Source organism: Scyliorhinus canicula, chromosome 14 (assembly GCF_902713615.1).
Source record: "Scyliorhinus canicula chromosome 14, sScyCan1.1, whole genome shotgun sequence".
Lineage (NCBI taxonomy): Eukaryota > Metazoa > Chordata > Chondrichthyes > Carcharhiniformes > Scyliorhinidae > Scyliorhinus > Scyliorhinus canicula.
The window spans coordinates 9,523,598-9,667,776 of NC_052159.1; the positions used below are offsets into that span (position 1 = coordinate 9,523,598).

The window sequence follows — 144,179 nt, forward strand, 5'->3', positions numbered from 1 at the left end:
GAAGGGGGGGGGGGGGGGGGGGTCAGACAATCATGTGCTTTTTGTGACATTCCTACCTTGCACGGGACAGACACCCTAAGGAGCTTCACAGGAACACTATCAAACCTCATTTGACACTAAGCTACAAGCAGAAAACAGTGTCAGCAATAATAGAATGAGATGTATAAAATAATGAGGGGCATAGATCGAGTAGGCAGGAAGAAACATTTGCCCTTGGTGGAGGGATCAATAACCACGGGGCATAGCTTTAAGGTAAGGGGCAGGAGGTTTAGAGGGGATGTGAAGCAAAACCTTTTTACCCAGGGGGTGGTGAGAATCTGGAACTCACTGCCTGAAAGGGTGGTGGAGGCAGAGACCCTGATAGCATTTAACAACTATATTGGCAGCACGGTGGCGCAGTGGTTATCATTGCTGCCTAAGGTGCTGAGAACCCAGGTTCAATCCTGGCCCCGGGTCACAGTCCGTGTGGAGTTTGCACATTCTCCCCCTGTCTGCGTAGGCCACACCCCCACAACCCAAAGATGTGCAGGTCAGGTGGATTGGCCATGCGAATTAATAAGAATAATAATATGTTAGTGTCACAAGTAGGCTTACATTAACAGTGCAATGAAGTCCAATGAAGGGGCTTTTCACAGTAACTTCATTTGAAGCCTACTCGTGACAATAAGCGATTTTCATTTCATTTTTTCAGTTACTGTGAAAAGCCCCTAGTCCGCCACATTCCGGCGCCTGTTTGGGTACACTGAGGGAGAATTCAGAATGTCCAATTCACCTAACCTGCACATCTTTTGGGACTTGTGGGAGGAAACCGGAGCACCCGGAGGAAACCCACGCAGCCACATGGAGAACGTGCAGACTCTGCACAGACAGTGACCCAAGCCAGGAATCGAACCACTTGGCTTGAATGCTGTTTCTAAGATTCATATATGGGCTGAGAATTCTTGGGCCTTCCCGTTGTTTCTGTTAAGGTGGTTCCATCAAATCTCCTCCAATGTCCCACGTCTGTAGACTCTCTGTTGAACATGGAAGTCACTAGCATCTTTTTCTTTTAAATTTAGAGTACCCGAATCATTTTTTCCAATTAAGGGGCAATTTAGCGTGACCAATCCGCCTAAGCAGCACATCTGGCTATCACATAGAAGACAGATGTTGGTGATGGATGGAAAATTTTCAGACTGGAGACCAGTTACCAGCGGTGTACCACAGGAATCAGTGCTGGGTCCTCTGCTATTTGTGATTTCTTTCAATGACTTGGAGGAGGGGGCTGAAGGGTGGGTCAGTAAATTTGCTGATGACACCAAGATTGGTGGAGTAGTGGATGAGGTGGAGGGCTGCTGTAGGCTACAAAGAGACATTGATAGGATGCAGAGCTGGGCCGAAAAATGGTAGATGGAGTTTAACCTGATAAGTGTGAGGTGATTCATTTTGGTAGGAAAAATTTGAATGCGGATTACAGGGTCAATGGCAGGGTTCTGAGGAATGTTGAGGAACAGAGAGATCTTGGAGTTCATGTCCACAGATCTCTGAAGGTTTCCACTCAAGTGGATAGAGCCGTGAAGAAGGCCTATAGTGTGTTAGCATTTATTAACAGAGGGCTTGAGTTTAAGAGCCGCGGGGTTATGCTGCAACTGTACATGACCCTGGTGAGACCACATTTGGAGTATTGTGTGCAGTTCTGGTCACCTCACTATAGGAAGGATGTGGAAGCATTGGAAAGGATGCAAAGGAGATTTACCAGGATGCTGCCTGGTCAGGAGGATAGGTCTTATGAGGAAAGGTTGAGGGAGCTAGGGCTTTTCTCATTGGAGTGGAGGAGGATGAGAGGCGACTTAATAGAGGTTTATAAGATGATGAGGGGACGTTCAGAGACTATTTCCTCGGGTTGATGTAGCTGTTACAAGGGGGCATAACTATAAGGTTCAGGGTGGGAGATATAGGAGGGATGTCCAAGGTAGGTTCTTTACTCAGAGAGTGGTTAGGGTGTGGAATGGACTGCCTGCTGTGATAGTGGAGTCGGACACTTTAAGAACTTTCAAGCGGTTATTGGATAGGCACATGGAGCACACCAGAACGACAGGGAGTGGGATAGCTTGATCTTGGTTTCGGACAAGGCTCGGCACAACATTGAGGGCCGAAGGGCCTCTTCTGTGCTGTACTGTTCTATGTTCTATGTTCTTTTGGGTTGCGGGGGTGAAACCCACACAAACACGGGGATAATGTGCAAACTCCACATGGACAGTGACCCAAAGCCGGGATCGAACCTGGGACCTCGGTGCCATGAGACAACAGTGCTAACCACTGCGCCACCGTGCTGCCCTAGACTCCTATTTATTGACTACAGCTCTGCCTTCAACACCATAATCCCAGCCAAGCTCGTATCAAAGCTCTAAAACCTTAAGACTTGGCTCCTCACTCTGCAACTGGATCCTCGACTTTCTGACCCATAGACCACAATCAGTAAAAATAAACAACAACACCTCCTCCACGATAGTCCTCAATACCGGGGCCCCTCAAGGCTGCATACTTAGCCCCCTATGATATTCCCTACAAACAGGACTCTGTGGAGTCTTCACGCTTGTCCTGTGTCTGTGTGGGTTTCCTCCGGATGCTCCGGTTTCCTCCCACAAGTCCCGAAAGACGTGCTGTTAGGTGAATTGGACATTCTGAATTCTCCCTCTGTGTAGCTGAACAGGCGCCGGAATGTGGCGACTCCGGGATTTTCACAGTAACTTCATTGCAGTGTTAATGTAAGCCTACTTGTGACAATAAGATTATTATTGTTATTATAGACCTTCTAATTCGTCTTCTGCTTTTGGCCGCCTGATAGTGTATGTGTGTGGTACAGTTCTAGCTTTGAGACATTTTGGTATACTGTTTGGCTTGATGTTTAATTGCATTTCAACTCCAGTCATTGAGCCTAGTGAATCTTCAAACACCTTCTCATACTACTTTTTAAAATTATTTTTAAAATAAATTTAGAGTACCCAATTCATTTTTCCAATTAAGGGGCAATTTAACATGGCCAATCCACCTATCCTTGGGTTGTGGGGGCGAAACCCACGTAAACACGGGGAGAATGTGCAAACTCCACACAGTGACCCAGAGCCGGGATCGAACCTGGGACCTCAGCGCCGTGATGCTGCAGGGCTAACCCACTGTGCCACTGTGCTGCCCTACCTTCTCACACTTCTCCAGAATTTGTTGCAGGTTGTTCTTGGACTCCACCAGTTGACTTACTGCTCCCAGGTTGAATCATAGAATCCCTACAGTACAGAAGGAGGCCATTGGGCCCGTCAATCTACACCCTCTGAAAGAGCACCCTACCTAGGTCCACTCCCCCCCCCCCCCCTTCTCCCGTAACCCCACCTAACCTGTGCATCCCTGGACACTAGGGGCAATTTAGCATGGCCAATCCACCCAACCTGCACATCTTTGGACTGTGGGAGGAAAGTCACTGGGAGAAAAATTGCAAACTCCACGCAATCGCCCAAGGCCAGAATTTAACCCGCATCCTGGCGCTGTGCTAACCACTGTGCCACGCTGTCAGCCACGGTCTACCAAATATAATAGGAACATTTCCACAGACAACATGAAGAGGCAACTCGCCATCTGTCCATTTACTTCTACTTTCACCATGAAGTATTCTTTTTGATGATACAACCTCTTCTGTGCACACCCTTTGGATCACATTTGACAGTTTTAAACACAGATGCTTCAGATTTTGATTGTAAATTGTCTCAGGTATTAACGATACAGCTGTGCCCGTATCCACTTCCATCTTAATTTGATGCCCGTTAAGTTTTGGATATGCTCAAAAACTATAGTTGTTCACCCCACACCAAGACGCCTAGATCCAGCACCTGCAGTTGCTCAGGTACGTCATCTTCTGAGTGGTCTTGAACTTTGTCTACTAATTTATAGACACGACTAGTCAGTTTAGATGTGTTTTTTCTCGTGCACATCCTTGGTGTTGGTGGGGTTTTCTGAACCCAACGTACATCGGCAATATGGCCCATTTTGCCACAGTTTTTGCACTTATTTTCTGTAATCCAGCATTCCCCAACTGAGTGTCGAACCTGTGCACATCGGTGACATGGTTGTACCCTTGCAGTCTTGTTTCTAACGGTCTCCATTTTGTTGATCCTCACTCAAGCCCCTAACTGTGAAGCTTCTCGTTTCTAGCTCCATAGATGTGACAACCTCTGCAACAGCCTTGAGTGATGTCGCTTACAGTAAGCCGCTTCCTCTGAATAACTTAGCTGTGAAGTCCACATACCAGCCTATCACGAAGTGTGTCATCAAGTGCTGTACCAAACACAGGGTAGGTGGTTTGGTCACGCTAAATTGCCCCTTAATTGGAAAAAAATGAATTGGGTACTCGTTGTACCAAACTTGTAGTATTTTGTTAGTCGCTACGAATTGTAAAATGCTTTCACCTTCTTTCAGACTACGGCAGTGGAACCAAAACCTTTCTGCAATTAACAACAGTCTAGATGAGAAATGCCCTTCTAAATTCTTGATCGGTTCGCTGTAGGACTTACCTCCCAGTTTCGCTGGGTGAACTAAGTTTTGTAGCAGCATAAATGTTCTACAACTGACCAAACTGAGAAAGGTTGTAATCATTAGGTCCTCCGGTGTTTGGTTGGCTCTGAGATCAAGTTCGAATCTGAGGGCAGCATGGTGGTGCAGTGGTTAGCATTGCTGCCTCACGGCACCGAGGTCCCAGGTTCGATTCCGGCTCTGGGTCACTGTCCGTGTGGAGTTTGCACGTTCTCCCCGTGTCTGCGTGGGTTTCACCCCCACAACCCAAAGATGTGCAGGATAGGTTAATTGGCCACGTTAAATTGCCCCTTAATTGGAAAAAAAGAACTGGGTACTCTAAATTCATAAAACAAAAAGTTGGAATCTGTTTTCACATGAATTCCAAGTCTCTCAGTCTTCATCAATAATAATAATCTTTATTGTCACAAGTAGGCTTACATTAACACTGCAATGAAGTTACTGTGAAAAGCCCCTAGTCACCACATTCCAGCACCTGTTCGGGTACACAGAAGGTGAATTCAGAATGTTCAAATGACCTAATAGCATGTCTTTCGGGACTTGTGGGAGGAAACCGGAGCACCCGGAGGAAACCCACGCAGACACAGGGAGAACGTGCAGACTCCGCACAGACAGTGATCCAAGCTGGGAATCGAACCTGGGACCCTGGTGCTGAGAAGCCATAGTGCTAACCACAATGCTACCGTGCTGCCGTCAATTGCATGGCGCCCGTTTTTCCTGCCACTTCAGGCCCCGGCTCCTAGGGTCTATAGTCAACCAACTTCCTCCCTTCCAATTCTTTCAGATTTATTGCACAAGCGATCCCCTTTTTGTTTTACTGTGGTTTGACCTCTCCCTGCACAGAGTCGGAAGATGTTTGAATCCCCATTCCCGCAGCCCATTCAGCTTTGCCACATGCGCGGTCTCCGCAACCCAGACTCCTTCAATGGCAAGCATTCTCCTTAACCTTCAGCACCAGCAGCTTGCTTTGCCCGATGTGTGTGGGTGTGTGTGTGAGATCGGTCCCGAGGATCTTTCTCCGCTTCTGACGCCGTCTCCGCCAACTTTGTCAACGAAGGTATGGAGGTGCCGCACTCTGGATTCTTACAGACATGTTGAGAGGTTTTATTACAAGATTTTGCGCATACAATCTAAGATGAAGACCTGAAGCCTGTGCAAAACACTCTCGGCTGACATCACTACAGATCACGGGATACTGCACCAGCAAGGATGTATTAGAACATAGGAACAGTGCAGCACAGTACAGACCCTTCGGTCCACGATGTTGTGCCGACCACTTATCCTAATCTAAGATCAACCTAACCTACACCCCTTCAATTTACTGCTGTCCATGTGCCTATCCAAGAGTCACTTAAATGTCCCTAATGATTCCTGACTCCACCCACCTCCGCTGGCAGGGCATTCCACGCACCCACCACCTCTGACATCTCCCCTGTACCTTCCTCCAATCACCTTAAAATTATGACGCCTTGTGGTAGTATGACTAGGGGTATTACGGTACCTGGGAGTGTGAGCTGCCATTGGCCCAAGTGTTGTCCTCTCATTGGTCGAGAGGAAGGTAGCTCTGCCTACGAGGCGGGGTATAAGAACCCGTGTCTCCCAGCAGCCAGGTCATTTCTGTACTCCTGCTGCTGGGCACACTTCTTGTAGATTAAAGCCTTTGATTCGGACTACTCCTTCATTTCTGTGTCCATTGATTGTGCATCACCCCTCGTGACAGCCATTTCCTGGGGAAACGTCTCTGGCTATCCACTCTATCCATGCCTCTCATCACCTTGTGCACCTCTATCAAGTCACCTCTCTTCCTTCTTCGCTCCACCTCTGGTACATGACAAGGATTATCACATCAGATCAGCCATGACCTCATTGAGTGGTGGAGTAGACCCAATGGGCCGAATGGCCTATTTCTGCTCCTGTGTCTAATGGTCTGAGAAGTAACAAAGCCATGGATGAGGGTTTCAGCAGCGGATGAGCTTAACAGGATCGGAGGCTGCAATTGTACGGAGGTGGAAGAAGATGTGTTGCTGATTTTTTTTTTGGGTGTTCTTTCTGGGGTCAAAAAGAACACAAAGATCGAGAAAGGCAAGATTCAGCCATCAACTGGGAGCAGGGAGAGGAATGCAGAGCAACAAACTGGCATCATTTCTTAGGCAGTTTAATGTTATCACTGGTATTTTGGGTCAAAATGAAAAGGAATTGCACCCTCTTGTGCTAGCCATTAGTATTTCATGTATTTTCACCTCTTCAATGCAAATATCAATGCTAAAATGTGAGATAATGCATTTTGGTAGGTCTAACATAGAGGGGAAATATACAGTAAATTGCAAAACTCTTAGGAATATAGAAAGTCAGAGATTTGAGCGTGCAGGTCCACAGATCTTTGAGAGTGGTAACACAAGTGGACAAGGTAGTCAAGAAAGCATACAGAATGCTTGCCTTCATTGGACGAGGCGTAAAGTATGAAAGCTGGCAAGTTTTATAGAACCTTGGTAAGGCCGCGCTTGGAATATTGCGCACAATTCTGGTCGTCACACTACCATAAGGATGGGGAGGCTTTAGAGAGGGTGCAGAGGGGGTTTACCAGGATGTTGCCTGGGCTGGAGGGTGTTAGCTATGCAGAGAGGCTGGATAGACTCGGACTGTTTTCATTAGAACGACAGAGGTTGAGGGATGCCCTGATAGATGTCTACAAGATTATGAGGAGCATGGATAGAGTGTATGGGCAGGCACTCTTTCCTAGAGTGGAGGGGTTAGTCACCAGGGGGCATCGGTTTAAGGCCCATGGGACAATGTTTAGAGGAGAGTGCGAGGCAGGCCTTTTACGCAGAGGGTAGTGAGAGCCTGGAACGCATTGCCAGGGGAGGTTGTGGAAGCAGATCTATTTCCATTAGGCGATTAGTTGGCACAATCTTGAGGAAAAGCAGGGGAGTTTTCGCTGGCCTTTCGGGGATGGTACGGTGGCACAGTGGCTAGCACTGCTGCCTCACAGCGCCAGGGGCCCGGGTTCAATTCTGACCTCGGGTGACTGTGTGTGTGGAGTTTGCACTTTCTCCCCGCGTCTACGTGGGTTTCCTCCGGGTGCTCCGGTTCCCTCTCACAGTCCAAAGATGGGCAGGTTAGGTGGATTGGCCATGATAAACTGTCCCTTAGTGTCCAAAATGTGCAGGTTAGGTGGGTTACGGGGATAGGGCGGGGCAGTGGGCCTAGGTAAGGTGCTCTTTCAGTGGGTCGGTGCAGACTCGATGGGCCAAATGGCCTCCTTCTGTACCGTCGGGATTCTATGATTATAATGGAGGAATCAGATAAATTTGAACCATAAAACTGACTGAGCCCCTAGCACAGTGGACAGTTTAACAACCTCTTCTCGATCCTTTGTCAATAACAGGCTGTAACCAGGCACCACACTGTACAAGGCTGCTTCAATGTTTCCCCATTGGAAATAACTGATCTCTTGATATCTCTTGATAATTTGCTATGTGGCAAAATTAGCTTCTGTGTCTTTCAAAATAATGAATTGTCTGGGGCAGGTGTATCACTGGCAAGGCTGGCATTTATTGCTCATCCCTAGATGCCTTGAAGAGGTGGTGGAGGGTCTCCTTGTGGAATGAGTGCTGTGGTGCTCCCACAGTACCAGGTGGAAAGTTTTAGGATTTTCACCCAGTGATAACATTGAGCTGCCTGAGAAATGATGGCAGTTTGTTGCTCTCCATTCCTCTCCCTGCCCACTGTCAGTGGCTGAATCAAACCTTTCTTCATCTTTGTGTTCTTTCTGACCCTGAAATGAACAGCAAAAAAAATCATCAGCAAAACATCTTTTTCCGGCTCCATACTATTGCTGCCTCCAACCCTAAGCTCACCTGCTGCTGAAACCCTCATCCATGGCTTTGTTACATTTTCCAACTGTATTTTCTAAGTGATATGATATCTTTCGGGAATTTTAAGTAATTAGTAAACTTTTAGATTTTTTAACTGCATTTTCAACTTTTGCTGTATTTTACTTGCATTTTATCAATTAAATTCTCATAGTAAACTTTTAGATTTACTTGCTGTATTTTTTTTTTTTTTTTTTTTTTTTTTTTTGAAGTTTTTTATTTAACACAAATTTGTAACAGTTACAAAGCGAAAAATGGCCCTGTGCAAAGAGCCTTAACATAGTGAAAACGAACAGTGGGAAAGAATAAACATGTTAATAAATGTTGAAACCAAAAATCCTTCCATACGGCACTTTCCCTGCCAGCTCTGTTTACCCATGCCACACGTGTTCAACTACACTAAGCTAACGTGGCCCTAACCCTCTTCTCCCTCCCCGCCCCCCCCCCCCCCCCCCCCCCCCCCCCCGGCCTGGTCTCCCCTACTCCCCCAGGCCTGGCCTGCCAGGTCAGCCCTGCGCTTGGCCCTAGCTCGCCCCGCCCCCCCCTCCGATCTCCCTGGTGCCCCCTGACCTACGCTAGTCACACTGACCCCTGCCCTTGGCGCCTACCTGTCTCCCGTCCCAGCGCTCAGGCCCTCCCCCCACCCACCAGGGACCCATTAACCTAATTGTATCCCACCGAGCCCTTTCAAGTCCCGTGACTAGCCCCTAGCCCATCCCCCCATCAGAGGCCCCGATCTCGCACCAGAAGGTACCAAGCACAGGCCCCCCCCCCCCCCATTGCGATCCCCCCAAAGGACCCTAAACAGTGCGCCCTCCAACCCCCACTCTCTGTCCAGGCTGAAAACAATCTTAGATAAAACATTACAGTACAGGATAATTTAACAAACCGCCGCCACACAAAATGTCTGAAAGCCCCGAGTCCTTTAGTTCCAGTCCAGCTTCTTTTTCTTAGTAAAAGTCCTAGTCAGAGCAACTTTAAGTTAACAGGCCGCCGCCACTGTACAGCACTAAAAGAACTCAGTGCCCATTAGTTCAAGTCCAGCTTCTTGTCTTTAATAAAGGTCCAAACCTGTTCTGGTGTCTCAAAGTAGTAGTGGAGTTCCTCAAACGTAACCCAAAGCTTTGCAGGATATAGCATTCCAAACCTCACCTCCTTTTTGTAGAGGGCTGCCTTTACCTTGATGAATCCTGCACGCCTCTTGGCCAGCTCCGGTCCCAAGTCCTGGTAAATGCGCACCTCGCAGTTCTCCCATCTGCTGCTCCCCTCCGCCTTGGCCCATCGCAGCACACGTTCCCTGTCAGCAAGCCGGTGAAAGCGGACCACCAAGGCCCTCGGTCGGTCGCCCATCCTGGGCTTCCTTGCGGGGGCTCTATGTGCCCCATCCAACTCCAGGGGTCGAGGGAAGGCCTCCGGTCCCATCAGCGCCTCAAGCATACCCGTCACGTATGCGCCCACATCCGACCCCTCGCAGCCCTCGGGGAGGCCAACGATTCTTAAATTCTGCCTCCTGGCTCTGTTCCCCAGCTCTTCAAGCTGCTCCTGCATCCTTCTCTGACGGGCGTTCAGCTCCTCCACCTCGTGCTCCAGCTCCGTTACCGTGCCCTCCTGACTGGAGAGCTTCGCCTCGACCTCCCTGAGCGCCTTCCCTTGGGCCGCCTGTGTCTCGACCATTCGGTCCATCACCGCTCTCATCGGGTCCAGCGTGTCCCTCCTCAGCTCGGCGAAGCAGTTCTTGAAAAACTCCATCTGCTCCTCCCTTGGCCAGTGAGCCTCCGCTCCTCGGTCCCCGCCGTCCGCCATGCTTGGCCGCCCGGCCTGGGTTCCCCGCTGCTCCCGCTTCGATCCTTGCCGCTCCACTCGACCGCTTCTGGTCCAGCCGCCCATACCCCGGGAAGAAAGCCTCTTCCCTGTCGTCTCCTCCACCGATTCAGGCTGCCAGGTACCTAAAAAGTCCGTAGACAAAGGTCCGTTTGCCCATCTCGGGCGGGAGCGATCCGACCTGCGACCTGCCTCCTCGAGGGCGCCACCGGAAGTCACTTGCTGTATTTTACTTGCATTTTATCAATTAAATTCTCATTGAAGATATTATACCTGGTTTTCTACGGAGTTTATTTGTAATTGGACAAAAAGACGTTGGACCAAAAGACGTGGACGAAGTGTCGTTGGACGAAGTGACGTCGGACGAAAAGACGCGACACGGTGGAAACATCCTCTCCACGTCCTCTATCCAGGCCTCGCAGTATCCTGTAAGCCTCAATATGATCCCCCCTCATCCTTCTAAACTCGCAACGAGTACAGACCCAGAGTCCTCAACCATTCCTCATACAACAAGTTCTTCATTCCAGGGATCATTCTTGTGAAATGAAAATGAAATGAAATGAAAATCGTTTATTGTCACAAGTAGTCTTCAAATGAAGTTACTGTGAAAAGCCCCTAGTAGCCACATTCCGGCGCCTGTCCGGGGAGGCTAGTACGGGAATTGAACCGTGCTGCTGGCCTGCCTTGGTCTGCTTTAAAAGCCAGCTCTTTAGCCCTGTGCTAAACCAGCCCCTCTGGAACCTCCTCTGGACCCTTTCCAAGGCCAGCACATCCTTCCTTAGATATGCGGCCCAAAACTGCTCACAATACTCCAAATGGGGTTTGGCCAGAACCTTACACAGCCTCAGAATTACATCCCTGGTCTTGTATTCTAGGCCTCTTGACATGAATGCTAACATTACAGTTGCCTTCTTAACTGCCGACTGAACCTGCACGTTAACCTTTTTAAAAAACGTTTAGTGTGCCTAATTCATTTTTTCCAATTAAGGGGCAATTTAGCATGGTCAATCCACCTACCCTGCACATCTTTGGGTTGTGGGGTGAAACCCATGCAAACACGGGGAGAATGTGCAAACTCCACACGGACAGTGACCCAGAGCTGCACGTTAACCTTAAGAGAATCATGAACAAGGACTCCCAAGTCCCTTTGTGCTTCTGATACCCTAAGCATTTCTCCATTTAGAAAATAGTCTGTGCCTAAATTCCTCCTTCCAAAGTGTATAACCTCACATGTTTCCACATTGTATTTCATTTGCCACTTCACTGCCCACTCTCCTAGCTTGTCCAAAACCTTCTGCAGCCCCCTTGCTTCCTCAACACTACCTGTCCCTCTACAGATCTTTGCATCATCTGCAAACTTAGTCTATTGTCACAAGTAGACTGACATTAACACTGCAATGAAGTTACTGTGAAAATCCCCTAGTCGCCACACTCCGGCGCCTGTTCGGGTACACTGAGGGAGAATTCAGAATGTCCAATTCACCTAACAGCATGGCTTTCGGGACTTGTGGGAGGAAACCGGAGCACCCGGAGGAAACCCACGCAGACACGGGGAGAACGTGCAGATTCCACACAGACAGTGACCCAAGCCGGGAATCGAACCTGGGACCCTGGCCTTATGAAGCAACAGTGCTAACCACAAACTTGACCTTATAAAGAAATTCTGCTTGTTTCTTTCTTAACTTGCACCAAGTTCCATTCAACCATCACCCTGATCAATGCATGTTTACCCAGATTGGTTTGTAACATTTCGACTTGAAATTCTATCTTGCTTCGAAATCTCTCCCCGGCCTCACTCCTCCAGCTCCACAGCCCTCCAAGATATGTGTACTCCTCAGATTCTGGATCTTTGTAACTCCCCGATTGTCATCACTCCATTAATTTTTTTTATTTTTATTTTTTAAATTTAGTGTATCCAATTAATTTTTTTACCAATTAAGGGGCAATTTAGCATAGTCAATCCACCTACCCGACACATCTTTGGGTTGTGGGGGTGAAACCCACGCAAACACGGGGAGAATGTGCAAACTCCACACGGACAGTGACCCAGAGCCGGGATCGAACCTGGGACCTCGGCGCCGTGAAGCAACAGGGCTAACCCACTGCGCCACCGTGCTGCCATCACTCCATTAATGACCGTTCCTTCAGTTGCCTGGGCCTTAAATTCTGGAAACGTTGTCCTCACCCCAAAACTCCTCTCCTCTTCAGATATCTCTGTATGTGGCTCAATGTCAAATTTTGTTCGATTACACTCCTGTGGCGTGCCTTGGGGTATTTTCTCAGTGTTAAAGAGTTGCTATATAAATGCAACTAGTTATTTTTCAACCTCCCTTGTGTAAATAGCAGGCCTTCTGAGGTAGCACAAGTATCGTTTGTTTATAAACAACGAAACAAACAAAGAATCTCCACCTCCTTTCCGTGGCTGGGTGGATAAAGGCTCTGTGTAATACCATGTGAAACCCTACAGCAATAAGGACAGGTCCAGTTCCAACTCCATGCTGAGTTCATTGGTCTCCTGTGTGGGTTCAGCTGCTGTGTCCTCATACATCACATATAATGGGCATTGAGCTAGACAGAGGAGAGCTCCTCACAGTTGTGGAACTACAAGATCCAGAATCAATGGCAGAATGATATAATCTTGGGGGAGAAAATGTGTTTGCAAACTATCTGAACAAAATCCCCTTCCCTCCATATATTATAATATATATATAATAAATAAAACGGTTCCTCTGATGTTCTTCCTTCAAATTTTTCCCCACCATCTGGTCAATATGGGCTGATGCTGGCTTTTAATAATCAGCGGGAGGAAATTTGCAACATGTAGCATCCTCAGTAGCACCGATGAGCAGAGCTGCAAGGATATTGTTCACCGATATAACACTTGCATTTATAGTGTCTTTTGCCTCAGGGCTTCTCAAAGCACTTTACAGCAATGAAGTATTTTGAAATGCAGTGTAACCAGCTGAGGTTATGGGTAGCACAGTGGTTAGCACTGCTGCTTCCCAACGCCAGGGTCCCAGGTTCGATTCCCGGCTTGGGTCACTGCCTGTGCGGAGTCTGCACGTTCTCCCCGTGTCTGTGTGGGTTTCCTCCAGTTTCCTCCCACAAGTCCCGAAAGACGTGCTGTTAGGTGGATTGGACATTCTGAATTCTCCCTCTGTGTACCCGAACAGGCGTCAGGATGTGGCGACTAGGGGCTTTTCACAGTAATTTCATTGCAGCGTTAATGTAAGCCTACTAGTGACAATAATAAAGATTATTATTATTCATGAAGTATTTTGAAATGCAGCGCAACCGGCTGAGGGTTATTGGTAGCACAGTGGTTAGCACTGCTGCTTCCCAGTGCCAGAGTCCCAGGTTCGATTCCCGGCTTGGGTCACTTCTCAACCTTGCCCCTCGCCAAAGTTGTGGCGACCCTCAGGTTAAATCACTATCAGTCAGCTCTCTCCCCTCAAAGGGGAAAAGCTGCCTATCGTCATCTGGGACTAAAGTGACTTTACATCCGCTTTTGTGTTCAAATGAAGTCTTGTCTGTCTCTCAGATCAACATAAAAGATCCCCATTTTGAAGAAGAGTAGCAGAGAGTTCTTCCTGGTGTCTTGCCCAATAACCCGCAATCAAATAGAAGTCTAAAAACAACTACCTGGCCATTCTCACATTGCTGTGTGTGGGAGCTTGCTGTGTACAAATTGGCTGTAAAGCTCTTTGAGGTGTCCAGAAAGACAAGTTATAAATGTAGGCTTTAGGGTAGCGCGGTGGCACAGTGGTTAGCACTGCTGCCTCACGGCGCCAAGGTCCCGGGTTCGATCCCGGCTCTGGGTCACTGTCCGTGTGGAGTTTGCACATTCTCCCCCTGTCTGCGTGGGTTTCGCCCCCACAATCTAAAGATGTGCAGGGTGGGTGGATTGGCCACGCTAAATTGCCTCTTAATTGGAAAAAATGAATTGGGTACTCTAAATTAATTTTTTTTAAATAAAAAAAATAAATGTAGGCCTTTATTCCTTTAATCCAAGAAACACAGCAGCCAGAGTCACATCCCTCAAACAGCAATGAGATTATGACAAGATAATCTGCTTTGATGGTGGAGGGACAAATATTGGTCAAGATAGCTGGGAGAACGTCACTGCTGCTGGAAACTATGTCGTGCAGTCCCTCATGTTGTCCTGAGAATGCAGACACGAACCTGGCTTCAACATCTCCTCTGGAAGCTCGGTCCTGGGAAGGGGTTTAGCACTTCCTCAGGGCTGCGTCTAGAGTGTCAGATGAAAATCTGTGCTTTAGACTTGAACCCACAACCGCCACAGGTTTGGAGGGCCGAAGGGCCTGTTCCTGTGCTGTACTTTTCTTTTCTGTGACTCAAAAGAACAAAGAAAAGTACGGCGCAGGAACAGGCCCTTCGGCCCTGCGCCGACCATGCTGGCCGTCTGAACTAAAATCTTCTACGCTTCCAGGGTCCGTATCCCGCTATTCCCATCCTATTCATGTGTTTGTCAAGATGCCCCTTAAACACCACAATCGTCCCTGCTTCCACCACCCCCTCCGGCGAGTTACAGACACCCACTACCCTCGATGTAAAAAAACTTGCCTCGTACATCTCCTCTAAACCTTGCCCCTCGCACCTTAAAGCTATGCCCCCGAGTAATTGACCCCTCTACCCTGGGGAAAAGACTCTCTGCTAAACCATGGCAGACATCTAGACGTGGGGCAGGATTTTCCGGTCCGTTCTGCTGTGGGGATCTTCTAGTCCCGGTCCCCCCTCAGCAGGTTCCCCAATGGCGGAACAGCAGAAGCATGCAAAACGCCGGAGACATTGGCGGAACGGGAAGATCCTGCCGGCAGGCAATAGTGAGTCGCCTTTGGAAAATCCTACCCCACATGGTCTTGTACTGCTTCCTAACAAACCCCGATAGCCTCCAGTAATCTACCACAAACTGTTTTTCAAAAATTAAACTACTTCCTACACTGCTATAAAATAATTATCAGTCAATGTTTTTTTTATTAATAAACTTAGGTGAATAGCTTCACTAAAATTGAAGTGCAGGTATTATTAGTTGGGTAATATTTACAACTTTTAAAATTCTATAGATTGGGTTTCGAGGGGCGTCGCGAGGAAATGCATATTGTTTGGAACAGGAAGTGGATCTGAGAGGGTGCTACACTGTCAGGGGTGCTATCTTTCAGATAGAAAAGGGCTGAATGCCAGAGGTGAGGTGAGAGTGACTGCCCTTGACATCAAGGCAGCATTTGACCGAGTGCAGCATCAAGGGGCACCAGCTAAACTTGAGTCAATGGGAATCAGGGGGAAATCTCTCCACTGGTTGGAGTCATAATGCATTACAATATTCACCAAGATTCTTTTGGCAGCAACTTCCAACCACATGACATCGAGGACAAGAGCAGCAGATAAGTGGGAACCCCACCACCTGCAAGTTCCCATCAAAGCCACAGACGCTCCTGACTTGGAAATATATCGCCGGGAGGTTCCTTCCCTATCGCTGGGGAAAAATCCTGGAACATCCTAACAGCGCTGTAGGTGTACCTACACCTCAGGCATTGCAGCGGTTCAAGAAGGCAGCTCACCACCATCTTCTGAAGGGCAACTAGGGATGGGCAATAAATGCTGGCCTAACCAGCGAAGCCCACATCCCATAAATCAAGTTTAAAAATGAGATGTTAAAATTGGGGCCCACCTAACATCTCAGGTGAATGTGAAATATTCCATGGCACTATTCGAAGAAGAACAAGGTAAGTCTCCCTTTATGCTGTCCAATCTATGGGAAAATGACATTAAAACAATTCAATTGTTCATTTACTGTATCGCTGTTTGTGGGATCTTGCTGTGCACAAACTGACTGCCATTTTGCTCTGCATGATAATACTTCAAAAGTAGTCAATTAGTGCAAGAGTATGTTGGGAAGCCCTGAGGGTGTGAAATGAAAGTTCTTCCTTTGCCATCCTGCAACTTTATGCTTTTGACAAAATAAATGATTTTTAAAAAGAATGGAGAGGGATTAAAGGTAGATTTTGGGCATCCATGGCAAATTAATCTTTATAGCATAGATAGAACGCGACGTGTATCAGTCTCACTTTAAAGCCATTCGAAGGCCACTCGGATTTTATTCCAGCAATGCGTTTGCTGAAAAACTTCTTTCCCAGTTTGTCCGAGTAAGCTTAGGTTCTCTCGTGAATGAATTCTTTCCATTTACCTGTCAACTTTGATGTGGTGTCCGCCTTTGATCTGCTATGCACGAGGCTTTGCAAGAGAGAGAGAGAGAGAGATGGTCCTGGAAACTTCAATTGAAAAGATAGACTGCTGAGTAGATCGTTAACCGCACGGCTGTTTACATTGACCTTTAGACCTAGTGGTATACAGTAGTTAATCCGTGTGTAGCTCTACCTTGTGAGCGAGCATGAGAGAGCAGCTGGATGCTGAAGGCACATTCAAGCATGAAAAATTCCACAAGCTCAATCTTGTGAAGACACTGCCCGCTGTCGGACTTCGCTGCAGAGAGCAGACAGCCCTTGGTCAAAGCTGTCGACATCTTGTGGTGCAGCGACTTTAAGTGCTACCATTTGTCATAGTGCGTGCACTGGGAATTACTTAGGCTTTCCCAACTGCCATCCAAAAACAAAAACCCTGTGCGCGTGGGCCTGAGATGAAAATCAAGCATTTAATGTTGTCTACAGTGCAGAATACAGCATCATAGAACATAGAACATAGAACACTACAGCGCAGTACGGGCCCTTCGGCCCTCGATGTTGCGCCGACCTGTGAAACCATCTGAAGCCTATCTGACCTACACTATTCCATTTTCATCCATATGTCTATCCAGTGACCACTTAAATGCCCTTAAAGTTGGCGAGTCTACTACTATTGCAGGCAGGGCGTTCCACACCCCTACTACTCTCTGAGTAAAGAAACTGCCTCTGACATCTGTCCTATATCTCTCACCCCTCAATTTAAAGCTATGTCCCCTCGTGTTGGTCATCACCATCCGAGGAAAAAGACTCTCACTGTCCACCCTATCTAACCCTCTGACTATCTTATATGTCTCTATTAAGTCACCTCTCAGCCTTCTCCTCTCTAACGAAAACAACCTCAATTCCCTGAGCCTTTCCTCGTAAGACCTTCCCTCCATACCAGGCAACATCCTAGTAAATCTCCTCTGAACCCTTTCCAAAGCTTCCACATCCTTCCTATAATGTGGTGACCAGAACTGCACGCAGTACTCCAGGTGTGGCCGCACCAGAGTTATGTACAGCTGCAGCATGACCTTGTGGTTCCGAAACTCAATTCCCCTGCTTATAAAGGCTAGCACACCATATGCCTTCTTAACAGCCCTATTAACCTGGGTGGCAACTTTCAGGGAATTATGTACCTGGATGCCGAGATCTCTCTGTTCATCTACACTACCAAGAATCTTGCCATTAGCCCAGTACTCTGCATTCCTGTTACTCCTTCCAAAGTGAACCACCTCACACTTTTCCGTATTAAACTCCATCTGCCACCTCTCAGCCCAGCTCTGCAGCTTATCTATGTCCCTCTGTATCCTATAACATCCTTCAGCGCTATCCACAACTCCACCGACCTTCGTGTCATCTGCAAATTTACTAACCCATCCTTCTACACCCTCTTCCAGGTCATTTATAAAAATGACAAACAGCAGTGGCCCCAAAACAGATCCTTGCGGTACACCACTAGTAACTGAACTCCAGGATGAACATTTGCCATCAACCACCACCCTCTGTCTTCTTTCAGCTAGCCAATTACTGATCCAAACCGCTAAATCACCTTCAATTCCATACTTCCTTATTTTCTGCAATAGCCTACCGTGGGGAACCTTATCAAACGCCTTACTGAAATCCATATACACCACATCAACAGCTTTACCCTGATCCACCTGTTTGGTCACCTTCTCAAAAAACTCAATAAGGTTTGTGAGACATGACCTACCCTTCACAAAACCGTGTTGAGTATCGCTAATCAACTTGTTCTTTTCAAGATGATTATAAACCCTATCTCTTATAACCTTTTCCAACATTTTACCCACAACCGAAGTAAGGCTCACAGGTCTATAATTACCAGGGTTGTCTCTACTCCCCTTCTTGAACAAGGGGACAATATTTGCTATCCTCCAGTCTTCCGGCACTATTCCTGTCGACAAAGATGACATAAAGATCAAGGACAAAGGCTCTGCAATCTCCTCCCTGGCTTCCCAGAGAATCCTAGGATAAATCCCATCTGGCCCAGGGGACTTATCTATTTTGACATTTTCTAAAATTGCTAACACCTCCTCCTTTTGAACCTCAATTCCATCTAGCCTGGTCGACTGAACCTGAGTGTTCTCCTCGACAACATTGTCTTTCTCCAGTGTAAACACTGACGAAAAATATCCATTTAATGCTTCCCCTATCTCCTCTGATTCCACACACAACTTTCCACTACTATCCTTGATTGGCCCTAATCTTACTCGAGTCATTCTTTTGTTCCTGATATACCTATAGAAAGCCTTAGGGTTTTCCTTGATCCTATCCGCCAACAACTTTTCGTGTCCTCTCCTCGCTCTTCTTAACTCTCCCTTTAGGTCCTTCCTGGCTAACTTGTAACTCTCAAGTGCCCTAACTGAGCCTTCATGTCTCATCCTAACATAAGCCTTCTTCTTCCTCTTGACAAGTGCTTCAACTTCCTTAGTAAACCATGGCTCCCTTGCTCGACAACTTCCTCCCTGCCTGACAGGTACATACTTATCAAGGACACGCAGTAGCTGTTCCTTGAAAAAGCTCCACATTTCGATTGTACCCATCCCCTGCAGTTTCCTTCCCCATCCTATACCTCCTAAATCTTGCCGAATAGCATCATAATTGCCTTTCCCCCAGCTATAATTCTTGCCTTGCGGTATATACCTATCCCTGCCCATTGCTAAAGTAAACATAACCGAGTTGTGATCACTATCACCAAAGTGCTCACCTACATCTAAATCTAACACCTGGCCGGGTTCATTGCCCAGTACCAAATCCAATGTGGCCTCGCCCCTTGTTGGCCTGTCTACATACTGTGTCAGAAAACCCTCCTGCGCACACGGCACAAAAACTGACCCATCTATAGTACTCGAACTATAGTATTTCCAGTCAATATTTGGAAAGTTAAAGTCCCCCATAACAACTACCCTGTTACTCTTGCTCCTGTCAAGAATCATCTTTCCAATCCTTTCCTCTACATCTCTGGGACTATTCGGAGGTCTATAGACAACTCCCAACAGGGTGACCTCTCCTCTACTATTCCTAACCTCGGCCCATACTGCCTCAGTAGACGAGTCCTCAAGCGTCCTTGCTACCGCCGTAATACTTTCCTTGATTAACAATGCCACACCCCCCCCTCTTTTACCATCTTCTCTGTTCTTACAGAAACATCTAAATCCTGGAACCTGCAACAACCATTCCTGTCCCTGCTCTACCCATGTCTCCGAAATCGCCACAACATCGAGATCCCAGGTACCAACCCATGCTGCAAGCTCACCCACCTTATTCCGGATGCTCCTGGCGTTGAAGTAGACACACTTCAAACCAGCGTCCTGCTTGCCGGTGCCCTCTTTCGAACTTTTAACCCTATCCCTGACCTCACTACTCTCAACATCCTGTACACTGGGACTACAATTTAGGTTCCCATCCCCCTGCTGAATTAATTTAAACCCCCCCGACTGGCCATCTAAGCCAGTAGTTCTCAAAGTGGTGCATTGGAACCCTGTGGCACGGTACAGACATTGTGTGTGTGTGTGTGTGTGTGGTGAAACCTTGACAGAAATCTTTGGATCCTCACTGTCTTCACTTGACAGAAATCTTTAAATCCTCACTGTCATCAAGTGATGCCCCGGAGCACTGGAGAATAGCCCATGTTGTTCCTTTGTTTGAGAAGGGTAGCAAGGATAATCCAGGGAACTACAGAGCCTTACGTCAGTGGTAGGGAAATTACTGGAGAGATTTCTTCGAGACAGGATCTACTCCCACTTGGAAGCAAATGGACGTATTAGTGAGAGGCAGCATGGTTTTGTGAAGGGGAGGTCGTGTCTCACTAACTTGATAGAGTTTTTCGAAGAGGTCACAAAGATGATTGATGCAGGTAGGGCAGTGGACGTTGTCTATATGGACTTCAGTAAGGCCTTTGACAAGGTCCCTCATGGTAGACTAGCACAAAGGTGAGGTCACACAGGATCAGGGGTGAGCTGGCAAGGTGGATACAGAATTGGCCAGGTCATAGAAGGCAGAGAGTAGCAATGGAAGGGTGCTTTTCTGATTGGAGGGCTGTGACTAGTGGTGTTCCGCAGGGATCCGTGCTGGGACCTTTGCTGGTCATAGTATATATAAATGATTTGGAGGAAAATGTAACTGGTCTGATTAGTATGTTTGCAGACGACACAAAGGTTGGTGGAATTGCAGATAGCGATGAGGACTGTCAGAGGATACAGCAGGATTTAGATCATTTGGAGACTTGGGCAGAGAGATGGCAGATGGAGTTTAATCCAGACAAATGTGAGGTAATGCATTTTGGAAGGTCTAATGCAGGTAGGGAATATACAGTGAATGGTAGAACCCTCAAGAGTATTGAAAGTCAGAGAGATCTCGGTGCACAGGTCCACAGGTCACTGAAAGGGCAACACAGGTGGAGAAGGTAGTCAAGAAGGCATACGGCATGCTTGCTTTCATTGGCCGGGACATTGAGTATAAGAATTCGCAAGTCATGTTGCAGCTGTATAGAAACTTAGTTAGGCCACACTTGGAGTGTATTGTTCAATTCTGGTCGCCACACTATCAGATGGATGTGGAGGCTTTAGAGAGGGTGCAGAAGAGATTTACCAGGATGTTGCCTGGTATGGAGGGCATTAGCCACGAGGAGCGGTTGAATAAACGGTTTGTTCTCACTGGACGGAGGTTGAGGGGCGAGCTGATAGAGGTCTGCAAAATTATTATTTTTAAAAAAATAAGTACCCAATTATTTTTTTCCAATTAAGGGGCAATTTAGCGTGGCCAATCCACCCAGCCTGCACAAATTTTTGGGTTCTGGAGGCAAAACCCACATAAACACAGGGAGAATGTGCAAACTCCACATGGACAGTGACCCAGAGCCGGGATCGAACCTGGGACCTCGGCGCCGTGAGGCTGCAGGGCTAACCCACAATGCCACCGTGCTGCCCCGAGGTCTACAAAATTATGAGGGGCATAGACAGAGTGGATACTCAGAGGCTTTTTCCCAGGGTACAGGGGTCAATTATGAGGCAAGTTTTTTTACACAGAGGGTAGTGGGTGCCTGGAACTCGCTGCCAAAGGAAGTGATGGAAGCAGGGATGATAATGACATTTGAGGGGCATCTGGACAAATACATGAATAGGATGGGAATGAGGGATATGAACCCAGAAAGTGTAGAAGATTTTAGTTTAGACGGGCAGCATGGTCGGCACAGGCTTGGAGGGCCGAAGGGCCTGTTCCTGTGCTGTACTTTTCTTTTGTTTGTTCTTGAAATAACATGAAAGTGCTTACATGGGCAGCCAGAGACAGGAGTTGAGTGGCACAACTACATTTACAGCACGGTGTGGGCAACCTGTCTCACCAAGGTGGGGAGTATGCATTGAGGAGCACTGGGAGAGGCATTAAAAACTTGTATTTTTATTAAACTGGAAGTGAATATCTGTAAGTAAATACCAATATACAAAATAGGAGTAGACCACTGAGCCTGCTCCGCCATTCAATAAGATCATATTTGTGTTACAAGTGGGCGGTACAGTTGTCGGCACTGCTCTCTCTTAGTGCCAGGAACCCGGGCTCAATTCTGGCCTTGGGTGACTGCATGGAGTCTGAACGTTTTCCCCCATGTCTGCGTGGCTTTCCGCCTGGTGCTCCTCTAAACTCCAGTAGAAACAAACCCACTGTCCCACCTATCCTCATAAGAAAACCCGTTCATTCCAGGTATCAATCTAGTGAACCTCCTTTGGACTGCCTTCCTTAAATAAGGAGACGGAAATTGCAGTGTTCAAGATGTGGTCTCACCAATGCCCTGTAAAACTGAAGCATATCATCCTTACTTTTATGCTCAATTCCTTTCATGATAAAGGATAATATTCCATTGGCCTTCTTAATTACATGCTGCACCTGCATACTAATCTTTTGTGACTCGTGCACTAGAACACCTAGATTCATCGGCACTTCAGAATTCTGCAATCGTTCTCTATTTAAGTAATGCTCTTTTTTATTCTTCTCGCCAAAGTGAACTTCGCATTGTCCCACATTATACTGCATGTCAGATTTTTGCCTGTTCATTCAACCTTTCTATATCCATCTTGCGTCTCCTTCACAACATACTTTCCTATCTTTGTGTCATCTACAAATTTAGCTCCATGCCTTCAATCCTATCATCCAAGTCATTGATGTAAATTAAAAAAGGTTGAGGACCCAGCAGACATCTGCGGAACTCCAATCGTCACATCCGTCAAAGACCCATTTATGCATACTCTGTTTTTATAATACTAATCTTTATTATTGTCACAAGTAGGCTTACATTAACACTGCAATGAAGCGATTGCAATTTCACCAAGCTCGTCTCTCCCCTCCACCTCCCGATTTACAGATATTACTGGAAACTCTTCTGTATCCTCTATAGTGAAGATAAAATACGTGTTGATTTCATCTACTATTTCCTCGTCATCTTTCATGAACTCCCCATTCTCACTCTCCAGAGGACGAACACTTGACTTAGTCTTTTCCTTTTTTAGATGCCTGGAGGAACTCCTGCTATCAATTTTTTAATTTCTGTCCAGTTTCCTCTCAGATTCCTCGTTCTCCTGATTAACATTTTAATCATTCTATGTTCACTTTAAAAAAACAAAAAATTTAGAGTACCCAATTATTTTATTTCCAATTTAGGAGAAATTTAGTGTGGCCAATCCATCGACCCTACACATCTTTAGGTTGTGGGAGTGAAACCTACGCAGACACGGGGAGAATGTGCAAACTCCATGCGGACAGTGACCCAGAGCCGGCATCGAACCCAGGTCCTCAGTGCTGTAGGCAAGTGCTAACCACTTCACCACCGTGCCGCTCCATTCTATGTTCACTTAAGCACTCTTCACGAGCAGTACTTTCAGGTTCTGTATTAATTTAAATGGATGGTCCCGGAATACTAATTTATATACATCCAGGGGCCCTTCAACCTCAGGATTTTAAGAACTATTGTCTAACCCGACCATACCCTTCTTCCTTTTTCCTCATGGGTGTACCTAGTTTTCCGTTAAATGCGATGGAATTGTCAGCCAACACTTAATAGCTAGACCCAGCATATTAAGAATTGCTTCATTTTTCTTCCATTATGGAGATGATATTTGCCAGGCCACAATATTCCAGATTGGTCTGCCTCTACATCCCCAAGTCCTGCTGCTAGTTGGCCGTCACTCCGATGCTGATTCTGGGATTAAGATGGACAAGACACAAGAATTTCCCAAGTCAGTAAAGAAGATGCGGTGGCCTCAGGGAGGCAATTCGGTAACAAATTTGGGTCATTGTGGTGTCTTGCTCTCTACTGGCAGAGTCTGACCAATATGATTTTGCAGGACAGAAAGATTAAGGCAGTGGATCTAACTGGACAGCCCTTTGAAAAAAACTGGCACCGGTATGATGAGCTGAATGATCCGCTACTGTGAATTTTACAATTCCTGTCCACACAACCATCAAGAACTGATGGAGCATGGGGCAGCACAGTGGCGCAGTGTGTTAGCACTGCGGCCTCACGGTGCCGAGGTCCCAGGTTCGATCCCGGCGCTGGGTCACTGTCCGTGTGGAGTTTGCCCATTCTCCCAGTGTTTGCGTGGGTTTCACCCCCACAACCCAAAAATGTGCAAGCTAGGTAGATTGGCCGCGCTAAATTGCCCCTTAATTGGAAAAAATGAATTGGGTGCTCTAAATTTGAAAAAAAAAATTGATGGGGCATGACCCTCAGAAATCAAAAGGACCAGAGATTAAACCAGTCATCCATCACCAGAGATCCTCTGCCTAAATGCATTTTTGACTTTATTTCAGTTAACACCTAAATATTTGTAATTATCAGTGGGGGAAGGATAGATTTTGATTTGCAGATTACACTTTGCAATTAACTTTCAATGCACACAGATGAGCTCCTGGTGGCTCAAAAATGTTATCAATGAGTAGTCAGGGTCGGCACGGTGGTCAGCACTGCTGCCTATAGTGCTGAGGACCCGGTTCGATCCCGGCCACGGGTCACTGTCTGGGTAGAGTTTGCACATTCGCCCCGTGTCTGCATGGGTTTCACCTCCACAACCCAAAGATGTGCAGTTTAGTTGGATTAGCCACACTAAATTACTCCTTAATTGGAAAAAAATAAATAATTGGGTATTCAATTTTAAAAAAAAAATCAATGGGTAGCCAAACCACACAGATCAAAATGGTTATGAGGCTCACTCCCCAACTTGTGCCATTAACCAATCTCAATTTGACAAACGACAGGGAGATTGTCAGTCCTGTGTCCCAGGAATACAGGACAAATCAACATTTAATACAAAAAACGTTATGCTACACCCAAGAAATCTTTTAGAAATCAACCAGGTTCCCAGGTTTAATTCCTGGCTTGCGCATGTTACTGATTGCTGTCAGAGGAACATGTGTACAGCAACAATTTGCATTGATGCAGCGCCTTTAACACAGTAAATCATCCCAAGACACTTGGCAGGAGCCCATCAGACAAAAGGGGAGCTACGTTAGATATCAGGACAGGTGACCAAACGTTTAAGGAACAATTTAGAAGAACAAAGTTAAAGATGGAGAGATTTAGGGAGTGAATTCTAGCGATAAGGACACAAGACTGCAATGAAGGGGAGCATAGAATTTACAGTGCAGAAGGAGGCCATTCGGCTCATAGAGTCTGCATCGGCCCTTGGAAAGAGCATCTTTCCTAAGCCTACAACTCCACCCTATCCCCGTAACCCGCTAACCTTTTTGGACACGAAGGACAACTTAGCATGGCCAATCCACATAACCTGAACATCTTTGGACTGTGGGAGGAAACCCATGCACACACGGCGAGTACGTGCAGACAGTGACCCAAGCCGGGAATCGAACCTGGGACCCTGGAGCTGTGAAGCAACTGTGTTAACCACTGTGCTGGGAGATCTCATCGATCCCAGAAAGGTCTAAGGCTGGAGGTTAGTGATGAGGAGAGGCAAGGCTATCAGGGGATTTGATAACAAAGATGTGAATTTTTAAAGTCAAGGCACTGCTGTTCCAAGAGCCAATATGTGGGATTATGGGTCAGAAAATATTTATGTGCGAGAAGGACCTGGGGGCGGAAGAGTTAAGGCAAGCTCAGAATTAGTGGGTAGTAGGTTGAAGCACTGCAAGAAGAGCAACTCCAGTTTCAATCTATCCCCAAGATATCCATGAAGGTTTCCGCAGTAGATGGGTTGATGCAAGGGCAGAGACAAGTGATGTTACAGAGGTGTTAATATAGGTTTGGAAGCTCATCAAAGGATCAGGTTGGCGGGGTTGCAGTCAGTCTCAGTGGCCAGGACTTGGGAGTCACACAGGGTTGAAGTTGGCGGCTAGGGTATGGAGTCTGTGGTGGGGATCAAAGAGGAGCTGCAGGCTTTTCAAATCTGACCCACTGTGTGATAAATCAGGGACAGTGGAGAGAATTGAGAGAGGTAGTGTATGTAGTGCTTATGAGCTTTAGTAGACCTGAATAAAGCCTTCCTGCACCAAGGGTCCAGCGACCTGTTGCTAGTGTCCACCCGGTTCACATATGAAGAAAGGCCTTTGATAAGGTACTAGAAATCGTGGAATTCTACCAGACACAAAGTCATTCGGAGACAGGGGAGAAAAGGTGGAGGTGGAAAAAGCAAAGTGGCAAGGAAGGATTTCTGAAAAGAAAAACAGGAGTCATTCATCTAAGATTTCAATTTATTGTAAAATACAGATACACACAAAATGTATGCAACATCTAGACGGCAGAAATAAGCCAAATTAGGAAGATTTTGCAACACTGAATGTAAAACAAGATCACAAGAAACGTGACTTATTCCATTGCATTCACATACTACAAAAGATAACAATTTTGACAAGGTTCTTTCATAATTAATGAAAAAAGTTACAATATTAAACAAGTGCAGGAGGTTTTTCTCTGAACGTTCTACTGGGCCTGGTGGTGCGCTAAAGTACAAACCTTGCAGGTGCAGCAAGTGCAAGAGGCAGTGGCCTGAAAAAAGGACAACATCAGCAACAGCAGTACCGATTTTCAAATCCATTCACACCAGGTCCTGTTAATATGCACTGCTTATTGTAGTGAGGCCTTTTTAAAAAAAAAAGCCACAAGACATTTTCGAAAAGCTTTACAAGTTGAAAATAGAGGCTGTTCATTCTATTTCTAGTTGGGGTGGGGGTAAGGGCAGGTGACCGAAGTGGGAAAGAGACACAATAAACATTCTCTGAAGTAGCAGGGTGGGAGACGGCAGATTCGCAATTCGGTGACGCCAGCATAAAACTTAATTAGATGGCCAATGCAAATGACTGTTTTCAGGATGGAAATGACAGCTGGAGAAAGAAGTTATTTTTTTTGTGTGCATTAAGACGTCTACCACCTGGATGTCGAATAGTTTTAATGTGCTCTTTCCACCCACCCCACTCCCCAACATTTCTTTTTTCACGCTTTTCTATTGAGACTAAAACTCATAACAGCCATGCCACTTATTGGAATGAGCATTAACTTTGCTGCACCTACTCACTGAACTGCACTACTAACTGGTGAAGATCAGCGCGAGTTTATTCTAACAACCCCCATCCCAACCAATATTTACACAAACAAGGTTAGAAATGTCTCGTCCAGAGACTGAAATTGTACAAGATTCAATTCAACATTTTTCTTCCCCAGTAACTCACCCAAATGGCCTTCCATTTGAGTGTGAGCTGTGACAATGCGCTGAGAGAACTATCTGAATGCATGACAATACCCACCTTTGATGCTGTCCTCACCCTGTGCCCAACAAGCTGGCGAGCAACTGGAATCGGGTGCCTGGACCAAACCCTTTACCTTCACACAAGCTGGGGGAAGCTGCAGCGACTGTAGTGGGCTTCAGCTGACACTTAAAATCAGCGATGGTGCCTTAAACTCCAAGCCATGGTCTTTTGGGGGGGGGGGGGGGGGGGGGGGGGGGGCTTGCAGGACCCGATACCGTTTTATCTGAAACACCTTTGATAAGTACACGATACAGAGCATTACAAAAATAACTATCCAAATTAGCAGTCAGGCTTAAGGAACTCACAAATCGCTGAGTTTTTAAAAAATATATAAATTAAAAGATAGTACAAATAGCAAGCCTTTTAACTGTAATTTAAAAGATCCAACAGTAATTTCAAAGTGTTTCACATAAATGAATTTCTAACACAATTATCTGCTTAATGGGAAAGCAAGTATGTGAAAATTTAGCTGCATTATAAAACAATTACCAACGCGTAAGTTAATGGTTAATTAATCTGGTATACTGACATGCCTTTAAACATCAAAATACTGTTCCTTCTGCGCCAGTGTTACACACACCGCACTAATGCAATAATAGGATTTTTATACAAAGTGAGAGAGGTCAATTACTCGACCTAGTAAATCTGATGGGGTCTGGAAGAATCCACACATCACCTTTTAAAACAGAACGCATTATCATTAAATTCTCCAGACAACCTACATGGCACATGGAAAGAGCTCCCTCCAATGGCCTAATATAGAATTGCACCATCCACTGCCGTATCCGGTCCTCGGTTTAAGATCTCTTCCACGCTGAGCTTTTGATTTTCAACTGGGCAACGATCGAAGCTTGGGCGGAGAAGGGAATCAATCTGAGTTTCTGCAGCTAACTGCTATTCAGGCTTGTCATGCACCATGGGGATGTCAATTGAGGGCAAGATCAGATTCAACCAAGACGGTTGCATGGGCTGCTGACATTTGCTCCAGAGGTTCGTGTGGAAAATGGAAATGTATTTGTGAATTGAATCAACGCGCCCTTATTCATGTCCTTCACTGTTCGCCCATTGTTTTGTGCAATTCTTCTTTTATCAAGCTCTGAGGAACAGTCACTGCCCAAAGCATCAATCTTTATAAACTATCCCATTGTATTTATAGTTTTTATCTGAAGCTAATACCTGTTACCCCCTCCACCTAACTCCATCTCAAGGAATTGCTTAATAGTACAATAGGAAACTACTCCCCAAACTCTCTATTTTGCAAGTTTCATTAAGGGTTTGTCTGCAGTTATGGATAATTGCACCGCTGCACAGCCCTAAAAGGGTGATGCCAACACCCACTTTAGCGTAACAAACGTCATCTTCCCTTTCCCAATAAGAAGTCTTACACCACCAGGTTAAAGTCCAACAGGTTTGTTTCAAACACGAGCTTTCGGAGCACTGCTCCTTCCTCAGGTGAATGGAGAGATAATGTTCCAGAAACATATATATAGACAAAGTCAGTGATGCCAGACAATGCTTGGAATGCGAGCATTTGCGGGTAATCAAATCATTACAGATCCAGAGATAGGGGGAATCCCAGGTTAAAGAGGTGTGAATTGTCTCAAGCCGGGACAGTTGGTAGGATTTTGCAAGTCCAGGCCAGATGGTGGGGGGGGGTGAATGTAATGCGACATGAATCCAAGATCCCAGTTGAGGCCGCACTCGTGCGTGCGGAACTTAGCTATAAGTTTTTGCTCGGCAATTCCGCGTTGTCGTGTGTCCTGAAGCGTGGTACATTGGCGAGACCATGCAGACACTGCGACAACGAATGAACAGGCATCGTGCGACAATCACCAGGCAGGAATGTTCCCTTCCAGTCGGGGAACACTCCAGCAGTCAAGGGCATTCAGCCTCTGATCTCCGGGTAAGCGTTCTCCAAGGTGGTCTTCAGGACACGCGACAACGCAGAATTGCCGAGAAAAAACTTATAGCTAAGTTCCGCACGCATGAGTGCGGCCTCAACTGGGATCTTGGATTCATGTCGCGTTACATTCACCCCCCACCATCTGGCCTGGACTTGCAAAATCCTACCAACTGTCCTGGCTGGAGACAATTCACACCTCTTTAACCTGGGATCACCCCCATATCTCTGGATCTGTAATGATTTGATTACCCGCAAATGCTCGCATTCCAAGCAATGTCTGGCATCACTGACTTTGTCTATATAAATGTTTCTGGAACATAGCTCGCCATTCACCTGAGGAAGGAGCAGTGCTCCGAAAGCTCGTGTTTGAAACAAACCTGTTGGACTTTAACCTGGTGTTGTAAGACTTCTTACTGTGCTCACCCCAGTCCAACGCCGGCATCTCCACATCATCCCTTTCCCAAGATGCTGACACGAGCTGGGATGCAGTTCCTCAGGCGGCTCAAGATCAACCCTCACCGCAGTGATCATTTTGACTTGTGTGCAGTGCAGCCAGCAACTGAGCACAGGCAGGATACAAGACTAAAGAGGGAGGAACCACAGTCAAGTCCTCATGCTACGTTGACGCATAGACAGCAGCTACCAGATATAAAACATTAACTGATACCCCCCCTCCCCCTCCACTGTCCACAGGCACTGAAACCAACTGAAGTCTTAACTTGGCACAGACTAGGACGAAACATGGGGCCATGGTGTTTGGTCAGTTGCACACTGCCGTTACCACTCAAGACTGGGAAGAAAACTTTAATGTTTCAAATCAATGCGCTATCAAAATAACAGAATTATCAGATGTGAAATTTGCTCCTGGATAAAACAGGAATAAAATTGTGAAAACGACATAATTTTCTGGTAAACAAGTGCATTCACTTCAGCTCCAACTTTCGAACCAGCAACACAAGTATGTTGGGCACAAAAACAAAGCAGCTGCTTTATACTCGAGCAGCCTGAAGTTAGTCCTACAACAGTCTTTAAAACACATCCCAATCTTAATTTTGCTGAGATGTATTTAACCCAGATCGATCAGCGAACACTTCTGCCAGGGATTATTTTTAATCGACCTTTGCGCAGCGGTGGCCATTTTCTATTTTCCTCAACGGTATGGATTCAAGAAAAATGCAAAAACTTCAGCATGAGGATTCCGCTCTTCCCTGAACGAGGCAGCCACCGGAAACTGAACAGCCAGCACATTAAGCAGAGTATTAAACCCAAACTGTAAAGCAATCCTCACATTTTCTCAGTAACATGGGACCCTGGCTGCGTGGAAAACAGCGCTCTCTCGTATCCTGAGGTGTGAGTTGGCACGGTTTTAATGCACAGTTTTAGTGTTTTGTTCCTTCAAATCAAATAGAGTCAAACGTCGTTCTTGGGTTTTCCGGACTGCCGCGATGCATCTTGTTGTTCGTTATTGTTGATTTCTGTTACCGAGACACTTGCTACAAAAGATGATGTCGAGCTACATCAGGTAAATTAATATCTAAAATAATTAGATGCCATGATGGATCAGGATAAGTCTCAAGTCAGACATGTGGTCTTTTCTCATCCTTGATTGTTTGGTGGAATGTCAAATGTGTTTTTGGAATTGCAAGTATAAAAGACCAGATGAGTAATAAAACTGGGGTGTTACAGCGGTTATTCAAACATGTTCTCGTCTCCTTGACACAACTTTATTTCTTCTCAGAAAACAGTAATGAAGAAATTTTTTTTCTGTCTTCCCTCCTCTTTTATAACCAATGATTAATCCAGGGGTACAGGGCCACAGACATGAGCAGCACTAACGCTCTCACCCTGCTGACCTCTATTAAAAACCTGGTGAACACTGCACTCACGCCTCCATGTCTCAGAAAGCAGCCAGATTTAATCCATGAGCACCACCCCCCTCACCCAGCAGAGACAGGGCCAATTATATTTCCTCCCCAGCTATCAGATGTGAAATTAACTAACTCAGCAGAGGTCAGACCAGAAGCTTTTACCATCTGTATGTTTCAGCACTTCACTGCTTAACCGCAGGTCTTTGTCAGGTGGTTACAAGTACCCGGTATGGAATAATCTGCTGTTTCAACCCAGTTCTGGGTAAATGGAGGGCTACTGCACAAATATAACCACAATATGGCGTAACTTGGTCATCTCGGTTGGCATGGCAAGGAAAAAAAATTAAGACCACGATGCTAAAAAGTGCTCCTTTAAGATTTGGATTAAAGCAGATTGCTGCAGAAGCAGTGACAAAACTTTATTTTGAATCTATCAAAACATATCATGGCTTTACAGGATGTTCAAAACAGACTTTCAAAAGTAGGAAAATATGTTTTGCATGTAGTACAGACATCGCTCACCATTAGCCGTTACTTCTTCTAGCCCTAAAATAAAACGTCAAACATTCCTCACCTTCAACAGGCTGGTGGCTACAGCCAGCTTTGAGCACACACGGACTAGGGTGGACTGAAGAAAATTAAAACAAGTGTCTTGGGAGACAAAAAAAAAAACATGTTGGAACAATCACCGTAACATCCAGTTTCTTTACTAAGCTGGTGCCCTGTGTTTGCAGAATAATTCGCCAATGTTCCCAAACTAGTTTGTATCCAGTGCTCCCAGCCGGCTGCGAGGGTATGTGTAGAAGTAGATGGTGCCAAGGCCAGGGTCAGCTGAGCTGGTCAATGCTCCTCAGACTGGAGAGGAGCTACTTGGCCAGGCAATGAAAGGTGTCACTCATACACCAGCAGGAGCCAATACCTTCAGGAGCGGAGTGAGAAAGAACAATTACATTTCTAGAAGATAGTTTCTGAAACCATTCATGAATCACCAACAGCTTGCCATATCCAATTATCAAACAGCAAGTGGGTAGCATCCAATCCCCATTTTCCTGGCAATGGGGAGAAGAACAGACATGACAGTCTCATTGGCTACTATAACCACCATTGCACCTGATGAAGGGACAGAAATGAAAGGGACAGTAAGGGGGAATGCTGACTGGGCTGTAGCTGCTAAGGGTATACTACTGTGAAACTAATTATTATATCTTTAAAACCTCAGTTGGACCATGGATAGATGGAAACATTTTGTTAAAATCTTTCATTAAACAAGCTTGACGGTCCCATGGCTGTTGCAGCACAGAGCCACAGATCAGGAAGTAAATAGAATCGGATCAACCCCTGATTTCAGTATCCCCATACTAGTTTTCTTTTGTTTGGGGGGGGCAAAGAAGAGAAGAAAAGGGAAAGGAGAACAGAACACCAAAATAAATTGCCAGAGTTTGCACACCTGTCCAGCATCTAATACATGTGTATAGATTCTGGATAAGTCATGATATGAGCTCATACAAAGTAGCAAGGAATGTCACGCAACCAAATTCCAACATGTCAGTGGTTTAAGGATAAGCGAGTTGAACAGTGCAACCTCCAGTTATACTTGGGAAAATGTTGGTGTGCTTAAACACTGTTGCTCACGTGTAATGCTCATGTATGTATCTACCGACACATCACTTTTTCTAAACTTAATTTTTGACAGAAAGAAAAAAGCACAGCTCTCTGTTAAATAAGCATGATGGGCAGGCAGGTTTCGCACATGGACATGTCTTTGGCAAGTTTATCTTCCTGGGCCAAAATTAAAAGCAAAGAATGTTCAACTCAGAGGTAATTAATCACAGAAAGGCGGGAAGACATAATGGTAGTCATAGGGGAGGGGTAATAAAACAAGGAATGAAAATACTTCAAAAACTGTAATTTATTTCACCCTTAAACAGCTTGGAGCACTCCCCCTTCCCTTCCCCCATGCAGGAGTCTTCAAATTTAAACATGCCCAACCTGACTTTGTCACAGATTTAACTTTAGACTGCTACAAATATAACTCAAGTAGCGTAACGAATCATTTTATTGTATGGCTACTTCAGAACTATTTGCATTACTCACACTAGAAATGTTCGTTTCTGAATTGCTTTCTTCTGAATTTTTAATTTCCACAATCTTTATTGTGTCACCGTTCACATCCTCACTGCACACACTTACATTGTCTACTCCCACTGTGCCTGTTTCTGGAGGAGGGCTCTGCAGTTCCATTGCTTCTGGACGGTTCTCCAGTTCCACCACGTTTCCCTCAGGATATTTTTCCAGCTCTGTAACATGCGATTCCACAGCACTTGCACCCGAATGGTGCTCTATCTCTATGGTGTGCATCTCTGGATGGCTCTCTATTGCAGTACGAGACGCCAGCTGGCTCTGAGAGTCCAGTGTGTTAGCTCCTGGGTGATGTTGCAAGTCCACAGCTGTCGTCTGCGGTTGTTGCTGTACTTCTATAGTGGCAGGTTCTGGGTGGTGCTGGATTTCCACGGTCTCCAGCTCTGAAGGCTGTTGCATCTCTGGAGCAACAGGTACCAGAGGGTGTTGGATCTCTACTTCACCAGGCACTGGATGGTGCTGGCTGTCTGTAGCAACAGACTGCTGATGGTGCTGTATCTCTGCCTCACCAGGTTCCAGGTGGCGTTCGTGTTGCATTTCTATGGCACCGGGTTGTGGATGTTGCTGTAATTCGGCGGTACTAGGCTCTGGACAAGGATCCACCTCCATGGTGCTCTCCTCTATACGTTGGCTCAACTCCGCATCACTCGTCTCTGGATGGTGCAATTCTGCAGTGCTGCCTGCTGGATGGTGCTGTAGTACCACAGTATTCCCTTCCAGATGGTGTTGCAGAGCCTGTACCTGGTGCTGCAAATCCACAGCGGTGTTCTCCAACTCTGGTTGGACCTCTACAGCTCTCACCTCAATAACTTCTACTGCTTGATGTTGTTGCAATTCCACGCCATTCACCTCTGGATGGTGAATCACCTCCACCACACTACCCTCGATGTGGTGCTGCAGTTCCATGTTGCCTTCTATTGTCTGCTGGCTGACCTCAGTCCCCTCCGGATGGTGCTGCAATTCCACACTGGGCTCGGCTGAATGCTGGGTCACAATCATGGTGCTGCTTACTGGAAACTGCTGCAGTTCTACGGTGGTCCCGTCTGCATGCTGGGTCACTTCTATGACAGTCTTATCCGAATTCTGACAGACCTCCATGAGACATCCCGCCGGTTGGTGTAGCACAATCCCACTCTCCACCGTGTGGCTTGCCACCTGCAAGCACTCACCGTCTACTTCATACACCGTTCGTGCACTTGCATCCAAATTATTTATTTCCATACTGCCTGCATCATGATTGTTTACATCCACATTATCTGAATCGGTCACATGTGCCAGCTGCATTTTCTCTGGGTACAGTTTAGCATACGTATCAACCATCATGTCATAGTCATGTTTTGCATCATAATTAATATGGATCAGTGCCAGACTGCTTGTTCGCTCCTCGACTGGAGTGACTTTCACATACGCTTTGAGTCGTTTCCGTCCAATTTCAAACTTGTCAGTTTCAAGTTGAATAATAGGCAGATTGGAGACGATTTTAAGCAAAGTGTATACATTTGGAAAGAACTTGATGTCAGGATGGCGCAAAGTGTCAAAAATAGTACTCGGAAGTTCAACATCCCGGCTTCGATGTTTCCATTTTATCTTCCAACAGTGGAGTTCTGCTGCAAGTGTATCTGGATTTGGGAGATCGTCTTTGTACAAATCAGCCATGTTTTCCTCTCCAGTGTTATATTTCAGCTGGGCCATGACAGAAGGCACCAACGATAGGCATTTGAGTGCCTTTAACTGCTGCTCAGAGAACATGTCCTCAATTTCTAAAATAATGTGATCCAGGAATGGTGCACTGATTGATTCTTTGTAGTAGTTTTCAGGAGTCTCCTCAGACATCTCTTCACTGTGAGGTGGCCTGCGGCACCTCCATGGCAACTTTAGTTCAATCCTCATTTTGACTGATAAATTGGAGGCTTCCTCCAACCAGAACTCGTGATAGACGTCAATGTTGTCCCTCATTTCGTTTAACGAGTGCAGGACCGCGGTCAAGGTGCTCGAGGCAAAATAGGTGTCCGATGCTTGACCTTGGAGATTTTTGCCAAAGGCTCTTGTAAACGAGAGGACATTCTTCAGGACCATGAGGGAGACAACTATATCAAAATCTCTCATGGTCGAGGACAGCATGCTGGCCTGGGTTGCTATCTCGGCATTCCACCTACCACACGTGTCATAACTGATCTCATCCAAGCAGGTCACCAGCACTTCATAAAGGTCTGCCATGATCTCAAAAGTGTCATGTCTTTCATACCAATTGATTTGAAAAAGCTTTTTCAGCTCCTTTGCCTTTGCCTCATTTGTTTGATAGATGCCATCAATGCCAACCTCAAAAACCTTCTGGAGGTTAGGGGACAAACTAAAAAATGATACAATGCTCTCCATCAAGCTCAACAGCATGTTAATACCAAAAATCAGGCTGGACTTGGCTATCCATATATTTAAGGGGTAGGAGGAACTAAGAGTGCACAATGCCTTTGGGCACTGCTGCAAAATGCTGGCCACAATAACTCGCTTTTTGTAGGACATTGCGCCCGTGCCATTATATGCTTGCCCACGACAGTAATACATGTTCAGTCCCCACTTTTCCGTAAGTGTCTCGTGGATCCGACTTGCCAAGAACTCTCCGTCAAGCTCACAGGGTATGAAGCCGACAAACTCTTGTCTCAGACAGTCAGACTCATCCACAAATCTAATTAACATGGACACATGGTCAAGCCCTGCAACATTAATCACTTCATCTGTTATAATTGAAAAAAAGTTGCTGTCACGTACTTCTCGGAGTACCTCCTCCCGTATGCACATTTCACAAATGGCTAACAGGTCTTTTTGCAAGCTCTTTGGACAGTACACTGCATTCACAGCAGTAGTCTCAAACCTTTTTCTAAGAATTTCATCACCTGCATTCATTCTGAACTCCAGCAGCGCTTGAATGTTGTCAGGAGTATTGCACAAGTCGCTAAGGTTTTCAGCGCCAGATCCTCCCAATGGAACATTTTGTCTTCCCAACAGCAATATAGTTTCAAATAAAACTTTGAGAAACTCTTTGTTCCCTTTTTCTTCAGGTGTCAAGTTCAAAGATTCGTCCAGGAGAACAGACTCCTCGAGGCTTTCTGTGGCTTCTTCCAAGTCTGTTTTGTCTAGTTCATCGATCGCCTCCTGTTTACACTGTAGACCTCTCAAGACATCACAATCGGCTTAAAACATTAAGAAAAAAGTTTGAGGTTATTGTGAAAATTTATCATACATAAATACAGATGTACAACTAAAGCTGTTGATTCTACAAACCATTAGCATTAGATCAACACAAGAGCCAGATACTCATTTGACAATTGACATGATTGTCCCTGGTCAGGAAATACATTTTTTTTTAAAAAATGTACACAGAATTCCACTTTTTAAGTCATTCACAGGATTTGGGCATCGCTGGCTGGGCCAGCATTTATTGCCCATCCCATTGCCCATTTAAGAGTCAACCACTGCTGTGGATCTCGAGACATATGTAGGCCAGAGAGCAGATTTCCTTTCCTAAAGGACTTCAGTGAACCAGATGGGCTTTTACAACAATCAACAATGGTTTCAGTTACTCACCATCATATGGTGCTTTTTTTTGAAAAGTATTTTGGAAAACTTCACAAATGTTTCCAATGTTGAACTAACTTCATTTCAAATCAAACTTTATATCTGGTTAATTAATTTGCCACAAAAATACAAGCACCGAAACAATATGTTTGAAAACATATGATCTATACACACAATTTACTGGGTCACATGCTTTCATTGTGTGATGAAGCTACTTACTTCTTGGTGCTTTCACGGTCAACAAATCTTCCTCAGTCTATAACAAGAAGGGAGGAAAAGAAGATTAACATATCCAATGCTTCACAAAATGTTATACCACTCATTGTTGTGAATTGTACAGAGGCAATATCTTACCAGCTCTTTTATCCTCTTGTGCTTTTTGCGTTTGCCTTCAGGTTTATTGAGATGACTTGTTAAGTCAAACAAGGTGGGCACAGCATCTTCCTTGAGGACTGTTCTGTAAGGGCTCTGGAAACAAGTTTATGAATTTAAATAATGCAAGATGCTTTTTGTTGCTTAATTTTCCCATCTACAGTTTCGCCAGTGCTCTCTCGTAAGCTGTGGCAGCCCTCTAATGCTTCATGTCGGAACCAGTTAGCGAGCATTGTACAGTTAGCGAGTATTCAACAGTTACAGGCATCACAGTCCAATAATTAAGTGATTAGGGTGTTGGGATGTACTAAAAGAACTAACATTCGGACAAGATGAAGTAGTAATCCTACTACTTCATAACATTTTGAGACATAGACATAGAACATACAGTGCAGGAGGCCATTTGGCCCATCGAGTCTGCACCAACCCACTTACGCCCTCACCTCCACCCTAACCCCGTAACCCAATAACCCCATCTAACCTTTTTGGACACTACGGGCAATTTATCATGGCCAATCCACCTAACCTGCACATCTTTGGAATGTGGGAGGAAACAGGAGCACCCGGGGGGAACCCACACAGACACGGAGAGAACGTGCAGACTCCGCAGACAGTGACTCAGCAGGGAAATTGAACCCTGGATCCTGTGAAGCCACAGTGCTATCCATTTGTGCTACCGTGCTGCATGTCGAGAGGGCTAGCATACAAGAGCAGGGATGTACTTCTGAGGCAGTATAAGGCACTGGTCAGACCCCATTTGGAGTATTGTGTGTAGTTTTGGGCCCCATATCCAAGGAAGGATGTGCTGGCCTTGGAAAGGGTCCGGAGGAGGTTCACAAGAATGACAATCTCACCTGGGATATGCTGTGCGAATCTAGCCAGTTTAGTAAGAATAGTGCACCTCTCCAGAGAGCAATGAGATTAATTAAGGAGTTGAGAAATCAGACTGCGAAGCGATCATGCAAACTGATCATGTTCTCACTGGAAAAAGGAAGCCTAAGAGGTATTACAATTGATGTTTTTAAGATTTTATAGGAAATAGACAATGGAGTCCAGGCCAGGCTGTTTTAATTTGACCAGGGCAGTAAAAGCAAAAAGCAGAGCATGTAAAACACATCCATGGATACAGTATTTCAGTCAGTGGTCAATCTACTGAACTGGCTCGTGTAGGAGACAAGTGAGGCAGAAAATGTCAATTCATTAAAATATAAACTGGATTGATAGCTTTCAGAATAATATTTCCGGATGTTGTACATGAGTAATTTGAGACATTATATTCTCAGGCTTGAGAGAAAACGATGACTTTGCTCCTACAATATCCAAAGCGCCACATCACTGGAAATCCTCCCCGATTCATGTCACGACCTGTCATAACCTAAGTGGGGGTAGAGTTTGATTGCCCCATGATTGAATCAGTAACTCAACTGTCATGATCATGTGACTACCAGGATGGTGGAAGGCAAATAAGACTGACTTCAGTCTTTCATCATCCAGCACTCTGGGCGGCACAGTGGTTAGCACTGCTGTCTCAGTGTCAGGGACCCTGGTTCAATTCTGTCTGTGTGGAGTTTGTAAATTCTCCCCTTGTCTGTGTGGGTTTCCTCCGGGTGCTCCGGTTTCCTCCGATAAGTCCCGAAAGATGTGCTTGTTAAGTGAATTGGACATTCTGAATTATCCCTGTGCACCTGAACAGGTGCCGGAGTGTGGTGACTAGGGGATTTTCACAGTAACTTCATTGCACTGTAAATGTAAGCCGACTTGTGACACTAATGAAGATTATTATTATTTTATTATTTCAAACAACTTGTCTAAGCTTGGAGAATTATAACTTACGTTTGTGCATATCAGGGATTGTTCAAAGTGTCTCGCACATAGTCTGTATTGTTTGTGAAGCTGTTCGGCAGTCCGGTTTTCCAGGTCTGCTCTCCGACAGTTCTCCACCCACTTCTGACACCTGTATTAATTGACAAAAAGAAAACTAATGACTTTTGTGACCCAGAATTTGATAAACAACTTTGCATTTCATTTTATTTTCCATCAACAGAAGATGAATATAAATGTAATTTTTTCCAAAGGAGTGTTCCAAACAAAACCAGAGCGCAAGACTTCAGCACTGTGTGAATTTAATCTAGGTCTTACTTTTAAAGACTGGGAAATTTGCTGTTGGTTGTGACATTGCCACATTTTTCCTTCAGTCTCTTTCCACAAGATATAACAGTGGTTAGCACTGTGGCTTCACAGCGCCAGGGTCCCAGGTTCGATTCCCGGCTTGGGTCACTGTCTGAGCGGAGTCTGTATGGTCTCCTAGTGTCTGCGTGGGTTTCCTCCGGGTGCTCCGGTTTCCTCCCACAAGTCCCGAAAGACGTGCTGTTAGGTAATTTGGACATTCTGAATTCTCCCTCTGCGTAGCCGAACAGGTGTTGGAACGTGGCGACGAGGAGCTTTTCACAGTAACTTCATTGCAGTGTTAATGTAAGCATACTTGTGAAATAAAGATTATTATTATAGAATTAGGCCATTCCGTCCATCAGATCTTTTCTACCATTCGATCATGCTGATATCCTCATCCCCAGTCTCCTGCCTTCTTCCCATAACCCCAGATCCCATATCAATCACAAAATCCCCTTATTAAGAACACCAGATTTGTGCTTGAGGTGCTGTTACCCACATGGCTACAGACCAGAATAGTTATTTCTTAGAATATAAGAAATAGGAGGCGGCAATTTAGCCTCTTGAGCCTGCTCCACTGTTCAATTCCCTTCCCATTGTGGGAGACAGCAACATTTCCCATAAGAAATATATGCTTAAATTACCTTCAGGATACATACAATCCAGAAACTACGTAAGAAGTACTTGATCAATTTAAGCTTTTGTTGTTGGCTTCTACCTGAACTGAGAATATTAAGCAATCCATAGCCACCTGCTCTGTGAAGAGACTTGATACTCTTTCCCTTCTTCTCTCCTCCACATCCTCCTGTATGGACGACTTCTGAAGAGTTAACAGTGGAGCACAGGAGGGGAAACAAGCTACAAAGTATGATTCGCCTTGAGAGGCGACATCAACCCCTGGCAGGCAAAGCACATTTACTGCCAACAGGATTGTGTTTCCACTGGCCTAACTGAATCCAATTCTTACCTCACAATAAGCGTAGTAAGAGCTTTCAATCATTCAGAGATTTGGGGCAGATGGTGGCATAGTGGTAATGTCACAGGATGAGTAATCCAGAGACCCAGGCTAATGCTCAAGGGACATGGCAGCGGGTGGAATTTAAATACAAATTTTTAAAAATCTGTCATTGAAAGCTTAGGGCGGCAGTGGTTAGCACTGCTGCCTCACCGCACCAGGGACCCAGGTTCGATTCCGAGCTAGGGTGACTGCGTGGAGTTTGCACTTCCTACCCGTGTCTGCGTGGGTTTCCTCCCACAAGCCAACGATGTGCAGGCTAGGTGAAGTGGACATCCTAACATTACCAAAGGTTAGGTGGGTTACGGGGATAGGAGCTGGGGTTTGGTCCCAGGTCAGGGGCTCTATTGGAGAAAGGGCCGATGCAGACTCAATGGGCCGAATGGCCTCCCTCTGCACTGCAGGGATTCTATGAATCTAGTCATCAGTGACAACTATCATCAATTGTTGCAAAACCCCACCTGGTTCACTGATATCTCTGGGGAGGAAAATCTTCCAACCATATCCAGTCTGGCCTCCATATGTGACTCCAGATCCACAGCAATGTCAAGCAAACCACTTAGTTCAAGGGAAATTAAGGATGGGGCAATAAACGCCAGACTTGCCGGCGATGCCCACAATTCTTTTTTTTCCATAAAGATGATGTTTTTATGTAATAGAGCAAATGGAGGAAGATCTGGTCCCCCTTGCTTGACCGCACTTCACAGTGTAAACAAGCCTCTTCTAATTGAGTTGCTGGGATGATCTTAGTAAACAGATAATCAGCTCATCAGTCATCCAGCCATAGGACTTGGCATTACAAGGATGTGTTCACCGTGCCAACTCAATGCTGAAATAGGAGCGCATCAAAGGTATCCTGCAGGATAATGACTACCCTAATCAGATCATATCTTGCTGTTATTGCTAAACTCATGAACAGGCCTATGGCTGTCAATTCCAGTCCTGAAAACTTCAGATTGTACCTCAGATTACCCCGGAAGAAAGCAACAGGTGAAGCTAGCCATTGTTTAGAAGGATTTGGGGGGGGGGGGGGATCCCTTTCAAACTTATAGACTACTGAGAGGCCTACATAGAGTGAATGTGGAGAAGATGTTTCCACTAATAGGAGAGACCTAGAACCCAAGGGCACAGCCTCAGATTGAAGGGACGATCCTTTAAAACTGAGATGATGAGGAATCTCTTCAGCCAGAGGGTGGTGAATCTGTGGAACTTATTCCCGCAGAAGGCTGTGGAGGCCAAATCACTGAGTGTCTTTAAGACAGAGATAGATAGGTTATTGATTGATAAGGGGATGAGGATTACGGGGAGAAGGCAGGAGGATGGGGATGAGAAACATATTGGCCACGATTGAATGGAGTGCAGACGCAATGGGCTGAATGGCCTAATTCTGCTGCTATATCTTATGGTTACTCTGCTGTAGCAACACAAGTGGTATTCTCCATTAACAGGAAGCAGCTGTCAAGCCACGAAGACACATGCCTATCACACAAAGGAGCAATGTGGTAGAGGAAGTATGTAGGCCGTACGTCCTAACGGCTTGTGGGTCCTTTCAAACAGCACATTACTTCAGCTTTTTGCAACAGGCATGCACTGACTGTACTGAACCAGCCCACGTTTGCAAATCTCAAAACAAAGGGAGGGATTTTCTGCATGCCCCCACATCATGGTTTACGGCGGCAGTGGCAGCCTGCCATTGGCTGGTGGTGGGATCTTCTGGTCCTGCCACTGTCAATGGGGTTTCCCATTGTATGCATCCCGCCGCAGGCGATTACCGTTGGCAGGACTGAATATCCAGTCGGTGGGAACGGCCAGAAAATTCTGGCCATAGCGTCCAACATTAGATGTGATTCCACAATTGCACATGTGCTAGACATTCCTGGTTGTGCTAAGAATTAACTGAAAAGCAATTTACGATCAGTCGGGCTTGTAGTGAGGCTCACATTTGTATGGTAGCAACCATATATATCACCCACAGGGCCTTGACCTTTACAAACAAAAGGAACATTTTCATGCACTATGCCTTTTCCAAGTAAACAAGCTTGGGGGAATGGCCATTCCCAGTTTCATTTTTTTCTTTTTATAAATTTAGAGTACCCAATTATTTTTTTCCTAATTAAGGGGCAATTTAGCGTGGCCAATCCACCTAACCTGCACATCTTTGGGTTGTGGGGGTGAAACCCATGCAGACAAAGGGAGAATGTGCAAACTCCACACAGACAGTGACCCAGGGCCGGGATTCAAACCCGGGTCCTCAGCGCCGCAGTCCCAGTGCTAACCACATGCCGCCTTCACCCCAGTTTCCTTAACCAGAGTCGATCTGCCAGGTTTGAATTTGAAACAATTGCTTGGCAGTTAACTGTTCTCTGCTGCATTCTCCATGTCAACACTTCTGCCAGAGTCCAATTGCCAAACAATCAGCACTCTCTTCTCATGCAGTATAAATGTCATTCCCTTTATTGTTGGTTTGTCTTGTGAACTGTCCTGATAAGTGAAAGACAATAGTGTGTCTCTTTTCATAGCAGTAAAATTATTCTGTGCAGAAAGCATGGTCTATAGGGAAACAGCGGGCGAGTGGTTGTTCGGACAGGGGACAGCTGTGCACTACCAGAAAGTAGTTGGAATGTGTATGGAGTAATTGAGGCACATTGGATTTAAGAGGAATCAAACAGAAAACGCTGAAAAAACTCAAGACGTTTGGCAGGATCTAGAGAGAGAAATATGAATTAACATCTCATGGTGATTCACCTTTTGTTCATGAAAACAGGAAAACATTAAGAGATATAACAGGTTTTAAGTGCAGACAGGGAAAGAGGGAGAAAGAGACCAAAAAGAAAGATATGTGATAGGATGGAAGGAAAGATTAAATGACAAAAGAGACAATGTTGTTGTCGAGGCAAAAGGTCATAATGGGACAAGTAAACAGAAAGATCCATTTAGAGGAGGTGAAAATGGGAAAAGCAGAATCATTACAGCCATTAATCAAAACAAAAACATTGAGACAAAGGTTTGAATTTGAAATTGAATTAAATGTTGAGTTCAGAAGGCTGTAAATGAGGTGCGATTCCTCAAGATTATCTTGCGTTTCACTGAAAGGGGGGGGGGGGGGTGGAAAATTAAAACATGCAGTGGATGGAAGCTTTGGGCCACAATCGTAGTCTGAATGGAAGTGGTCCGCAAAGTCGTGGGGAAGATATGTTTAGTGGTGGAAAATGGTACATTGAATGTGGAGGCTTGCATAGTGGAAGGACAGGACAATGGGAAACCTATTTTGGTTCTGTAATGAGGTGCTGTTCTTTGAGCCTACGTTGAGCTTCACTGGAAGTATAGGAGTGACAGAAGGTGTGGGAGGTCAAACGAACCAGATCAAGAGCTCCCCATCCATGGTGGGGGACAACATACACGCCCACAGCAGGGGAGAAAGGTCACAGCAGAACCACTGGTACGGAAAATTGTAGTCAGAACAGATGCGACAAGTGGCAAGAGAAACCAGCTTTGACAAAGGGTCACATGGACTCAAAACATTAGCTATTTTTTCTCCCCCTACCATGCTGCCATACCTGCTGAGATTTTCCAGCATTTTCTCTTTTGGTTTCAGATTCCAGCATCCGCAGTAATTTGCTTTTAACCAGGAAAATGGAAGAGGGTCCCAAAGAAAGCAGCGAGGCGCAGACGAAGGGGCTGCACGGACGCTGGTAGGAAAGGGGAAGGCTGGAGGGAGGAACAGTAGGGTATGAGGTTAGGGCGAGGTGAAGAGAGACAGGAGCTCAGTCTAGACTCAGGATAAACCAGAGGGACCAGTTTGATGTACATGGTGTGTGAGATGCTGTGGAAGGGGGCACAGGATATGCGCATGCGCCCCTCCTCCCGCCCACCCTGGGTGGCGAGGCCTAGCGACGGAAAGTGGGAACACAAGCCCGAGTAAAGATTTGGGAGCAACATGCTCGCTCGACTAAACACCCAGAACAGGGCGCCACGGCAATCCCTGAATTAACGAATGTGCGTGCTATCTGAACCCCGACAGTGGGATGCTTTTATTTAAAAACTGGGCATTTATAAATCTGCAGTCCTCACCTCTTGGGGTCTCTGGGGAACCTGAAGAAAGGTAGGTCCGGGTAGTTGGTGCTCCCCCGGCTACAGTTCGGAGCCGCGCAAAAATTCGGCATTTTTCTTTTCGAGTTTTATTTATTATTCCTTTCCCTTTTTTAATGAGAGAAGGCGGAATTTTGCCCTCCCTCCCCCTCGTTCCCTGAAGCAACGACGCCTTTTCCCTTCGTCCAGGGTTGCTCTGCTGCGGCTTCGGAGGTCAAGCTGCTCCTCCGCTAGACCACAATGCGCCGCGCCAACGCGCCAAAATGCATGCAGAAGCTGTCAGTGCTTCACACACTCCTGCAGCTAATGGCAGCTGTGAGGCCACCAGCTTCTGCATCACTCAACTGGAGTTTGCCGTGGACAAGAAATTTTCAATTGCACTCTTAAAGTGTATTAATTGGGAAGCATGTTCGTTTAATCACACAATTACACTTTAGAAAGCTATCAGACCTGGCATCTTTCTCTTGCTGTCAACAGTGTAGGCACTTAAACTACTTTGGGATGTTCAGAGGTTGTGAAAAGCACTATATAAATTCAAGTTTTTTTTTTACACAACACAAAATCAAGACAGGATGAGACCATGTCGCCCACTGAGGATGCTCCGTCATTCAGTACTATATCCCGGCTGATCTACTGCCCGATCACCAATACTCCTTGATTCCAAAAGATCAAACATCTGTCTACCCCAGCCTTGAATGTATAATGGATGCAGCATTCACAGCTCTCTGGGAAAGGGAATTCACAACCCTTTTGAGTGAGGCAATTTTTCCTCATCTTAGTTTTAAACAATCAGCTCCTTATCCCGAGACTGTGCCCCGTGTTTTAAATTCCCTGTTAGATCAAACCCATGAAAATCTATGTAAGAAGTCTTACAACACCAGGTTAAAGTCCAACAGGTTTGTTTCGAATCAGAGTGCAGCTCCATTCTCAGGTGAATCTCCTGCATTCACCTGAGAAAGGAGCTGGGCTCCGAAAGCTAGTGATTCGAAACAAACCTGTTGGACTTTAACCTGGTGTTGCAAGACTTCTTACTGTGCCCACCCCAGTTAACGCCGGCATCTCCATATCATCAAAATCTAAATACTTGTCAGCTGGTTCATTAATGTTATTCAAACATTACCCGACACATGACTAGTGTAATACTAAAAGTCCTCTGAAAGTAGCACATTCTCCTCAGTCATAATAGCAGGTCATGCCAGTTTGCCTGAAGGGGCTCTACATTTTAAAAATCATAATATCTCATTCAAATAATGGTGCAACAGTACTGCCATTGGAAGGTTGTCTTGAGTAAGGTGATTGAAAAAAAGTGTTCATGTCTAACCAGTAAACTAAAAAAAATCCAAATAAATTGTTCAATATGGCTAAAGGTTAGGAGCATAAAAGAATAATCATGGGAGCTTCCCAAGGGCAAATTAATTGTGGAATTAATTAATAGGAGCAATGAAGTAAACAATATAAATGGGTTCATAAGAAAACTGTTGCCATTTATGGAGAGAAGAGGATTGAAGGGCTATGGTGAAAAGGCTTGATCTATGAAAAAGGTATCAATATTTTAAAAATAACTTGCTTTTATAGAGCTTTTCGAAACAGAACAATCCAAAGTGCTTTATAGTCAATTAAGTACATTTGCGACACTTCCGGTTGCGGTGATGCGGAGCTAAGCCGCACGTTCGGTAGCTCCCGCTATTTTCGGTCTTTTGGGCTCTTTAAAGGGCTTGGGGGCCTATGTGACCGTGGTGTTGAACTCGTTAATGGGCGCTGGGTCGTTCCAGGGGTCCTTGGAGCTGGAGGATGCCCATCGAGTGCTGTTGAGGAAGCCCAAGCCGAACAAGCCGCCTAGAGCTAGGGCGGTGCTGGTCCATTTTCACCGCTTCGTTGACAGTGTGTGTGTGCTGAGATGGGCGAAGGAGAGGAGCAGCAAGTGGGAGAATGCAGAGATCCGGATTTATCAGAATTGGAGCGCGGAGGTGGCGAAGGGAAGGGCTGGTTTTAATCGGACGAAGGCGGTGCTTCACAAGAAGGGGGTGAAGTTTGGCCTGTTACAGCTGGCTCGCCTCTGGGTCACTTATAAAGATCGCCAGCTTTACTTCGATTCCCCGGAGGATGCCTGGGCCTTCGTCCAGGCAGAGAAGTTGGACTCGAACTGAGGGGCTGGGGACTGATGTACATAGTCCATAGGCCTTGTCCTCCTGGGTATCCTTTCGTTTTTCTGGTTGTGTTTGTTGATGCCTTTTTGCTTATTCGCTTTTTGGGGCTGTTATTTATGTATTTTGGTGCTTTCTTGTTTTTCACTGGTGGAGGGCTGGGGAGCTGTTCGGAGGCCTGCTGGGTCACACGCCCTTCTTTTTCCCACGTGTTGGGTCCGGGGGGGTCTGAGATGGAGATGGGCTTTCTTCCCGCACTGGAGGCGCAGTGGGCGGGACCGGCACTGGGTTGGGGGGGGGGGGGGGGGGGGGGGAGTGGTGGTTATATTACACCGGGGGGGGGGGGGGGGGGGGGGGTCGTTGGGGTGGTGGGATCAGCAGGAGTCGACTGACTTACGGAAGTACGATGGGAGGGATTACGCAGCTTGGGGGGGGGTACCGGGTTGCTGCTGGAGGGGCCGAAGGGGAACTACTGGTGATTTGGGGGTTGGGGGGGGGGTCTGCCACCATGGGGAACGGGCCTGGGGGGTTCTGCGGGCACGTGGTGAGCGAGGGAGAGTTATGGCTAACCGGCACAGAGGGAGGGGGAAGACCCCCCAGATTCGGCTGGTCACATGGAACGTGAGGGGGCTGAATGGACTGGTGAAGCGGTCCCGGGTCTTGGCGCATTTGAAGGGGCTGGGAGCGGACGTGCCTATGCTCCAGGAGACGCACCTTAAGGTGGCGGATCAGGTGAGGCTGAGAAGAGGCTGGGTTGGACAGGTGTTTCACTCGGGGTTAGACGAGAAGAATCGAGGGGTGGCGATTTTAATTGGTAAGAGCTTGTCGTTCGTGGCGTCAAGTGTGGTGGCGGATAGCTGTGGCAGATACGTAATGGTGAGTGGTAGGCTTCAAGGGGAGCGGGTGGTTCTGGTTAATGTGTACACCCCCAACTGGGACGATGCAGGTTTCATGCAGCGAATGTTGAGCCGGATTCCGGACCTGGAGACGGGGGGCTTGATCTTGGGAGGGGATTTTAACACTGTGTTGGACCCAGCTCTGGATTGTTCGAGGTCTAAGACGGGCAAGAGGCCGGCGGCGGCCACAGTGCTGAGGGAGTTTATGGATCAGATGGGAGGGGTAGACCCGTGGAGGTTTTTGAGGCTGGGAGGTAGGGAGTTTTCCTTTTTCTCCCATGTCCACAAGGCTTATTCCCTGATTGATTTTTTTTTGTCCTCAGCAGGGTGCTAATCCCGAGAGTGGTGGGGACGGAGTATTCGTCGATAGTGATATCTGACCACGCTCCGCATTCGGTGGACCTGGAGCTGGGGGAGGGGAAGAATCAGCGCCCGCTGTGGAGGTTAGATGTGGGGCTTCTGTCAGAGGAGGAAGTATGTAGGTGCATAGAGGGGTATTTGGAAGCTAATGACAATGGGGAGGTGCAAGTTAGGGTGGTCTGGGAAGCGCTGAAGGCGGTGGTTAGAGGGGAGCTGATATCTATTCGTGCACACAGGGAGAGAGTTGAGAGGGAGAGGTTGGTGGAAGATATGGTAAGGGTGGACAGGAGGTATGCGGATGTCCCGGAGGAAGGGCTTTTGAGGAAGCGTCGCAGTCTCCAAGCGGAGTTCAATATACTGACCACCCGGAAGGCAGAGGCGCAGTGGAGGAGGGCGCAGGGAGCGGTATATGAGTACGGGGAGAAGGCAAGTCAGATGCTGGCCCACCAGTTCCGGAAGCGGGAGGCAGTGCGAGAGATAGGGGGAGTCACAGATACAGGAGGGAACCTGGTGCGGAGTGGTAGGGACATTAATGACGTGTTCAGGTCCTTCTACGAGGAGCTGTACCGGTCGGTGCCCCCTAGGGAGGTGGGCAGGATTGACCACTTTCTGGATAAGCTGGAGTTCCCTAGAGTGGAGGAGGAGCGGGTGGAGGGTCTGGGGACCCCAATCGAGTTGGAGGAGCTGATGGGAGGCGCTGGGGAGCATGCAGACAGGGAAAGCACAGGGTCCTGACGGGTTCCCGGTGGAGTTTTATAAGAAGTTCTCAGACCTGCTGGGCCCGTTGTTAGTGAGGACACTGAATGAGGCGAGGGAGGGGGGGCCTTGCCCCCGACGATGTCTAGAGCAATAATTTCACTGATTCTGAAGCAGGATAAGGACCCCCTCCAGTGTGGGTCTTACAGGCCGATCTCGCTCCTCAACGTGGACGCAAAGTTGTTGGCTAAGATACTGTCCAGGAGGGTGGAAGATGTGGTCTCGCTGGTTATCCATGAGGAGCAAACGGGGTTTGTGAAGGGGAGGCAGCAGAATGTCAATGTGCGGCGGCTTCTTAATGTTATGATGATGTCATCGGCGGATGGGGAGGCGGAAATAGCAGCATCGATTTGATGCGGAGAAAGACTTCGATAGGGTGGAGTGGAGCTACCTGTGAGAGGTGTTGAGGAGATTTGGGTTTGGTGAGGGATTCATTAGCTGGGTGAGGCTCCTGTATAGTGCCCCGGTAGCGAGCGTGGTGACGAATGGGAGGAAGTTGGAGGACTTTCGGCTGTCCGGGGGACGAGGCAGGGGTGCCCCTTGTCTCCCCAGCTCTTCGCGTTAGCGATTGAACCCCTGGCCATGGCGCTGAGGGATTCGAAGAACTGGAGGGGGATTGTGCGGGGGGAGCATCGGTTGTTGCTGTACGCGGATGATTTACTGTTGTACATCGCGGATCCGGCGGGGGGGGGGGGGGGGGGGGGGGGGGGGGGGGGGGGGGGATGCCAGAGGTGTTGAGGATACTTGGGGACTTTTCGGGCTATAAGCTCAACGTGGGGAAGAGTGAGCGGTTTGTGCTGCACTTGGGGGACCAGGAGAGGGAGACAGGGGAGCTCCCGTTGAAGAGGGCGGAGAGGAGCTTTAGATGTCTTGGCGTCCAGATAGCTAGGAGCTGGGGGGCCCTACATAGGCTGAACTTTTCCAGGCTGGTGGAACAGATGGAGGAGGAGTTTAGGAGGTGGGATGCGCTGCCACTCTCCTTGGCGGGCAGGGTCCAGTTGGTTAAGATGACGGTGCTCCCGAGGTTTTTGTTTCTCTTCCAGTGTCTCCCCATCTTGATTCCAAAGGCTTTCTTTAGGAGGGTTAATAAGAGTATTCTGGGGTTCCTGTGGGCGCGGAAGACCCCGAGAGTGAGGAGGATATTCCTGGAGCGAGGCAGAGAGGTAGGTGGTTCGGCGTTGCCCAACCTGTGTGGGTACTACTGGGCTGCGAATGTGGCAATGATTCGTAGGTGGGTGATGGAGGGGGAGGGTGCCACATGGAAGAGGTTGGAGGTGGCGTCCTGTGTGGGCACGAGTTTGGAGGCGTTGGTGATGGCCCCACTCCCACCGGCAAGGTACTTTACGAGTCCAGTAGTGGTGGCTTCCCTCAAAATTTAGGGGGCAGTGGAGGCGGCATAGGGGGGATGTGAAGGCCTCAGTTTGGACCCCGATACAGGGCAACCACCGGTTTGCACCAGGGAGAATATATGGTGGGTTTTTGAGTTGGCATAGGGCAGGCATCAGGCGGATGGGGGACCTGTTCCTCAAGGGGAAATTTGCGACCTTAGAGGAGTTGGAGGGGAAGTGGGATCTCCCCGCTGGGAATATTTTCAGGTATATGCAGATTAGGGCGTTTGTTAAGCGGCAGGTGGCGGAGTTTCCGCTATTGCCGCCAAGGGGGGGTGCAGGATAGGGTGCTCTCGGGGACCTGGGTCGGTGAGGGTAGGATCTCAGCAATTTATCAGGTGATGCAGGAGGGGGAGGAGGCCTTGGTGGAGGAGCTGAAAGCGAAGTGGGAGGAGGAGTTAGGGGAGGAGATTGAAAGCGAAGTGGGAGGAGGAGTTAGGGGAGGAGATTGACGAGGGGAAGTGGGCGGACGCCCTGGGGAGGGTGAACTCGTCCTCTTCTTGCGCACGGCTCAGCTTAATTCAGCTGAAGGTGCTACATAGGGCACACATAACTGGGGCCAGGCTGAGCTGGTTCTTTGGGGGGTGAGGGCAGGTGTGGGAGGTTTTGGGGAGGCCCGGCGAATCACACCCACATGTTCTGGGCGTGTTCGGCGTTGGAGGGGTTCTGGAAGGGTGTGGCGGGGACCTTGCCCAAGGTGGTCGGTTCCAGGGTGGAACCGGGCTGGGGGCTCGCTATCTTTGGGGTAGCATCGGAGTCGGGAGTGCAGGAGGCGAGAGAGGCCGGTATTCTGGCCTTTGCGTCTCTAGTAGCCCGGCGTAGGATTCTTTTACAGTGGAGGGATGCAAAGCCTCCGAGCCCGGAATCCTGGATTAACGACATGGCCGGGTTCATCAAAATGGAGAAGGTCAAGTTTGCCCTGAGGGGGTCGGTGCAAGGGTTCTTCCGGCGGTGGCAGCCTTTTCTTGATTTCCTGGCAGAGTGTTAGGGGGGTGGTCAATCTCAGCAGCAACCGGGGGGGGGGAATTATGAGTCTGTGAAGGGGGTTTGTTTTTGCAACTATATGTTTGTTACTTTCTTTTTTGTTATTAATTTATTGCTTTGTATTGGGGGAGGGGCTTTTCTTTCTGTTTTTTCTATGCCTTGTTTATTTTATTGTTGGGAGAAAATTTGAATAAAAATTATTTTAAAAATAAAATTAAGTACATTTGCAGTGTAGTCACTGTTGCAATGTAGAGAAATGGCCACCAGTTTGCACGCAAACAAACAGCAACCTGATGCAAAGTGTGGAGTTCTCTTCTGTAAATGGCAAGTGATGTTAGATCAATAGTAAATTTTAAATCTGAAATCAATATATTTTTGTTATCAAAAGGTATCAAGGATTATGGTGACACAGCGGTTAGCACCGCTGCCTTGGGTGACGAGTGACTGCCTGTAAAGTTTGCACGTTCTCCCAGTGTCTGTTTCGAGTTCCTTCCGGGTGCTCCAGTTTCCTCTCAGAGTTCAACGGTGGATTGGGCATGCTGAACTGCCCCTTAAGTGTCCAAATGTTAGATGAGGTTTCAGGGATGGGGCATGGAAGTGGGCCGAAGGAAGGTGTTCTTTTGGAGGGTCAATACAGACTCAATGGGCTGAATGGCCTCCTTCAGCACTGTAGGGATTCTATGATTCTTTGATTATTGGACAACGGCCATGGAATTAGGCACATATCTGCCAGAATCTCATTGAATAGTGGAATAGAATTTAAGGGGCTAAATGGCCTAATCCTGTTCCTACAAAGTGGCCACATTATTTTTTTATGTCATAGAAAGTTCTAAGATCAATTTTAGTTCAGATAATATCTTTGCTCTTGCTGGATTTGCACTAAAATACAAATATCTTGGCATCAGCTTTGCAAAATACAGGTAAAATAGAAGTATTTTGAGTCATGTTTTGCAAGACCTTGGATTCTTCATCAAGCCAGACAGAGTAGTTACCTGTCAAGGACCTGGTAGAACTTAGTATCTGTGCAGCTCTTGAAACAAAGGTCAGGGTCGGCACAGTGGTGCAGTGGGTTAGCACTGCTGTCTCATGGCGCCGAGGACCCAGGTTCAATCCCAGCCCCGGGTCACTATCTGTGTGGAGTTTGCACATACTCCCCGTGTCTGCGTGGGTCTCACCCCCCCCAACCCAAAGATGTGCAGGGTAGGTAGATTGGCCTTGCTAAAATTGCCCCTTAATAAAAAAAATAGAAACGAGGATCAAGAATTGCATGAGGTTCAAGAATTGGTGTTAGAAAATTCCATTTTTACAATGGGAAATGCTTAGGAACTTGATTAAGTACTGTAATCTAATTAGAAGAATCAGAAGCTAAAAACATACAGTCCAAACTGGACTTTTAAATATGTGAATTTCCACTTTACTATAAGGGCATTCCCTCCATGATGGCAAAGTTGACTTCTGTTGTACATTTTGAGAAGATTTTTGCGTATCTTCCATGCATTTGTCAAATTTCCAGATAGCACAGTCCCCAACTTGACTTATGACGGCTGTATCAAATTCTTCCTGCTTATTGGATTCTATGTATTCTAATCTTTACATTTAAAAAATGACAAATGACATCCAAGGGCTGCCGTCCAGCCAACCTCTTCTCTGAGGGTAATCAATTTGGCTACAGCAGAGAAAAGCCCAGAAAAATTGTACCAGATGGTTTAGCCAAACCAAGTCATGGGGGTGGCTTAAAGGCACACTGGAATAGTGGTCAGGAAATTGAAATTTCACTCAAAAGATGCTCATCATTGATATTTTGCCCCTCTAGAACCTAAAAACAGAAATTTTAAAAAATGCTACAAGAACATTTGCAGAGGATGGAAACTAAGCACCCAATTTAATATCTTCAAGACAAAGGGAATTGCCTCTCTATTTATTCTCAAGTTTTAACAGTTAGACCTAGTTTTCAGAGGTTGGGTAGAACAAGCATAGCAGTTAACAATAAAGATTTTCACAAGGTAAAAAGAAGAATGGAAAATGCACAAGTTAATGAAACAAACTCAGATGAAGTATAGCTTTTTAATAATAGCATGGATAGGACTGATTTTTTTTGTAAGGGGTAGCAGATTTTTGAGGAATAATACGCATTTGGGATAAGCAGAGAATAACAAGCCAAAATAAACATGTTAATAAATAAGAGGGGGCAGCACGGTGGCGCAGTGGGTTAGCCCTGCAGCCTCACGGCGCCGGGGTCCCAGGTTCGATCCCGGCTCTGGGTCACTGTCCGTGTGGAGTTTGCACATTCTCTCCGTGTTTGCGTGGGTTTCGCCCCCACAACCCAAAGATGTGCAGGGTAGGTGGATTGGCCATGCTAAATTGCCCCTTAATTGGAAAAAAATAATTGTGGACTCTAAATTTAAAAAATAAATAAATAAATAAGAGATAGCATAGTGGGAGAGGAAAGAAAACATGGTGGAAATTTTGTCGAACATCAGTTTGCTACTTTTTAGTCTGTCTCTTTCTCTTACCAAAAACAGTGGCAGAAAGGGGAGGGATGCAACTGAACCCACGCAACATCCAGATTAGTAAATGGTATTCAAAACAAAACGGACATGATGGTCCTCAAAATGGCTCAATGGGTAAAGCATCTCAGGACGTGCTCTTCAGCTTCACAGGTCAGGTCTGAGCCAAGTTAACTGATCTCAGCTAAGATGCCAGTGGGGTATAGTCTCCAACTCTTCCCTTAGCCAAATTCCAAATACAATCAGTGTTCCCTCTAATGTCCGGTTTTAAGGCTGGAAGGTGTCTGTATATATGTTAGTCGAGATAGTGTTGGGTTTTGCTGTAATCCCTTCCTTTAAAAATACCTACTCTCTGATAATTTGCTCTCGAGACTGAAAAATAAAGACTAGCTACTTGGACAATGTGTTAAAAGGCTGTCAACATGATACCTCACATGATTATAAGTAGCAGGCATTATCTAGACGTTTAAATTTATGAGCACAAACCTGTATCCAAAATATACTTTTTTTTGCCAATTGTTCTTCTCTTGCTGGAACGTAGCTACATTGGCACTGGGTTCCTTCCATCAACTCACCGGAATGAAAGAGCCCGAGTATCTGCTAGCCAGCTACTGGCCATGAATATACTGCTGCCAAGTCTAATCCAATTTTCACCAGGTACTCACACACAAACTTTCCAACAATTAACTGGATAACTATCAGGAACATGAATCATTAACAAATTCCCTTCCCAAGACCAATAGTGCGGAAGTAAATTGTACTGTTGCTCCCAAGCCAGCTACATTCAGTCAACTCAGCGGAGACGTTGGCGCAGCGGTGTTTTCACTGGATTCGTAATCCAGATACTCAGGGTAATGCTCTGGGGTCCCAGGTTCGAACCCCACCACGGCAGATGGTGAAATTAAATAAAAATCTGGAATCAAAAGTCTAATGATGACCATGAAACCTTTGTCGATTGTTGTAGTAAAAACCCAACTGGTTCACTAATGTCCTTCAGGGAAGAAAATCTGCCGTCCTTACCCAGGCTGGCCTACATGGGCTTCCAGACCAGTTGACTCTTAACTGCCACCCCCACCCGACCAAAATGGCCTAGCAACTGTCTGTGTGGAGTTTGGACATTCTCCATGTGTCTGCGTGGGTTTTACCCCCACAACCCAAAAATGTGCAAGTTAGGTGGATTGGCCTAGCTAAATTGCCCCTTAATTGGAAAAAACTAATTGGGTACTCTAATTATATAAACAAAAATGGCCCAGCACAGCACTCGGGCCAAGGGCAATTAGGGATGGGCTCAACCAGCGATGCCCACATCCCAAGAACAAATTTTAAAAAAGACAAGTAATCAAATCTCAAAAAATATTACTTTAACTTTAAAGATCAGATTGTCTTTTATCAAGCAGTGATAGTTGCTGTATCTTGGGTATTTTAAAGCTCACCAGTTAAGTAAAGTCCCCTTTTCTGACCATAGGCTGCTTTGTCCTCGAGAGGGAGAGCTGACTGGTGGTGATTTAACTGAGGATCACCACACCTCAGACAAAGGGCAAGGTTGAGAAGGCGGGGCCTTCATGAAGTCAAGGAAAATCGACGCCATTCACTAGCGAGGTGTTCCAATTATTTATGCATGCCAACGGGGTACAGCACATCTGGACTGCCCCGTACCATCCATCTTCAAATGGGTTTGTGGAGCGGGTGCTTCAAACAAGGCTTGTGGAAACAGACTGCGGACTCACTTGATACGAGGCTGGCAAGGTTCTTGTTCTATTATCAACCATGCCTCATGTCACAACAGCGGTAGTATCAGCAGAGCTATTAACGGGCTGGTGCCTCGGAACCTGATGTTTCCAAGTCCTGGCGGAAAGGTAGAGTCAAAACAGGATGTTCAAAAGAAATACCACAACCACAAGACGCTTGAGAGAAGCTTTAATCCGGGATCTGGGCCATATATATCCGGAATTTTGGTGACGACGCCCATTAGTTCCCTGGTGTCATAGAACATTACAGCGCAGTACAGGCCCTTCGGCCCTCGATGTTGCGCCGACCTGTGAAACCCCTCTAAAGCCCATCTACACTATTCCCTTATCGTCCATATGTCCAATGACCATTTGAATGCGTTTAGTGTTGGCGAGTCCACTACTGTTGCAGGCAGGGCATTCCACGCCCGTACTACTCTCGGAGTAAAGAACCTACCTCTGACATCTGTCCTATATCTATCTCCCCTCAATTTAAAGCTATGTCCCCTCGTGCTAGACATCACCATCCGAGGAAAAAGGCTCTCACTGTCCACCCTATCTAATCCTCTGATCATCTTGTATGCCTCAATTAAGTCACCTCTTAACCTCCTTCTCTCTAACGAAAACAGCCTCAAGTCCTTCAGCCTTTCCTCATATGATCTTCCCTCCATACCAGGCAACATCCTGGTAAATCTCCTCTGCACCCTTTCCAATGCTTCCACATCCTTCCTATAATGTGGCGACCAGAACTGCACGCAATACTCCAAATGCGGCCGCACCAGAGTTTTGTACAACTGCAACATGACCTCATGGCTCCGAAACTCAATCCCTGTACCAACAAAAGCTAACACACCGTACGCCTTCTTAACAACCCTCTCAACCTGGGTGGCAACTTTCAGGGATCTATGTACATGGACACCGAGATATCTCTGCTCATCCACACTACCAAGAATCTTACCATTAGCCCAGTACTCTGTCATGTTGGAGAAAACAGGGCCCCGTGCCGTATAAGGTCAGAACCGGAGAGAAGACCATGTGGAAACATGTGGACCACCTCAAGTGCAGAAAGCCCACCTCGGAGGAAGCCATGCCAGGCACATCGGTACCTCCACTACATCTGGCACCACTACGTAGCCAAGAGGCACAACCCATCGTGGACCAACATCTGGCCATCAGGACGATGACAACTCTGATATGGACACGGAAGCATCCGCCTTTACGGACGCCGCTGCGATCGGAGCCAAAACCCTGACATTGTCCCGCCAGTGTTTTTCGCAGCAAAGGCAATCAATGAGTCGGCACCGGCCCTCCAATCCAGCCCACTGCTGGCAAAGTGGCGAAGGCCCCCTCAACTGGCTATTGGAGGGGAACTTTTGGACTGGAAAGTGGAGGGGGTAATAACCCTCACAATGCCCATGGGTAGACCCTAATTATCTTCCCGTGGGACTCGCCGAACACGAGCTTCCCTGCTAGTGGGCAAAGGCCTGCCCAGCTGGGGCTCGTAATTTGACTGTATAAAAGCCAGCCGGGACAGGGGCCAACATCCTGGTAGTCCCAATTGGGGCTTTTACTGAGTGTGTTTGGGAGAAGGCAGGAGAATGGGGATGAGAAAAATATCAGCCATGATTGAATGGCGGAGCAGACTCGATGGGCCGAGAGGCCTAATTCTGCTCCTATGTCTTATGTTGTCTATGCCCCAGTAATGGCCGTTTCCTTTGACTTGAATAAACCATCGTTTACTCAACCCCCTGGACCTTCATTTGAACTACTCGCTGGCATAGAGAGTAAAATGCCAGCAGGCAAGTTGAGAATCATACAGGAAAGGAGGCCACCAATTGGCCCATCATGCCTGTGCCAGCTCATTGAAAGAGCTATCCAATTTGTCTACTCTCCTGCCCTTTCCTCATAGCCCTGCAAATTTCACCTTTTTACATATATATTCAATTTCCTTTTGAAAGTTACGATTCAATCTGCTTCCACCACCTTTTCAATCAGTGCATTCAAGATCTTACCTCATTGCATAAAAATTGCTGGAACTGGGTGTGCATTTTGGCTTGTTTAGTATGCAGGGGTATACCATGAATTTCACTTCTTTTGCTCCACGTTTTAATTACCTTAAAAAGTTCATAAGTCGTGGAAGAAAAATCTGCATTTCACTTCACAAATTCAGTAAAGACACATGTTTTTTCTTGCCAACTGTTCCAAGTCAGAAATGGGGAGAAACCAATCCTTGAGATCAATGTTCCCAACATCAGTTCCATCTCTGCCAGTTAAAATTCACTATAATATTGCTGAAATTGCTTTTAAGTAAAGAAACCATAAAGGCCCAGAATGCAAGATGGGCAGGGGTAGGAAAACACTCCCAGGTGGTCACTTTATTTACCCCGAGAGCAGTCAGATTGGAGATGAGGTCAATAGTGATTAGGTTGCAACCAAATTGAGTTTTAAGGGTTGGCGGATCTAGACCCACTCCAAAGACCTCAGGGCCAGTCAACTATATAACTTTCACTTAAGGACTGAGTCAAAGTCAAAGATGTCACCTTTCAGTGAGATGTTAGGCTGAGGCCCCCCTCGTAGATGGAAGCAACAGTTCCTGCACTGCTATTACAAGTAGCAGAGGAGATACCGTTCAATGAAACAGACAATCTAGCCATTATTTCATTGCCATTTGTTAAACCTTGTCGAGATTCCATTCAAAACAGCAAACACATGTCAAATCTTTCCATGCTAAAACCCTTTGGGACCTTGTTGCACGCACAGTTGGTGGCCACAATTCCCTTCTACAACAACAGGCAGGCTTCAGATCATGCCCTGTGAACACATTATGGGGCAAAGCGGGTAATGTCACTGGACTGGTAATCCAGAGGCTCAGGCTAATACTCTGGGGACACAAGATCAAATTCCACCATGGCAGCTGGTGGAATTTAAACTCAACTGATATCCCTGGAATATAAAGCTAATCTCAGTGATGGTGGCCGTGACTACTTTCATCGACTGTCGCAGAAACCCATCTTGTTCACTGACGCCACCCCTGTTTAAGAAGGGAGGGAGGCAGAAGATGGGAAATTATAGGCTGGTTAGCCTGACTTCGGTCAATGGTAAGATTTTAGAGTCCATTATTAAAGATGAGAGTTCATAGAATTTACAGTGCAGGAGGCCATTCGGCCCATCGAATCTACACTGGCTCTTGGAAAGAGCACCCTATCCAAGTCCACACCGCCACCCTATCCCCATAACCCAGTAAATATACAATTTTGGACACTAAGGGCAATTTAGCACAGCCAATCCACCTAACCTGCACATCTTTGAACTGTGGGAGGAAACCGGAGCACCTGGAGGAAACCCACGCAGACATGGGGAGAATGTGCAGACACCACACAGAGTGACCCAGCGCGGAATCGAACCTGGGACCCTGGAGCTGTGAAGCAATTGTGCTAACCACTATGCTACCGTGCTCCGAGATTGCTGAGAACTTGGAAGTGCATGATAAAATAGGACTGAGTCAGCACGGCTTCGTCAAGGAGGATCATGCCTGGCAAATCTGTTGGAATTCTTTGGGCAGGTAATGAAGAAGTTAGACAAAGGAGAACCTGAGGACGTGATCTATTTAGATTTCCAGAAGGTCTTTACAAGGTGTCGAAAAGGGGGCTATTAAATAGGTTAAGAGCCCATCGTGTTATCAGTAAGATGCTGGCATAGATAGAGGATTGGCTGATTGGCAGAAAGTAGGGATAATGGGGTTTTTCTTCAGGATGGCAGCCGGTGACTAGTGGTGTGTGTCAGGGGTCAATGTTGACACAATATTGATTAACGATCTGGAAGAAGGAACTGAGGGCATTGTTGCTAAGTTTGCAGATGATACAAAACAATGTAGAGGGATGGGTATTATTGAGGAGACAGGGGGACTGCAGAAGGACTTGAACAGGCTAGGAGTGTGGGCAATGAAGTGGCAGATGGAATACAATGTGGATAAGTTTGAGGTTAAATAAGTGTGAATGGACCTACCTACAACTTGCTATAACATTATATTCTGCAGTCTCTCCTTCCTTCCCTATGTACGGTATGTATTGTTTATACGGTATGTATTGTTTGTACAGCATGCAAGGAAGAATACTTTTCACTGTATACTAATACATGTGACAATAATAAATCAAATTAAAGTTATGCACTTTGGAAGGAAGAATGGAGGCATAGGCTATTTTCGAAATGGGGAAATGCTGAGGAAATTTAAAGCACTTGGGAGCCCTAGTTCAGGATTTTCTTAAGGTTAACGTGCAGGTTCAGTCGGCAGTTAAGAAGGCAAATACAATGACAGCATTCATAGACATAGAACATACAGTGCAGAAGGAGGTCATTTGGCCCATCGAGTCTGCACCGACCCACTTAAGCTCTCACTTCCACCCTATCCCCGTAACCACTCCTCACCTTTTTGCCCACCAAGGACAATTTAGCATGGCCAATCCATCTAACCTGCACGTCTTTGGACTGTGGGAGGAAACCGGAGCACCCCACACAGACACGGGGAGAACATGCAGACTCCGCAGACAGTGACCCAGCGTGGAATCGTACCCTGGACCCTGTGAAGCCACAGTGCTATCCACTTGTGCTACCGTTCTGCATGTCGAGAGGGTTAGAATACAAGAGCTGGGATGTACTTCTGAGGTAGTATAAGGCACTTGTCAGACCCCATTTGGAGTATTGTGTATAGTTTTGGGCCCCATATCTAGGGATGTGCTGGCCTTGAAAAGGGTCCAGAGGAGGTTCACAAGAATGATCCCTGGAATGAAGAGCTTGTCATATGAGGAGCGTTTGAGACTCTACTCATTGGAGTTTAGAAGGATGAGGTTTGGGATGACCCAGAGGGCACAGCCTCAGGCTGATGGGTCGATCCTTTAAAACAGAGATGAGGATTTGGAACTCTTTTCCGCAGAAGGTTGTGAAGGCCAAATCACTGAGTGTCTTTAAGACAGTGATAGATAGGTTCTTGACTAAGAAGGGGAATGGGGATGAGAAAAACATCAGCTATGATTGAATGGTAGAGTAGACTCGATGGGCCAAGTGGCCTAATTCTGCTCATATGTCTTATGGTCTTATTATTTCCTTGAGGGAAGCAAATCTGCCGTCAGTATGGCCTGCCCATGATTCCACCCACAGTGGTTGTCTCTGAAAATACCGAATTTTCCACTCCGTTCACTGGATGGGCAGCCGTGCTGCTGGGGTTTACAGACACACCCACATCCCAGGAAAAAATAACGAAAAAATACAGGAGGGAGGTGGGGAACAAGATGATCGGCAGCTGAATAAAATGAAAGTATCGTACACTCATATCACCACCACACAGCTGAATCGGCATGGGGATGGGCAGATTAAATTGACACAAAATGGGAAAGCTCAGGCAGCACGGTACAAGTGGATAGCACTGTGGCTTCACAGCGCCAGGGTCGATTCCCCACTGGGTCACTGTCTGTGCGGAGTCTGCACGTTCTCCCATGTCTGTGTGGGTTTCCTCCAGGTGTTCCGGTTTCCACCCACAGTCCAAATATGTGCAGGTTAGGTGGATTGGCCATGCTAAATTGCCCTTCGTGTCCAAAATTGCCCTTAGTGTTGGGTGGGGTTACTGGGTTATGGGGATGGGGTGGAGGTGTGGGCTTGGGTAGGGTGCTCTTTCCAAGGGTCGGTTCAGACTCGATGGGCCAAATAGCCACCTCCTGCACCATATGTTATAGGTTGGAAAAGCAAAACATAAAGTTGCCATAGTCCCAGGTGACTCTTTGAGAAGGGGGGCTGACTGGTGGCTGTTTAACCAGGGGGTCACCATACCTCAGCCAAGGGACAAGGTTGAGAAGGTGGTACCTCAGCTGGTACGGGAATTGAACCCGCGCTGCTGGCCTCGCTCTGCATCACGAACCAGCTGTCCAGCCAACTGAGCTAAACCGGTTTTTGGGGAGGGGGGAGAGTGGTGGTTGTGGAGTGGGATATGTGGGTGTCCCTTTAAGAGATGGGGCCGCGCATGCGCGCTTCACGCCACCCGCCATGTTTGTGGATATGGGGGGGGGGGGGGGGGGGGGAGGTGGGATGGAGGAAACAAACACGGATTTCAGATTAAATACAAAGAGCGGGGACGATCCCACTCCGTCTGCCCCCCCACCCCAAATGTGTTAGCGGCGGCAGAACATTCCAGCAACAGTCACGAACCCGCCTCACCTCTCGGGGTCTTTGGGGAACCTGAAGAAAGGGATGTCGGGGCAGCTGGTGCTCTTCCTGCTGCAGTTGGGCGCCGCGCAGAAGTTCGGCATCGTCCCTTGATGACCTTTCTTTCAAATTGTTGTTGTTTTTCCTGCTCCCCCACCCACTCGCGCGCGCAAACGCACGCTCTTTCCCAGGCTCGCCGAGACTGACACGCCGCCGCCGCCGCCGCCGCACGATTGCAAATGGCCAGAGCGCTGCGGCTGGGCCGCTACGTTACGTCCTACGTGGGCACGCAGGAGGAGTGCCCCTCCGGTCCTCCTGCATCCCACAGTGCCACGCGATTGGGGGGGGGGGGGCGTGGCTGTGCACGGCCGTTATGCTGTCCGCAGGGAGAGTGGTCCTCCTCTATCCCACAGTGCCAAGCGGCTCACACAGTTCATTGTCCCATTTCTCTTCCCACATAATTCCCATCCACTCCACACTTGCATTGCCAACCCACCAGGAATCCCCAGGACACGGCCGTTGTCCAATCCTGGAGAAAAATAATAATGATCAGGACATTGAAAAAATAGTTTAGAGAACGATACTTTCTTTGACCATTTCCTCTTGCTGTATATGAGGGTATATATTGAAAATTATTGGGGGCGGAGCAGTGGAGAAAGGCTGTTTGGCTGACAGTTGAGCATTATCCATGAATCTTTCTGCTTTACAGTTGGCATGGGGGGAGGGGAGGGGGGGGTGCAGCACGTCACAAGGATGAATGGAGTGGGGGCAAGACGTGCGGTGTAACCTCCGGGACTTCATTGACAAGGAGTTGGCAATCCAGCTGAGGGATGCACCAAAGCTTGGGGGCAGCCAACACAGGGATGCAATGAGGAAAAGGTTGCCATCTAAGTTCAGCCACAGTTCATAGAACATACAGTGCAGAAGGAGGCCAATCGGCCCATCGAGTCTGCACCAACCCACTTAAACCTTCACTTCCACGCTATCCCCGTCACCCAATAACCCCTCCTAACCTTTTTGGACACTAAGGGCAATTTAGCATTCCATCTAACCTGCACATCTTTAGACTGTGGGAGGAAACCGGAGCACCCGGAGAAAACCCACACAGACACGGGGAGAACGTGCAGACTCCGCACAGACAGTGACCCAACGGGGAATCGAACCTGGAACCCTGGCTGTGAAGCCACAGTGCTGTCCACTTGTGCTACCGTGTTGCAGTACTTGAGGGTGAGCAACACCTGGTGAAAAATTTAAGGGACATTTTGTTACTGGTGAGTATAAATAAGTCGCCATCATCCCAGATGACAATAGGCTGTTTTATCCTTCTGAGGGTGAGAACTGACGTGGTGATTTAACCTGAGGATCACCACACTTCAGGTGAGGGGCAAAGTTGAGAGGGCAGGGCCTTCATGACCTCAGTCAGCACCAGAATTGAACCCCACCTGTTGGCCTCACCCTGCATCACAAACCAGCCGTCCAGCCAACTGAGCTAAACATTTTTGGGTATTTTGCTGGAGCCCAAACCCCACTTGTTGGCCTCGCCCTGCATCACAAACCAGCTATCCAGCCAACAGAGCTGAACATTTTTGGATATTCTGCTGGAGCGAATGATTCAGGCTAACTAATATTCTAGTGCAATATTGAGGGAGTGCTGCACTATCTGTCTCGGATGACATGTTAACCTGGGGTCCCTCAATACTGTCCTGCAGTGTCAGGTAGCCTGGAGTCCAGCCTGGTATCTTACATATATACATGTGTACGAACATACAAATTAAGAGCAGGAGTAGGCTACTCAGCTCCTTGAGCATGCTCCACCATTCAATAAAATCATGGTTGATCTGATTGCAGACTCGACTCCACATTCTCTCCTACCCCTGATAACCTATAAACTCCTTGCTTATCTGGAATCTATCTAGCTCTGCCTTAAAAATATTCAAAGACTCACCTTCCATCACCTATTGCAGAAGAGAGTTCCAAAGACTCACAACCTTCTGAGAGATTTTTCCCCCCTCATCTCTGCCTTAAATGGGTGGCGCTTTATTTTTAAACAGTGACCCCCGGTTCTAAATTCTTCCACAAGAGGAAACATCCTCTCCACATCCACCCTGTCAATACCCCTCAGCAAGTCACCTGTTATTCTTCTGAATTCCAATGGATACAAGCCTAGCCTGTCCACCCTTTCCTTATAAGACAACTTTTCTATTCCAGAGATTAGTAAAAGTTCTCTGAACTGCTTCCACCACAGTTACATCCTTCCTTAAATGTGAAACCAATAGTTGTTAGGAAATATAGTTTTAGTTAATTTTTATTTGTTTTTGTGAGTGTTAGGAATAAGATATAGCTTTGAATAAGCTTAATTTGTGTTTCTGTATTTGTTTGTTAATAAAGGATTAAGAACTTCAGTTTAGTTTCACTTCATTGTGATGAGGTTTTACAGCCCTAAAGCAAACTGGACTGTTGCCTAGTGACAGATGGGCTACAAGGGGGTCAGGAAGCAGTTTGAGTTGAGCTGGAACAAAGTACTCCAGAATCAAGGAGTTTTTCCACAGAAACCGCTGGAACAGGGATGAAGAAAGCTTGCAGAGAGGGGGCCTCAAACTGAAGAACAGAAAAGTCCCAGAAACCAGCGAATGGAACAGAAGAAAGTTCTAGGAAAACTGAAGTCAAGGAGCAAAGAACAGGAATCAAGCAAAAAGGTTCTGCCCAGTAAAGTTGAGAGTGAGGACCGGAGCGAAACTCCCAAGTTAAAGACAAAGCTGCCAGCTGCAGAGCTAGGAAGTCAGCTAATGTAAGCCTACTTGTGACACTAATAATAAGGAAGATTTTCACAGTAACTTAATTGCAGTGTTAATGTCAGCCGATTTGTGACACTAATAATAAAGATGAAGAAGAATCAGTTATATTAAAATTCATTTCTTTCAATCGATATGACTTATTATTACAAAATATGCAAAATGCTACACTCTTCCACTTTATTGTGGCACCTTGAAACGAAAATGCTTATTGCCCCAAGTAGGCTTCAAATGAAGTTACTGTGAAAAGCCCCTAGTCGCCACATTCCGGTGCCTGTTCAGGGAGGTTGGTACAGGAATTGAACCCATGCTGCTGCCCTGCCTTGGTCTGCTTTCAAAGCCAGCGATTTAGCCCTGTGTTAAATCTAGCCTCCAGCAGAGCTTGGGTTGTGAGAGCTCTTTCTGTCATTCTCTAATCTGAGTCTGCGTGGGTTTCCTCCGGGTGCTCTGGTTTCCTCCCACAGTCCAAAGACATGCAGGTTAGGTGGATTGGCTATGATAAATTGCCCTTAGTGACCAAAAGGTTAGGAAGGGTTATTGGGTTACAGGGATAAGGTGGAAGTGAGGGTTTAAGTGGGTCGGTGCAGACGCGATGGGCCGAATGGCCTCCTTCTGCCCTGTATGTTCTATGTTCTAATTAGAGTGACACTTATTTTTGCATTAATATCTTGCTGCTGTTTATCACTTGTGTATGTGGTAGAGTATTTTTTCTTCCAAACATTGTCATTGTTCACATGTGTTACATATTATATTTTCTATATCCCAGTTCGATCCCCTTCTGGGTCAATGTCCGTGTGGATTTGCACATTCTCCCGTGTCCCTGCGTGGGTTTCGCCCCCACAACCCAAAAATGTGCAGAGTAGGTGGATTGGCCGCAAATTTGCCCCTTAATTGGCAAAATAATTGGTAATCTAAATTTATAAAAAAAACTTAAAGAAAAATCTTTCTATAATGGAAGAGCCGCCTTAAGAGTGGTGTAAACAGATTGAATACCTTAGTAACTTTCAAAATAAATTCCTATATATATCTATGGGGGAGGGTGGTTGGGGGTGTGGGTGTTGGGGGGGAGGAGGGATAGGATTAATGCCACGGTCTGGTAATTCAGAAACCCAGACTAATGTTCTGAGGGCACAGGTTCACGTAATTCCATCAAATTCAATTAATAGCCCAGCATCAAAAAGATACCGCTGCCATTTGTCATAAAAACCCAACTGGTTCGCCAATGTCCTTTCGGGAAGGAAATCTGCCATCCTCACCTGATCTGGCCTTATACGTAACTCCAGACTCGCAGCAATGTGGTTGTCTCTTAACCGCCCTTGTGAAATGGTGTGGTAGGCTGCACAGTTCCACGGGCAATTCGAGATGCTGCCCTTGCCCTGCCACATCCCATCAAAGAATTTTTAAAAAATAGACTTGAAAAGATGAAAGTTAAATGGCTGTAGGGTGGAACAGAGGCGTGGAACTAATTGGATAGATCTTTCAAAGGGCTAGCAGAAGGTCAGTGGACTGAATGGGCTCCTTTGTTGTAAGTTTCTATAACTTCATAATCCTTCGCTCTGCTCTATGTTCTACCACTGCAGGCTCCTGTTCATTACACAGCTTCTTGTTACTTTTGTCAAAATAGACCAACTACCATACAGGAAGTTGTGGTGCCTGTAGATAGGCTTGTGTGGGCTGTTCACTTGCATTTTTTAAAAAAACTTTGCACGTTCTACTAGAAACCGACAAACAATGAATTAGTAATGAGCTGCATCTGACTCTCTGAATGGAAGACATCTTAAAGAAGACAAGTTTTGTAATCAGTGACCTTTTGAAAAACAAACACTGGTTACAATAATGAAATTCAAATTGATAGAATCCTAGAGAATAAAATCACACAGCATAGAGAGAGGCCATTCGGCCCATTGTACCCTGTGTTGACTCTCCGAAAGAACTATCTAATTAGTTGCAGTTTCCTGCTTGATCCCAATACCCTGTAAAAAAAAAAATTGGAATAGATCCTTTTTTATTGCTGCTCATGGTTTTCATTTTCCCAATTTACCTGAAAGTGGATGCCAGAAGCTGCTGCTAGCTCGTACAAGTGGCCCCTCTGTGTGTGAGTCTGAATAGTAAATGCCTGCGCGCATTTCAACTACAGAGACCACATGGTTAAGCTGATCCATTGAACATCTGGCATCCACCAACATTTCCCCTTCTAGCCTGGTTCACTAGAAAGAATGGGAAGGGGAAACCCTGTTGTGTTTTTCTCTACAAAGTTACAGAGTCCTATTGTGCCCTCACAATTACCTTACGTTGTCAGGTAGTCCAAATGCACGCAAATGGTGACGTGCAAAGCCGGGGGGGGGGGGGGGGGGACGTGTCTAACATGGCCCTCATCGTGCTGGTTACCTTTGTGTGTGGCTGTAATAAGCCAGGTGTAAACCCTCGGTGCATAAACACTAAGTATAACTATGTGGCGAGGTTCTGCCTATCCCCGGTATTGCGAAGGATGGCTCTACTCATGCTGCCATAATGTTCGTTTCATTATACTGAAGTGCAACGTGATCTATGTCGAAAACTTGCATATTTGTTTTTGAATTTTTCCAATTAAGGGGCTACAAAGCGAAGTCAAGTAGAATCTCTGGCAGCGCACCCCTTCCCGATTAACCCAATGCATTCTGTGCTCGGTTCGAGCAGGAAACTATCAAACCGCTGTCAACTGCCCTAGCAGCCTCGGGCAAACCCACACCCACCGTTACAGCAGCCTCGGGCAAACCCACACCCACCGTTACAGCAGCCTCGGGTACACCCATACCCACCGTTACAGCAGCCTCGGGCACACCCATACCCACCGTTACAGCAGCCTCGGGTACACCCATACCCACCGTTACAGCAGCCTCGGGTACACCCATACCCACCGTCACAGCAGCCTCGGGTACACCCATACCCACTGTTACAGCAGCCTCGGGTACACCCATACGCACCGTCACAGCAGCCTCGGGTACACCCATACACACCGTTACAGCAGCCTCGGGTACACCCATACCCACTGTTACAGCAGCCTCGGGTACACCCATACCCACCGTCACAGCAGCCTCAGACACACCCATACCCACCGTCACAGCAGCCTCGGGTACACCCATACCCACCGTCACAGCAGCCTCAGACACACCCATACCCACCGTCACAGCAGCCTCGGGTACACCCATACCCACTGTTACAGCAGCCTCGGGTACACCCATACCCACCGTCACAGCAGCCTCGGGTACACCCATACACACCGTTACAGCAGCCTCGGGTACACCCATACCCACTGTTACAGCAGCCTCGGGTACACCCATACCCACCGTTACAGCAGCCTCGGGCACACCCATACCCACCGTCACAGCAGCCTCGGGTACACCCATACCCACCGTCACAGCAGCCTCGGGCACACCCATACCCACCGTTACAGCAGCCTCGGGCAAACCCATACCCACTGTTACAGCAGCCTCGGGCACACCCATACCCACCGTTACAGCAGCCTCGGGCACACCCATACCCACCGTCACAGCAGCCTCGGGCACACCCATACCCACCGTTACAGCAGCCTCGAGTACACCCATACCCACCATCACAGCAGCCTCGGGTACACCCATACCCACCGTTACAGCAGCCTCGGGCACACCCATACCCACCGTCACAGCAGCCTCGGGCACACCCATACCCACCGTCACAGCAGCCTCGGGCACACCCATACCCACCGTCACAGCAGCCTCGGGCACACCCATACCCACCGTTACAGCAGCCTCGGGCACACCCATACCCACCGTTACAGCAGCCTGGGGTACACCCATACCCACCGTCACAGCAGCCTCGGGCACACCCATACCCACCGTTACAGCAGCCTCGGGCACACCCATACCCACCGTTACAGCAGCCTCGGGCACACCCATACCCACCATTACAGCAGCCTCAGGTACACCCATACCCACCGTTACAGCAGCCTCAGGTACACCCATACCCACCGTTACAGCAGCCTCGGGCACACCCATACCCACCGTTACAGCAGCCTCGGGCACACCCATACCCACCGTTACAGCAGCCTCGGGCACACCCATACCCACCATTACAGCAGCCTCGGGCACACCCATACCCACCGTTACAGCAGCCTCGGGCACACCCATACCCACCGTCACAGCAGCCTCAGGCACACCCATACCCACCGTTACAGCAGCCTCGGGTACACCCATACCCACCGTCACAGCAGCCTCGGGTACACCCATACCCACCATTACAGCAGCTTCGGGTACACCCATACCCACCGTCACAGCAGCCTCGGGTACACCCATACCCACCGTTACAGCAGCCTCGGGTACACCCATACCCACTGTTACAGCAGCCTCGGGTACACCCATACCCACCGTCACAGCAGCCTCGGGTACACCCATACCCACCGTCACAGCAGCCTCGGGTACACCCATACCCACCATTACAGCAGCCTCGGGTACACTCATACCCACCGTCACAGCCGCCTCGGGCACACCCATACCCACCGTCACAGCAGCCTCGGGCACACCCATACCCACCGTTACAGCAGCCTCGGGTACACCCATACCCACCGTCACAGCAGCCTCGGGTACACCCATACCCACCGTTACAGCAGCCTCGGGTACACCCATACCCACCGTCACAGCAGCCTCGGGTACACCCATACCCACCATCACAGCAGCCTCGGGTACACCCATACCCACCGTCACAGCAGCCTCGGGTACACCCATACCCACCGTTACAGCAGCCTCGGGTACACCCATACCCACCGTCACAGCAGCCTCGGGCTCACCCATACCCACCGTCACAGCAGCCTCGGGCTCACCCATACCCACTGTTACAGCAGCCTCGGGTACACCCATACCCACTGTTACAGCAGCCTCGGGTACACCCATACCCACCGTTACAGCAGCCTCGGGTACACCCATACCCACCGTCACAGCAGCCTCGGGCACACCCATACCCACCGTCACAGCAGCCTCGGGTACACTCATACCCACCGTCACAGCAGCCTCGGGCACACCCATACCCACCGTTACAGCAGCCTCGGGTACACCCTACCCACCGTCACAGCAGCCTCGGGTACACCCATACCCACCGTCACAGCAGCCTCGGGTACACCCTACCCACCGTCACAGCAGCCTCGGGTACACCCATACCCACCGTCACAGCAGCCTCGGGCACACCCATACCCACCGTCACAGCAGCCTCGGGTACACCCATACCCACCGTCACAGCAGCCTCGGGTACACCCATACCCACCGTTACAGCAGCCTCGGACACACTCATACCCACCGTCACAGCAGCCTCGGACACACCCATACCCACCGTTACAGCAGCCTCAGGTACACCCATACCCATCGTCACAGCAGCCTCAGGTACACCCATACCCACCGTCACAGCAGCCTCGGGCACACCCATACCCACCGTTACAGCAGCCTCAGACACACCCATACCCACCATCACAGCAGCCTCAGACACACCCATACCCACCGTTACAGCAGCCTCGGGTACACCCATACCCACCGTTACAGCAGCCTCGGGCACACCCATACCCACTGTTACAGCAGCCTCGGATACACCCATACCCACCGTCACAGCAGCCTCGGATACACCCATACCCACCGTCACAGCAGCCTCGGATACACCCATACCCACCGTCACAGCAGCCTCGGGTACACCCATACCCACCATCACAGCAGCCTCGGGTACACCCATACCCACCGTCACAGCAGCCTCGGGTACACCCATACCCACCGTTACAGCAGCCTCGGGTACACCCATACCCACCGTTACAGCAGCCTCGGGTACACCCATACCCACTGTTACAGCAGCCTCGGGCACACCCATACCCACTGTTACAGCAGCCTCAGGCACACCCATACCCACCGTCACAGCCGCCTCGGGTACACCCATACCCACCGTCACAGCCGCCTCGGGTACACCCATACCCACCGTCACAGCCGCCTCGGGCACACCCATACCCACCGTCACAGCAGCCTCGGGTACACCCATACCCACCGTTACAGCAGCCTGGGGTACACCCATACCCACCGTTACAGCAGCTTCGGACACACCCATACCCACCGTCACAGCAGCCTCGGGTACACCCATACCCACCGTCACAGCAGCCTCGGGCACACCCATACCCACCGTCACAGCAGCCTCGGGCACACCCATACCCACCGTTACAGCAGCCTCAGGCACACCCATACCCACCGTCACAGCAGCCTCAGACACACCCATACCCACCGTTACAGCAGCCTCGGGCACACCCATACCCACTGTCACAGCAGCCTCGGGCACACCCATACCCACCATTACAGCAGCCTCGGGTACACCCATACCCACCGTTACAGCAGCCTCGGGTACACCCATACCCACCGTTACAGCAGCCTCGGGTACACCCATACCCACCGTCACAGCAGCCTCGGGCACACCCATACCCACCGTTACAGCAGCCTCGGGTACACTCATACCCACCATTACAGCAGCCTCGGGTACACCCATACCCACCGTCACAGCAGCCTCGGGTACACCCATACCCACCGTTACAGCAGCCTGGGGTACACCCTACCCACCGTTGCAGCAGCCTCAGACACACCCATACCCACCGTTACAGCAGCCTCGGGCACACCCTACCCACCGTCACAGCAGCCTCGGGTACACCCATACCCACCGTCACAGCAGCCTCGGGTACACCCATACCCACCATTACAGCAGCCTCGGGCACACCCATACCCACCGTTACAGCAGCCTCGGGCACACCCTACCCACCGTTGCAGCAGCCTCGGGCACACCCATACCCACCGTTGCAGCAGCCTCGGGTACACCCATACCCACCGTTACAGCTTCTGAAGTCAGATCGGCTTTCCTGAAAGTGAATCCTCGGAACGCAACGGGTCCTGACGGGGTCCCTGGCCTTGCACTCAAATCCTGCGCGGACCAGCTGGCAGGTGTGTTCGTGGACATCATCAATCTCACCCTACTCCGTTCTGAGTCCCCACCTGCTTCAAGAAGACCACTATCATACCGGTATCAAAAAAAGAACCAGGCAACGTGCCTCAACGACTATTGTCCAGTGGCCTTGATATCTATCATTATGAAGTGCTTTGCGAGGTTGGTAACAAGGGGGGAGTGAGATATAGAGTCTAGTGGAGTGGTGTAACGACAACAATCTCTCCCTCAATGTCATCAAACCAAAGAGCTGGTCATTGACTTCAGGAAGCAAAGTATTGTACACACCCTTGTCTGCATCAAGGGGGCTGAGGTGGAGATGGTTGACAGCTCAAATTCCTAGGTGTGCATGTCACCAACAATCTGTTCTGGTCCACCCATGTCGACATGACCAAGAAAGCACAACAGCACCTATACGTCCTCAGGAAACTAAGGAAATTTGGGATGTCCGCAGTGACTCTTACCAACTTTTACAGATGCACCGTGGAAAGCATCCTATCGGGCTGCATCAGAGCCTGGTATGGCAACTGCTTGGCCCAAGACCGTACGAAACTACAGAGTCGTGATCACTGCCCAGTCTGTCACACAAACCCGCCTTCCATCCATTGACTCCATCAACACCTCCCGCTGCCTGGGGAAAGCGGGCAGCATAATCAAAGACCCCTCCCACCCGGCTTATTCACACTTCCAACCTTTTCCCTCAGGCAGGAGATACAAAAGTCTGAGAACACGCACTAACAGGTTCAAAAACAACTTCTTCCCCACTGTTACCAGACTCCTAAATGACTGTCTTATGGACCAAACTGATCTCTTAACACATCTTTTGAATGACCAATAATACACTCCTGTATGCTTCACCTGTGTCTATGTATTTATATTGTGTATTCACGTTTGTCCTATGTATTTCTCTCATGTATGGAATGATCTGTCTGAACTTATGCAGAACAATAATTTTCACTGTGCCTCGGTGTGCGTGACAATAAACAAATCCAATTTAGCGTGGCCCATCCACTTGCCCTGCACATCTTTGGATTGTGGGGGTGAGACCCATGCAGACACGGGAAGAAAGTGCAAACTCATCAGGAACAGTGACGTGGGGCTGGGATCGAACCCGGGACCTTGGTGCCCTGAGGCAGCAGTGCCAACCACTGTGCCACCATGCCACATCAAAAACCTGAATATTGTTGCACTCTCTGTGATGGCCATTTTGAAATGTTTTTAATGTTCTTTCAGGTATTTTATGAATAAAGTCTACTTTTACCCAAGAATAGCTGGCTCAAATGTGCAGTGGAGAGAGGTTGCCATCTAAAGCCTTTCAGCCATAGTGCAACAATGGGCTGGAAACTGTAGAACCCCTACTCCTGTATGCTGGACATAGAATGTATATAGTAAGTATCACATATAGTGCAATTGTATCCAGGCACTTCAGAATGCAACAAGCAAGAGAAAAGTTGGTTATTGCACTTTCTGCAGTGACCATTTCGAAATGCTTTGGTTGTTCTTTTAGATATTTCATGAATAAAGAGCTGTGAAAGATCAAGTATTGCATTAAAAAAAATAAATTTAGAGTACCCAATTACTTTTTTCCAATAAGGAGCAATTTAGCATGGCCAGTCCACCTACCCTGCACATCTTTGGGTTGTGGGGGGGCAGCGTGGTGGTGCAGTGGTTTGCACTGCTGTGTCACGGCGCCGAGGTCCCAGGTTCGATCCCGGCTCTGGGTCACTGTCCGTGTGGAGTTTGCACATTCTCCCCGTGTTTGCGTGGGTTTCGCCCCTTAATTGGAAAAAAATAATTGGGTGCTCTAAATTATCTTTTTTAAATCTTTGGGTTGTGGGGGTGGGGCCCACGCAGACACAGGGAGAATGTGCAAACTCCACACGGACAGTGACCCGGGGCCAGGATCGAACCCAGGACCCCGGCGCCATGAGGCAGCAGTGCTAACCACTGCACCATCATGCCGCCTAAGACCAAGTATTGCAGACTGGTATATTCCAAAGTCCATGTTGAGGGGCGCACAAAAGCTTTGGGCAACTACCCCAATGGGGAAAGGCCACCCTCCTGCCATCATTTACTGAACGGCTGGAACCTATATAAAATCTCTCAGTCTGTATACACCAGAGAATGCTTGACATGAAATTAATATTGTAAATATATCCTGTCGTTTTTTAAAAATGAAAATCACCCATATATCCTGTAATTTTAAGTAACCTGTAATTGCATCTGAGTACCACATACAGCACTGAAATAAATTGAACTGTATTGCACTTTATGCACTGTCAAAAATGAACTATTTGTAATATACATTTAATATTTTATGAATAAAATGATTTTTGGAAAAGGAATCAGCTAGCACAACATTGTCTCGGAATAATGCCTCTCAATAGCTCAATGGGAGAGCACTAGCTAATTTCACAAGGTTTCAAGTTTTCAGACTTTTACTGTAACAAAAACTAAAACCAACAATGACTAAACACTATTTCATATCCAACTTACACTCAACTACAGAAAAAGTAACATAACTGAAAATCTCACTTCATGGTTCTACTTAATTCTATCCCTTAAGTAACCACCCTCTTCTCCTGGAAGCATTCAAGGTGATTCGTAGCACCCGAGGGGTTGCTTCTTTTCCGTTTCCATCCAAGTAACTCCGAATACCTGAACTGACTTTGATCATTAGGATACCCTGGAGATTCCTCCCTCTATCCATAGCTAGGTGAATCTTCCAGTCTTGCTTTAATCCTCATGAACTGAGTCTCAATTCAAACATGGTGGGCTGGATTTTCTGCAGCCCCGCGCCAAAATCACGTTCGGCGTTGGGGTGAAGAATCCCCGTTTACGTGGAAATCGTAGCCAGTCCCCGGAAAATCGCTCACGCACGATCTACGCAGCTAGGGGGCCATTGACAGAGCTCCCCCCCCCCCCTGCGATTCTCCGGGCAAAACTGGCCAAGTTCCCGACGGCGTGGTTCTAACCACGTATTGGCTGTCAGGAACCTCGGGTGGTGGCTGCGGACTCAGTCTGCGGCCACCTTGGTGGGGGGCGGGGGGATTGAACACCAGGAAGGCCTCATGGACAGCTTGGATCTGTGGGCACACTTAATCTCGGGGGGCCTACATTATTGATGTCGGTCTGCGGTCCGTGTCTGCCATCGCGCCTGGCGCGGCCGGAAGTGTGGGAGCCCGTGTCCGCAGCTGAAGCTGCGAGAAGCATTCCGGGGCCCTGCCAGCCCCCCGCAAGGTTAGAGAATAGCTGTAGATTTTTCTGAGGAAAGTCAAGAGTGAAACACCAGCGTTTTTACACTGGGGTGGGGACATAGCCCCATTTTTGGAGAATCCAGCCCGAGGTTTCACCCTCATTCTTGCACTGTGAACAATTGAGACTTTCTGTTTTGATCTCTTGAGCTACCTTTCAAACTCTTATGGGCTGAGACAGCCTGTGAGGTTCAATTATATTTTAAGAATACACCCTGTAATCTGATCCTACAATGGACTGTAGCACACATTTCCACGGCATGAATCACATGGACCTTGTATCCAGGTAGAAGTGCTAATTAGCTATTTGTAGACTTGCAAATTGATTCTCTCTTGAAACCAATAGATAGTTTAAAGTATAACCATTTATAACACCTGACGTTCCTAAAAACATGCTCGGTCTTTAGAGACTATCAGTCTGTCCACCAATTAAGGAGCAATTTAGCATGGCCAGTCCACCTACCCTGCACACCTTTGGGTTGTGGGGGGCAGCGTGGTGGTGCAGTGGTTTGCACTGCTGTGTCACGGCGCCGAGGTCCCAGGTTCGATCCCGGCTCTGGGTCACTGTCCGTCACAGATGCTGTTGTCATTGTTTACAGGCATGAACACCTTACACATTCATCCAATAAAACAACACAGTGTCCATCTTTAAGCTTGAATTCCCAAGCCATCTAGGCTTGCTGTGTGTGAAACCTGAAAATCCTATAAGATTGTAACTTGTAACTGTTGTAATGTACCACAGGTAATAATCAACTTCCATCAGCCTATCACCAACTCCAGTAATTCTGGTACTGATTCAGCTCTAATATGACATTTCAAATTGTGGGAAAGGGTATGAGTTGCCAATGCTATGTGGGAGAGAGGATTTGACGCACAAATGATGCAGAAATAATGTGTGGACCGTTGCAGCTTGTTTTCTGCTGCAGAATGTTTTGGAATCTCAAGAGGCAACTTCAGCAACCCTTTTGTCTTTGGTTTAGATGTGTGGCTTAAGTTCTAGCATTACTTATGATGCTGTTCCACTCATTGTCTTGGACTACATAAAAGGAATGGAACCCAGCATGCAGAAAATCCTCCTCATAAAATCACAAACATAAAAACATAAGAACTAGGAGCAGGAGTAGGCCATCTGGCCCCTCGAGCCTGCTCCACCATTCAATGAGATCATGGTTGATCTTTTGTGGACTCAGCTCCACTTTCCAGCCCGAACACCATAACCCTTAATCCCTCTATTCTTCAAAAAACTATCTATCTTTACCTTAAAAACATTTCTTAGGTTACTTCAATGACGGAGATTGATTGGAGAAGTTGGGACTCATTTCCTTGGAGAAGAGAAAGTTGAGGGCAGGTTTGACAGAGGTATTCAAAACCATGAGGGGCCTGGATAGAGAGGATAGGGAAAACTGTTCCCACTCATGCAAGATCGAGAATGGGAAGGCACCAGTTTAAGGTAATGGGCAAAAGAAGAAGTAGAGACATTAGGAGAAACTTTTCCACACTGAAAATTGTTAAGAGCCAAGTGTGTGGTGGAGGCAGGTAGAATGTCGCCTGGCCTGGAGAGTTTCAGCTCTCAGGAGGCTGGTTACGCTGGGGTTGGTTTCCTTGGAGCAGAGAAGGCTGAAGGAGGCCTGGTTGAGGTGTATAACATCATGAGGGATGTAGATAGGGTGGACAGGACGGAACATCTCCTTTCGCAGAGGGGTCAATAACCAGGAGCATAGATTTAAGGTAAGGGACAGGTGGTTTAGAGGGTATGTGAGGCATTTGAAATGCCATTGCATACGAGGCTACGGACCAAGTGCTGGAAAATGGGATTGGAGTAGAGAGGTGCTTGATGGCCGGCGCATGCATGATGGGCTGAAGGGCCTCTTTTCATGTTATAAAAACTCTATGACTCGTTAAGTTCAATCAAGGCGATACGAGGAATCGGATTACTTTTATAAATTAAAAAAAAATAAGTTTAGAGTACCCAATTATTTTTTTCCAATTAAGGGGCATTTTATCCCCTTACCCTGCACATCTTCGGTTGCAGGGGTGAGACCCACGCAGAAACGGGGAGAATCCACACGGACAACGACCCAGGGCCGGGATTGAACCCAAGTCCTCAGCGCTGCAGGCAGCAGTGCTAACCACTGTGCCATCCTGCTGCCCTAGAGGAATTGGATTACTTATCTGAAAAGGAAAAATGTGCAGGGTTACAGGGATAAATTGGGAGCATTGTAGTAGGCGCAGAGACGATGGGCCAATTGGCCTTCTTCTGTGCTGTAATTCTGATTTGGTGAACAATGGAGTATGATGGTGCATTGGTTAAGTTACTGGATTGGTCATCTAAAGATAGGGGATCATGTTACTGGCCTGGTCATCTAAAGATAGGGGATCAAATTCCATTTTGGTAGTTTGAGAATTTAATTTCAATTTTCAAAAATCAGTAAAAGAGGTTCTGAAGCTGTTGGGTCTTTATAAAAATGAACTAATGTTGTTCAGTGGAAGGAAAAACCCCAGCCTTATCCAGTCTGACCTGAGTGTGATTTCAATCCTACACCAATTTTAAATTTTAAATTTAGAGTACCCAATTAATTTTTTCCAATTAAGGGGCAATTTAGCGTGTTCAATCCACCTACCTTGCACATCTTTGGGTTGTGGGGGCGAAACCCACGCAAACACGGGGAGAATGTGCAAACTCCACACGGACAGTGACCCAGAGCCGGGATCGAACCTGGGACCTCAGCGCCGTGAGACTGCAGTGCTAACCTACTGAGCCACCGTGCTATAGAATTCACTGTTAACTGCCCTCATAAGTGGTCAGTGGGATTAAAATATAATAGGAGCAGGAATATGCTATTCTGCTCATCGAGACAATAAGATCATGGCTGAAATTACAACCAGGTGAGAAGGGGTCGAATGGATACCCTCTTTGCCCTCTTCTTGTTTGACCACAACAACCTTTTTTGGTTTGAAAGGGGAATACTTTGCAATTAGTGAATGCTTCAGTATTTACACACTGTGATCATAAAGTAGCCAATAGGATAGGCTTTCTTGAGTTCAACAAAGAAAACTTTATGATACTTAAAGTGGCCTAAGTAAAATAATAAAATACGCTCTGTCTCTCACACAGTCACATGCACACATGAAATTCATACGTACAAATACAGATTACAAAGTGGGGAAGAAATAGGTTGTCCAAATTAGAGTCCATAAATTATTTTGTAGTTTGGTGACTTGGCTGGCTTCAGACTCAATTCGATGCAGCCGATTTTAAAAATGTAGATGATCCCAGTCGGTTGTTCTGCGGGAGATGGTAGTGCTGGGTTGGATTCTTGTAAAAAATCCTTGTCTACAGCAGGACGCCATGGATGATGACAGTCGACGAACAGTGGTTCAAAGATAACCAGGCGGGTTTGAGGAAAAAGGCGGCAGGAGGTGCCACATTTAGGTCTTCTCCCTACTTGTCCTCAACTCTGCTGAGAAAACATGTGCTTAAAACATGTAGAGAGTTGGCTTGACATGTGACCTTTCATTTCCAAGTACCGTGGAGATTCAAAAAAAGTCATTGTCCACGTATTCCAAAGGTGCCTTGATTAGCTCATATCTTTTCAATAAGATTCTGACTAATGTTACAACCAGGTGAGGAGGGGTCAATGACACCCCTCTTTGTCATCTCCTTGTTTCACCACAGCAGGTTTTTGCGTGGGAAGGATATTCTTACCAAATTAGTGATGGCCAGGGTTCCATTGTCCCTTCAACTAGTCTTAATGGCTAGTCTCCAACAGTTGAATATTTCAGGTGATTGACATGGACGCCTTCCTAATGAGACAGGAGATTATGAGTCCTTCATAGAGATGGTCCACGGAGATCTGATATGGGACCATAATTATTTACAATACATATTAAGGACTTAAACAACAGAAGTGAATGCACTGTTGCCAAGTTTGCTGTTGACACAAATGTGGCCAAACGGAAACCTGAGATGGCGTCCTGCAAAGGACGTTGGGAAATTTAGCCAAGTACAGAACAAGCAGGTTGCAGTTTAAATAAATATTGATGAGCAAGCTGCAGCCTAGACATCACAATACACAGGAAAAAGGCCATCTCCAGGCCATCCCAGGCACAATAGAACTATCCAGTCAATTACGCTTGTTCACCAAACACAGCAGCACCTATACTCCTTATTTGGAAACCAATGCCCCTAACACCTGCAGACATGGCCGGTGAGTGCACACCCCAAAAATCGATGTGGCAGCCCCTGATTGGACTTGATCGATGAGGGTGATCGAACACTGATCAGTTGATTAGAAATGACCCAGGGACCGCCCAAAAGGGCGCAAAATCTTTGAAGGTAAAAGGTGCCGCACCACCTTGGAATCTCTTTCTGCAGCAGCCAGCAACAGGAACAGAACAACGGTAATCTTCACCGGCCACTACAAGAAGGACCATCACACCACCAATGGAAGGACGACCAGAGCCAGAGTATCAGACCAAGCCAAGGACCAAACATCGAGGACGACAGAAACCAACTCACGGATAAAGGCCAATATCTGTTTGGGTACATGTCGGTCACTCAAAATTAAGTCAAAGTCTAGTATTGCACTTTAGCATTCTGTAGTATAACTTACACTGATAGTGTGATTGACGTTAACATTGTGTATGTGAGGGCAGCACGGTGGCACAGTGGTTAGCATTGCTGCCTACGGCGCTGAGGACCTGGGTTCGAATCCCGGCCCTGGGTCACTGTCGGTGTGGAGTTTGCACATTCTCCCCGTGTCTGCGTGGGTTTCGCCTTCACAACCCAAAGATGTGCAGGTTAGGTGGATTGGCCACATTAAATTGCCCCTTAATTGGAAAAAATAATTGGGAACTCTAAATTTATAAAACAAAAGAAAAAAAAACATTGTGTGTGTGTGAATAAAGACTATTTATTTAAAACAAAGTCAACTCGCAGTCCACAGCATACGGGTTAAAGACACACTGGTAGCAACACAAAAATAGGTGGAAAGGTAAGTATTGAAGATGACACAAAGAGTCGACAGAGGCATTTAGGTGAGTGGGCAAAACTTGGCAGATGAAATATAGTGGAGGAAAATGTGAAATTATGCACTTTGGTTGAAAGAATAAAGGAGCTGAATACATTTAAATGGCGAAAATGTCTGCAACACAGAGGGATTTGGATATCCTCCTACGTAAATCGCGAAAAGCTAGCATGCAAGTTCAGCAGATAATAGGGGTGGCAAATGGAATGTTGGCCTTTATTTCAAAGGGAATTGAGTATAAAACAAAGGAAGTCATGCTAAAACTATACAAGGCACTAGTTAGACCGTACCTGGAATATTGTGAACAGTTTTGGTTCCCTTATCTAAGCAAAGGTTTACTGGTATTGGAGGCCATCCAGAGAAGGTTCACCAGGCTGATCCCGGGTAAGGAGGGATTTTCTTATGAGGCGAGGTTGAGTAGGTTGGGATTGTACTTATTGGCGTTTCAAAGAATGAGAGGCAACCTTATTGAGACATATAGGATTCTCAGGAGGCTTGACAGGATAGATGGAGCAAAGTTGTTTCCCCCTGTGGGGCAGTCTAGGACCAGAGGGCATAATCTCAGAGTAAGGGGTTCCCCATTTAAGACGGGGATGATGAGGAATTTCTTCTCAGAGGGTTATGAATCTGTGGAATTTTTTTACCGCAGAGGGCTGTGGAAGCTGGGTCATTCGATATGTTCAAGGCTGAGTTAGACAGATTATTAATCAGTAAAGGATTCAAGGATTATAGGGATAAGGTGGGAAAGTGGAGTTGAAGATTATCATATTAGATCAGTCATGATCTCAATGAATGGCGGATCAGACCTCTGCTCCTACATGTTATGGTCTTATGGACAATAATATAGCCAGCAATGCCCACATCCTCTAAATTAATTAAATAAAATACACCCCTGAAGTCATTGGGCGGAATTCTCCGCTTGCGGGAAAAATCGGGAGGGCCGTCGTGAACTCGGCTGAGTTTCACGACGGCCTCGGAGGCCGCTCCTCGCTCCCTATTCTCCCCTCCTGGCGGGGCTAGGAGCGGTGCTCCGTAAGTCTCTCGGCCGCGGAGGCGTCGCGCCAAGAATGACGCGGCCGGCGCGCCTAATGACGTCAGCCGCGCATGCGCAGGTTGGCCGGGTCCAACCCGTGCATGCGCGGCTGACGTCATGACGCTGACGGCACGAACCCGCGCATGCGCGGTGGCCGTCTTTCCCCTCAGCTGCCCTGCAAGACGTGGCGGCTTGATCTTGCGGGGCGGCGAAGGGGAAATAGTGGGCGCGATTCTCCCAAAACGGGAGAAATCGTAAGGCTGGCGTCAAACCCGGGCGGGTTTGACACCAGCGCGCCCCTTCCCGACCGGGAACCGATTCTGGTCCCCGGTCGGGGCTAGCAGCCCGACGCCGCAAGCTCCGGCATCACGGGCTTAACGAATTTCTTGCCAGAGTTAGCGCCGGCTGACGCGTCATATGACGTCAGCCGCGCATGCGCGGATTGGAAGACTCCAACCCGCGCATGCGCGGATGACGTCATCGCGTATTTGCGCGAAACCCGCGCATGCGCGGGCCGGGATGCCCCTCAGCCGCCCCGCGAATGGATACTGCGGGGCGGCGGAAGGACAAATAGTGCGCGGGCATCGGGCCCGCTGCCCGCGATCGGTGCCCACCGATCGCGGGCCCATGGCACCCTTGGCACGGCCGTGGTACTGCCGTGCCAATCGGTGCCATGGTTATAAAAAGCGAGTTAATCACGCCGTTTTTACGAACGGCCAGACCAGGTGTGTTTGCCGTTCGTAAAAACAGCGTAAAGGGCTGGGACTTCGGCCCATCGAACAGCTGTGAATCGCTGCCGGCCGTAAAAAAACGGCGGCAGCGATTCATGTCGGGAGTTGGGCGGGGGGGGGGAGAATAGCGGGAGGGCGGGAAAAATGTCGGGAAGGCCCTCCCGCTATTCTCCGACCCGTCGTGGGGGTCGGAGAATTTCGCCCAGTGCGTCCGATTTGGACGCCGGCCCGATGATCGGTGGGCACCGATCGCGGGCCTGTCGCCTCCCGAGCACAGTCGTGGTGCTCTTTCCTTGCTAGGCCACCTGCAAGCCCCAAACGGGCTTCTCACTCCCGTTTCACGACGGCAGCAACCAGGTGTGTTTGCTGCCATCGTGAAACGGCCGCGAACGGCAGGCCGCTCGGCCCATCCGGGTGGGAGAATCGCCGTTCGCCGTGAAAAACGGTGAGCGGCGATTCTTCCGAGCTGGGGCGGGGGGGGGGGGGGGGGGGGGGGAGAATCGTGGGGGGCGCCAGAGGGGCGTGAAATTTGTTGGGGGGGCCTCCAGCGATTCTCCCACCCGGCGTGGGGAGCGGAGAATCGCGCCCATTATCTTTGACAATGTTTTGCAGACAGATATCTTTTGACTGTAGGAGGAAACCGAAGCACCCGGAGGAAACCCACGCAAACACGGGGAGAAAGTGCAAACTCCACACAGTCACCCAAGGCCAGAATTGAATCTGGATCCCTGGCGCTTTGAGGCAGCAGTGCTAACTACTGTGCCGTTCAGGTAAGGTTGGCAGATTTCCTTCCCTAAAGGGATATTAGTGAATCAGTCTTGTTCTTCTTTGGCGATCACTCGATAACAAATACGGTTGTCTCCCTAAGAAGTTCCATGTTACTGGTCACGGGTTCTGTGGATTTCTGCATGACCCATGAACCCAATCCTAGAGCTGCATCTTTGGCTGCACACTTGGCAGATATTTCCGGGAGGTGGGATCGGTCCTTGGTATCTAGATTGCTGGTATTCCTTTCTCAGGCTCTTTTTCCGGCCTCCTCTTGCTGTCGGGGGGCCTCGAAGAATTCTCTCCCTTCAATCAGGAAGTTTCTCCAAGTCTTCTTCTTGGGCAGTCTCTCAGCTTTTACGTGGTTGAAGAGTTCAATTCTGGATCCACAGACTCTGCCACAGGATGCTTCTTCTCCAGTTTGTGCGTTCTAAAGCAAGCGATTCCCACGTGTCGATGGGAATGTTGCAATTATTTACAGAAGCTTTCAGAGTGTTCTTGTAGCGTTTCCTCTGCCCTCCTAGTGATCACTTGCTATTGTGGAGCTTGGAACACCTGTTTCTGGGTCCTGTGTTGGGCATGTGGACAATGTAGTCTGCCCATTGCAGCTGGCCGAGCGTGACCAGTGCCTCGATTCTGGGGATATTGGCCTGGGAGATGACGCTCACGTTGGTATACCTACCAATGGATTTGCAGGATTTTGTGGCAGCAGCGGTGGTGATAAAACCCCAGGGTTTTAAGGTGTTGCTGTACATTGTCCACGTTTCTGATGCATATAGGAGGGCAGGGACCACGGCTGCTCTGTAGTGTTGCCAATCGGCACCGGAGACGCCAATAATGTTGCTCTTTTTAACTGGATACTGATATGACAGTTATTAATGATGATATTGCTTTTCAGAGTCGCCAAGTATCAAATGATACCACCACAAGGCTTTACCGGATATCAATCAAAGACCAAACAACCAGTTAGTCATTTCAAGTTCAATGATAGTTTATTTACACACAAGAATTACTTTGACATGCAACATAAAACACTGCAACCTAAATTACACCTAACAGTACAACAACCTGTACTTAACTTCAGGCACCTGGCTTTATGCAGAGGAACAAGGCCTTTGTTCGGATTTTGCGTAGCTGGGTAAGGAGAAGTGACTTCATTTCTGCTGGGCTCATCCGTCTGGTAGTGATCGTTGGTCTTGAACTTGTCTTCTGGTCGTGATGCTGCACTTGGTTTTAGGCGTAGGTCGGGGCCAAGAGAGACTGAACACATGGTAGCGTCTCTCTTTATCCTTCTGGGGTTTTGCGCTCTTTTGGGCGGTCCTTAGCTTTGGACCCAATAATTCGTCAGGCTTCGATTACTGCCTTCGATTTTGGCCAATAAAGGGGCGGGTGCCTTGATGGCAGGGCGTGTCCTGAGCGGTCATTGACCGTGGCTTTTTGGGCTCCCTGAACAAGGGAGTGGCGCCGATGAGTCTGTTTCTGTATCTGTTACCTGAGTACAGGTCTTTTGTTCTGGGAAATGGCCCATTAGAATGCAAAGCAGCTGGGGGTTTCAATTGCATCTAGTTATCTGAGTTGCCAATATACATAAGCTCTGAGCGTCTTGAGTCCTAGGTTGACCATATTTCCCATGGTCCTTTGCAGGTGGCCATATTTCCCTGGATCATTTGTAAGTGGCCAGCCCAGGTGGATACATTAGCTTGGGGTCTTGGGGGAGCTTAGTGTCTGATTGGTTGAAGCTGCCCCCACCCTAATTGCTGAGAGGCAGTTATCTGTCAATCACCTGAGGCCTGTTTAGGGGCACATTGTATTCTTCTCTTTGAAGTTAAGGTATTTTTTGAGTCATCGGTTAGCTGAGGTCTGTATAAAAGACAGACAGACAGCGCACACAGTAAGCGAGCACTTTTCCAGGAGACTCATCCGGAGTGAGACTCATACAGAGTGGGAGATTGAAACTTGGTAATTTGGTGCAAAAAAAAAGTACTTGAGAAAGGACGTACTGGCGCTGGAGGGTGTGCAGAGGAGATTCACTAGGTTAATCCCAGAGCTGAAGGGGCTGGATTATGAGGAGAGGTTGAGTAGACTGGGACTGTACTCGTTGGAATTTAGAAGGATGAGGGGGGATCTTATAGAAACATTTAAAATTATGAAGGGAATAGATAGGATAGATGCGGGCAGGTTGTTTCCACTGGCGGGTGACAGCAGAACTAGGGGACATAGCCTCAAAATAAGGGGAAGTAGATTTAGGACTGAGTTTAGGAGGAACTTCTTCACCCAAAGGGTTGTGAATCTATGGAATTCCTTGCCCAGTGAAGCAGTTGAGGCTCCTTCATTACATGTTTTTAAGGTAAAGATAGATAGTTTTTTGAAGAATAAAGGGATTAAGGGTTATGGTGTTCGGGCTGGAAAGTGGAGCTGAGTCCACAAAAGATCAGCCATGATCTCATTGAATGGTGGAGCAGGCTCGAGGGCCAGATGGCCTACTCCTGCTCCTAGTTCTTATGTTCTTATGTTCTTATGTTCTTGGTGCTGGATTTGAGGTCTCGGTCTTCGAACACTCTGTTCCTCAGGCGTCGAAGATGGCACTTGCACATTGGAGTCGATGCTGGATTTCATTGTCGATGTCTGCTCGCGCCGAGAGGAGGCTCCTGCGATATGGGAAATGATCCACATTGTCCAGGGGTTCACCGTGGATCTTGATTGTTATTGTCTCATTGCTGATGGTGGGAAATTGCTGTGTAGCAGGGGATCCGCCCAACAAACAAAACTTCCTTGGCTGTAAAAACGCCGTGGGAGTTCGGAATGCCACTGGAGAAGTTCTCCGTAGGTCCAGGCTAATGGTCTGGGGACATAAACAGAAAACCCTGGAAAATCTCAGCAGGTCTGACAGCTTTGACGAAGAGTTATTCAGGTTCGAAACGTTTGCTCTGTTCTCTCTCTCCACAGATGTTGTCAGACCTGCTGAGATTTTCCAGCATTTTCGTTTTCAGATTCCAACACCTGCAGTAATTTGCTTTTATCCTAATGCTCCGGGGTCAGGGATTCAAATGACAGTGGCTGGTGGGATTTAAATGCAATTGAAAAAAAATATGAGGCCAGCAGTTCTGCACTGTGAATTCTATGAACAGCACCGTGGTGCAGTGGTTAGCACTGGGACTACGGCGCTGAGGATCCGGGTTCAATCCCGGCCCCGTGTCACTGTCCGTGTGGAGTTTGCACATTCTCTCCGTGTCTGCGTGGGTTTCATCCCCACAACCCAATGATGTGCAGGTTAGGTGGTTTGGCCACGCTAAATTGCCCCTTGATTGGAAAAAACTAATTAAAAAAAAAATTAAATTAAAAAAAATCTGAGATTGAAAAATAGTCTCAGGTAGTCTCATGGTGGCCATGAAATGTTTTCTTTTATTTTTTTTTCTAAATTTAGTGTACCCAATTAATTATTTTTCCAATTAAGGGGCAATTTAGCGTGGCCAATCCACCTACGCTGCACATCTTTGGGTTGTGGGGGCGAAAGCCACGCAGACACAGGGAGAATGTGCAAACTCCACACGGACAGTGACCCAGAGCTGGGATTGAACCTGGGACCTCGGCGCCGTGAGGCAGCAGGGCTAACCCACTGTGCCACCGCGCTGCCCTTGGTGGCCATGAAATGATCATCGATTGTTGGATGAACCCATCTAGTTCACTAATGTCCCTTACCTAATCACAGTAATGTGGTTAACTCTTAACTGCTGTTGTAACCCTAATGAGACCCACGGAGATGGCACGATCGATCTCCAGTGGGGCTGGTGTAATACGAGCTTCCCCACTGAGGAGTAGAGGCTCAACAGCGGGGCTTGTTAATTCGCCAAGATAGAAACCGATCCATAGAGAGCTGGCACCTTATGATAGTCCTGGCTGGGACTTGGGGTGATCGTTGCTGCTGTATTTTGAAAATCGCTTATTGTCACAAGTAGGCTTCAAATGAAGTTACTGTGAAAAGCCCCTAGTCGCCACATTCCGGCGCCTGTTCGGGGAGGCTGGTACGGGAAATGAACCGTGCTGCTGGCCTGCCGTGGTCTGCTTTCAAAGCCAGTGATCTAGCCCTGTGCTAAACCAGCCCCTACTTCTTACTGTGAGTAGGAAATAACTTACTTATCTTTTCGGGACACTGTGATGAGGACAAAATGGAGCTACTAGTAGCACTCAGACCACGGCTGCATCTCAACTGAGATGCAAAGTTAGCACTGCCTCAAAAATGCCACTCAATGCGTTTGACGCGAGTATAGAAGACTAGTCTCAGTACGTGGGGAGTGTGTGCTATTTTTTTCAAGGTCAACACCATTACTGGAGAGGTCCACTGTAAGATGATTCTCTTGACGTCCTGCTTCCAGAGTCTCCACTTCCAGAGTCTTGAAGAGCTTAACATACCCTGCGGCTCCAGACTTCAAGACATTTGATGAATTGGTGGCGCTTGTGACGGACCACTATGACCCCAAACTTTGGGTCATTGTCCAAAGATACCATTTCAATACGGCTGAGAGACCCCTGGGGGAGGCCGTTACTGGGTTTCTGGCACACAAACCGGGAGAGCTCTGCGATCACGGGGCCGTGATTGGCTGCAGAGGCTCCATTTGGACTGACAGCGGATTTTCAGGATGGGCACTGGGGAATTATATAAGGTCCTGGGACGTACCTGAAGTTTTCCATGTGGGCCTAGGTAGGAATCACATAGACCCTGAGGCCCAACTGGAGTACTTGAGGGTCCGTCCAATCCCTGTGCATTGCTGACAAAGGTAGAGGATGAGCTCAGCCGGTCGGTACAATTTGCAGAGTGGGCAGCACCTGGAGTTCAGGTACTAAAACCAGATCCACCCACCCGCCTGTGTGGGGATTACAAACAGTGAACAAGGCCTCTCCTTTGGACGGATACCTGATGCTGCAAATAGAGGACCTCTACACAAAGCTGGCTGGAGGACACTCTTTCTCTAAACTCAATGTGAGTCACGCCTACCTCCAATTGGAGCTAGATGCGACTTCCAGAAGGTTTGTGACCATTAATACCCATAAGGCCCTCAACGAATACACAAGGTTACCATTCGGGGTGCCACCAGCTTGTGCTATTTTTCAGAGAGTCATGGAAAGCATCCTCCAAGGGCTTCTGTGAGTGGCTGTCTACTTGGATAACGTCCTGGTCACTGGCACCAATGAAAAGGAGCACCTTAGCAACTTAGAGAAAGTCCTCCACCTGTTTTCCAAGAGAGGCGTCCACCTAAAGAGAGGGAAATGCATTTTTCATGCAAAAGAGGCCACATAATTAGGGTACAGTATCGATCGATGGATGGATGGATTTGGATGAATTTGTTTATTGTCATGTGTACCGAGGTACAGTGAAATGTATTTTTCTGCGAGCAGCTCCACAGATCATTAAGTACATGAAAAGAAAAGGAAATAAAAGAAAATACTTAATAGGACAACACAAGGTACGGCTTGTGACGACTTGTAGAGGAGAGGTTGCGGCCAATCAAACAAGCCCCACGCCTGAGAACGCGACCGAATTGTGGTCATTCTCAGGACTCGTGAATGATTATGGGAAATTCACCCCTAACTTGGCGTCCGTCCTCGCACCGCTGCACGCGCTCCTGAAAACGCACCAGGAGTGGGTGGAGGGCGCCACAAGTAGAAGCGTTCGCCAAGGTGAAGCAGCGCCTGCCGTCTTCAGGTTTGTTGACCCATTATGAACCCTCAAAGCCTCTTTTGATCACTTATGATGCCTCCCCATATGGAATCGGGGCGGTGTTATACCACCGTATGGACGACGGAACGGAGCGGCTGATAGCCTACGCATCGTGTACTATGGCTGATGTCGGACGCAGTTACGACATATTGAAAAAGAAGGACTGGCGGTCGTTTTTGCGCTGAAGAGATTCCACCAATGTGTGTATGGGTTCTGTTTCACAATCATAACAGACCACAAGCCATTGCTCAGGTTGTTTAAAGAGGACAAAGCAATTCTGCTGATAGCATCTGCCCGGATACAACGTTGGTCCCTCCTGCTAGTGGCGCACGAATACCCGTTGGAGTATCGCCTGGGCACACAGATTGCAAACACGGACAGTTTGAGCCGACACCTGTTGCCGACACCCCCCCATCTCCACCAGTGACTGGCAAGGTCGTAACAGTCTTAAATTTTATGGATTCCTTGCCGGTCACTGCTGCACAAATTCGCGACTGGACGCAGAAGGACCCGGTCTTGGCTAAGTTATGTCATGTCATCTTATAAAGGGGTCGGCAAGGGAAACTGCGGGTTATCGAGGCGAAGCATCAAGATCTCAGCGTGGAGGATGGCATTCTCCTGTGGGGAACTCGCTTTCTGATTCTGAGTCAGAGTCAAGACCTACACAATGGACACCTGGGGGTGTCGAAGATGAAAATGCTAGCCAGGAGGTGGATATGTTGGCCAGACCTGGATGGCGACATCGGGCGGCTGGCCCAGCAATGCACCATGTGCCAGGAACATCAGAAGCTACTACCAATCACGTCCCTCCACCCATAGGAGTGGCAAGACTGGCCTGCTTGCTGATTTCGCTGGACCTCTTCACGGGTCAATGTTCGTGCTGATAGTGAATGTCCATTCCAAATGGTTAGACATCCATCGAATGCCGCTCATCACTTTGAAGATTACCATCGAGAAGCTATGCCTTTCATTCAGTACCCATGGCACCCCTGAGGTATTGGTCACAGACAATGGTACCCTGTTTACTAGAGAGGAGTTTGCATGCTTCATGAAGTCAAACAGGGTGAAGCACATCTGGACCGCCCCAAACCACCCTTGGCTGAATAAGCAGTGCAGACCTTCAAGAAGGGCATGAGGAGACAGGCCACAGGATCCTTGGAGATGAGATCGGCGCGTTTTCTGTTCAGCAACTGTATCAGGCCACACGTTACGACGGGAGTGGCACCGGTGGAACTACTGATGGGCTGGAGGCTGAGAACCCACCTTAGCTGAATGTTCGAAGCTGGGAACAGAGAGAAGATCTCCAGAAGCGATACCGAAGCAGATGGAGGCAGGACCGAGGTTTTCAACGGGGGGGGGGGGGGGGGGCGGCGGTGTGTGTGTGGGGGGCATGGTATACGTCCGGAGCCTTGGGACGGTGTCCAGTGGATACCAGGGATCGCAGTGGAAAGGACTGGAATGGTATCTTACACAGTACAAATACGGCAGCGGATGGTGCAAAAGCATGTGGAACACTTCCAAAGCAGGAAGTCAGCACCAGGATCAATCCCACCTGAAGAGCCGTTTTCAGCCACATGTGCCCAGCACAAAGGTGCCTGGAGATATCACCCTCAAGGGGCCCTGACATGGGGGACCTGACTGGAGGTTGGAATGAGGTGGAAGATTCCAGGTGAGACATGGAGATTCAGGCATCTGTAGTTTCGGAAGACAACCTTGCCAGGGAACGGTTGCCGATGGTGTCCCCCAGCCAATCGGTGCAAAAGTGGCATTCCCCAACATGTTACACGCCTCCCCTGACCCAGCACCTCAACAGCCGGAGGCGCAACCATGGGCAAAGTGGAGACAGCAGCCTCCTTCACCCTCTATGATGGAGGGACTTGCAGACTCTTTTTGGGGGGGAATGTTGTAACCCCCCACGAGGACAACCCGTTTGATCTCCCCATGGGACCGGCGGAACAAGCTCCCTCGCTGAGGGGCAGAGGACCAGCAGTAGGGCTTGTTAATTCCTCAAGATGAAAGCCGGCCCAGAGGGGAACCGGCATCTTCGGCTGGTCTGGCTAGGACCGGGGTTGGGGGGGGGGGAGGGGGGGGGGGGGGCGTGCTAGTTGCTGCTGTATTTCCTTACTGTGAGCGGGAAATAAACTTATCTTCCTGGGATTCCTCACTGGTAACAATAACTGTCCTCTGAAATGGCCCAGGAGGCATTGTTCGTGGACAATTAGGAACAAGCGATAAACCCTGGCCTTTCCCACATCCCATGAAGTAAGATCCTCGGCAAACTGCTCTGCCCTCCAGCGCATGCGTGTTGGATGTTGCTCTGCCCTGGTGCACCTGCATGTTGGATGTTGCTCTACCATTGAGCGCATGCGTGTTGGATGGTGCTCAGCCCCTGTGCACATGCGTGTTGGATGTTGCTCTGCCCTGGTGCACATGCATGTTGGATGTTGCTCTTCCATTGAGCGCATGCGTGTTGGATGTTGCTCTGCCATTGAGTGCATGCGTATTGGATGTTGCTCTGCCCTCGTGCACATGCGTGTTGGATGTTGTTCTGCCCTCGTGCACATGCGTGTTGGATGTTGCTCTTCCATTGAGTGCATGCATATTGGATGTTGCTCTGCCCTCGTGCATATGCGTGTTGGAAGTTGTTCTGCCCTCGTGCACATGCGTGTTGGATGTTGCTCTACCATTGAGCACATGCATGTCGGATGGTGCTCTGCCCTGGTGCACATGCGTGTTGGATGGTGCTCTTCCATTGAGTGCATGTGTATTGGACGTTGCTCTTCCATTGTGCGCGTGCGTGTTGGATGTTGCTCTGCCATTGAGTGCATGCGTATAGGATGTTGCTCTGCCCTCGTGCACATGTATGCGTGTTGGATGTTGTTCTGCCCTCATGCACATGTGTGTTGGATGTTGCTCTGCCATTGAGTGTATGCGTATTGGATGTTGCTCTGCCCTCGTGCACATGCGTGTTGGATGTTGTTCTGCCCTCGTGCACATGCGTGTTGGATGTTGCTCTGCCATTGAGTGCATGCGTATTGGATGTTGTTCTGCCCTCGTGCACATGAAAATGAAAAATGAAATGAAAATCGCTTATTGTCACGAGTAGGCTTCAATGAAGTTACTGTGAAAAGCCCCTAGTCGCCACATTCCGGCTCTGTCCGGGGAGTCTGGTACGGGAATCGAACCGTGCTGCTGGCCTGTTGGTCTGCTTTAAAAGCCAGCGATTAGCCCTGTGAGCTAAACCAGCCCTCCAACCAGCATGTTGCATGTTGCTCTGCCATTGAGTGCATGCGTATTGGATGTTGCTCTGCCCTTGTGCACATGCGTGTTGGATGTTGTTCTGCCCTCGTGCACATGCGTGTTAGATGTTGCTCTACCATTGAGCACATGCATGTTGGATGGTGTCCTGCCCTGGTGCACACGTGTGTTGGATGATGCTCTTCCATTGAGTGCATGTGTATTGGATTTTGCTCTGCCCTCGTGCACATACATGTTGGATGTTGCTCTGCCATTGAGCGCATGCGTGTTGGATGTTGCTCTGTCCTGGTGCACATGCGTGTTGGGTGTGGCTCTGCCCTTGGGTACATGCGCGTTTGATGTTGCTCTGCCATTCGGTACATGCGTGTTGGATGGTACTCTGCCCTGGTGCACATGTGTGTTGGGTGTTGCTCTGCCCTGGTAGACATGCATGTTGGATGTTGATCAGCCATTGAGCGCATGCGTGTTGGATGTTGCTCTGCCATTGAGTGCATGCGTATTGGATGTATCTCTGCCCTCGTGCACATGAGTGTTGGATGTTGTTTTGCCCTCGTGCACATGCGTGTTGGATGTTGCTCTACCATTGAGCACATGCGTGTTGGATGGTGCTCTGCCCTGGTGCATATGCGTGTTGGATGGTGCTCTTCCATTGAGTATATGTGTATTGTAAGTTGCTCTGCCCTTGTGCACATGCGTGTTGGATGTTGCTCTGCCATTGAGCACATGCGTGTTGGATGTTGCTCTGTTCTGGTGCACATATGTGTTGGGTGTTGCTCTGCCATTGAGTGCATGCGTGTTGGATGTTGCTCTGCCCTGGTGCACATGCGTATTGGGTGTTGCTCTGCCCTGGTACACATGCAAGTAGGATGTTGATCTGCCATTGAGCACATGCGTGTTGGATGTTGCTCTGCCATTGAGTGCATGCGTATTGGATTTGCTCTGCCCTCGTGCTCATGCGTGTTGGATGTTGTTCTGCCCTGGTGCACATGCGTGTTAGATGTTGCTCTATTAGTGAGCACATGTATGTGGGATGGTGCTCTGCCCTGGTGCACATGCGTATTGGATGGTGCTCTTCCATTGAGTGCATGTGTATTGGATGTTATTCTGCCCTCGTGCACATGCATGTTGGATGTTGCTCTCCCATTGAGTGCATGCGTCTTGGATGTTGCTCTGTCCTGGTGCACATGCATGTTGCTCTGCCATTGGGTACATGCGCGTTGGATGGTGCTCTGCCCTGGTGCACATTCGTGTTGGATGTTGCTCTGTCCTGGTGCACATGTGTGTTGGATGTTGCTCTGCCATTGGGCGCATGCGTGTTGGATGGTGCTCTGCCATTGAGCGTATGCGTGGCGGATGCCCCGGTGCCCATGCGTGTTGGATGGGTACGGGAAAGTTGATTGTCCATGCAGGCCCCGCCCCTTTGGGAGTTAGCGCTGTGCACGGTGGGATATTGGAAGACCTGACCGGATGTTGGCGGTCGCTGTTCGGAATGGCGGCCGTTGTTGGCAATGTTGGCGGCTAGCTGCAGCGCCGTTACTGTGGGGAGCGCGTGGGCCGCTTTGTAATTAGTTTAAAAAAAATAAATATATAAAATAGTATCTGCGCACTTTGTGCTTTCTCCTGGGGAAAATAAAGAAAGGAACGCAGTGAAGGATGCCGAGTCTCCACAGGAGCCCTGAACCGCAGCAGGATCATCGCCGAGCTCCGTTGCCCAGAGACGCCGAGAGGTGAGGCGGCTCTTGTGTGGCCTTTTTTTCCGTCCTCTTACTCGAAGCTTGGGACCCTCAGAGAATGTTCTGGAAAAGGGGGAATGTCACCGGTGACCGATTGAAGCTGCTTCGATGTTTAACCGTCGCCTGGTACTCTCCCCGCCCCCCCCCCGTGAGGGAGGTAAACATTGACCACTGCGCATGCGCGTGTCCCTAAGCCAACCCATTGAATGAACAATGTAGAAGTTATTGGGTTGGACTCTGATGTTATCCCTAGCTCCTTGTCTCCACAGCTGCTGACAGACAGGCTGATTCTTTTCCCAGCATCTTCTCCCTTTACTATGAATGAGGAAGCCACTCTTTTTTTTTGGCAGCACCAGGTTAAAGTCCAACAGGTTTGTTTCAAACACTAGCTTTCGGAGCACTGCTCCTTCCTCAGGTGAATGTGCGGAGCAGTGTTCCGAAAGCTAGTGTTTGAAACAAACCTGTTGGACTTTAACCTGGTGTTGTAAGACTTTTACTGCACTCACCCCAGTCCAATGCCGGCATCTCCACATCTTTTAAAAAAACTTTCAATTCATTGATCTGGCAAGGTCAGCATTTATCATCTGTCGCCCAACCCTCACTGCTCTTGAGATGGTGGCGGTGAGCCCCGCTGTCTTGAATACGGCTGGGTGACTTGTCGGGCCATATCGGAGTGCGGTGAAGTCTTGCAGTGGGTCTGGAGCCAGCTGTAGGCCAGCCCGGAATAAATACAGCGCTGGACAAAACTTCAGGTCTGCCAGTATTTGTGGAGAGAGGGCAAGCACGGTGCTGCAGTGGTTAACACTGCAGTCTCACTGCGCCGAGGTCCAAGTTTCGATCCCGGCTCTGAGTCACTGTCCGTGTGGAGTTTGCACATTCTCCCTCTGTTTGCGTGGGTTTTGCTCCTACAACACAAAGATGTGCAGGGTAGGTGGATTGGACATGCTAAATTGCCCATCATTTGGAAAAAATGAATTGGGCACTCTTAAATTTATTTAAAAAAAATATCTGTGGAGAGGGAGAGAAAAGGAGTTAATGCTTTGAGTCCAGAATGACTTTCATGGAACTGAAGAGAGCTAGAAATGTGATGAGTTCTATGCTGTTGAAATGAAAAATGAAATGAAAATCGCTTATTGTCACGAGTAGGCTTCAAATGAAGTTACTGTGAAAAGCCCCTAGTCGCCACATTCCGGCGCCTGTTCGGGAAGGCTGTTACGGGAAAGGGGGAGGTAGAACAAAAAGGAATGGACGCAAAACTTTAACTCTATTCTCTGTTGATGGATGCTGCCAGACCTGTTGAGTTGTTGCAGCATTTTGTTATTTCAGATTTCCAGCATATATAGTATTTTGTTTTTATCACCTTGACCAGTGAGCCACATGTATTTTTATGACAATTTGATAGTTTCATGTTCACCATTACTGACACTAGCCTTATATTCTTGATTTGTTTAATTAATTTTTTTAAATTTCCACTTGCTGTGATGGAATTTGAACTCGTATCCCTGGATCATTTATTCAACCCTCTGGGTTACTAGTACCGTTAAATAATCCCTTAAATAATCTTACTCTTCTGTGTTGTGTGTGTGTGTGCCATTTTAAGCTCAAATTTTGGCAACCAGTTAAGTGAGCTGCCTCTGTGCCTTTCACAGGCTCTGGCTATGCAAAGCAAGGATGTATGATCCAAAGTCTGTCCTAAAACCGCCCCTGGAGCTGACTGTAAGACAGTTTCTGAATAGGATGGGTTGAATGGCTATCTTGTGATCTCAGTGTGGGCAGCAGTTTGAAGTTGGTCGTTGTTAACCTATCTACTGGAATATGTGTACATTTTCGGTGAGGACAGGAGCAGGTTTGAATTTGATTTCCGTGATTAATTGTTTGTATTCATTTGTTTTTGAGAAGTGTGCATCATTTGTTTCCCATCCGTAATTGCCCTTGAGTAGATGGTGGTGAGTTGCCTTTTTTGTACCCATTCAGTCCGTTTGGTGTAGGTATACCCATGGTACAAAATATCTGAGTTCCAGGATTTTGTCCCAGTGACTGTAGGAATGACAATATAGTTCCAAATCATGATGGTGAATGACTTGGGGGAAACTTGCAACTCGTCTTTAGTGGTCGAGTTCATGGGTTTGGAAGATGCTGTCGAAGACACCTTTGACAAGCTGCTGCAGTGCATTTTATAGATGATGCACACTGCTGCCACTGTGTGCTGGTGCTGGAGAGACTTATCTGCTGACTCTCATCAAAGTGTATAAAGCAACTTGTGTGTAGTCCTGGAGAGTTGATGGCGTCGGTACTGTGTTGAGCAGAGTCTAAACCTTCAGAAATAAAATTAACCGTACAGATTTGTAACTATCCAATTTTCATTTACCACCATTATAGATTTTGAACTTTGTTTTCCTGTTTTGTGCAATCACTCCTACAAAGGGTCTGTATTTTGACAAAAATATCTTTAAAGGAAGGAATTGAGAATGAATTCTGGAAGTGCATGAATATTTGACATTATTTCTAATTATTATGAACAGCTAATTAAAATACATGAATGGTTTGCATTTTGTATCATTTGAGGGGTAGAAATATATGCTTTTGTAATTGTTGGTGATAGTTCCCCTCCAGTGATTTACACCGTCCAAAGCTTTTAAATGGAAGAGCTAATTGTAAACAAAGAAAATAGGTGCGCGAGCGTGTAAGCCATTCGGCCCTTCGAGCCTGCTACATCATTCATTATGATTGTGGCATCCAACTCAGTAACCTGTTCCTACTGTCTTCTCCCCCCCCTCCCCGCCAAATCTTTTGATCCCTTTAGCCCCAAGAGCTATATTTAATTCCTTGAAACATGCAATGTCTCTGTATGAATGAATTCCACAGGCTCACCACTCTCTGGGTGAAGAAATTTCTCCTAATCTCATTTCTAAATGATTTACCCCATATCCTTTGACTATGACCCCTGGTTTTGGAGTCCACCACTATCGGAAACATCCAGCCTGCATCTACCCTGTCTAAATCTTGTTCAAATTTTATATAATTCTATGAGATTCACCCCTCATTCTTCTAAATTCAATTATTATGATCCTAACTGACTCGATCTCTCCCCATACATCAGTCCTGCCAAGCCAGGAATCAGTCTGGTAAACCTTCGCTGCACTTCCCCTTCAGCAATATTCCAGGTGTGGTCTCACCAAGGTTCTGTATAATTGCAGCAGGACATCCCTGCATCTGTACTCAAATCCTATGAAGGCCAACATACCATTTGTCTTCACCGCCTACTGCACCTCCATGCTTACTTTCAGCAACTGGTGTACAAGCACACCCAGGTCTCATTGCATAGTCCACTCTCCTAATTTATGGCCATTCAGATAATAATCCTGTTTTTGCGCCCAAAGTGGGTGACCTCACATCGTACTGCATCTGCCATGCATTTGCCCACTCACTCAACTTGTCCAAATCAAATTAAAGCATCTCTGCATCCTCCTTACAGCTCACTCTCCCACCCAGCTTTAGTCATCTGCAAATTTGGAGATATTACATTTAGTTCCCTCACCTAAATCTGTCCAACGCGTTGAGAGGAAAAGATGGATCTAAATGAAAAACACCACATTTTTCATGAAGCTTTTTTCCAAATGTAAACATTTTAAAAATATTGAATATTTTAGGGGGAAGTCAATCATTTTTCCCTTAGCATTTCTTCCCTGCCTTTAAGGCAATGAAACATTTCTGGAATACAGTCCCACATATTCTGGATGCCCTCTAATAGTCATCTAAGAATCTTAATTGTAAGTGATGACAAAGTATTCAACATGGAGAGCATCAAGGCTAAGGATGATTCTGACCATAATCTGGTGGCTGCTTCATGTATGCATTCAGTCAATAGTAATAGGTGATTGTAATTAGGAGTGGGGATCCAGGCTGTCCTGCCTGGAATCCATGAACTGAATACCGTAGAAGTATCAAGAAATTCCTTATAAAGGTGTGTTTATTTTCTCCCCTTTCTGTGGACACCATGTACTTATGAGGGTGGTTGATCTTTCAGTGGTCTGCACGTGCTCTGGGAAAAATGGTTGCTGTTGATGTTTGGATTGGATTTTGTTTTGTCCTTTCCACTTATCAAACTACTTTCCATCAGCAAATGAGGAATTGTTGGAATGCACTGTGGTCCCATCACTGTGAATCATGTTGTGCAGTCCATTTGACACAAGCCTTTGGTTGTGATTACAATGCTTTTATATTTTAACTTTTAGTTGGTATGTAGACACACCTGGTTGATTGACAGTGGTGTAACATCGGCTTGGTATTTGTATTCCTCACCATCCCTTGCCATAATACAAATTGAATAACAAATTTTTAAAATGCGTTCTTAAAATGTGTATGTTATTAGAAAAGCTATAATTATCCCCATTCTTAGTTTCTCTGAGAAAGTAGTGATGGGCCTTCTGGAACTTGTACTGATAGTGTTAGGTTGGAAATTCCAGAATTATGATCTAGAGATATTAAAGAAATGGTGCCATTAGGTCAGAATAAAGTGTGAGGTTTGAAGATGATATCATGATTTTGCTGTGGTTTTCAATGAATGTCACTTGGGCAGATACGTTTTTTGAATGGAAAACCTTGAGGTAAAATGCAAGGTAAGTAAGTAAATAATGGCACCATAGTCCTAGATGACCATTGGCTGCTTTCTCCTTTGAGGGGAGAGCTGACTGGTGGTGATTCAACCTGAGGATCACCACACCTCAGGCGAGGGGCAAGGTTGGGAAGGCGGGGTCTTCATGATTAACCTCAGCCTGTACAGCACACAATTGTCAGGACCCATGGTGCAAGATACAAACAGGCATGAAAGGTTGAATAAAGGAATAGGGTTCACATGATGTCTAGCTTAGGTTTAGAAGTTCCCTTCAGATGTCCGTGAGAGAGTAAGTACGACAATGTATGCTGAGCCTTAATTGTTGAGTGTGCAGATCCATCCGGGATGGTGTTTTTGCAGCATAGGGACAATTTAAGACATTTCGGAGCAGCAATGGCTATAGTATTGATAAAATGAAGCTAAAGGTTGTGACAGAATGGAAGTTGAAGGCCAGAGGTGGAGGGTGAGACTATCCGATGGAAGTGGAGTTGAGAATTAAAGTTATGAGAGAAAACCCAAGGGTTCAAATGATGGAATGGAGACAAACTTAAAAGGAGAAAGGATAGCAACGTTATTTAAACTAGGCAAAAGTATGAAAGACTGACAAACGTGTCCATCACCATGTACTGCATTGTTGATTACAATGAGTAGTAGCTGCTGACCTATATGTTTGAAAGAAGCTTCAGGAATGGCACTACAGTATAGAAATAAGGCATTTAATTTTGTAACCTTTGCCCTGCAACAGGATCTAAGATATCTAGATGATCTTTGCCAATTTTAAAAAATCCAAACTTTCTGAAAGCTAATATTTTTGAGCAACTTCCTTCAAAAGTAATTTTATCTGTTCTGGTAAATAAACTTTGCACTTTATGTTTATGAACTCAGAGTTTTGAGTGGCATTCTTTATTTTTACCAATTGCAGTCCATGACCGCTAACGCTTCATCCTCCTTCACACTTTTAGTTAGCTGCAGTCCACATTGGATAAGATAAAATCTGTAATTGTTCTGCTGGTTATTTTTCATAATTCTCTCAGGACTTTGGAAATTATACACGCAAGCATACACCAACTATCCCCCATTCATTTTTCCTGAAATCTTAATGGATGTAAAGGGGTTGATTTTGTTGCATTTGTACAATGAATTGCAGTTTCCACTTAATTTGGAAAAAATTCCCAAATAAACATGGGGCCTTGCCGTTCCAGTGTTCCAAAATCATGTGGTCACTTATATTTCAAAAATAAAGGGCAGCACGGTGGCCAAGTGGTTAGCACAACCGCCTCACAGCGCTGAGGTCCCAGGTTCGATCCCGGCTCTGGGTCACTGTCTGTGTGGAGTTTGCACATTCTCCCCGTGTCTGCGTGGGTTTCACCCCCACAACCCAAAAATGTGCATAGTAGGTGGATTGGCCACGCTAAATTGTCCCTTAATTGGAAAAAATAATTGGGTAATCTAAATTTATATTAAAAAAAAATATTTCAAAAATGCATGCATTTAATTTTTAAAACGTTGCTGTGTTGGTCAGGAATTAAATCTCACTCTTTTCAATTAAATTGCAGAATTAGGTTGAACCTGTAGGACACTGCCCACCACTATGCCTGCTGTTTGGCCGAGTCTTCTGGATCTCAGCAGGGATGAATGCAAGAGGATACTTCGAAAACTTGGTAAAACATTGTGGATTATTTTCTTTTCCTTTTCTGCTACAATCAGATTCTGTGTAGTGAATGACTGAGTTTTTTCTCATGATTTCTCTCTGAATTTACAGTAATATGTTCCAGAGGCATATGTTGAGTGAAACATTCAAATAAAATCAAAAATCTTAATTTGCAAATAAATTGGTAAATGCTGTAAAGCAGACTATTATACAAAATAATCGCAGGAGACGCAGGTACCGAACGATCGTTTATGAAGAGAAATGTTAACCTTTCCTTGGAACAAATAGGAAGTGTGTAGATTAGAGATGTGTTTTGCTATTTTCTCTCTCGCTTTTTAGAACTTGAAGCTTACGCTGGCGCTATCAGTGCGCTTCGAGCACAAGGCGACCTTACGAAAGAAAAGAAGGACCTCCTTGGAGAATTGGCCAAGGTTCTTAGGTAAATCTTATAAGGAGGTTAAAATCTGTTTTCCTGAGTTTTGTTTTGGGTTCATGATTCTAATTTTTTATTTTCTGCATATTATCCCACCTACCTCATCTGAAATGGAGTAGAAATGTATTTCTTCCTTCATGCCTTTCCAAAAGCAGATTATTGCATTGAGGTAGTTTACAGTGATCCTGCAGTGGCTTTGCATTAACTTAAATTGTGCTTGTTTCTTTTTCCTGCGGTGAAATTCCTTGGTTGTGACACTTAATACTTGTATTTATGTAGCACATTATCATAGTAATAGGGCAGGGGGGAGTGGGCCCAGGTAGGGTGTTCTAGGTTTGGTGCACACTCGGTGGGCCGAATGGACTCCTGCACTGTAGGAATTCTAAAATGCCTCAAAGGGCTTCACTAAGTCACCACACAACATAAAAAATAAATTATGTAAGGAAATCATGTTGTATGTAAAATTAATCAAGGACTAGTTTTGCTACTTCTGTCAAAAGGAAAAACCTTGAGGGTGGCACGGTGGCGCAGTGGTTAGCATTACTGCCTCACGGCACCGAGGACCCGGGTTCAATCCCAGCCCTGGGTCACTGTCCGTGTCTACGTGGGTCTCACCTCCACCACCCAAAGATGTGCAGGGTAGGTGGGTTGGCCATGCTAAAGTGCCCCTTAATTGGGAAAAAGAAATAAACAAATGGAAGAACCTCAGTTGCACTGAAAAGGATCCACTCCTTGCTATCTGGTAAATTGAAGAAGGTATCGTTATATATGCCCCATCTCCTGTTCAGTTAGCAAGGCTGCTCAGAAGCAAGTGGCAGTCTGAAGTACAGAAACAGAAGCAACATTTACCATTTATTTATACAGCTTTTAACAAAGCACAACACGCAAGATACATCACAGAAGTGTCATATATTCAACATTTCGCACTGAGGCACAAAAGGTGTTATCAGGACAGCTAGAAAGCTAGATCGAAGAGGTGAATTTTCAGTCCTGGTTTAAAGCACAAGAGAAATTTAGAAAGGTTTACAGAGGAAATTTCAGGTAGTGCCAGGAGAGGAATGATCAAAACTAAGGATGTGCAAAGTGCCAGAATTGGAGGAGTGCAGAAATCTGAAATGGCAGTAGATCTGGAGGAGTTTCCATAGATTTTTAAAATAATTTTGGAATACCCAATTCACTTTTCCCAATTAATGGGCAATTTAGCGTGGCCAGTCCACCTACCCTGCATTTCCTTGGATTGTGGGGGTGAGACCCACACAGACACGGGGAGAATGTGCAAACTCCACACGGACAGTGACCCAGAGCCGGGATCGAACTTGGGACCTCGGTGCCGTGAGGCAGCAATGCTAACCACTGTGCCACCGTGTTGCCCATGCGAATGAATGTTGAAGCTGAATTACAACACCTGGGACCTGGTGCCAAACCTGGTACCTCGGTGCCGTGAAGCCACAGTGCTAACCACTGCGCTACCGTGCTGCCCTGAGTTTCCATAGTTAGGGAGGCCATGTAGGGATTTGAAAACAGGATGATTATTTTAAATAATTTTATGGGCAGCATGGTGGCATAAGTGGAGGGCACTGTGGCTTCACAGCGCCAGGGTCCTAGGTTCGATTCCCCGCTGGGTCACTGTCTGTGCGGAGTCTGCACGTTCTCCCCGTGTCTGCGTGGGTTTCCTCCGGGTGCTCCGGTTTCCTCCCACAGTCCAAAGACGTGCAGGTTAGGTGGATTGGTCATGATAAATTGCCCTTAGTGACCAAAAAGGTGAGGAGGGGTTATTGGGTTACGGGGATAGGGTGGAAGTGAGGGCTTAAGTGGGTCAGTGCAGACTCGAGGGCCGAATGGCCTCCTGTACTGTACGTTTTATGTTCTAAAATCAAGGCTTTGCTGTAGGGGGATCAATGTAGGTGAGTAAGCGCGGATAATGGAACAACTGGATTTGGTGTGGACTAAGATGTGGTGAGCGGAGGTTTGGATGAGACTGAGTTTATGTAGGGTGGAAGATGGGAGGCCAGCTGGAGGAGTTTTGGGATAGGCAAAATTGACATCCATTTTAGATGGATACATTGACAATTTTTCTTTTTTTTTCTTGATAGCATTTCAACAGAGCGTCATCGTGCAGAAGTTCGTAGAGCAGTTAATGATGAAAGGCTGATGACCATTGCACATCAGTAAGTTTCCTTTCTCTGAAGCATTTTCTGTTACAATTTATCTGGCTTTGAACATTAAAATCTCTTCTATTGTTCAGCATAACATACTAGTTTGCCTGCAAGGATCTCTTCCATAGCATCTTAACTTGGCATTGGCACATGAGAAGCAGGATCACCTTCATCTTACTCCTTAATTTCCAGTTCCCTCTGTAAACAAGTCATCATTTTCTATATTGAGACCCACAGATATCAACTCATGTGGACTCAGTAGTTGCCCAACTGAGCCAGATATTCTGCATGTATTTGTGTATTTCGAGGATGAGACTTAACCAAAAAAAATCCCTCTACTTTTCTTCACTTTGAGGAACCTGCTGCTCAATAGTAGCCATGATGTGGAGATGCCGGCGTTGGACTGGGGTGAGCACAGTAAGAAGTCTTACAACACCAGGTTAAAGTCCAACAGGTTTGTTTCAAACACGAGCTTTCGGAGCACGGCTCCTTCTTCAGGTGAATGGAAAGGCTTGTTCCAGAAATGTTTATATAGACACAGTCAGAGATGCCCCGGAATGCGAGCACCTGCAGGCAATCAAATCATCAAAGATGCAGATCTGCTTTTTTGCATCTTTGTAGAAACTGAATGTCAGTGTCTATATGCGCGATCTTCCTGGAGATCCTCTCCACTTTGAGCCGGCAGTTTGCGGTGTCAATGGTAGCCATGATGTGGAGATGCCGGCGTTGGACTGGGGTGAGCACAGTAAGAAGTCTTACATCATGCATCTTTGATGATTTGATTGCCTGCAGGTGCTCGCATTCCGGGGCATCTCTGACTGTGTCTATATAAACATTTCTGGAACAAGCCTTTCCATTCACCTGAAGAAGGAGCCATGCTCCGAAAGCTCGTGTTTGAAACAAACCTGTTGGACTTTAACCTGGTGTTGTAAGACTTCTTACTGTGCTCAATAGTAGGGTGTTATAATACAGAAAGCGGGAACCCTCTGCACTTCATTCAAGTGGCCTAGACTTTAGCTGTCTAGACTGACCTTGAAATATGTCACCAAGATTGAGGAGGAGCAGGGGAGGTTGATGGGAGAAAGGATATCACAGATGAAGTTAACCCTACTCCTATAGTGTTCATTATTCACATATTTTCTATTTTCCTCCAGTGGTCAGTAAATATTCTGGAGTGCACAGGCATGGTGTTACCAGCGGAGAATAAAGAAAAAGAAGGATTTTCATTTGTACAGCACTTTTCAGGACCACCGACCTTTCAAAGTGCTTTACAGCTATGAGGGACTTCTGAAATGTAGTCAGTGTTGTAATGTAGGAAACATGACAGTCTATATACAAACTGCAACCTCTCACAAACAGAAATGTGATCTGGATTAGATATTGATTGAGGGATAAATGTTGGCCAGCACACCAGGGAGAACTCCCCTGATTTTCTTCTAATTAGTGGCATGGGACCTTTTACATCCCACCGAGAAGATAGATGGGGCTTCGGTTTAACATAACATCCAAAAGAAACACCTCCAGCGGTGCAGCATTCACTCAGTACTGCATTGGAGTATCAGCCTGGATTTTTGTGCTCACGCTCGGGAGCGGGACTTGAACCATGGGGAGCCATGTGACTCAGAGGTGGGAGTGCAGCCAAGTGAACGATGGCTGACACATTAGTTAACTCTCTGAACTGGGGGGCAGCACGGGTGGCGCAGTGGGTTAGCCCTGCTGCCTCACGGCGCCGAGGTCCCAGCTCTGAGTGACTGTCCGTGTGGAGTTTGCACATTCTCCCCGTGTTTGTGTGGGTTTCGCCCCCACAATCCAAAAAATGTGCAGGTTAGGTGGATTGGCCACGCTAAATTGCCCCGTAATTGGAAAAAATGAATTGGGTACTCTAAATTTAATTTAAAAAAAAAAAACAAAAACTGTCTGAACTGGGATTCAATTCCGAGATCTGCTCAGTATTGCTGAGTTAAAGATTCTCTTCAACTGAGCTGTTGGGGAAGCTAAGACTTCCTGTTATTAACACATTGTTTCCCTGTAATTTGTGTTGTATTTGAGGACAAAGTAGGTGGCTGAACTTTGGATAGTTATTTCTTGCTGAAATTTTTCTTAATGGAATTACAGTAGTCCCTCTTTATAACACGGGTGTTGGGGTCCAAGACAGCCACCCGCGTTGCATCCGAGCCGCGGATATCCACGATGGGGGTTTTTAATAAATTTAGATCGTGGATCTAATTAAAACAAGCACTGCTGCATTTTTAACAACTTAAAAGTTGGATTGGAGGGAGAGAGCAGCCGGCAGTGTCAATTTCAGCGGCCGGCTCACTTTGATCCGGAGAGGGAAGCTGACAGTTGGGGTCCATAAGCCCCCCCGCCGTATATCGCGAACCGCGGTATTGCGGAGCGCGGTATAACGGGGGACTACTGTATTAGGAAGAAACATTTAACTGTGGTCGGGTAATGATAAATGGAGGAAAATGCAACCACTTCAGCATTTCACAAATGTGGAAGAAATTCACCAGCTTGACCTAATTTGGATCTGCTCCTGACAAACAAAATTATAATAAAATTTGAATTAAATTAGTCTCTTCTGATGAAAAGTATAGACAGTTTAAAAAAATAAGGTGATGTGTTGACATATATATGCTCTGACCCACAGTATGTCTGGGCCTAACAGCTCAGCTGAATGGTCCATTGAAGGTCGTCGACTGGTCCCTCTCATGCCCAGGCTCGTACCTCAGACAGCATTCACTGTGACAGCGAATGCAGTAGCTAACGTGGCAGCTCTGCATAATGCCACTCTTCCTTCACCAGCTGAAACTGGTAACAAAGAAGGTGAGTTTTCTTTTCTACTAACCCAGGATTAATTTTTTTTTAACAATTTCTTTTAAAACGCAGGAACATATAAATTACCATTTAGAAAGGGTGGTTATAAATGATATGTGGGATTGGTTGTTTAGTTTTGGTATTGTAATTCAGCTCTGACTAATATTATTAGTGATCTGCCTAATAAGGTTTGGTTCTTTGCTTGATTTCCCGTGCCTTGGGGTCTTGCGCTTTCCTCTTCATGTGCACATGCTCAGAAGTGTCTCCCATATGCAATCTCAAGTTTGCTAACGTCGTCATTCTCTTTCTCCCTCTTGGTCTGCATCACTCGCATCATCTTCAATCACCACCTTCAGGAAGTTCTCATGCCTTAGAAATGGCCAGTCTAACCTTGTTGCCCTTTCTTGATGATGATCCTCCTTCGCCATCTAAGAAGTGCTCTTGTGTTCTCGCCAACTGACCCGCTTCATCCTTCTCCAGAACCACATTCCACAACTTCATAGTCTTCGGATGTCCACTTTTCCCAAGGCCCACATTTCAACCCTATACAAGTCACTCCAAAACACAGTTGATTATTTTCTTAAAATTTCTACTCATTGCTATGCTAAGAATTTCTGTTTGGAGGATGCATTCTTTGCTATTGGTATTCCAGCTGTTGAATTCTTTCTGGTGGTAACCGTCTTCTGTCAAAGATGTTTCACAGCTACGGAGCATTGGGACTGCAATATAATTTTTCTTGCTCGCTTAAGAATTTATCTATATATAGGAAAGTTTTGTATTGGGTCAGCCTCTGTCTGTCACAACAGAACAAATTGCGCTTCAGGCAACATGCTTAACTCGCAAAAGTTTTAATCCATTTTTGCACTTGCATCCCTAAATTTCATATGAAGCAGCAACAAATTAATAGATTCACAGTCCATTCAGTTGTGATCAGAAGTTGTCAGTCAGCAAACTACCATTAAAATAAGAAATAATCAACTGCGATTTGGAGTGACTTGTAAAGGGTTGAAATGTGGGCCTTGGGAAAAGTGGACATGTGAAGACTATGAAGTTGTGGAATGCGGTTCTGGAGAAGGATGAAATCTGCAAACACTTTAGGAAAAGCTTTGGCGATCATCTTGCTTTCTCAGTATGTAGTGTTGAAAGTAAGCTTCATATCATTAACCAAGGCTATTAGTATTGTGAAGCATTTTGAAAATATTTTTTCTATTTCAGTTCTCAAACTTCTCTGGTTGAGAAGCCCCTTTTAAAATCGATTCATCCTCACTGCCCCCTCCGACCGTCTAATTATAATAATGCTAGATAACATTCAATGTAAAACTGCTGCATGTGGAGCTTTTAAGAAAACATGTGCTTACTTATACCAGTGAGAGAGGTCAGCCTCCTGACCCTGCATGCTGTAGACTGTATCTATCCTTGCATGATCCCCATTGGACTGAGACAGCCAGACCACTGTGCGTAGCTGCACTCAGTTCCTGCCTCCGAGTTCACATTTCATGGATCCCCAGGAAGTCTGTATAGATCCCCATTTTAATACGGGTTTGCCAATTTAAAATCACACCAAGCGAGGACGTTGTTAGGGAACAACGTCTTTATTCAGAGTTGTGTTAGTTCGAATGCTTTGTCACAAACAGTATTTATGAAAGCGATTGTGTTCTTAATGGAAAGTAGGTACATATTTGAAGTAGAGGCAGAATCAGAGGTATGGATAAAGAGCGGGACAGTGGGCTTGCTTTAAGAAAACTGGCACAGAGGGCAGCACGGTGGCCTAGTGGTTAGCACAACCGCCTCACAGCGCTGAGGTCCCAGGTTCCATCCTGGCTCTGGGTCACTGTCCGTGAGGAGTTTGCACATTCTCCCCGTGTCGGCGTGGGTTTCACCCCCACAACCCAAAAATGTGCAGAGTAGGTGGATTGGCCACGCTAAAATTGCCCCTTAATTGGAAAAAATAATTGGGTAATCTAAATTTATAAAAAAAAAGAAAGAAAACTGGCACAGCACAGAAAATTGGATAAATAGTTTCCTTCTACTGTAGAACATTTTTTATTCCGAACACCAGGATGGTGTAATGGTAATGTAGCTGGATTAGTAATCCTGACACCTAGGCTAATACTTGGGAACGATGGCAGCTGGTGGCATTTGAATTCAAATAATATATCTGGAATTCAAAGCTGGACTCAGTAATGATGACCATGAAACCATTGCCAATTGTCCTAAAAATCCGTCTGGATTCATAAGTGAATTGGCTGTCCATGCCCGGTCAATGTGGTTTGCTCTTGAATTAAATGAAAAAAAAATGAAAATCGCTTATTGTCACGAGTATGCTTCAAATGAAGTTACTGTGAAAAGCCCCTAGTCGCCACATTCCGGCGCCTGTTCGGGGAGGCTGTTACGGGAATCGAACCGTGCTGCTGGTCTGCTTTCAAAGCCAGCGATTTAGCCCTGTGCTAAATGCCCTCTGAAATAGCCTACCAAGCCAGTTGTATGCATCGGAAATGCCAATGACAAACCCAGCTTGGTGATCCTGAAAAATACTAACATTTGCAGGCTTGTGCCAAAATTTGAGAGAACTGTCCCACAGACCAGTCAAGCTACAGCCTGAAATAGGCTTACTCACTAAATCATACTTTTATATCCAATATCCTAGGCACCACCAGAGTTGGCGGCACACTGGTATACAGTTGGGAAAGAGTTGCCCCACAGTCCTCAATATTGACTCTGAACCAACAAGAGAGAAAAATCTCATCCTCACCAAGCTATCTGTCGCCGAGGTATCTGAGTATAATAGTGTTGGTAGCAGTGACCTCCGAAAAGTCCTTGTGGAAATGAAGTCCCCGCCTTCCCATTGAGGATAACCTTCATTATGTTGTGAAGCGCTACCACCGTGCTAAATTGGATAGATTTCGAACAGATCTAGCAGCTCAAGACTGGTCATCCATGAGATGCTGTGGGCAGGGGCAGCAGAATTCTATTCAAGCACACTCTGTAATGTCGTGGCCTGGAATATTCCCCCACTCTACCATTGCCGTCAAGCCAGGAAATCAACCCTAGTTCAATGAAGAGTGCATGAGGGCATGCTAGGAGCAGCACCAGGCATATCTAAAAATGATGTGTCAACCTGGTGGAGCTACAGCACAGGACTACTTGTGTGCCAAACATGGAAAGCAGAATGCAAGGGAGTGAGCTAAGCAATCCCACAAACAATGGATCAGATATAAACGCCGCACTCCTGCCACATCCAGTTGTGAATATTGTTGGACAAATTAAAACAACTCGCAGGAGGCGGAATCTCCATAAATATCACATCCATGCAAAAACCAAGGTTGAAGCATCAGCAACTATTATCAGGCCAAAGTCCTGCGTGAGTGATCCATCTCTGCCTTCTCTGGAGGTCCCCTGTATCATAGATGCTAGTGTTTAGCCAATTCGATTCACTCCATCCGTGTCACATCAAAAAACACTGAAGGCACTAGGTACTGCAAAGTCTATTGCCCCAGGCAAATTTCTGACAATAGTACTGAAGATCTGTGCACCAGAACTTGCTGCTGTTCCGTTGTAGCTACGACACTGGCATCTATTTGGCAGTGTGGAAAACTGCCCAATTCACAAAAGTCAGGACAAATCTAACCCAGCCAATTATTGTCCCATCAGTCTACTCTGGCCTGCATGTAACTTCAGATCCACTGCAATGGAGATTTCCAAGATGGCGCTGGAGCAAGGCGACATCTTGCAAGCTGTGCCCAGCATACCCTCTAATTCTATCTTTTACTCTTGTCCTATGCTTCTAAAACTTCATTCTAACTCTTTAAAACTCTCTAAGTTGATCTTTTCTCTGCACCTTGCTATAACTGTAACATTATATTCTGCAGTCTCTCCGTGCTTTCCTATGTACAGTATGCATTGTTTGTACAGTGTTACCAATTTAATGGAATACTGTCCCACCAGCGTCATCAATAATGTTGCTCTTTAGAGTCACCAATATGATACTGAGGCTCATTTTATGATGTGATATTATGTCCCAACAGCGTCGCCAATACTGTGGGTGTTTCTATTTCTCTTACTGAACCACAAGGCTTTCCCGTATATCGGTCAAATGACCACACAACCAGTTATCAATTCAAATTCAAAGATGGTTTATTTACACACAAGGGTTACTTCGACATGCAAGCACCATATACTACAAGTTAAACTACACCTATCAACTGCAGTAACCTATACTTAACTTCAGGCGACCGGCACTGTGCAAGTGGATAAGGCCTTTATCTTGATCTCACGTGGCTGGTTTGAAAAAGTGGCTCTGTCTCTGCTGGGCTCATCCGTCAGGTAGCGATCGTTGGTCTTGAACTTGGCTGTCTGGTCGTTATGCTGCAATTGGGCTGACACACGCCGGATTCAAAAGAAGCTGGCACAGGCCAGGTCCAAAAGAGACTGAACACATGGCTGTGTCCCCTTATATCCCTCTAGGGTTTTGCAGTCTTTGGGGCGGTCCTTAATCTTGGACCCAATAATTTGACAGGCTTTGATCACTGCCTTCGATTTTGGCCAATAAAGGGGCGCGTGTCTGGGTGACGATTCCTCAACTGTATTTTTTAATGGGAAGATAGTAGGGTTAGTATGAAAGAAAGAGACCAGTTGGTTAAAGAGCTGTCACCTAAGATCAAACCTATTTAAAATCCAAATTTGCCTGCAGATGACACTGACTGTTGTAAGGGTTGTTATGTTTTCTTTCCTGATGGTAAATAAGTTGCATTTCCAGTCAGTTTTAGTGATTCAATGACCCTCAGCTTGCTGAATTGGATTTATTTCCTATGTGATATGGTCATTGTGTTGATTGCAGTATAGACTTTGACCACATGGTGGAACCAAATGAAAGCCTTTGCTCTGAAGCACTGCTAAAGTTGAAAAGATATGATTTTGTAATGATAGTGATTTTGAGCAAAGATTTTAGTTGCGTTTTAAAAAAAAAAAAACACAATTTTTCTTCTTCTAGTGATTGTCTGTTACTCGTACACAAGTACCACTCCCACGCCAGCTTCAACTGCAGTACCCGGTGGGAGTGTAGCAACGGTCAAATCTCCCAGACCTGCCAGTCCAGCCTCCAATGTTGTTGTACTGCCAAGCGGTAGCACGGTGTATGTCAAAAGTAAGTACCGTTTGTTCAGTCTAAACTTAATATTTCAGGCCAGCACCTATGCCCAACTCTTAAGTATAGAGATTGTCTGTTTGAAAATACTGTATGCTGGGTTTAAGATTGTATGAAATCAGGCATTCTTCATGCTCTGCTGCACGGTTCCCTCACAGAGTGCGAGAGCCGATTGTCTGCTCTGTGATATTCTGGGAATGCTGAAATATAACCACTGCCAGCAATCCACAGCAGGCCCTTGAGTTAACGAAAGGAAAAAGACAGGGTTATGCTTTTGGGGGAGGAACTCCAAACTCTTATGGTTTTCCCGCGCCATTGCTTGTGGTAAGTTGACCTATGCAGTATTTTTAAATTATTGAAGTATATAAATTTGTAATGCTTGAACGTCCAGTGCCTTCAGCTGTTTCGTGATATCATGTGAAGTGAATCGTGTTAGCTGAAGACTGACATCTGATGCAAGGGTCACCAGAGGAGGCCAAGATGGATCATCCAATCAGCACTTCTGGCTCAAGACTGTTGCTTGTCTTTTGCACTGATATGCTGGTCTCCTCCATCAATGAGGATGGCAATATTTGTGGGACCTTCTCCAGTGAGTTGTTTCATTGCCCACCACCATTCATGACTGGATGTGGCAGGAATACAGAGCTTAGATCTGATACATTGATTGTGAAATTGCTTAACTCTGTCTATTACTTACTGTTTATGCTGTTTAGCATGCAAGTAGTCTTCACCAGGTTGACACCTTGTTTTTAGATATGCCTGGCGCTGCTCCTGGCATGCCCTCCTGCACTCTTCATTGAACCAGGGTTGATCCCCTGGCCTGGTGGGGGGTATGCTGGGCCATGCGGTTACAGTTGTGGTTGAGTGCAATTCTGCTGCTGCTGATGGCCCATAGTGCCTCATGGCTGCCCAGTCTTGAGTTACCTGTTTGAAGTCCCTTCCACACAGCACAATGGAGTGTATCCTCAATGTGAAGATAGGACTTTGTCTCCACAAGGACTGTTCGATGATGCTTTCATGGACAGCTGCATCTGCAGCAGGCAGGTTGGTGAGGATAAGTATGTTTTCCCCTTTTGTTGGTTCCATCACCACCTTCTGCAGATCCAGTCTAACAGCTATGTCCTTTAGGACCCCACCAGCTCGGTCTGTGGTGGTACTACTAAGCCACTCTTGGTGATGGACATTGACGCCCCCCACCCAGAGTGCACTCTGCCTCCTTGCTACTCTCATTGTTTCATCCAAATAATAATAATGATGTTCAACATGGAGGAGCTCTGATTCATCAGCTGAGTGGGGACGGTGCGTGGCAGTCAGCAGAATGTTTTCTTGCTCATGTTTGACCTGCTGCAATGAGACTTCATGGGGTCCAGAATCGATATTGAGGGCAATTCCCTCCTGGCTATATTACTGCGCTGCCACCTTTCCGGAATCTGTTCTGCCACTGAGACAGGACATACCCAGGAATGGTAATGGTGGTGTCTGGGACATTTTCTGTAAGATATGATTCTGTGTGTATAACTATATCAGGCTGTACTTGATGGATTTGTGAGACAGCTCTCCCAATTTTGGCACAAGCCCCCGGACGTTAGTAAGGAAGACTGCAGGGTTGACAAGCCTGGGTTTGCCATTGTAATTTCTGGTGTCTAAGTCGATGCTGGGTAGTCCGTCTGGTTTCATTCCTTTTTTGTTGTCTTTGTAGCGGTTGGATGCAACTGAGTGGCTTGCTAGGCCATTTCAGAGGGCATTTATCCACATTGCTGTGGGTCTAGTGTCACATGTAGTCCAGACCAGGTAAGGAGAGCAGGTTTGCTTTCCTAAAGGACATCAGTAAACAGATGGGTTTTTACGACAATTATGAATGGTTTCATGGTCATCATCAGACTTTTAATTTCAGACTTTTATTGAATTCAAATTCCATCATCATTGAACCAGGGTTGATCCCCTGGCCATTATGGTGAGATTCGAACCCGAGTCTCCAGAGCTCCTGGGTCTTTGGATTACTAGGTGTCATGGCAGTGACGAAAGATTGCAGATTTGGACCGTAGACTGAGCTGAGGTTAATTAATTTCATTTGTGACGCCAGTGAAATGTCAGAGTTGACCTCAGTTCCTCAGGGCTTGGGGAGTGGGGGGGGGGGGGGGGGGGGGGGGGGGGGGGGGGGACAGTTTCCATCGCTTTGGAGAAAATGCTTGGGTGGGTGTGGATGGTAGGTAGTGACAGGGTCATGCTGGGGTTTGATCACCATAGTTGAAAGATTTCTGGCACTCCAATCCAGCCTCACAAATGAAAAATGTATATTTGGTTGAAGAAGTGGTGGAACTGACCGATGTGGGCTGGAGGAATTCATAACCTTTTCAGTGAAAGTAAATTGCTTCTTCTGCACTTCATTAATGACAATACTCCCTTTCAAACCAAGGTGTTAGCTGTGCTGATGAAGATGACAAACCTCGCAAGCGCAGGCGTACAAATTCATCAAGTTCTTCCCCTGTGGTGCTTAAAGAAGTTCCCAAGTCGGTCACGCCAGTCGCCAAATCGATTGCAGTACCCATGGGAAGCAGCCCAAAAGTAAGCAACATTATGCAGAGCATCGCAAACTCCATTCCTTCGCACATGTCACCGGTGAAAATTACCTTTACTAAACCAACCACCCAAACAACAAATACAACTACTCAGAAGGTGAGTCAGGACTCTGCTGTGGCCTTTAGTTAAACTGTAGTTTTTTAGTTTAATTAGTTGCATTGTTTAATGTGGAACTAAATTATTCAGATCTTTATATTTAATCATTTGTCTGTGTTGTATAATCTGATGTCAGCTAAGTTCAGGTGGGTTGCTACAATTAACCTTTGTGCCCCTGCATCTATTCACTGTCTGCTAATCCCCATTAGAAATGACATATATCGAGGACTTCAGGTGACAGGGATATGCTGAGTAGTCGTGCATCAGGTGGCTCTCCTCAGGAAAATAAGCACTCTTGGCCAAATTTATCCCAGAAAATCGGATTCCTTCATCTCCTCACCCACAAAAACAGAGAGAAAGAAAAGCATGCCAGGAAGCAGGCTGCGGAGAAGCCAGAAATGGTGGAAAAAGGCAGGAGCAGCAAGCAAGGGGTCCCCAGCCACCTCTGAGAAATGATGTGGAGATGCCGGTGTTGGACTGGGGTGGGCACAGTAAGAAGTCTTTCAACAAAGTCCAACAGTTTTGTTTCAAATCACTAGCTTTCGGAGCACTGCCCCTTCACCTGAGGAAGGAGCAGTGTTCCGAAAGTTAGCGATTTGAAACAAACTTGTTGGACTTTAACCTGGTGTTGTAAGACTTCTTACTGTACCTCTGAGAAAGGGAGACTGGCGACCCTGACAAATGCCCCCCCCCCCCCCCCCCCCCCCCCCCCCCCCCCCCCCCCCCCCCCCCCCCCCCCCCCCCCCCCCCCCCCCCCCCCCCCCCCCCAAAACCTGGAGATGCTTGGAAGACGTTTCTAACTAAGGAACTGACCACAATGAATTACTAGATCAAGGTGGAGATCCAAACGGCGGTCAGGGTGGTGGTGGGCAGACATTGGCCACCATGCGGACACCGCTTGAGATAGGAAGGGAGGGGAAAACGATCCAAGAACTCAAAGGCATCGACTGGCCAAAGTGACTGGATCGTCGCCCTGAAGGCAGAGATAAAGAGGTTCATGGACACCTGGGAACCTGAAAGGAAGGTCGAGGACCAGGAGAACCGATCCAGGTGACGGAACATTTGGATAGTGGGCCTGCCAAAGGGAATTGAGGGCAGAGACCCAACTGACTACGTGACTCAGATACGGGACAACTTGGTTGGAAGGGGCAGCTTCCCCAAGCTGCCAGAGATCGGCAGGGCACACTGGTTACTCCAGGGCCGGGGAGGGCGATGATAGCCAAGCTGCACAGGTACCAGGACTGGGAGAAGATCCTGCAGTGGACTCGGCACACAAAAGCAAGCAGTTGGGAGGCACACAGGATAAGGGTATACCAGGATATTGGGGCGGACCTGGCAAAACGCGGGGTGAGTTTAAACATGCAAAGTCTGACCTGTGTTAAATTTGGGATGTTTTTCGCAGCCAGGCTCTGGATGACATACTAGAATAAGGAACAATATTTTACCACCCTGGCAGAGGCGGCGGAGTTCATTTGTATGGAAGGACTAGACAAAAGTCAAACGAGGCAGTGGTGAGGAAGGTGCGGGGAGAAAAAGTGTTGGAAAAGGACAATTTTGCACAGGACTGCACTGCCTCACTATGAGTAAGGATACTAGCTCATAGGAAGGAAGGGATGGGGCGGGGGGGGGGGGGTGAAATTGTAGGGTGGGGGACGGGGAATGGTAGGAGGGGCGGGGAAGGACAGAGAAGGGGATAGAGGGGGTATCAGGACCAAGGGGCGAACATAGCGATAAGGATGGGAATGCTCTAGACTGGCTTCAGTACGTCAGGTTCGGGAAGATGGAACAAGATGGCACCGTAAGCAGCCACTTTGGAGAGTCCCAAAACAAAGGGAAACCCCGGAGTGCAGGGGCGCACCCACGTGGTATATACACAGTTGGTAGCCTAGACAATGGGAAACCGGAGCGCAGGGGCACAGCCTCATGTTGAGAACGGTGATCTCGGCCATTCTGGATGGCCTCCTAGCGGAGGGAAATCCCAGATTGCGGTGCGCATCCATAAGATAAATATGGTTGATTCTGCTGGAAGGGGGCAGACACCCCACCCACACGCACAGGATAGTCACCTGGGAGGTTAGAGGACTTAACGGCCTAGTGAAAAGATTCTGAATCTTCGCCCACCTGAAAAGTATGAAAGCCGACATAATCTTCCTCTAAAAGTCGCACCTGAGGGAGAAGAACCGACTACAGGGAAGAAAGGGTTGGGTGAGACAGACCTATGATTCCTGCTATGGGACGAGGGCTAGGGGGGGATAGCTATTTTGATAAGCGAGAGGACAATGCTCGCGGCGACAAAGACAGTTACGGACCAAAGGGGACGATACGTCAAGGCCAGTGGTGTCCTGGACGGGGCACCGGTAGTCCTGGTGAACGTGTACGTGCCCAACCTGGAAGGCACGGAATTTATGAAGAAGACTATGGTGGATATCCCAGACGTAGTTATGCACCGACTAATCTTTGGGCGTGTACTTCAACTGTGTACAGGGCCCACTGATGGGCAGATCAAACCCCAGAACGGGGAAAATGGCAGGCATGGCGAGGCAACTGGGAACGTTTATGGAAAAGGTGGCGGCAGTGGACCCATGGCGGTTCCTGCACCCAGGGGAGAAGGGATTTTCATTCTTCTCAGCAGTACACAAGGTCTACACACGCATCGACGACTTTGTAGGAGGCAATCAGTGCTTCTAGAAATAGTCAGAGCAGAGTACTCTGCGATCATAATCTCCGATCACGCTCCACATTATATGGATGTGAGGTTGGAGGTGGGCCTTGCACAACACCTAATATGGAGGTTGGACAAAACCCTCTTGGCCGACAAGGTCTTCTATCAAAAAGCATCACAGGCCACAGAATCCCTCCAGCGCAGAAGGAGGCCATTCGGCCCATCGGTTCTGCACTGGCCCTTGGAAGAGCACCCTATTTATGCTTACGCCCACGCCTCCACACTATCCCCGTAACCCATTAACCCGACCTAAGGGGCAGTTTAGCATGACCAATCTACCTAACCTGCACATCTTTGGAGGAAACCGGAGCACCCGGAAAAAACCCATGCAGGGGAAAAAATGCAAACTCCATGCAGTCACTCGAAGCTGGACTTGTACTCTGATCCCTGGAGCTGTGAAGCAGCAGTGCTAACCACTGGGCAACCGTGCCATTGTGAACAACCGGAACGGCAAATTCTCACCTTCCATGTTCTGGGAGGTACTGAAAGCTGTGATTAGGGGAGAAATGATTGTGCACAAGGCTTGTAGAGATTGGGAAGAGAGGGCATCTGGGCAGCAACTGATCAACCCCACACTGGAGGTCAATAGAAGATACTCCGAGGCCCCGACCGTGGAGCTTCTGGCAGAAAGGAAAAAGTTACAAGTGGACTTTAACCTGCTACCCACCAGGATGGCAGTGCACCAACTCCGTCCGGGGACGTTCCATGAGCATGGGGAGAACACAGAACACAGAACAGTACAGCACAGAACAGGCCCCTCGGCCCTCGATGTTGTGCCGAGCAATGACCACCCCACTCAAACCCACGTATCCACCCTATACCCGTAACTCAACCCCCCTTAACCTTACTTTTTAGGACACTACGGGCAATTTAGCATGGCCAATCTACCTAACCCGCACATCTTTGGACTGTGGGAGGAAACCGGAGCACCCGGAGGAAACCCACGCACACACGGGGAGGATGTGCAGACTCCGCACAGACAGTGACCCACCTGGGAACCTGGAGCTGTGAAGCATTTATGCTAACCACCATGCTACCGTGCTGCCCCCTGCAGGTGCTACCACCTGCTGGCTCACCAGCTGAGAAAGCAGGCAGCCGCAAAAGAAATTGTGCAGGTGAAGGAGGCAGACTAGAAGCTGAACCAAAAAAAGTCAACAAATCTTTCAAGGCCTTCTACTGGGGGCTGTACACCTCCAAGCCCCCCAGTGGGGACTCGGGAATGAAACAGTTCTTTGATGGACTGGACATGCCAGTCGTGGGAGATGATAGACGGAGGGAGCTGGCAACACCAATAGGACTGGAAGAGGTCATGGAGAGTATCAACTACATGCAGGTGGGGAAGGTGCCACGACCCAATGAGTTCCCTGCGGACTTTGACAAAACGTTTGCGTCGGTTCTCACCCCACACCTACGGGAGATGTTCGTAGACTCACTGGCGAGGGGCACCCTGCCTCCAACGCTAACACTAGCCACCATATCGCTGATACCCCAAAAAAGACAAAACCCAACAGAGTGCGGATCATACAGACCCATTTCGCTGCTCAACGTGGACGTGAAAGTAATCAAATCCTGGCCAAGAGACTGGAGAATGGCATACCAGAGGTGGCCACAGAGGACCAGACAGGCTTTGTTAAGGGTAGATGGCTAACTGCGAGCATCACACGGCTGCTGAATGTTATACTTGCCCCATCTGGGGGCAGAACACCAGAGGTGATTGTCTCCCTGGTTGCAGAAAAGGCCTTTGGCAGAGTGGGCGGTATGGGCTAGGTTCAGTGTTCACCTTGCTTCTACAGTTCATCCCCATGCTCACTTGAAGAACGGGTACAAGAGTGATGATGCAAGAGGACTACTGAAGACCAAGGAACCAAACTGCTACAATAATCAGTGTCTCCAGGAGGGGGTGCTATGGTAACAAAATTGGTAACAGGTGTCCTGGAAAACAGGATTTTGGAAATTTACCCTGTAGCAAGTACTGCATCCTGAAGAACACAAACTTTCACTGCCACAAACAGGTTTCCTTTCAGCACCTTTTGTTTTGGTCCTGTTATGTCCCCAATGGGATTTTGTTACACGTGTGAATAAAAATAGTTTGCTTTTAACTACATGTTTCTGTTGATTGAACAAATCAGGACCAGTTCGGAATTGTATCAGTGACATTACTCCCAACAGCAGCCACAACTAACCGCATAAATGTGTTTGTTCAAAAATAGGTGATAATCGTGACTACATCACCAAGCTCGACGTTTGTACCTAATATTTTGTCCAAGTCTCACAACTACGCAGCTGTCACCAAGCTTGTGCCAACGTCTGTTATCACCACTGCCACTCAAAGACAGCCAGTGGTCATTACTGCCACGCAGCCGCCTTTTACAGCTGGCAGTGTACCATCTCCTTCGTCCACATCCATCAGTGCCGCTGCCACATCTATGATTTCATCAACATCTTCTGTTGTTATGTCAACAATAGCCCAAGGTAAGTGAAAGAATCCACTGATTTAAGAAATCTCTCTTCATCATTGTGCATCCTTTCAAGAAATCCTCCTCACTTCTATGTGAAGATTACATAAATTAACTAGAATTACTTTTGAGATTGAAGTGATAAAATTAAAAGAATGAAGTTTGAGCTGTTTGTTTTTTTTCTACAAATTTAGAGCACCCAATTCATTTTTTCCAATTAAGGGGAAATTTAGCGTGGCCAATCCACCTACCGTGCACATCTTTGGGTTGTGGGTGCGAAACCCATGCAAACGCGGGGAGAACGTGCAAAGTTCACACAGACAGTGACCCAGGAACGTCGGCGCCATGAGGCAGCAGTGCTAACCACTGCGCCACTGTGGTGCCCTGGTTTGAGCTGTTGAGACCCTGCAAGGTTTTAACCTTGCTTGAGCCATTCACTCTCACATCTGAGTTTGAAGGTCTTGAATTAAGGGCAGCATGGCTGAGCAGCGGTTAACACTGCTGCCTCACGGCGCCAAGGACCCGGATTCGATCCTGGCTCTGGGTCACTGTCCGTGTGGAGTTTGCACATTCTGCCCGTGTCTGCATGCCCCCCGGTCCCCCCCACACAACCCAAAGATGTACAGGGTAGGTGAATTGGCCACACTAAATTGCCCCATGGAAAAAAATTATAATTGGAAACTCTAAATTTATATTTTTTTTAAAAAAAGGTCCGTAATTGATCCCTACTCTGGAGACTGTTTCTTTTTCTCAACAATCAGAATGTGTTAGATACTGCAATATATTTTCAGGATGATGATGATCTTCATTTTTTTACAATAGCATTTCCCTGGTTCATGGAGATGAAATGAAATGAAAATTGCTTATTGTCGCGAGTAGGCTTCAATGAAGTTACTGTGAAAAGCTCCTAGTCGCCACATTCCGGCGCCTGTCCGGGGAGGCTGGTACGAGATTAAGAATAGGCTCCCACAATCAAATTGATGTGATATGAACTGACTGTACTTAATAATTTCAGCTACAGTCCACCAGATTTCTTTTTGCTCTAAATTATTACCGGGTAGTGTTCTGCAGATCAGAAGAAAAAGATCTTGAATTTTTTTGTTTTGAAAGATATCTTTATTTGCATTTTTCACTTAATATCCAAACTGCAGAACAACACAAACAACAATAATAATCAACATAGTAACAACATCAACACAGGTTACCACAGACTGTTCCCGCATATGTGACCGTTGTCTCTTCTATCTTTTCCCTACTCTATTTATGTTAGTGCGTATCTTATAGGTTTGTTTAGAAGTGTTCTTATCGAGTCTCTTAACATTTAGTGATACGAGTTACACACAACTTTACATATGTATTGCCAGGGTTCTTTACATCGTTCATACTTTATACTTACAATTACATTTGTCTTGCTGGGGAGGGAAATCTTGTTTCCCCCTTGAGTTCTCGGGGGAGGTTAGATAGGTCCATTCTCCTGGTTTGCCCGAATGGGAGGGATCTGTGTCCCCTGTTTCGAATGGCCTCCCTCCCGTTCCTTCTCTGCTATATGCGGACTCCTTTACATTCAATGGTATTTTCTACACCCCTCCCCTTCCTATTCCTCCCCCCTCCTTTTGCTAACAACCGCCGCCCCAGTTGTTGGTCTGTAAAGAGGCTTGTGAAACTCTTCCACGTGTTGTGGAATCTCTCCTCAGATCCGTTTATCGAGAATTTTATATTTTCTAGTTGCAGGAATTTGGCCAGGTCAGGGAGCCACTCCGAGGCCCTGGGTGGCGTTGCCAACTTCTCGCCTAGCAGAAGTCTTCACTGGCGATCAGTGAGGCGAGGCCAGGCCGTTAGCCCCCTTACCTGTCCAGAGCTCAGAATGCTCTGACACCCTGAAGACCACCACAGATGGGCCCGGCTCCATCTCGGACCCCACCTCCCTGGACATAGCCTCAAAAAAGGGCTGCCCAGAACTCAGTCTGTGGCAGGACCAGGGCATGTGGGTGTGGTTGGTCCTGACACAGTTCACACCTGTCCTCCACCTCTGGAAAGAATCCGCTCATGTGTATTTTAGTGAGGTGTACCACCTTGAGCTGCATTTGGCTTAGTCTGGTGCAAGAGGAGGTGGAGTTGATCCTGTGCAACGTCTTGATCCAGAGTCTTCCCCTTCACCGGTTCTGCGCCTTCACGTGCGGTTCCCTGCTCAGAGGCTGAGGTTTCCCCTCCCCTCGTCTCTACGGACTTTTCAGCTGGGTGGCTGGTTCTTTCCCATTCTGCTTAGCAGTGCGGTCAATGGGGGGTTAAACTGGGGGAATTATAGGTACTTTTGGTGTCCGTTTGAAAAGGCCATAGTCAAAGTTCTTAGACGAGAGCCACTTTCCGTGCAACCGCTCAGCTCGTGGCCACAACTGGAAGTCAGATCTTGAATTTTTAAAGCACCGCCAACGCTCTATTGTCAAGGAAATATTTTTGAAGTGTAGCTACTATTACACTGTAGAGAAACTCAGCAGACAATTTGTACACCAGATCTCCCACACAGCGATGAGATAATGGTCAGATAATCTGTCTCGGTCGTATTCTTTTTAAGAAATTTTAAGGAATGAATGTTGACCAGAAACACCCCAAGGTGACCTTGGATAGTCTGCACTCATCTGAGAATCTTGGTTCAACATCTCACCTGAAAGACTGACTGTGTAGGACTCCCACATACTATCCAATTGTTCAAGTCCCAAGAGTGAACTTGTATTATATAGTTGGTAATTTTAAGGAATCCTAAGTTAAGAAGCCAGACTCAACTTTAGTCATAGCACTTAAAAAAACCTGATTGTTTTGTCTTTATAAAAGGTGCATCTGGTACTGCAGTTAAAGTTACGGCGGCCAGGCTTCAAACCCCCAAAGCACTTATGGGCTCCCCAACCCAGATCTTGACGCAGTTTCCCAAAACGCAACAACAGCAACAAATGTCACAATCTCCACAGCAACAGTCCCAACAGTCTCAAACATCACCTGGTATCAAACCCACCATTCAAATCAAACAGGAATCAGGTAAGTTAAAAATGCAAAAAAGATTTTATATGCATTTCATTTGTGAGGAAAACGCGAGATACCCATCAGTGACAAAAATACAGATTTCAATGCATAATATATTTTGTAGTATCCATCTCAGATTAAATGCGTTTTTTTTCGTGTGTGTGTTAGAAAAATTAATATCTATAACCTGGGTGTTTTCTTCTATATGATGCATCAACTTACAGCATGTTTTGCAAGTTTTGTCTTCTCTTCTCTGAGATTCAGTGATGACAAATTAGGTCATTTTTTCTGTTAATCACTTCATTTTCTTCTGGTTTGTAGTTTATATTTACAACTTTTTTTTAACAGTTATGGACATAATGCATGATGTGCAGGCATTAGGGGATTGTGTTTAGCTTCTTTAATAAACTTATAATGCTGCCCTGTATTTTGGAGTAAACATGATAGTTCAGTACATTGCCTGTTATACTCTTCATTGGTAGCAAAATTGGCAACAACAGCTCATTTGAATGTGTAACCTAGAGTGACCATACTTGCACATTTTTTATATGCATCTTTTTAAAATACAGAATTTGTTGCAGGAATGCGTTGTAAATCAGAGGATCTGACACCCCTTTGGAGACGGCAGTGTGTCGACATAAAGAAAGCCTGTAATTGTGAATGCAAAGCTGAAAGAGGCTCAGTGGCAAATTTATTAATCTTTGGGACCAGTTTAGATGAGGATTATAGAGTTTAATTGATTTAAATCTAAAATTCTTGATTCCATTAATGGGCAGCCATCCTAAGATACTAGCACATCCTAGTGTTGTGATTTATGTTTACCTACTAATAAATAAACGGCACTACTAACAGGCCATCACAAACTGTCAGACCCATGAAGTTCAGTAGTAGAACTATGAATAAGCAATACAAACATAAAAAGGTTGATGTTGCCTGTGTTTTGAAATGTAGATTGCCAGGCCTTGCAAGCTGTGTGTGACCTAGGAGCTGTAATTTGGCCACCCTTGGTAGTTAAATACACCGTCCAGTATGGTACCAAATTATATAGACCGAAGCTCCTAACCTCAGGCATGACCCACTGTCATCTTGGATAGAGCAGAAGATTGGCATTAGTACCTTTCGATTAATGAGTAAGGCGAGAACATCCCATTTTCTGATTGTTATCCAGTTATTCCTGTTGGAAAGTCCTTGCGTGTGATCATTGGGTGGAGACAGGATAAAATTGACTGATGCCCTCTTGTTTGTGGGATATGAGTACCGCTGGCAAAGACACATTGGGGAGACAGCAGTGTAGTGATAATGCCGCTGAACTGGTGCTCCAATGGCCCAGGCTAATTCTCTGGGGGACATGGGTTCAAATCCCACCACAGCAGCTGGTGGAATTTAAATTCAATTAATAAATCTGGAATTGAAAGCTAATTTAGGTGATAGTGACCATGAAAATATCAATGATTGTCCACAAATCTATCTGGTTCACTAATGTCATTCAGGGAATGAAACCTGCCATCCATACCTAGTCTGGCCTACATGTGACTCCAGATCCACAACAATGGGCTGCATGATAGCACAGTGGTTAGCATTGTTGCTTCACAGCACCAGGGTCCCCAGTTCGACTCCCAGCTTGGGTCACTGTCTGTGCGGAGTCTGCACGTTCTCCCCGTGTCTGCGTGAGTCTCCTCCCACAAGTTTAGAAAGCCGCGCTCTTAGGTAATTTGGACAGTAAGAAGTCTTACAACACAAAGTTAAAGTCTTCCTCGGGTGAGGAAGGAGCAGTGCTCCGAAAGCTAGTGTTTGAAACAAACCTGTTGGACTTTAACCTGGTGTTGTAAGACTTACTGTGCTCACCCCAGTCCAACGCCGGCATCTCCACATCACAGGTAATTTGGACATTCTGAATTCTCCCTCTGTGTACCCAAACAGGCGCCATAGTGTGGCGACTAGGGGATTTTCACAGTAACTTCATTGCAGTGTAATGTAAGCCTACTTGTGACAATAATAAAGATTATTAAATTATTATGTGGTTGGTTCGTAACAGCTATGCAAGTCAAGGGCAATTAGGGACGGCCTTGCCAGGGATGCCCACATCACATGAAAGAAGCCCACATCACATGAAGAATAGAGAAAAAATAATTAATGCCCATTCCTAATTGCCCTTGAGAAGGTGGTGGTGTCTGTTTGAGGTATAGAGGGCTTCCAATAGTCATGAAACTGTAATCCAGTCCACCTTCAGAGAAGAATCTCAGACATGGGGTGGGGAGGAACAAAATTGCAAGTAAAGCAACTTCTTTCTTTCTTGATTTATTCAGTACTAAGGGCACCTTTTAGCGCTGTTCGTCCTGCGGCCCCTGGTCCCAAGATGATGCCGGAGGGCGTTGTTATTTCAGGTGTGCACAGCAGATGTGGATTGTATCAAATAAGACCTCAATATCACAAGAGGTCCTGACACAGATAAGCCAATAAAAAGCGAGTCGCTTTTAACCTTGAACGTTAAAACAGAATCTGATTGAGATCCTGTGTCAGTGGGTTCAATTCTTGCCTCTGAATGTTTAGGTCATGAGTTCAAACTCCAGTCCAGAGACTTGAGCATATAATCTAGGCTCTCTTGCTCGTGCAGAACTGAGTAAGTGCTACATTTTTGGAGATGCCGTCTGCTGGATGAGACATTGAACCAAGACCTGGTCTACGTTCTCCGATGGATATAAAAGATACATGGCACCATTTCAAAGAAGAACAGGGAGTTTCCCCTGGTGTCCTGGTCAATATTTATCCTTCAGTCAATATTAGTGAAACAAATTATTTGCAATTCACCTCATTGTTTCTGTGTACCTGCTGTGTGCAAATTGGCTGCTGAAATTTACATTGCGATACTGACTGCACTTGAAGTTCGTTCTTCAGGGTTTGGAGCATGGGGAGTCCAGATGTAATTCACACCCCTTTGTAAAGGTTTTCATTACGTCCTTTAAAAAAATATTTCCATTGCGAACTCCTATGTGCACTTTTCTGATGGACCACCTCCTGCCAGTGATACTGCAGGGCTCCTAATCTCTTCTGCCTGAGGGACATTAGTATTGTTCATAAGCGGAGAGCAAGTAGAGGTATGTGACCTGTGAACAGAGAGACAGCAGTCGTGTAATGCACACAAATAGAGGAGATGGGGAGAGTAAGACATGCATGGGGGCATCAAGAGTCTGCACACAGTGAAAAGTGGAAATGTTACTTTACCTTGCCCCCGCCCCATCTGCTTCAGCTCCTTCTTTGCACCCACACTCCTTCCTGCGAAAGAGTTTTCCGCCCTGGTGTCTCCGATTCTATGCATTGTGTCAAGGATCTTTTCCCTCACACTTCTTAGAAAACCATTTCCGATGCAGATTTTGTTCCAATTATGACTTGTTAGTGATTGTATGCTGTAATCGGAGGAAAGCACAGCAAATATGTATTTATGCTGTTTAACAGAAGAGATTATCATCAATGTATCAAAAGAAGTCAAATCCCAATCACCCCAGCATAACTTTTTCTGTCTATTTTGCTGCTTGTATGAATTTTAATCAAGTATGTTTTATGGCCTCAGGAAGGATGTTTCCAGATGGGTGCTGTTAACAGCTTCTTGTACAGTTGTATGTGATTCGCATTCAAACTGTTAATTTTAAATGATGCCATCAGCTGAGCCATGGCATGTCTGTAATCAGCTGGAAACGTTCTTTAATTGAAAGTTGTTTGAGAGTGGCAGAACACCGGTACTTCAGGACAAATGTTTGTTAAATTTAAAGCACCGATGGATGGGGGGGAAAAACTGACTGGAATTGGAGGCAAATCGCCCCCTGTTGCAAATGTTTTGGCCATTTATCCTGTGATGTTTGTCACATCCTATTATCTTTCTTGTTGGTTAACTGGCCAGATGCTGTACGTTGGAGAATAGCAATCTCTGTTCCTACTGTCAGATTAGCTTTAAAATGTACTTTGTCCTACATGGCACAATCCTTTTCAACAGTGATCACTTGGTCTCTGCTCAATATTTTTTGCTGCAGTGCATATTAGTCATCGCTGTTAAATCTGTGTTTTGTATAGGGATAGGAAAGGTGTTATGTTAAACCATGTCATTGACTACCTTAATTGTAGTTTACATTTTTGGCAGGCGTCAAGATTATAACCCAGCAGATGCAGCCGAGTAAAATCCTGCCAAAACCAGTTACGATGCCTAGTACAAGCACTTCGCCCATCATGGTGGTTAGTAGCAATGGTGCCATCATGACAACCAAGTTGGTTACGACACCAACAGGTAAGCCTTGGCAGAGCAAACCATTAACAAACATGTCAAGAGGTTATCTCATCAGTGGTTCTGTTCTTGTCATTTGCGAGGGAATGACGTTTTTTGTTTTTGTCAAAATTAGTTACAATTTAAATTGTGGAGCTCATGAATTATGTTATTTAAAATAAGTGTCTCTTTGAATATAACAGGTACCCAAACTACCTACACACGTCCTACATTAAATCCTACCATCAGTGCCCGTATGGCAGCATCTGCAGGATCTACTACCTACATGAAAACTACGAGTGGGAGCATCATCACTGTAGTACCAAAGTCACTAGCCACATCCCTCGGAGGAAAAATTATCAGCAGCAGTATCATATCTGGTTAGTGTTCACTTGTACAACTGTTAATGATGAAAATTTCCCAAAGAATGCCAAAGTCACTTGGCTGGGTTTACACTGTATACACTTTGTACATCCTGCAGTTCTGTGGTATTGGAACATTTTAAACATATTTAAATTCGAAGCAATTCCTTTTTTCTGAAGCCTAAATCTTTTCCTGCATCCATAGATAATTTGTTTGAAAATTAATTTATGCAGGAAGCGTTGGTTCATTTGGTAAAATTATTGACTTAAGCTAGGCGACTGCAATTATGTAGTTAACGCATCAGTACATCTTATTGCCTTTGGCACAGTTTAAAGACCATCCTTTTAAAAAGGTTTTTCTAGTGCTATCAGTTTAACATCAATTTCAAGCCCGTGTATCGTTTTTATACTTACGCTGGTCTTTGTATTCATCATCTGCAGGAATTTGGGAATAGAGGAAAGGCAATGGAAAATTGGTGGAGGGAAAGCTTAGGAGCAAAGTTACTGAATTTGTTCTTGGTGAACGTTGCCTTCAGGACAAATGTTTGTCCTCCTGTGTGTCAGTAATTTCTCATTTTATTAAAGATAAACTGGGTCACTTTTGTGAAGGGATGCAGTTCATAGTGCAAGGCATTACTGAATGTAAGAGGGAAGATGGGATTATTTGAAATTAAATTAATCAGGGTGTGATCTCCATTGATTAAGCAAAGCATGTGGTCTGTTGATTTGTGTTTAAATCATGGTCAGATTCTTATAATTACAAAGTATTTACAGCATGGAAGCAGGCCATGTCCTATTTTTTATATATATATATATATATATAATATATATCTATATAGAGTACATCACTCCCCTCGTCTTAGAGTCATAAGAGGACTACAGCACAGAAAAGGCCCTTCGGCCCATTGTATCTGCGCTGGTCAAAAACAACCACTAGAAACCATAGAAAAGTTACAGCACAGAAGGATCAAATGGGCCCATCTTGTCCATGCCGGCACAAGGACACCCAAGTGTTCTAACCTCATTTTCCAGCACTTGGCCCTTATTTACTTATTTTTAATTATTTCTTACTTTTCTTGGCCTCAATGTGTGGGAACAATAGCTATCAGTAGGTTTATATGTCAGTGTACCCTGTTTTATAGCTACCTTTATTTTAAATCTCTTACTTGTCCTGCTTGCCTTTCTCATGTAGCGAACCGTGGGCATACAAGCATGTAGCATCATTGATTTTGTGCTCATATTCCAGTCTAATTGTATTGATCATTTTTAATGCATTTCCTCTAGGAACAACAACAAAAATAACTACTATCCCAATGACGTCTATGACGTCAAAGCCAAATGTAATTGTTGTGCAAAAGACTGCAGGAAAGGGAACAACCATCCAGGGCATTCCGGGTAAAAACGTAGTCACCACGTTGTTGAATGCTGGGGTAAGTTCACAGTTGACCTTCAGGCTATCAAGCTCCCACCCTACAATAATTCCATTCACCCGCTGTTTGATCCCCAGGTGAAGGTCACTAAAAAGTTTCAGGCATCACCAGATAAGGAAACATGCAACAATGGTACATCAGCACACGCGTTTAGTTATGGCAGGAGGTGGTTGGATATGGATATGCACTGATAATTCCCCAGCGTCACTGATTCTCAGTATTAACCCTGAGTAAAAAAGGGAATGAGAAAATAAATGAGGAGAAAGTAATAAGTCATTCTAACCAGTGTTATGTATCTCCAAGTGGCTCCTTTAAAAGATAGAGGTTATGTTTGCTTATCTGGATGGTTTGGGGCGAAAGAGAGATGGAAGCTGATCCAGTTAAGGGAGGAAAAATAATTTGGGATTTCATAATGAAAATATATACGTTTGCTTGGAAACTAAACGTTATGTATAGACAATATATCTCTTCTAAAATAATTATGTAGTTAACATAACAAACTTGTATTTATGCAGTGCCTTTAATATAATAACATTCCAAAATGCTTTAATAATAATACGATAATAATCTTTATTAGTGTCACAAGTAGGCTTACATTAACACTGCAGTGAAGTTACTGTGAAAAGCCCCTAGTCGCCACATTCCAACACCTGTTCGGGTACACGGAGGGAGAATTCAGAATGTCCAAATTGCCTAACAGCACGTCGTTTGGGACTTTTGGGAGGAAACCGGAGCAGATATGGTGAGAACGTACAGACTCCGCACAGACAGTGACCCAAGCTGGGAATTAAACCTGGGACCCTGGTGCTGTGAAGCAACAGTGCCAACCATGTGCTACCGTGCTGCCCTTTATAGGGAAAATCTAAAACAAAATATGATACCAAGTCATACAGGATGCTGTTGGGGAAAGTTTGATCAGAGAGGTATGGTTTAAGGAGTGGGACAGAGAGAGATGGAGAGGCTTAGCAATGGAATTTCAGAGCTTGGGGCCCAGGCAACTGAAGGCATATCCACTATACAATGGTTAGTACTGTTCTGTGCTGTACTGTTCTATGTTCTATGTTCTATGTACTGTTACTTCCCAGCACCTGCGACCTGGGTTTGATTTCCGGTTTGGGTCACTGTGCGGAGTCTCCACGTTCTTCCCGTGTCTGCGTGGGTTTCCTCCGCGTGCCCTCGTTTCCTCTCACAAGTCCCGCAAGACCTGCTTGTTAGGTGAATTGGATATTCTGAATTCTTCCTCAGCGTACCCGAACAGGCGCCGGAGTGTGGCGACTAGGGGATTTTCACAGTAACTATTATTAGAATTAGAGAAGCTTAAAGCTTTTGAATGTTGTAGGGCTGGCGGAGATTCCAGAAATAGGGAGGAGGAAGCTGTGAAGCGATTTAAAAGCATGACATTGTTTAACTGGGAGGCAGTGTAGGTCAGGGAGCAGAGGGGTGATGGGTAAATGACCCAGGCAGCAGAGGTTTGGATAATGTTTAGTTTATAAAGGGTAAAACATAGGTTAGACAGGTGTGTCTATAGCCCATAGATAACAAGCATAAATGAGTGTTTGAACAACAAGTGAGCTGAGACATAGTTGGAGTTCCATGATGCTACCAAATTCTTGTTGACAAATATGACACCAAGCCATAAAATTGTGTTGTGGCATTTGACTAGAGCAGCGTTGAAATGTGTTTTAAGTAACTATCATAGTACTGAGATACTTTGGCATTTTTCAAATATATAGTTGAGCCTGTTCCATAACATTTATCAAAATAGTTTTAAAAAGACAAAGTTTTGGGCATTTTTGGGTCAATATGTGCATGCTGAATTTGGGTTGAAAAATAGTACATTAGCCCTCAAAACATTTTTCTCTCACTTCTTTTTCAATCTGCCTGCCAGGGTGAAAAGACCATTCAGGCAGTACCCGCAGGGACAAAACCAGCAATTATCACTGCAACAAGGCCCATCACTAAAATGATTGTGGCTCAGCCAAAAGGCGTAGGTTCGTCCGTACAACCCACCACAAAAATCATCCCCACCAAAATTCTCTATGGACAGCAAGGGAAAACACAGGTGAGTGCGTTCTAAAGTTGCAGAAATATAATGCGGAAAATGGTTGGGTGACGAAGGGGGACACCGGAAATATTGAACTCACTCTCTTAACCTGGTCTTCCTCAGATCCTATCTGAGTTGTACACTATCATCAATCCTTGCTCATATTCGCATTCATCCCCAAGAGTATTGACATGTGTGTCAGTAAGAATGTTCTTTTTGTTAAACTGTGATATTGAACAACATCTGTTGTCACACATGGGGCGAAATTCTCCGACCCCACGCAGGGTCGGAGAATAGGCGGGAAGCGGCGTTATTTCCGCTCCCGCAGGTTTTTGAATTCTCCCGCCGGTCATAAACCGGCGTTGTGCAAATCCCGCCGGCAGCCTGTGAAAACAGCTGGCGCCGGCGGGATTTCATTTTTTAAAAACTTACCTCAAATCTCCGGCCCGGATGGGCCGAAGTCCCGCCGCTGGGAGGCCTTCTCCCGCCGCCGAGGTTTAAACCACCTCTGGAACGGCGGGCTCAGCGGCGCGAGCAGGCCCCCGGGGTCCTGGGGGGGCGGGGTCCGATCGGACCCGGGGGGGTGCCCCCACGGAGGCCTGGCCCGCGATCGGGGCCCCCCGCTCACTCCGCGGGGCAGTGCCGTGGGGGCACTCTTTCTCCTTCCGCGCCGCCACGGCCTCCGCCATGGCGGACGCGGAGGAGAACCCCGCATCGCGCATGCGCCGGCAGTGACGTCAGCGGCCAGCTGCCGCTGACATCACTGCCGGCGCATGCGCCGACCGCCGAAAGCCTTTCGGCCAGCCCCGCTTCCGACTGCGCCGGGTGTTTGCGCCAGTCTTCTGGTGCAAACTGCTCCGGCGCGGGGCTGGCCCCCAAAGGTGGGGAGAATTCCCCACCTTTGGGGAGGCGCGACCCCTGAGTGGTTGGCGCCACTCCCCTACGCCGGCACCCTCCGTCACGCCGGGTAGGGGAGAATCCAGCCCATGATCTCCATTTTGCTACCATTGTTCACTGGAAAGCTTTGACTTTTTACATTGATTTATACATGTCAGAAGGTCTCTCGAACAACACCCCCCCCCCCCCGGTGGCCTGTTATGCGGCGTGCCAGTGGCGTGATCATCTTATCTGGCTGTTTCCCATTGAATGCACACCTCCCCACTGTGAAACCCACAGCAGGGTGCGTCATGCGCCATCAGTACGACCAGCAGATCCTGCCAGCGTGAGCGACCATAACCCCCCCCCCCGGTTGGGATTAAGTTTTTTGAGTTTATCTTTAGTGTGTGCAGTAATCACCATGCCAGGTAATAGTTTCCGCAGTGACTAAATGGAGCTGTATGTGAACTTCGCTGAATTTGGTCAGAGGGCTGTCTTCAATGATGAGTCATTGATTGGGGTGTACCACAACTGCAGTCTGGGTTCCTTGCAAGGGCCTGTTAAGTTTTGAGGTAAAACCAAAGTCTTCCTTACTCCCCGCTTCTCTCTCTTTCCCCATCCCAGCCCAAATGTGTGTCTGCGTGTGTAAATGTTACTCGTGAAAGCAGGAATGAGGTCTTTATTTTTTCATGCAGCTATCCAAGCATGTCCTGTACTTATTTTCCTTCACCGGCCATGTCAGTGTCAGTAATGAGTTTCCATCAGCGAGATACCAAACAGAAGATAGGAGCAGGAGTAGGCCAGTCGACCCCTCAAGCCTGCTCTGTCATTCAATATGATCATGACTGATGCTCTACCTCAATGCAATACTCCTGCTTTCTCCCCATACCCCTTGACGCTTTTAGTTTCTAGGAATCTTATTTCTTCCTTAAATATATTCAGTAACTTGGCCTCCATAGCCTTCTGTGGTAGAGAATTCTGAGGGTTGACTATCCTCTGAGCTCAGCGGTTTCTCCTCGCCTGAGTCCTAAATGGCCTATCCTGTATCCTGAGACTGTGACCCCTTGTTCTAAACCCCAGCCAGGGCAAACAACATCCCTGCATCTAGCCGGTCCATCAATTTCAGGATTTTATATGTTTCAATGTGATCCCCTCTTCTTCTAAATTCCAGTGAATACAGACCTAGTCAACCTAATCTCGCCAAATCGGGGCTTGTTGTTGGTAAAACAAGGAGAGGAGGTTGGATGTTCATCACTGTGGATGTTGCCGAATACCTCCTTGGGTCAGTCATAGTGAGAGAGCTATCGGAACAGATACTCAAACAGCTGTGGGACACTAATTTCCAAATTGCAGTTGCGCAAGGTAACGTGCTTGACGGCAGGCATCCGATCAGTAGGGAGAAAGCAGCCGTCTTAACCATACGCCAGTAGTGTTCCATGGGGCTCAGTGTTGGGCCCTTGATGTTTGTTTTTATAAATGATTTAGACTTAAATGTGGTTGGCGTGATTTGGAAATTTGTAGATGACACAAAATTGGCTGTGTAGTTGATAGTGAAGAGGATAGCTGTCGACTCCAGAATGATATCAATGTTTGGTTGAGTGGGCAGAGAAGTGGCAAATACAGTTCAATCCGGAAAAGAGTGAGGTAATGCATTTGGGGAGGGCAAACAAAGCAAGGGAATACTCAATAAACGGGAAGATATTGAGAGGGGTTGAGGAAGTGAGAGACCATGGAGTGCATGTCTACAGGCCCTTGAAGGTGGCAGAACAGGTGGACAAGGTGGTCAATAAAGCATATGGAATGCTTTCCTTTATTGGACAAGGTATTGAATGCAAAAGCTGGAGTTTTGAGTAGAGATTTGGTTGCATCACAGGGAGGAGATAATTGCTCTGGAGAGGGTGCAGAGGAGATTTACAAGAATGTTGCCAGGATTTGAAAATTGCAGCTATGAGGAGAGATTGGATAGGCTGGGATTATTTTTCTTGGAACAGAGGAGGCTAAGAGGTAACCTAACTGGTGTAAAAGATTGCGGGACCTAGACAGGAAAGACTTGATCCCCTTGCTGAGGGGTCAGTTACCAGGAGGCATAGATTCAAGGTGATTGGTGGAAGGATTAGAGGGGACACGAGGAAAAGCCTTTTCACCCAGAGGGTGGTAGGTACCTGAGATTCGCTGCTTCTAAATTGGTGGTTGAGGTCAAGTCATTTATAAAGGTACCTGGATCTGAATCTCAACTGCTGTAACCTGCGAAGCCACAGTCTAGGTGATGGAAAATGGGATTAAAATGAGTGGCTAGTTATTTTTTTTTGGTCTGCGCAGACATGATGGGCTGAATGGCCTCTTTCTGCACCGTCACTTTTCTATGGTTCAGTGACTGGTAGAAAAGGGAATTGAGAGAGGCTTTGCCCACATTTTGGAACTGCAAATCATTTTGAAGATGGTACTGATCTTGGAACACGCCTGGTAAATGATTTGGAATATTGGATGGGCAGTGTAAAAGTTGCCTTTTGTTATGTGTGTTTGAATAAGTGGATATAATTAAGCACAGTATATTTTATATACTGAGTACAGAGGGGAACTGAGATGAGGCTGTTACGGTTTACTCAGTTTAGAATCCTCCCTCCTTACCTCCCAGGTCTTCCTGCCAATTGCTAGGTTTTAATAGCCTGTGGCCTCTATACTAATAAAAGATACTTTTCATTACATTACAGGTTCTAATTAAACCAAAGCCTGTAGCTTTCCAGGCCACGATGGTGAGTGAGCAGACCCGGCAGCTGGTGAGTGAAACTCTTCAGCAGGTCTCGAGGGTCACAGAGGGAAGTAGCTTGTCTGGACAAGAAGGCAGCCTGAAGGAAGAGGCACAATCCTTTGCTGAGGGCAGCAGTGGGAGTGGTTCCTCTAGTGACACCGTACAAATCTCGCATGGTACAAACTCTCAAAATGCTTTATCTTTTATGGTTTTTTTTATTTGGGGGAAGTGAAGATTGGAATATATCTCATGAGGCTTGTGAATGCATATGACAGGATGTGGAAGGAAGGAAGGAAGGTCAGACTTCAGAGGATGTGGAGCTGAAGTGTGAACAGTAGATTTAATAGCCGAATGGGATAATAAAGAAAAAAGGATAGTTACAGTAATTATGTCTGTGCGTTTCCATTCCACCGTCCCTCCCCCCAACTGCCTCGTGTTTTACTTTGGTAGGTAGGAAATCCCAAAGCAGCAACTTAGGCCATGCATAAGCCTCGTTACTGGAAGGGAAAGCAAAGGGCAAAAGGTTTATTCCTACTGGTACCAGTTGTATTTTTATAACTTAAAATGCAATCTTGTTTAGTGTACTCAAATTAAGTAATGCATAATCAAATTGCTGTTATGCTACCCTTTACCCTTTTTATGGAATGAGTTTTGCTGGTGGGGAGGTACAATCACAAAATCACCAATTGTAATAAGAATTTGCAAAGGTATTTTGACTATTCAGTCGCTATAAGCCACAGCCAGTTCTTATTATCAGGTCACCTTGTAACTCCGTAAATTCAACACCCTTTCTGATTTGGAATGGGCTATATCATCCACCCCTCCCTGCCAACTCCCTGACTACACCTTATTTTCTGATCAAGAAATACATAGCGTGTAGTTTTCTAACAAATTTCCTGCACATTTCCCAAATCTAAAGTGTGTTTTGAGCCCTTGCCTAATCAAAAAAAAAACTATACCTGTTGTAAAACTGTAGTTTATTAAAATTTTAGCCTAATGACCGCACTTTTCATGTAGGTTTGTAATCAAAGACACGATTAACTGGAATTTCTATTGTCCGATGTAAAAGCAAATATTGAGAATGCTGGAAACCTGAAATGGTGGAAATACTCAGCAGGTCTGGTGGTACCTGTGCAGATAGAAGCAGATCTTTTGTTAGAACGCACACTTGAAATACTAACTCTCTTTTTCCCTCCACAGATGATGCCTGACCTGCTGAGTATTTCTAGAAATCTATGTACCTATCGACATTGGGTAGTGGATTTTTAATTTTAGTTTTCAGTTGTCTAGCTAGGAAATTTCCATATCTTGCTTTGAATGTACCATAGTGTGTGAATAATAAATCTAATTTCATTAAGTTTACAAAATTATGTTTCAGCAAAGTTTCAGTAGATAAAATGCATGCGTTTTAAATTTCGAATGAACACACGGATTATGATTTTAATTTTGTGTTACGCTATGTTAGATGTTGGTTTAGAAATTCAATATCTCCAATGTTGTAAATTCATGTTTTTTATCATTGGGTCCCAAATTTCGAAAATTAGCATCTACTTTTCTACTGACTTTGCATATTTTGTGTGCGTTTCTCAGAGAGCGAAAGGCTGATTTATTTCATATGTAGCTGTGCTCAAATATTTCTCTCGTATCTTGTATCATTCTGGTGAACATCCACTATGAGATTTAGGCAGCATTTTAAACACAAAATATATCTTGGTGCATTGGTGTTCCATCAATCTGTGTCTGAGTACATGCGTACAGAGTACGATACATGCAACTATTTCCTTGTCATTGTGAAAGATGCTAAGTGGAGCCAAGACATTTTTTTGCTGCAAACTGTGATTACCTTACACCTGAATTAATTCCAGTGAATGAAGGTCTCTTAGGTTGCTAAGCAAATGCAAGTGCTTCTTCCTGACTTTGCTCCTGTATTTCTCCTAGTGGTTGATGGCAGAGCAGGATCAGTGAAGTTTGTCTCCCCTCTCAACTGGAAACGGTGTGAGGTACAGGGTCATGTGAAAGGAAAGCATTAGTCTAAAATTTTAAAGGGGTGGTCTTGTAGCTAAATGAGGGTTAGTATGAGACCTCAACATATATCAGAGTAGACTGTAGTTTGATATGGGAAGAGGTATCTTGTTAATGATGCAGAACAGTTTTCAGGACTGATCAATAAGGAATTTAGTCTTCTATTCATTAAGTAAAGTGGAGGACGAAGTGCATTGTAGATTTGAAAGGTACTTTGTTGAGGTAGCATTTTAAATACAAAGCTATGTGCTCTTCCTTAACCCCTGCTTGTTGTTTTGTCTTAATTGTCTCACTAGGCAAAACCAGATCGTACATCGAGATACAGAAAACCCGAAATAATTACTTGAGTAAGTCCAGACATTGTGCCTTCCCTGTTACTTTGTAAAACTGCTCACCATGTGTAAGTCTACATGGGATGTCTTTCACAACATGTATTTTGTATCTGCTTCCTCTTTGTAGTTTTTGATTATAAGGTTTATTGTCCATTTCAACTTGTGTGGAATCATTTTGTTAAATCAGAAGGCCATCATATTATTCCCATACATCACCCTGCTTTAATTCCTTACTCCCTGACAACATAGTCCCTATTGAGCTGAGTGTTACCATGTTCTCAGGGTCCATCCAAGTTGCTAGTTCTTTTGTCACTTGAATTGATATGACAGAAATTCCGGTAGTTGGAATAGATGAGCTGAGGGTGGTGAGCAACAGAGTTTTTACTGCATCTTAATTTATGTCTTATCCAGGTGTGTAGCGTGCATATTTAATTGCAGCATTTCAAAAGTTCAAATACTTTTTTCCCCACTCAAATTGGGTCAAGTTTCAGTTCCCCAAAAATATTCTTTGCAGATGACAATAAATTAGTGCTCTAAGGGACATCAAATGGTTTTGATGGAAGAACCCCATTTTTAAAGAATCCGCTGACATTTGTAATGAACATAAAAACCACCAGGGTTAGAACATTTACTGCTCCATCCAACCCCCTTTCCCACCGCCGCCAGCCTCCCAGTTATTTTTACTGCTTCCCCTAAGCTATTGACACATTTCCATTGTGACAGAAGCCCTCCATTAAATAAAAGCAAATTACTGCGGATGCTGGAATCTGAAACAAAAGAGAAAATGCTGGAAAATCTCAGCAGGCCTGGCAGCATCTGTAGGGAGAGAAAAGAGCTAACGTTTCGAGTCCAATGACTTGACAAAGCGTCATTGGACACGAAGCGTTAGCTCTTTTCTCTCCCTACAGGTGCTGCCAGACCTGCTGAGATTTACCTGCATGTTCTCTTTCGAAGCCCTCCATTAGCTGTTTCCTATGCGTTAGACCTGCACCTACTATGAGGGGAAAGTCGTAGTCGACCAGGACACTTCCACACTATTCAAATAAATGCAGGAGTGTTCCTTCCAATGTTATTCTCAGCTATGATTTGAATTGCAGTCCCAGTAGAAGAATTTAACTTATTTTGGAGGACATGGGACAGACAGCTGTGGCAGGGAGTGAAGGCAAGCAATTTTAGTATTTCATACTTTATCATTGGAAATGCTTTTTAAGTCTCACCCTTTTGAGTCAAGGTTTGTGTGTTCCGGCACCATTCATGAGACTTGTAATCTAGGTTGATGCCTCACTGTGAAACTGATGGGGTGCTGCAATGCCGGAGGCGCCACCTTTCAAGTGAGACGTTAAACCAAGGCACTGTCTGCCATTTCAAGCGGAAGTAAAAATTCCATGACGCTATTCAAATAAATGCAGGAGTGTTCCTTCCAATGTGTTGATAAATATTTATCCCCCAACCAATGTCACTGAAGAGGTTTATCTAGTTACTTATCTTATTGATGTTTCTGAACCTTGACTGTGCATGTTTGTTGCTGTATTTCCTTACCTTATGACAGTGACTAAATTAACAACTGTTGAGGCTTTAGGCGGTCCTGAAGAGTGAACAATGTTATATTAATGTTTTGGCAGGTAAAGTCAGATTACTTACATCTATTTGAGTTATCTTGTGATAAGAGAAGTTGTAACTTCCATCAGGAAGTGAAGTTAAGAATTGTGCCCCACATTGTCCTCACAAAGTACTTGCACATTTCCCAGAGTTACTGTTTTTTTTTGTTGGCATGTTGAACATTACAATAAGTGGAGCACTGTCAGTGCAAAATATCTTTGGTTAGTGTACATTAAGTAATCTGAAATGCTATTAGCCTGTTAGACTTTATCTTAATGGTACTGGTATGTGAAGAGAAGGAAGTGATGCTTAGTTGTAATAACCCTTGTTTAGACCCCATCTGGCAGGCTGCATTCTGCTTTGGGCAATTACATACGGCTGTATTGGCCCTGAATGAATGCAACATAGATTCACCAGAATCATAGCATGACTTAAATGATTAAATTACATGGATAGACTGCATAAACTTGCCTTCTATTCCCTTCAGTTTAGACAGTTTGGGGGTAAAGATTAGCTGCTCACCATCCCTTTCTCAAGGCTAGTTATGAGTAGGCAAGAAATGGCTGACTTTGCCAGCAATATCAGATCCAATGAAATAATTGAAAAAGTCCAATATTTAAAGTAATAATATTTAAGAAGAGTCGACATTGAAAAGTAATTTCTTCTGGTGGGAAATCAAAATCAAGAAGGCTTAATCTTCAAGGTAAGCCATTCAGAGTGAAATTAGGAAGCAGTTCAAGGTGGGTAAATGGAGCGTTGAGGTACAGACCAGCCTTGAACTGATTGGTTTGAATTGTGGATCAAGCTTAAACTGAGTGGCCTGTATTCCTGTGCCTATGTATCAGTTCACCTTTTCCTAAGCAGATACATTAACATTCTCCCGTTTTCACTATGAAGATGACAAAGGCGAATTGGTTTCCAACAACATTTGTTCTCTGAGAGCTAAAATGATCTGTTAGTGGGGTATTTGGTCATTAAAAGTGGTATCCCTGAATGAAAATCACAATTAGGAACTTGGCTTACTCCAGCTGAGGAGTGCTGGTGTAGGTTGTTGTCTCCTCACAGCGAACCCAGCTGAGATCAAAATACTTAGCACAAGCGGGAATTCGGTCTCGTCTATACAGCACAACTGCACATAATCATTATCAACTGAGCCATCAGGAAAACCTATATGCATATATTATGAGAGAGTATTTGGCTTTGCATGCTAGCTGCCACATAATACCGTAACCATGTTTTTTTCTGGTTTAGTAAAGTGAAAGTTGAAACATCCGGCAGTTTGAATAAAATTCTGCTTTTAATTGCAGACTCTCAGCAAGTGGTTCATGTTATTTCATCAAGGAGCCAGGATTGGGCAGAACATGAAGTTGCCATGGACACCAGCCCCACAATTATCTATCAAGATGTTTCTGGGGAACCACAATCAGCAACATCCACCATTAAAGCATTACTGGAGCTCCAGCAGACAGGTGTGCATTTTTTTTCTTTTAAACTGCTAGTTTAATTTTGCTATAAGGTGGGGAGCAGTGGCTAGCAATGCTGCCTCACAGCTCCAGAGATTCAGGTTCGGTTCCGGCCTTGGGTGACTCTCCGTGTCTATGTGGGTTTCCTCCAGGTGCTCCGGTTGCCTCCCATAGTCCAAAGATGTGCAGGTCAGATGGGGTTATAGGTATAGGGTGGGGGAGTGGTCCTAGGTGGGATGCTCTTTCGGAGAGTTGTTAAAGACTCGATGGGCCAAATGGCCTCCTTTGCACTGTGGGGATTGTTTGGATTCTACAGATTATGATGGTGGAAGAGAGGGAAAATGTTTTTGCTCTATGACCTGACAGGTTTAAGGAAACCCTTAGATAAAAGTGGATGTTGGAACCTGAAACAAAAACACAAAATACTGAACAATCTGAGCAAGTCTGACAGTATCTGTGTAAGAGAGAAGTGAGTTAATGTTTCGAGTCTGGATGACTCTTTGTCAAAGCTTCTCTCTCACAGATACTGTCAGACTTGCTCAGATTGTCCAGTATTTTCTGTTCTTGTTAAGGAAACTCTTCTTTCCCTCAGCCAGCAAAGCTTTTAGCTTGTGCACAGGGAGGTCGAAATAAGCGCAGGCGCAGGCAGCAGTGATGTGGCAATTAAAATCACGGATTTGTATAAAGCTACAATTAGAGGAGTGCAGAGGCTTGTGGGGCTGAAACAATTTACAGAGGTAGAAGGGCTGAGGCCATGGAGGGATTTGAAAACGAGGAAGAGAACTTTAAGATCCATACATTGCTTGACTGGGAGCGAATGTAGGTTAGCAACTCGGGTGATAGGGAAATGGAGCAAGAGTTTTGGAAGACCTCGATGACAAGAGGGTAGAATATGGGATCCTAGCCAATATTGTTGAAATAGTCGAGTCCAGATGTAACAAAGGCATGACTAAGGGTTTCAGCAGCAGATGAGCTGAGGCGGACACAGATAGCTCGGGAAGGATGAAGAGGGAAAGTTTACCTTTGTCTCAGTCACAAGATGTCATTTGTGAGGCGGATAAGAGCTACGGTGACACTGTGGCAGCAGTGGAAACCTGATTAGCGGGATTAGAGTTCGCGGAAAAATGGGCAGGAATTTGGAAGGAAACAGCATATTCAAGGACTTTGGAAGGGAAAGGGAGCTTGGAGGTTAGGTGGTGAGGGCAGAGGTTGGATTTTTGAGGAGAGGGGTGATGACAACAAATGATTTGGAGGAAAATGTACTGGTCTGATTAGTAAGTTTGCAGACGACACGGAGGTTGGTGGAATTGTGGATAGCGATGAGGACTGTCAGAGGATACAGCAGGATTTTGATCGTTTGGAGACTTGGGCGGAGAGATGGCAGATGGAGTTTAATCCGGACAAATGTGAGGTAATGCATTTTGGAAGGTCTAATGCAGGTAGGGAATATACAGTGAATGGTAGACCCCTCGAGTATTGAAAGTCAGAGAGATCTAGGTGTACAGGTCCACAGGTCACTGAAAGGGGCAACACAGGTGGAGAAGGTAGTCAAGAAGGCATACGGCATGTTTGCCTTCATTGGCCGGGGCATTGAGCATATGAATTGGCAAGTCATGTTGCAGCTGTATAGAAACTTAGTTTGGCCACACTTGGAGTATAGTGTTCAATTCTGGTTGCCACGCTACCAGAAGGATTTGGAGGATTTAGAGAGGGTTCAGAAGAGATTTACCAGGATGTTGCCTGGTATGGAGGGCATTAGCTATGAGGAGCGGTTGAATAAACTCGGTTTGTTCTCACTGGAACGACCGAGGTTGAGGGGCGACCTGATAGAGGTCTACAAAATTATGAGGGGCATAGACAGAGTGGATCGTCAGAGGCTTTTCCCCAGGGTAGAGGGGGTCAATTACTTTAAAAAAAAAAATTTTATTCACATTTTTCAACTACAAATTTTCTCCCAACAATAAAATAAACAGTATAAAAATAAACCAAAAGAACCCCCCCCCCCCCCCCCCCCAAATACAATGCAATAAATTAATAACAATACAAAAAAACAAGAAAGTAGCAAACAAACAGTCGCAAAAACAAACCCCCATAACAGATCCCTAAACCCCCCCCCTGTACTGACCCCCTCAGGGCAAACTTGACCTTCTCCAGCCTGATGAACCTGGCCATGTCGTTAACCCAGGCCTCCGGGCTCGGGGGCTTCGCATCCCTCCACTGCAAAAGAATCCTACGCCGGGCTACTAGAGATGCAAAAGCCAGAATGCCGGCCTCTCTCGCCTCCTGCACTCCCGGCTCCGATGCTACCCCAAAAATCGCGAGCCCCTAGCCCGGCTCCACCCTGGAGCCGGCCACCTTGGACAGGGTCCCCGCCACCCCCTTTCAGAACCCCTCCAACGCCGGACACGCCCAGAAAATGTGGGTATGGTTCGCCGGGCCCCCCGAGCACCTCCCACATCTGTCCTCTTCCCCCAAAGAACCGGCTCATCCTGGCCCCAGTCATGTGCGCCCTATGCAGCACTTTCAGCTGAATCAAGCTGAGTCGTGCGCAAGAAGAGGACGGAATCACCCTCCCCAGTGCGTCCTCCCACGTCCTCTCGTCAATCTCCTCCCCTAGCTCCACTTCTCACTTCGCTTTCAGCTCTCCCACTGAGGCCTCCTCCTCCTCCTGCATCACCTGATAAATTGCCGAGATCCTACCCTCACCGACCCACGTCCCCGAGAGCACCCTATGCCAACTCAAAAACCCACCATCCATTCTCCCTGGTGCAAACCCGTGATTTACCCGTATCGGGGCCCACACTGAGGCCTTCACTTCCCCCCCATGCTGCCTCCACTGTCCCCACCCCGGGACAGCCGAAAGTCTTCCGACCTCCTCCCATTCGTCACCACGCTCGCTACCGGGGCATTGTACAGCAGCCTCACCCAGCTAATGAATCCCTCACCAAACCCAAATTTCCTCAACACTTCCCACAGGTAGCTCCACTCCACTCTGTCGAAAGCTTTCTCCGCATCCATCGATGCTACTATTTCCGCCTCCCCATCCGCCGACGCCATCATCATAACATTGAGCAGCTGCCGCACGTTAACATTCAGCTGTCTCCCCTTCACAAACCCCGTTTGGTCCTCGTGTATAACCATCGGGACCACATCTTCCACCCTCCTGGACAGTATCTTGGCTAACAACTTTGCATCCACGTTGAGGAGCGAGATCGGCCTATAAGACCCACATTGGAGGGGGTGAGGGGTCAATTACTAGGGGTCATAGGTTTAAGGTGCGAGGGGCAAGGTTTAGAGGAGATGTACAAGGCAAGTGTTTTACACAGAGGGTTGTAGGTGCCTGGAACTCGCTTCGGGGGAGGTGGTGGAAGCTGGGACGATAGTGACATTTAAGGGGCATCTTGACAAATACATGAATAGGATGGGAATAGAGGGATATGGACCCAGGAAGTGTAGAAGATTGTAGTTTAGACGGGCAGCATGGTCGGCATGGGCTTGGAGGGCCGAAGGGCCTGTTCCTGTGCTGTACTTTTCTTTGTTCTTTGCACAACAGATTTAAGTGAGAAAGCAACAGCACCTGGAGAGAAATCTGTTTACATTATAGAGAATTAGGGAGGGTAAGAGGGCAGTGAACTAACTGAGGAAAAGATCATGATGGGATGGAGGATACCTAAGTGATAAAACCTTTATCATACTTGGGAGGGCAGGAGAAAATGATCATTTTGAAAGTGAGGTGGAGAACAAGGTGAGATGCTCAAAGGAGGGGAACGTGACCGAGGAGTACGCAGTCGGATCAAGTTGTGATTTGGGATGTTCAAACTACCAAGTCAGGTCCTGGATTACTGGAGCTCCAGACATCTCAAGTCCGCAATAATTACTCCTCCATTTCCATCCAGTTCAGCTCACTGCTCTCAAAAAGCCTTTCACCAACCATTCCTGCATTCGTCAACACATTTTCAATCACGGATATACATTAATGTGCTGACTGTGTGCCCCTCTCTCTGCTTCTCTGACCACGGGCAGTTTTTAGATGGACTTGCATTCAATGGTTGTTCTTATTTTCCCCATGCTGTAGCACTGAAATTAAGTTTAATTTGAATTTGCAGTTAATTTGAATTTACAGTGGCTTCATCTTTCCTCCTTTCCTATTGGTTTCTGCCCTCTGTGCCCTGAGTTGGCCCAACAATCCTTACGTTCTGGCGGCAAGACCTGTGCTCCTGATCTTTTATCTTCTCCTTGAACGATCTCTGTGTCGTCACCAACCTTGTCACTTCTACCTCGAGTGAGGCAGTCCGACCGCTCTAGTCTGTGGCCACTTTCTGCAGCACCCTCACTGTCGCCTCCTGGTTCTCCAGTCTCATCTCCGTTCATTCCAGCTCCTCTTTGAAGGGGCCATCGCGATTTCTATGGCCGATCTCATGGCTGCCATGAGGTCCTCCTTGATGGAGTCCCTGGGCGAAATTCTCCGACCCCCAGCAGGATCGCCCGGGGCTGCCGAAAATCCCGCCCCCGCCATGTCCAGAATTCTCCCACCCGCAAAAAGTCGGCGTGCCGCCAATCCTGCCGTCCGCCTCGGAGAATGGCGGGGGCCAGCGGGAGGCTACGGGTTTCTGTGCTGCCGTTATTCTCCAGCCTGGATAGGCCGAAGTCCGCCGCTGAGAGGCCTCTCCCGCCGCCGTGGTTTGAACCACCTCTGTGCCAGCGGGATCGGCGGCGCGAGCAGGGTCCTGGGGGGGGCACGGGGCGATCGGACCCCGGGGGGTGCCCCCACGGTGGCCAGGCCCGCGATCGGGGCCAACCGATCGGCTGCCGGGCCAGTGCCGTGGAGGCACTCGTTTTCTTCCGCTGCTGCCACGGCCTCCACCATGGCGGAGGCGGAAGAGAATCCCCCAGCGTGCATGCGCCGGTGGTGACGTCAGCGGCAGCTGACGTGCCGGCGCATGCGTGAACCGGCCAAGGCCTTTTGGCCAGCCCCGGCGGCGGGCGTCAAAGGCCGTTGTTGCCGGTTTTGGAGCCATTTGGTGTGGTGCCAACCGCTCCGGCGCGGGCCTAGCCCCTCAATGTGAGGGCTTGGCCCATTCTCCGCACCTTTGGGGAGGCCCGACGCCGGAGTGGTTGGCGCCACTCCGCTACGCCGGGGCCCCCCGCCCCACCCGGTAGGGGAGAATTTGGCCCCTGTGTTTTTGGTGCTCTTGTGTAAGGAGCTCCATACACTGCCCTGCCGGGTGGGCCAGAGTTTACGCTGGCGATCCCTCTCGATCTGCCATATCCTGCTCCACTTTGCTCCGCATATCAGCGGTCTGGATCTTCTTCTCCTGACTCTTGCTTTTACGGTTTTTCCCATTCTGGCTTGTTTGAGGGCATTTCCTCGGGTGGATGTTAATTTAGGGTAAGGGTGGGTGGGGGTTTCTTTTGATGTTTCTGTGCCTGGTTTTCGGGTTAAGAGGGCCGAATTTGAAATTCCCAAGGGAGAGTCACCTTTCTTGCAACTGCTCAGTACTTTGCCACCACCGGAAATGACTAAAAACTTTTCTAATACGAAAATCATTATAAAATCTTCTCTTAGCCTTCTCTGCTCCAGTGAAACTTGTCCCAGTATCTTTCTGACCTTCATGAATGTAGACCAGAATGCTCCGGCTGTTCACTCCGGTGGGATTCTCTAGTCCCTTTGGCAGCGCATCCCCTCCCGTGTGCTTCCCAGAAATTCCATTGACAGCAGCAGAGAATCCTCTCGCCAGTGAACGGTGCAGTGAATCCAGCCGCCAAGAAACATGTGGCTGGGCAGCCTGAGATTCCTACCCTTAGTTTCGCATCCCTAGCATTGTCATTGCCATTCTCTGCTCTGCAATCTCCAAGCTTTGAATGTTCTTACAATGATAGGGTGTCTTAAAGGATGCACAATGCCAGCTGCCACCTGCCTATTGCTTTACACAGACTTACTGTTGCATATTTACTTTTTCTACTTCGACCCCGTGACTTTATCATCTTGTATTTTCATTGACATTGTACACGTGCGCACCCATGCACACTGCAGCAGGAGTGAGTGGATAGCCACCTGTGTTGGTCTCTGGTCGGCACTCACTTAGCTGACCTCTGGTGCAAAGAAATTAGCCACTATTCCTACCAGAGATTGTAATCCAGTAACTCCTGAGACTGATAACTTTTAAAAAGGAAGGAGTCCCATGCACCAACAGAAAGAAACCCACTGGGCAAGATTTCACTGGAACGTTTATGCATTTAGGCTTCGATTAAATTTGGGCAACTCCTGGGCAGTTCTTTTGGATTGATCTTGATGAGGAACCAAGTGGCTGACAGAAATTATTCTCAACACTTTTTTTAGGTATAGGTAAAGAAAAGCTGGAATCTAAATCTCGGCAGCCTACCATCGACCTCAGCCAGATGGCGGTCCCAATCCAAATGACGCAGGAAAAGAGACTGTCACCAGAAAGTCCAGCCATCACTGCACTCGACTCGGAGCTGGCTTCAGAGTACTTCAGCTCTGGTAAGTGCTCTTCAAGGTGGCTTGAGTTTAAAATAAAGCAGATTTCTTAGATTGCAGTTGGACTCATTTGAGGCAGTGTTCTACAATTAGTTACTCTAGGTTGAGGAGCAGCGGAACAAGAGACAACCAAGGGTTCTCTCCACTGACTAGTTTTCATTGATACTTAAAAAGGGTTTGGGGTTACAGGCATTGGGTGGCAATTTTGGGTTTAGCTGTGATGGCTTCCATGGTTAAAGAGCCTGCACCAC

At 46.8% G+C, this 144,179-nt stretch overlaps 3 protein-coding genes across 10 annotated transcripts in view; 1 reads left to right on the forward strand and 2 right to left on the reverse strand.

The window, feature by feature from the left end:
* Positions 1–31,414: 31,414 nt before the first annotated feature.
* On the reverse strand, positions 31,415–61,586 carry LOC119977134 (52 kDa repressor of the inhibitor of the protein kinase-like). 3 transcript variants are annotated; one of them, XM_038817768.1, is made up of 6 exons: positions 61,354–61,586; positions 38,948–39,068; positions 37,097–37,210; positions 36,962–36,998; positions 33,221–36,357; positions 31,415–31,949 (listed from the first exon to the last, which is right to left on the reverse strand). In XM_038817768.1, the coding sequence occupies exons 1-6, from the start codon at positions 61,443–61,445 to the stop codon at positions 31,926–31,928; spliced, it is 3,525 nt and encodes a 1,174-aa protein (XP_038673696.1). In that variant the 5' UTR covers positions 61,446–61,586; the 3' UTR covers positions 31,415–31,925. The 3 variants fall into 3 exon arrangements, with proteins under 3 accessions (XP_038673696.1, XP_038673694.1, XP_038673695.1); XM_038817766.1 differs by having other exon boundaries at positions 31,415–36,357; positions 61,354–61,585; XM_038817767.1 differs by lacking the exon at positions 61,354–61,586 and adding an exon at positions 44,370–44,616 and having other exon boundaries at positions 31,415–36,357.
* Positions 61,587–66,070: 4,484 nt separating this feature from the next.
* Positions 66,071–70,091, reverse strand: LOC119977790 (elastin-like). Its single transcript, XM_038818997.1, has 5 exons — positions 69,636–70,091; positions 68,714–69,055; positions 67,988–68,626; positions 66,866–67,108; positions 66,071–66,106 (listed from the first exon to the last, which is right to left on the reverse strand). Exons 1-5 carry the CDS (start codon positions 70,089–70,091, stop codon positions 66,071–66,073), a joined length of 1,716 nt encoding a protein of 571 aa, XP_038674925.1.
* Positions 70,092–92,337: 22,246 nt separating this feature from the next.
* The window catches only part of emsy (EMSY transcriptional repressor, BRCA2 interacting), a 66,719-nt gene continuing 14,877 nt past the window's right edge, over positions 92,338–144,179 (forward strand). For 3 of the 6 annotated variants that reach the window (XM_038817670.1, XM_038817674.1, XM_038817671.1), the window contains exons 1-18: positions 92,339–92,610; positions 98,788–98,892; positions 99,222–99,321; positions 101,409–101,483; positions 104,122–104,297; positions 109,279–109,431; positions 111,848–112,107; positions 117,040–117,301; positions 120,115–120,315; positions 122,607–122,684; positions 124,433–124,576; positions 124,756–124,932; positions 126,199–126,344; positions 128,233–128,406; positions 131,976–132,189; positions 134,332–134,382; positions 137,274–137,435; positions 143,770–143,931. In XM_038817670.1, the coding sequence (XP_038673598.1) occupies positions 98,823–98,892; positions 99,222–99,321; positions 101,409–101,483; positions 104,122–104,297; positions 109,279–109,431; positions 111,848–112,107; positions 117,040–117,301; positions 120,115–120,315; positions 122,607–122,684; positions 124,433–124,576; positions 124,756–124,932; positions 126,199–126,344; positions 128,233–128,406; positions 131,976–132,189; positions 134,332–134,382; positions 137,274–137,435; positions 143,770–143,931 (2,605 nt within the window). In that variant the 5' untranslated portion in view covers positions 92,339–92,610; positions 98,788–98,822. Of the gene's footprint in view, positions 92,611–98,787; positions 98,893–99,221; positions 99,322–101,408; positions 101,484–104,121; positions 104,298–109,278; positions 109,432–111,847; positions 112,108–117,039; positions 117,302–120,114; positions 120,316–122,606; positions 122,685–124,432; positions 124,577–124,755; positions 124,933–126,198; positions 126,345–128,232; positions 128,407–131,975; positions 132,190–134,331; positions 134,383–137,273; positions 137,436–143,769; positions 143,932–144,179 lie in introns of all 6 variants that reach the window. The other 3 variants (XM_038817672.1, XM_038817675.1, XM_038817673.1) reach the window with 2 other exon arrangements.

Bases quoted from the DNA above. Each gene is read 5' to 3' on its own strand.
- LOC119977134 (XM_038817766.1), bottom strand. From the start codon at position 61,445: ATGCCGAACTTCTGCGCGGCGCCCAACTGCAGCAGGAAGAGCACCAGC. The intron at 39,069-61,353 runs GTGAGGCGGGTT...CAATTAATACAG, and splicing joins TTCCCCAAAGACCCCGAGAG to GTGTCAGAAGTGGGTGGAGA. The intron at 36,358-36,961 runs GTAAGTAGCTTC...TAATGTTTTAAG, and splicing joins GACCGTGAAAGCACCAAGAA to CCGATTGTGATGTCTTGAGA.
- LOC119977790 (XM_038818997.1), bottom strand. From the start codon at position 70,091: ATGGGTGTACCCGAGGCGGCTGTGACGGTGGGTATGGGTGTACCCGAG. The intron at 68,627-68,713 runs GTGGGTATGGGT...GGTGTGCCCGAG, and splicing joins TACCCGAGGCTGCTGTGACG to GCGGCTGTGACGGTGGGTAT. The intron at 66,107-66,865 runs GTGGGTGTGGGT...TTTTTTTTACAG, and splicing joins TGCCCGAGGCTGCTGTAACG to GGTATTGGGATCAAGCAGGA.